General features: G+C 45.9%; 2 protein-coding genes across 2 annotated transcripts; one reads left to right on the top strand and one right to left on the bottom strand.

The window, feature by feature from the left end:
* Positions 1-7,194: 7,194 nt before the first annotated feature.
* Positions 7,195-86,301, top strand: cacna1aa (calcium channel, voltage-dependent, P/Q type, alpha 1A subunit, a; the record flags this gene model as incomplete). Its single annotated transcript, XM_084570812.1, has 50 exons — positions 7,195-7,527; positions 27,398-27,493; positions 27,650-27,789; positions 35,757-35,848; positions 37,339-37,491; positions 37,660-37,847; positions 39,762-39,865; positions 39,958-40,073; positions 40,596-40,814; positions 42,391-42,597; positions 43,133-43,245; positions 43,468-43,580; positions 43,687-43,818; positions 44,137-44,209; positions 44,561-44,678; positions 44,972-45,039; positions 45,149-45,255; positions 45,676-45,696; positions 47,587-47,637; positions 48,489-48,657; positions 48,834-49,450; positions 49,551-49,879; positions 49,988-50,123; positions 50,922-51,051; positions 51,262-51,321; positions 51,463-51,569; positions 55,015-55,026; positions 56,829-56,928; positions 57,140-57,300; positions 57,389-57,529; positions 57,612-57,813; positions 57,912-58,076; positions 58,365-58,475; positions 60,177-60,260; positions 64,735-64,851; positions 64,981-65,046; positions 65,293-65,390; positions 65,477-65,627; positions 66,048-66,175; positions 67,984-68,080; positions 72,598-72,712; positions 73,105-73,212; positions 74,421-74,524; positions 76,857-76,972; positions 77,077-77,209; positions 78,584-78,697; positions 81,241-81,279; positions 83,001-83,217; positions 83,317-83,636; positions 85,513-86,301. The coding sequence occupies 50 exons, from the start codon at positions 7,195-7,197 to the stop codon at positions 86,299-86,301; spliced, it is 7,680 nt and encodes a 2,559-aa protein (XP_084426938.1).
* Positions 86,302-92,974: 6,673 nt separating this feature from the next.
* On the bottom strand, positions 92,975-94,091 carry ier2a (immediate early response 2a). The gene has a single exon (XM_084570094.1). The coding sequence runs from the start codon at positions 94,013-94,015 to the stop codon at positions 93,434-93,436; it is 582 nt and encodes a 193-aa protein (XP_084426220.1). The 5' UTR covers positions 94,016-94,091; the 3' UTR covers positions 92,975-93,433.
* Between the last annotated feature and the right edge of the window lie 7,183 nt (positions 94,092-101,274).

Raw genomic sequence — 101,274 nt, forward strand, 5'->3', positions numbered from 1 at the left:
CCAACACACTCCCTGCCCGTTTCATTATCAGATGCCATGTTGCTGCCCCCAGCGTTGCTTTCATCCAGCCGTGATGACGACGATGATGATGGTGTTTCGGCTTCACGTTTGAATTCCCAGTTGGTGCTCTCGCTTAAAGCTGTCGTTCGGCGTTTCCTGGAGGCATCGTTGCGCCGCCTGTTGGATCGTGCAAATCAAATGAAAACGGGCAGAAAATCACTTGGCGGTGGTCCTTGTGTAAGATGCATGCGTGTCACCTGACCGCCATTGCTCTGAAGCAACAAGAAGAAGGCATAATGTACACAGCTCAGAGGTTGACACACATATCTGCACCGTGATTGCTCATTTTTTACCAGTGTGAGTTAGCTTTGCATATTGCATGAAGATTTACAGCTTCCCTGCAGATGCTCTGCATCCTCGGACTCACTATACGAGCCTCCTTAAAGGGCCTGTCAGTGTATGCTGACCTTATATTTTAACCCCAAAGGGTGTAAACACAAAACAACACTTTGTCGATCCTGCTGTTTAGCACCGAGAGACGTGCCAGCGCGGCTCGTTGACCGCTCCTGCAGCCGGTTTCCGTGAAAGTCTGCAGCAGGTCTGTGCAGGACCGGGTTCACCAGGGGCGGAGTGCTCTACATGCATCCAGCCATTGAATTATTCAGCCTTATGAATCATTGAGTCACGACACTCCTTTTTAGGCCCTCGCCTCAGAGCTCCAGCCTCACAGCGCTACTCGAACATCCGACGGAGGAAGGGAAACAACAGAGAGCCGTCCAGACACTTTGCATCTCTAGAGACGGGGCGGATGGTTTTTGCAGGCATGTCGCTCCGGAGCCCACAATTCGGGCGTTTCTTTTAGCCGCTTGAGGTCGGCGGGTAATTCTGTTGTGATTATTCATCAGAGTAATCATCTCTCTTCGGTGAAAGTCATTAAAAGTGAATTACGTTCTCCACCAGCCCCTGCTTTGTGAAAGACTGCTCTACCTGCAGCTTTCTCACAGATTTCCTGATCCAAACAGGAAGTAAAACTTTTTCATGCTTTATGGATGGATTGTGCCTCCATGAACCATCCATTTACCTGTCTATCCATCCATCCAACCATCCATTTACCTGTCTATCCATCCATCCATCCATTTACCTGTCTATCCATCCATCCATCCATTTACCTGTCTATCCATCCATCCATCCATCCATCCATTTACCTGTCTATCCATCTATCCATCCAGCCATCCAGCCATCCATCCAGCCATCCATCCAGCCATCCATTTACCTGTCTATCCATCCATCCAGCCATCCAGCCATCCATCCATCCATCCATCCATCCATCCATTTACCTGTCTATCCATCCATCCAGCCATCCATCCAGCCATCCATCCAGCCATCCATCCAGCCATCCATTTACCTGTCTATCCATCCATCCAGCCATCCAGCCATCCATCCATCCATCCATCCATCCATCCATTTACCTGTCTATCCATCCATCCAGCCATCCAGCCATCCATCCATCCATCCATCCATTTACCTGTCTATCCATCCATCCATCCATCCATTTACCTGTCTATCCATCCATCCATCCATTCACCTGTCTATCCATCCATCCATCCATTCACCTGTCTATCCATCCATCCATCCATTCACCTGTCTATCCATCCATCCATCCATCCATCCATCCATCAATCCATCAATCCATCCATCCATCCATCCACCTGTCTATCCATCCATCCATCCATCCACCTGTCTATCCATCCATCCATCCATCCACCTGTCTATCCATCCATCCATCCATCCATCCATCCACCCACCCACCTGTCTATCCATCCATCCATCCATCCATCATCACATCCATCACATCCATCCGTCAATGTACATCTCTCCACTCATTTTTTACATCCATCTGTCTCTCTTGTCAACAAAATGTGGGTCACCCAGGTCTCGGTGAGAGTCTTCACCTTTTCTAGAATGATGCAGGAGGGTGTGGCTTCAGTCGAGCAAACTTCAGTCTACACAGCCTCGGGAGGAAGACACCCTCTCATGTTATTTGTCTAAATGCACACTGAATGCGCCCCGTTTAGTGCCCACCTCCACCTCCTCTACAGGAACAGTGCATGCGCTCTTGTGGTAGCAATGTTTTATGCATGGTCGGCCTCGGAGTCGTCGCCCCGCGCGCTGGCTGTGCGCAATAACAGGTTTGGACAGAAGGCGGCTGCTCCTCAAAGGCTGCAGCTCTGAAGGGCAATAGGTAATTTCACAGCTCATCACACCCCAGTGTAAACACACACACGTTCGCGGACGCACACGAGATGGAGGGAAGTGGGAGATTTCAAAAGCGAGAATCAAATGACTCAAACTAGTGAAGCTAGAGTTTAATTGTCTAAAAGCCAACAGGCAAATACACCCAGGTCCTAATCAGAGAACATACCCACGACAAGAGAACTGATAATAACATTATTCTTGATATTTATTGACAATATACAGTGAGAGGATGTGTTAACATGCACCTCTAGAGAAGTGCAAGGATGCAAATAAACCGTGTGCACTCCTTTGCTTAATGCTCTTATTTATTTTTCTGTATTTGTCATGTTCTAAATAGTTTAAGTGGTTACAAAGCTCTTTCACAAATAAACGAATGTATTCAGTTTTATTTGTACAACACCAGTAACAGTCAAAATTGTCTGCAGACACTTTACAGAGCCCGAAGCCTGATCAGAGCCCTCGAACAGAGCCCAGCTCATGTAGGACGACCCAGATGTGTTTGTCTTCCTGTACTTTTGAGGATTCACATTCAGCCAAACAATCCAAAACTTTTGCAGCACTTGTTTGGAAAAATGTCACACTGGTGGCTGTGAATGTTAGTGATGGTAACTTAAAATAGTAACCTTGATGCTTTCCAGAGGCACAAAGAGATGACACTTCTCATCTTGTAACTGAGAACATGGGAGTCAGTCCTAAAGCTTACAGTCTCTCACAATCCTCCATTTGTTTTTTTTTACAGTTTTGGGGCCAAATGTGTGGGTTTGTGTCGCTCTCCGTGGTGCTGAAATGACTACAGTATTGTTGGGATATAGTCGCTGTGCTGTCCATGGTCCTGAAACGATATCACCACCCTTCAATTTATCTGTCTCTCTATCCATCTATCTGTTTATCTATCCCTCCACCCAACCATCCATCCATCCATCCATCCATCCATCCATCCATCCATTTACCTGTCCATCCATCCATCCATCCATCCATCCATTTACCTGGCCATCCATCCATCCATCCATCCATCCATCCATCCTTCCATTTACCTGGCCATCCATCCATCCTTCCATTTACCTGGCCATCCATCCATCCATCCATCCATTTACCTGGCCATCCATCATCCATCCATCCATCCATCTACCTGTCCATCCATCAATCCATCAATCCATCAGTCCATTTACCTGTCCATCTATCCATCCATCCATCCATTTACCTGGCCATCCATCCATCCATCCATCCATCCATCCATCCATCCATTTACCTGGCCATCCATCCATCCATCCATCCATTTACCTGGCCATCCATCCATCCATCCATCCATCCATCCATCCATTTACCTGGCCATCTATCCATCCATCCATCCATCCATCCATTTACCTGGCCACCCATCCATCCATCCATCCATCCATCCATTTACCTGGCCATCCATCCATCCATTTACCTGGCCATCCATCCATCCATTTACCTGGCCATCCATCCATCCATCCATCTACCTGTCTATCCATCCATCTACCTGTCTATCCATCCATCCACCTGTCTATCCATCCATCCATCCGTCCATCCATCCATCCATCCATCCATTTACCTGTCTATCCATCCATCCATCCATCCATTTACCTGTCTATCCATCCATCCATCCATCCATCCATTTACCTGTCTATCCATCCATCCACCCGTCAATGTACATCTCTCCACTCACTTTTTACATCCATCTGTCATTTATCTGTTTGTCCAACCCTCCATCCGTCCATTTATCTGTCTGTCTGTCAATCCATCATCTGTCCATCCATCACAGTATATCTCGTCACTCATTCTTTCATTCATCTGTCTGTCTGTCCATCCTTCTATCTGTCCATTTATCTCTGTCCATCCGTCCCTCCATTTATCTGTCTGTCTGTCCATCCATCCATCAATCCATCTCTGTCCATCCATACATTTATCTGTTTGTCCATTCTTCCATCCATCTATCCATCCATCCACCCATCAATGTATATCTCTCCCCCTGTGTTTTCATCCATCTGTCTGTCCATCAATCCACCCATCCATTTATTTGTCCACTCATCCATTCATCCATCCATCTATCCGTCTATCCGTGTCCTTGTGCTGGGGTCAGTCTCGCCCTCGCGGCCGGAAGTCTTTCTTAAGTGGACACAGAACACAAACGATCCTCTCTGACAGGTCGGATCGACGTTTAAGGTCGCGCTGTTATCGATCGGCGTCGGCGCAGCGAGCTTTCTCTCCTGGTTCAGTGTCTCGGAGAGGCGAATTCGTTCTGCTGGTCATCCTTAAATCTATATGCGCGACCACTTCCCACTCACACGGGCTTCTATTTGTGGAGTCAATCAATTAGGTCACATAAGAGAATGGTCCTGTGATGTTGTTGGACTCAAGCCTTCCTCCATTCCTCTCCTCTCCTCCTCTCCTTCTCTCCCCCTCTCCCTTCCTCTCCTCTCCTCTCCTCTAACGTAACGTGGCCGCACTCTGCTCAAGGTGTTGCTACACTGAGTGAGTCATGGCATTCAGTGAATGTGACACCGCTCTCTGTCACCTCCCTCCACTTTCCACTTAGACATTTCCGTCTGTAAATGTTTATTTTTAGAAGGTTGGCGTGGGATGAGGGTGGGGGGGAAACTGTACTGCAGTTATTATTTCTCGCCATTGTCCGTGCACAATGTCTTTGCTTCGCCCGTGCTGTCACCGCAAATATTTGTTGTGCGTTCGGGCTTTTGCGCAGAGCATATGGTCACACCTAGAACGGGCACCAGTGTTTTGGTGGAGCGATGATAAAAGCCTCGAGGTGAGGAGGAGGAGGGGAGGGGGAGGGAGATGGAGGGGGCCAGAGAAGAAGATCCTCGACTCTGTTTCAGTGAGGGAGGGAGGGAGGGAGGGAAGAGAGAGCGCTCTTTTCGTCCATTAATTTCCAAATGTCTGTTGCTAAGAATAGCCTCCCCCCCTCCTCCCCCCTCCTCCCCTCCACCTTCCCTAACAAACACACGCAGACTCGTCTTGCGCGCACACTTTGACGCGCATTTACTCCGTGTGCGCGCAGCCATTGTCAGCATGGGCTGCAGCTGTATCTTCGCAGGAGCTGCATGATGCCAACCCCCCCCCCCAAAAAAAAAAACACACACACACACACACACACACATCTGCCTATAATAAGAATAGGTCTTTATGACATACACACTAATGCAGAAGTGTGTAACGAAAACAGAAACGCAGAGGCTGATATGATATCGCTTCGTTTTCTACACCAACAGGCTATATTACGCATTATTTGGAGCTGATTTGGACTCGGGAGGCTCTAAACGTCCAGATAATCTGGGCAGGGCTGTAGCCCGGAGCACCTTTAAAGAGAAAGAGGCGATAGACGGTGCCCGCGTCCGTGGCATACGTCTGGAAGTTTGCGTGCGTCATGCGCCGCGGCTGCAGAACTGGTCCGGCTCTCGCTGTGCCTCACGCAAGCTGAACGACTCGATCTACAGACTGACTCCGGACCGGGGGAAACAGTCGCGTCTTGTCATTTCTCGTTCTTCTCCGCTTCTTCCCAGCAATCCATCTATCCATCCGTCTGTCCCTCTCCTCCTCCCCTTGGGGCTGCCGGACGAGGAGAGAGGAAGCCGTGAGGAACGCGCTACCCTACTCCAATGAGAGAGAGAGAGTGACCGAGAGAGAGAGGGAGAGGGAGAGAGAGAGACAGAGAGAGAGAGAGAGAGGGAGAGAGGGGGAGAGGACGCTCAGCCAGGACATTTGGGCTCATCGGTGCGGACGAAGGTAGACTTCTCGGGGCGGGGATGGTGAGGGACTTCCTCGGCACTGCTTCTCCTCAAACCGACACCGAACCGAGACCATGAGAGGGTGTAAGGCGCCGGAGGAACGGCCGTCGCACCCTTGCCTTTGACGACGCCGCCGCGCGCGTGTGTCCCTTTGCTCTGCTCACCGGATGGCCGCGCAGGTGAGGGCTGGAAGATGATGGATGCAGCGAGGGAGGACGCTCGATTCGTTTGAGAAAAAAAAAATCATTTTTCGCCCACGGCGCGAGGCAGACACAACAATGACACCGACGTTTCGGGGGAAGACGGTATTTTTCTCTCTGGTTTCCGCTCGAGGTTACGCATTCTGAAAAATAAGACTCTTGAATAACGAATGTCACATTTTCCCCGGTCTCGCTGCTTGTCAGGGCGCACTGGTGAGACGACTGTAAGGTGGCGGGAGGCGCGTTATCGCCACACACTGTATCAAACGTTGCGGATGTTTCCAAATAAATAAATAATGGTAGATTTTCTCTTTTCAGCCGTTTGAGTCCAAAATGCCAAGTTGAGCGTCACGGACGGCCGCAGAAAGGCTGTTAATTGTTTTTAGACTGATATTCAACAGTCTCGAGGCCTGGGTGATCATTTTAGAAATTCTCATTGCATGACATCAGGATAGGAGAGAAATGAATCGTTGGAAAGGTGCAGGCAGCTCTGGTGCGCTCTGATAAAGGCATGAACCATGGAGAACATGAAACATTCATGTGAACTGGCCACAGCCTCCCCATGATTTCATGTTGGGGCCGAATCTTGCTTTGTACGGACATTAATAGAAGACTAAGACACCCCACGGCACTACCCCACGGTGCGACCAGTCAGCCGACCGACCACACGTTTAATTTCCTCACACCCACAATCGGCCGCTGGCAGAGACGCACGGACACGGAGACGGTTCCTGGGCGTCCTCGTCCGCTGAAACCAGGAGCTGCATAACCGCTCGCCGGGTGCAGGTGTTCCAACACGAGCTCAAAGGCTGCGAGACAACCAGTTGTGCTTATGAGACGTTTTGCTCCAGATGGGATGTAATGTTGTGTGGCTGCACAGCTGAGCATTGGTCTCCTTCTCCGCTGCTGCTGCTGCTGCCGCCACTGCTGCTGCTGCTGCTGCTTCGTGAAGATTGGCTTTCGGTGTCCACAGAATGGCGCGGTTCGGAGACGAGGTGCCGTCCAGGTACGGCGGAGGCCCCGGCGGAGGGGGCCCCGGCGGCCGCGGCGGTAGCAGGCAAGGCGGACCCCACGGACACGGCCACGGTCACGGGCACGGACACGGTCCACCCGGAGGGCCCGGGACCCAGAGAATGTACAAGCAGTCTATGGCGCAGAGGGCCCGGACGATGGCCCTCTATAACCCCATCCCCGTGCGCCAGAACTGCTTCACCGTCAACCGCTCGCTGTTCATTTTCAGCGAGGACAACTTCGTGAGAAAATACGCCAAAAAGATCACCGAATGGCCATATCCTTTACCTGGCAGTGTGCAGTGAGTACACGGTGGTTGTGTAGAGGTAGGCCCAGACATCTGTCTGACTCAATGATTCACATTATTACTATTTTTATTTTTTTAACATTGTGTCCTGATAACAAATGTGTAACAAGCAGATCCATCAATGCAAGTCCATTTGAGGTGAGCTGCAAAAGGTGACAGAGCAAAGGCCGGGCCTGTAATTTATAGTTAATTAAGAGGAGGTTGCATGAAGCAGCGGCGTTTTCTTTACGAGGCCGTTGATCACCATCAATCACATTTGTTGGTAATTCCGTGTCACGGTGGCGTGGGACTCGCGTGATATACGTTTCCTGTGTGTGTGGTGAGAGTGTGGTGACTTGGGGGGGTGTGGAGGGTTGGGGGGGGGGGGGGGGGGGGGGGGGGGGGTCTAGGGGGCGCTGCTGGTTGCTGATGTCAGCGTGTGTAGTATAAGGCCTAGGAGGGAGGAGGAGGTGGGGTGAGGTGAGGAAGGGGAGAACTGAGAGATGAAAATAAGCAGTTAGGATTTGTGTGTGTGTGTCCTTGCAGTGATGCACACACAAGCTCCCATATCAGCATGATGCAGGTGTCTGTCTAGATATTGTGTGTGTGTGTGTGAGAGAGAGAGAGAGAGATGGAGAGAGAGCAGGTATAAGTGTGAGTGCAGCAGCTATTAACTTGCATTGACACTGCATTAAAATCCTCTTAATCACACAAGATGCAGGTGTCACCGGATGAATGTGCCGTCATTTCAATTTCCGTCCTTTTGAGGTCGTTTTGCTCTCATTTTGTCTTTTTGCAGCGTTTTGCCGTCTCTTAGCGATGGTTTTGTTTCTCCTCTGGGGTCCTTTAGCGAGTCTTGGTTCTCTTTTTGTCTTCTTGCAGCCGTTTCGCGTCTTTTTGTGGTCATATTGTGCGTCTTCGTGCTGGTTGATTTGCTTCTGTTTGAGGTTGTTTTGTCTCTTGTTTTGTCTTTTTGCAGTTGTTTTGTGGTCTCCTTTAGCAGTCCTTGTGTGTATTTTTGTAGTTAATTGCATGTCTTGTGCTCACGTTGTGTGCCTTTGTTCTTATTTTGTCTTCTTGCAGTTGTTTCGCGTCTTTTTGTGGTCACATTGTGCGTCTTTGGTTGATTTGCTTCAGTTCGAGGTCGTTTTGTCTCTTGTTTTATCTTTTTGCAGTTGTTTTGTGGACTTCTTTAGCAGTCATTGTGAGTCTGTTTGTAGTTAATTGCATGTCTTGTTCTTATTTTGTCTTCTTGCAGTTGTTTCACGTCTTTTTGTGGTCACATTGTGCGTCTCTGTGCTGGTTAATTTGCTTCTGTTTGAGGTTGTTTTGTCTCTTATTTTGTCTTCTTGCAGCTGTCTCTTTCCAGCTATATTGCACGTTTTTGTGCCCATGTTGCGTCTCTTAGTTCTTACTTTGTCTTCTTTGTGGTCGTTTTTTGTATGTTTGTGGTTCATGTTCACCTTCTTTTGGTCATATTTTGTGTCTTTGCTCTTGTTTTGTCTCTTTGTGGTTGTTTTGTTCTTGTTTTGTCTTTTTGCAGTGTTTTCCAGTTTCTCAGAAGTCATTTTTTTGTCCGTTTGTGATTCATGTGCACGTTGTTGTGGTCATTTTGCGAGTCTCGGTTCTTATTTTGTCTTCTTGCAGCTGTTTTGTGTCTCTTTGCCATCGTTGTTTGTTTTGTAGTCTCTTTGTGGTCGTTTTCTGTCTGTTTGTGGTTCATTCTCACCTCGTTGGTCATCTTGTGTGTCTTTGTTTTTATTTTGTCTGTTTGTGGTTGTTTTGTTCTTATTTTGTTGTCTCATAGTTGTTTGGTTGTCTCTTCGCAGTCATTGTATTTCTCCTTTTGGTCGTGTTTTGTCTGTTTGTGGTTCATTTGCACCTTTTTTGCGGTCGTATTGTGTGTCTTTCTTCTTATTTTGTCTCTTTGTGGTTGTTTTGTTCTTATTTTGTCTTTTTGCAGCGTTTTCCGGTCTCTTAGAAGTCATTTTGTGTCTCTTAGTCATCGTTTTGTGTCTATTTCTAACTGTATTGCACCTTTTTGTGTTCATGTTGCGTGCTTTAGGTCTTATTTTGTCTTCTTGTAGTTGTTTTGTGGTGTCTTAGCAGTCATTGTATGTCTCCTTTTGGTCTTTTTGTGTCTGTAAGTTCATTTGCATCTTTTTGTGGTCACGTTGCGTGGCTCAGTTCTCATTTTGCGGCGTTTTGTGGTCTCTTAGCCGTCATTTTGTGCCTCTTTGTGGTAATTTTCTGTCCCCTTTGTAGTTGGTTTCCCTCACTTTGAGGCATTATTTTGTGCCACCTTACAGTTTTTTGTTTTTTTTTGTAAATTTCTGCACGAATCAGGAAGCGATTTTGGTGCTTTCATTACCTGGATTTTTGTGTCTGAGTGTGCGTGCAGTGTGTGCGGATGCAAATGTGAGTTTCTGCGAGTGTTAATGACAGCAGGGGAAATGGGAGTAATGATTGTATTGATCCACGCTGATGCTTGAGCCATGACATAACTGCACACACTAATTGGGCCGTTCAGGCGAAACGCGGGAGCTGCTTGGAGGGGAGAGCGGCGGTGTCTTTCCACCAATCCCGAGCAGCCGAGTGTTTTACACACAGGTTTCTTTTTGTGAAATCCTCTGCAGCTGTTTAACTGAACTACGATAACGCGTAGACGCAGCGTTTTCCTGCTGTGACAAGGTGTGGTCATCCAGCAGCTCCCGGAAAGCTTCAGACATTAAACATTAAAGTATAATGCTGAGATAGGGTTTTCTTCATTTCGCATTAGTGTCTCTGGCAACATGGGGCGGACCTGAAGATGGTGGAGAAGAGTTTAATGAAGCCCAAACACCGGGGCTGTGCCTTTAAATGCGTTCGTCACATTTGGAGTTCGTAAAATGAGTCATGCCTCCAGCGTAGGGATACTGGAGCTGAACGTAAAGAAGATGACTGGAAATGAGAGGGGTAGGATCCAAAACGAGGGATATTCAAGTTTATGGTCGGTGCCTTAACCTCCAGGACAGCCCTGACCTCCAGAATTTGTGCTAAATGAAGTGAAAATGTAAAAATAATGAGGATACCAGCCGGCAAGATGGCGTCGTTTGATGTTTTCGGTCATTTTATGTCACCTTGTGCTAATTTTTGTGGTCATTTTAATCTGTTTGTGGTCGTTTTGTGTCTGTTTGTAGTTCCATCGCATCTTTTTTGTGGTAATGTTGTGTTCTTATATCTTATTTTGTCTTTTCGTAGTTGCTCTGTGGTCTTTTAGCTGCCGTTTTTGTGTCTTTTTGTCCCATTTCACCTCCCCTCCTGTCATTAACACTCACATTTTCGTGCGCAGACACACACGCGCACACACAATAATCCTGGAAATGAATGAAAACACAGAAATTGTACAGAAATGTGCAAAAATTTTGCTCGTATTTTGTCTTTTTGCAATATTTTCCGGTCTCTTAGCAGTCGTTTTCTGTCTCTTGTTCTTATTTTGTGTTGTGGCAGTTGTTTTGTGGTATCTTGGCAGTCATTTTGTGTCCCTTTGTGGTTCATTTGCATCTTTTTTTGTGCCCACGCTGCACGTCTTAGTTCTTATTTTGTCTTTCTGCAGTTTTGCGGTCTCTTTTTTCAGTCATTTTGTGTCTTTTGTGGTCGTTTTGTGTCTGTAGTTAATTGCATCTTTTTGTGGTCATCTTGCGTTCTTATGTCATATTAATTCTTATTTTGTGTTTTCCGGCAGTCGTTTGTGCTTCTTTGTGGTCATTTGCCATCTCTTTGTAGTCGTTTCGAAGTAGGTTTGCTTGTCTTTTCTGTTATTTTCTGATGCTCTCTAGTCTTTTTTATCAACTTTCCATCAAGATGTGACAACAGTCCCCTAAATCAAAAGGCGCATAGGCCCCTGGACCCTGGCTCTGGCTCTGGGCCCGTTAAGCTTGCTTAGTTAAGTTAAGTATCTGAGACAATGACAGGTCTTTGATTGAATGTATTGGTTATCTCTAAAGCTGCGATGTTGTTCTTTACAGGAACTTTGGACTTCCAAAACCTTCTCCTGTTAATAATTGGAATCTCACAGGACACCTTTTAGGTTTTAAGTCGGCCATTTATTATTGAGGGCTTAATAATATCCACCCGATTCCCTCTTAATCGCCCCCTGAATGGATTACGTGCTGCTAAATGACTTAATGTGCCGAAGCCCGAGTCATTTGAAGAGGTCCTCACTCTGCAGGTAGCGATAAAGTGACAATGGCCGAATCAATCACGAGGTCATTTAAGGTAACTCCAGACCCCACTGCACCACTGTGGACGCTGTCAGGGTGTCCAGTGTCAGCCGATATGCCTCCCTGCGACTGATTCAAAATCAAACCGGGCCAAACGAGACTGGACAGCTGCTGTACAGTGGCGCGGTAACCGGCGGCGCTTCTGAAACTTTCAGATGCACATAAAGAAACCATGTGTCATGTAGCTGTCATATCAGTCCCATTATTATGTTTAAAGTAAAACAGATAAAGAAATTAACCCATATACTGAAAAAAAAGGTCCCCAGAAATGAATTTCTTAACAAAACCCATCAACAGAGAAGCAAACCTGAGCTATTTTGCCTTTATTCCAGACGATTTTGCAGACGCATGCATTTGAGTCCTCATGTATTTTCATGCTTTTTGCTCAAATCTTTCCTCCAGCTCTCTTTGTAGATTTTACTAAGTGAAGCATTCAGATATATTAGTTGCACAGTTCATTGAAACATGGAGAATAGCAGGTGACACTTCAGAGCCGCGTTGCCGTGGCACATGTTGATTTGGTGTTATTTCCTGACCGCTGTGTCCCTGAATGAAGACAGAGACTGAGACAGGAGCTTTGATTCTCCAGATGTACGAGTCTCGGAGGATTCTAATCAGACGAATTATGACCCGCAGCTTTACTTAGTCGTGAAGCGACTCTGGACCCGCGGGAGTACCGTATAAATAACCATTATCGCACGCATCCGCATTTAGATGCAGCGGGCCGATGTTTGGTTGTTTAATTAACAGTGTCGAGTTCAGTCCTGTGACATTTCTGCGGGGAGAGAAGAAAGCGGGAGACAAATTTTGCCTCTTTCTAAGTGAGTTTGGAACGCGGAGCATCTATCTTTGGAGAATTTTCAGAGGACAGTGGACTGGTCTTTCCCCTCGGCATGAATGTTGAGCAAGGCGCCGCCCAAACAGATCTCAGGGTTTGCTTGCTAATGCATGGCTTAAACACAGTCAACAGCCTTCGTAATTAATATTTCATCTGCAAATATGATATTCACATTTGGTTTTAGTCACAAATTTTTTCAAATCAATTTCCATATTTCATAATTCTTTACGACTCAGCAACATATATCAGTGAAACCAGCGCTAGACTAGTACCGACAAGAGAAACCGGACAAAGCAAGGTGTCTGTTAAATCCGAAGACATTGTAAAGATGGCACGGCCAAAGCCAAAGCAAGTAGAGCTCCCCCTGGTGACTGGCTGCAGTGTAGGTCATAAGCTCCACCCCCTCCATGTTAGTGGGCGGGACTTGGGCCCAAACTAAAACACTACACGTCAAATCATTTTTTTTCCAAGGTTGGTTTCTAGTCATTTTATTTTCTGGATAAGTTTCGTTTTAGTTAGTTATTTGACGCTAGAAATAGGATGTGACATAACGGCGACCACCAGTTACCATGCCAACTGCTCCGTAAAGTGGTCCCGTAGGACCGTAAGAGTTGTAAAAAAAAAAAGTATAATCCAACATTTTATTGTAACTGGTGGAGGTAGAGCAGAGCGTAGTATTAATTAAACGAAAACGCAAGTGAGTCTGGAGGAAGTGTGGGCGGGGCATCGATATCTGATATACTGATCAGACTCTGGCTCCAAAGTCACAAGATGGCGCCGCCCATATCCCCGGGAAAATAACGTCAGTTTGACCAATGGAAGGAAGTGGTGACGCATCGTCCATATTTATATACAGTCTATGCTTAAACCCATTCAATCTGAGCTGAGTCAATGTTAGCTTACAGTTACAGCTAAATCATGTGATATTTTTATTTTTGTATCTATCAGGCAGCAGGCTACCATCCAAAGACGTGTCAAGTCAGAGGGAACCGAACGTGCCACTCTACAGTATTTCGAGCCGATTTATTGCACAGTGCATGTGTTACAGGATATAACAGATACTGACTGTGCTGCTGTGCTCCTGATAATGTGCTCAGAAATAACGTATTATATTACATGCTGGGGGTGGGGGGGAGTCGAAAGTAAACGTGTCACCCTATAGGACATTAGAAATTAAATACCCACTGACCTTTGACCCTAACAAATCATTTGACCTTCTCCAGTCCATGACACGCGGTGGCTTTCCTGCAAACCTTGCAAGTGCGTTCCAAATGTTCCCTTGTTTGTTTCTGTGTTGATACGTGTTACGTGTCAGCTAAGTTCAGCATCTACACCTCTCCAGGATGCTAATTTTAGCACCTGCAAATATATACAGGGCACACACACATATGCTGCCCCGCACGCGCTCCGTGCGCGCCATATGGTGTCGTCTGCGTCATCAGCGCACACTTAAGTGCTCCTTTCCCCCCTCCCCGGGCCGCTGTAAACAGAGAGGAAGTCGATATATGGTCTTTCTATAGCAACACCGAGCTCGGTATGAAATATGACACGCGTTTCGTGAAACGGCCGCGCTTTCATACTCACAGAATAACTCGGTTTCAGCTTGAGAGCATGTGAATCCCGTGCACCGCTGTGAGTTTTGTCCGAACGCAGCTTGTGCTGCGTGTTCTCGAATGTGAGTAGAAGTGGCTGATTCTCGTAGATATGATCCTACATCGACGCAGATTCAGGTCCAGAAACCACAAGAGATCAGATGACTGTTTTATTGGCGAGTTGGACCTCTTGGTTCAGCTGTTCCAGTACGTTCTGTGCCTTCAAAATCATCCTTTATGGTAAAAATGGGTCATAACTGATGTGATAGGATCCAGTACTTTGGAACAAGACGATACCAAAACTCCAAAAACTTGATAGTCGGCAAAAAAGGGTCAGAGAAGTGGGGCGTGAGCAGAGCTTTGATGATGAGGCAGACAGCTAGCGACCTGAGACGGCACCCACCTGTCAATCAAAGCAGCCCTTTAACTATGCATAACTTTAAGCCTTGATATCATTTGAATTGTTTTAAAAAAGGGTCCCCCATACAGTTGTCATGAATGGAGGAGTTAGCTATAGAGGCCCTAAACATGTTTATCTCTGCTGTAAAGTTTTTAGCATTGAGGCCGATTCAGATTCAGATTCAGATTCAGAAAACTTTATTTGTCCCCGCGGGGCAATTTAAGACACAAGCATGACTAAAGCATATACAAAAAAAAAAATGTTTTAACTATCCAAACTGTCCATGGAGAATGTAAACATGACACAACAGATTTACAAAAACAGATTTTATTTCTCTACAATTACAAACACTAACAGGTGACAAAATTAAAACCTGAGGAGCTTCCTTCCTTTATCCACACCCAGTTAGACTAACTACACCCATGCACCACCTGAAGACACTTTGATTGCAGCTGCCACTGGGAGGCGCAGATCGACGTCACGGGATCGACTCGCTTTCAGAGCCAGCCTCCAGTGGTCGTTCCAGGAACTGCGCTTTTGACACTACCCTCGTTTTATTTAATTTTTTTTTTAGCTAGGAGCTGTGACGTAGTGGTTACAGAAGCAGCTTTGGGACTGTAGAGTCACAGGTTTGCACCCCTCCAAAGGGCTCCCTGAGCGAATGGACGGGTTAAATGCAGAGAAAACATTTCCTCACGAGGGGCAGGGCTAAGAAACGCAGAGGAAGTGAAAGAGAGACATCCCTGAGAATGGATAGTCAGAGACGGATAGATAGACAGAGAGAGAGAGAGAGAGGGACCTGGGCGTTTTGGTGGATGTGGCAAGTGGGTGATGTACAGCACGCTCACTGCAGAATCTAAATTATTTATTGGCCTCTCTCCAGCTTGCGACTGTCAGCTGGCGACAAAAACAGACTTAACGTCACCTCGCTTGTGTGCGGAATATGCGCGTTCGAAAGTATACGCGCCCAATACGAGTCAGTCACAGCCGCCGCCGTTTGCAGGACTCGCGTCCGAGGGTCTTTTCACATCAGCCCGGCCTGAAACGGAACAGCTGCCGCCCTTCTTGTCAGCCCTTTACGCCGGTTTATGTCTTTAGAGTTCGATTATAACTGCACCGTTAACGGAAAATAAAAAGTTAGTTGGTCCGTGCACTTTTTTGATGAGTGGGGTTGGTGTTTGGCACTGATGCCTCACAGCAAGAAGGTTTCAGTTTTTAAAAGCAAGCTTGAAACACCAAAGACTGCACCGACCGCACAGCGTTAGGATGATTTAGCTCGGCTGATATTCGCGTGAAGGTTAAAAGCAGAGGGAAAAGCGCGCGCACGAGGCGAAAGGTCGTTTCTTCTCGCCTCCCCATCTGCGGTTACCGTCGAGATGGACGATGGAAAGACAGAAACGGAGAGAGGAGGAGGAAGAAGAAGTGAGGAAGACAGACATTAGAGAGAGGGACGGCTAATGAGAAACAATGGGGAGAGAGAGAGAGAGAGAGAGGGAGAGGGAGAGAATCAAACCTGCCCGTCTGCATCTAAATCATTTTACGTAAAGTGGTTTAGAGACACACTCAGGCTCGGCCTTCCGCGCTGCAGCCTGGGCTTGTTTTTGTCACTCCGGGAAACGCTTTGACATTTATTCCTTGGACATTTACTGCCCCAGCATAACGGCACGACTAAAGCCAACCACAAGTTTCAACCATAAACTCCATTTTTGTTCCCGATGTGTGAGAAACACACACATATACTCCGCATAAAAGGAAGTGCTGATGCCAACGCTCTCTTCTCCTCTTTCTTAATCTCTCTTTGACTGATAGGAAGCGAAGTTTTGTCATCTCCCCTCACATTTCACTACCTGTACTTCCTCTCTATCACTCAAACCCGATCCATCATTCTCCCCCTCCTCCCCTCCTCCCCTGCCTCTGCCGTTCAGTCACTCTCCTCCGGCGGATCTAATCGGCTGCCTTTCCAGGTTTTCATTTAAAGCGTTTGTCTGAAGTTTCGGGGAAGGAGGTGGAGGGGGTTATAGTGCAGAAAAACCCTGACAGCTGCGACTCAACTTCTCTTTGGTTTGCTCATAACCGTTTGCAGCGAGAGGGCCCACGTGTCCTCGAGTGCTCGCGTGTCCTTTCGGGCTCAATCTGCCTACCTCGTACCTTTGGCGGTCGGGTAATAAACGTGTGAATTGATCCGTGTCCCGAGGCCCTACGGGCAGACTCGGCACCAGGCGCGGACGCTCGCACACACAAACAGGCTCATGAGAAAGCTGTAATCATTTCTAGGTTGTTCCTCTCCTACACGTGGACCAAACACATTTTCTTTTTTCCTCATTAAGCGCCGCGCGAATGTCTCATCTGCGGCGTTCTCAACGTCGGACAAACCGAATCGATAATTTTGGAATATAGAGACGCTAAAAAGACCCATTTCTAAAATTGTAATTTATGATGAATGAAGCGATTCTCTGCGCTCATCGATCTCCGTCCTCCTCATCCTCCTCGTCATCGTCATCAATGTAGGAGTATTGTTTCACTTTTACATCGTGCACGTGTTTCACGGAAGTAAATGCGACACCCCGCGGTGTTCTTGCACATGGAGAGCACTGAGGTCGTCCGAGGTAGTGAGGAGACATTTACCTCTTTCTCTCGATCTTCTTCTGTCTCTAAGGAACTGATATTTTATGCTTTTTTTTGCACATCATTCCCCTGAATAGATCTGGCCCTGTATACGCTACATTTACATGCATCCCTTACATAAAATCCAAATTTTTATTATTTCCTATGTTGTGAAATAACGAACTCATTTGGACGCTGAACGTGTCTTTGCTGCACTATATTCATTCCTAACGAGTTGCGTCTCAGGTTAGAAGTGTGAGAAGTCAATTTAGATATCAGATATCATTTAGCTGCCTGGTGAAGCATGTATTAATATTATTACTCCAGCCTTTTATTTGCCAGTACAGTCCGACTCAGGTTAAAGAGTTTCGAGCACAAACGACAGTTTTGCTGTATTTTGAAGCGTTTCCATTTAAAACAACAGAAAAACTAAAAGTCGTTCAAATTAGGACAGCATGAATCAGATCAGGAAACACGACTGCAACCAGATATGCGAGTGCCTTTTAGGGAGAACTAGGAGAGGAATAAGACAATAACTCCTATAATTAAGGATATGTTTTAGGATTTTGGGGAAGCAGAAAATACTGGCATTTCATTATTGTCTTAATAAGTTCTTAGTGCTAACACATAGATGTACAGATTTAAATACAGAATATGTCACTAAGACCAAAATTGGTCATCTTAAATCTGACAGATGTATTGCAGGTGATGCCTCTGCAATATATACGGCAGGTTTTCTGTATTATAGATGTCACAATTTAGTTAAATCTACTAAACTGGGACAATATGAATCGATCAAAACAACTACAACCTGATTTGGGCGTCTCCAAGTCCTCCCTAAGACGACCTCGTGGGAATTCGATAACAATTAAAAGCGCATATGTTAGGATTTTTGGGAAGCAGAAAGTACTGATAGTTCATCGTCTTATTAAGTTCTTATAGTATATCTGAATGTACAGATTTAAATACTGGGCGGGGGGGAACAGGTCGCTAATGACATGCTAAACGATTGTAAAATGATCCTCCACAATCTGACAGATGCACTGTGTTCCTGCAGACGAGTGCCTCTGCAATATATACGGCAGGTTTTCTGTATTATAGGTGTCATAATTTAGTTAAATCTACTAAATTGGGACAATGTGAATCGATCAAAGCGCCTACAACTTGATTTGTGCATCTCCAAATCCTCCCTTAGACGACCCCGTGGGAATTCGATAATTTTCCAACTGAATTTTTGTGGTGGCAGCAAACTGAGATCCTAATTTTTAGGGACAGATAAGACAGAAACAAGTCCTGGGAACAACCACAATAACTTCTGTAGTGTATAATAATTATGGCGTATATGTTTTGTGATTTTTGGGGGAAGCAGAAAGTACTGATAGTCAAGTTCTTATAGCTAACGCGTAGCTGAATGTACAGATTTAAACACAGAGGGGGATGGGACCAGGTCGCTGAGACCAAATGAAAACGACATGCCACGATGTTAAATCGATCCTCTGAAGTCTGACAGATGCATTGTGTTAGCTGTTTTTTTTTTTTTAATATACTGCAGATGAGTGCCTCTGTAATATATATGGCGATTGAGCGACGGAAGCAAAATCAATGAAGAAACATGGCCCCGCGTAGCAACCAGGGCGTGACGCGGTGATGGACGTTTTGGTAGCGGGAGCCCGTGGAATATCTGCGTGTCAGATGTCACGTGTCTGGGATTTGATTCATGTAGGGCGGGATTTTCTTACAGCGTTTTGGTAAAGGCGTCATTGAAGTCCTTTAATCTGGGACGATATGAATGAATCAAAGCGTCTATAAAGGCTTCCTGAGACGGCCTCTTGCGGATGAGATCATTTTGCAGCTGATTGCAGAGGGAGAAGCATCTTTAAACCATTCTTTTTTAGGCTCAGATAGGACAGGAAAAAAAAGTCCTGGGAACAAAGACAGTGACTTCTTTAATATATAATAAGTATTACATTTGGGTATTTTAAAATCCTGCTCTGACGCATCGGATGTGTCCAGAGATCTGAAATTTGACCGTTTTACCTCACGCAGATCAATGTAAAGATTTAGAGCGGAGTCCATCTTGTCAAGGGCATTGCAGCTCTTTTCTACAGTCAATCAGAGCGGCCAAATAATATTTAAAACCACAATCAAAGAGCCTCGTAATCGGCCGCGTGTCAAGCGCGCCGGCTCGCCCGCGTTTACCGCCTGCGCGTCGAATCAAAGGTTATTCTTTCTCCTTTCCCCTCCTCGCCCCTATCCCTTCCTTTCCCCTCCGGTTTTTCTCGTTCCTCTTTCTCTTAGCCGTGCGCTCTCCGGCTCTGCTGAATAATTCAGTTGCAGGCTAGTTTGGATGTGTGTGTTTGTGTTAGGTGTGTGTCTTGGAGAATGTGTGTGTGAGAGTGCAGTGACGTGGGGCAGAGCTATTTTTGGGATTTGGATACGTGCATTGAAAGAGGAAAGAGGAAGGAGAGAGTCTGCGATGGATTGATTCTTTTATTTCTTGTTTTTTCTTTTTTTTTTTTTTCGGTCGCCACGTTTTTCTGGTCACGTGTCGTCGCCTGTTACTAGACCGACCCTGGTTTAAAACTTGCTAGCGTACCTGCGCTGAGTGCACATTTGAATCGCACCAGCGCGGCGCCTTCCGGAGCGCAGAGCTGACGTCAAGCGCGACGATACCCCGCACACACGACACCCGCCACCGTCAGCATCTTGCACAAAGTGACAACTCAGCTGTATGTGGGTGAGGAGGGTGAGACACAACATATGCCACATGGAATAACAAACGAGCGGGAGTGGGTGAAAGTGCGGCCTGCGAACGCTGACTGATGTTAAAGCCGAGAGGCCGAGCAGGGCCGCACATGAGCAGCGGAGTCAGGCGTGGTGTAAAGGGGGAAACATGTACATGAAGGTGCTACGTTCTCAGCGGAGGCCATTTTCTTGCCGTGAATGCGCCATAGACAATTAATGGGTTTTCTCATTTCGCAATGAGATGTGTGTGAAATTATTTAGCGATCGACTCCTGGAACTCTGGATATTTTTATCCCTTCGCAATTTAAAAGATTGATTTTAAGATTTTCAGGAAAATAAGTGCTAAAAGAAACTTTTGACTGCATTTCCATGAGATTTAATTCACATTCCACGATGCAGGAGTGAGTGAAATGGAGCTCTTCAGCCGCGCCACGCCGCGCCACACGTCCCCGTCGCCGCTGATTATCAGAAGGAATTACGTCGGGGGTTTCGAGCTCGGCCCCGTTTGTTCGATCAAATCAGCGCTTCCGATGGGGGGGGGAAAGTGACAAGAAAGTGAAGTAATCGCTCGAGCCGTTCCGCCGCTGCTGCATAATGTAACGGGACGCAGAGAGAGAGAGAGAGGGAGGCAGAGGCCGAGGCGGGGAGGGGAAAGGAGTGAACGATATGAATTAAACTGACAGAGAAAATGGGAGCATGGGGCGCTAAGTTATGAATTCACATTCTTCATGTTTTCTTCCTTTTTGTCTGCACAGTGGTGTGGTGGTTAGCACTGATGCCTCACTGCAAGAAGGTTCTGGGTTTGAGTCCATCGGCCTTTCTGTGTGGAGTTTGCATGTTCTCCCTGTGTCTGCGTGGGTTCTCTCCAGGTTCTCCAGCTTCCTCCCACCGTCCAAAGACATGCTGGTTAGGTTCATTGGTGATTCTAAATTGGCCGTAGGTGTGAGTGTGAATGGTTGTCTGTCTCTCCTCGGCCCTTCACAGGACAAGCAGTTACGGAAAATGAATGAATGAATGAATGTCTTCCTCTTGTTCTTCGTCTTTCCCGTGACACATGGCTTGTTTGCCGGTCACTAGTCCACGTCCCGGGCTGTGGTCGCCTACACCACCCTCCTGTATAACACCCCTGTTGTTTCAGAGTGAAGCAAAATATAAAAATACTGCGAGCATACTGACAGACCATCTCTGTTTGAAAAGACAATGCCGTCAATTCCACCACCACCGATCTGGGTGAACCAAACACTCCAAGCCCGCAATCAACAAGGTCACCATAGTGGTAGGAGCCAAAGGACATCCATACAGGCATTTCTTCTCCCCCTTGTATTGTCCTAGAGCACGTGTGCACTGTGAAACTGTATTAAGTTCAATAAAAAGGGCTGTCAAAGTTAATAAAATGTCGAATCTAGTTGTTAGTTTTAAAATGATGATCTCCTACTGCCAACTCGCCAAACCACCACGTTGCATCGTTTCCGTCCGACTGACGTTCTTCCACACAGCAGACATGTTTGGTCACGTGACTGTTGTTCCTCTTCTTCTTCTTCTGCTTTGTTTAATGGCAGCTCTGACGCTAGCCAACCGCCACTAAAATAGAAGAAGAAGAAGAAGAAGACGCATGGACGTGGTTTTGGCCTGGCTGAAGCCCCATGCTGATCCGATACCGACGTATCTAGTCTGTACGACATCATATGTGTTTGAATCTTAATTTGGTACGAGGCGAGATGCGGTGGAAAGAGGGGCAGGACCGTGGAGGTGTAGAAGGGTGGACATTTTGGAAATCGTGTTGTGTTGCATATGCAACGGCTGCATTCCACACGCCCAGGCTTACTGTATGTGACAGAATGATGTATGTTCTCTTGCTTTCATCTCCCCTCCCCTTACATATATATATATATATGTGTGTGTGTGTGTGTGTGTGTGTGAAATCTGCCCCTAACCTACTTTCGATTGAGCACACACACTCGGAGAAGAAAATACTGCAATACTCTCACACCCCTTTGTCATCCTCTTGCTTTATTCCTCATTCAGCACTCCTCCTTTGCCCTTCCCTCCCTCTCCCCCCCCCCCCCCCCGCTGTTGTTGATTCCCTCCCTCTGCTACGTCTCTCTTTTATCCCTCGCCACTCACTCTTTTCATTCACGTCTGTGCCCACAGGACAGTTTCTCTCTTTCTCCTCTCTCTTTCGTTTTAACCCTCCATATATTTTCCTCCAGTCCTCCTGCCCGGCTTATTTTTTTTTCCGTCTTCTCGCCGTCTGTGTCCTCTTGCGTTTTGCTGACGCTGCATCTCTCTTCCCCCATCTATCGCTCTCTCTCATTCAATATTGAACGGCGATGGCATGATAGAGATAGGGATGATTGATGGGAGGGCTCGGAGCGAGAGAGAGAGAGAGAGGAGATACGGGAGGAGAGAGGATGCGAGAGTGAGGGAGAGGCCGAGAGACTGAAAGAGGGGACAAGGGTATGGGAGCGCAGTTATGTGGGAGAGAAAGAGAAAGAGAGAGGGCTTATCATAAAGAGACACAGGCACAAGGGCTTCACTGATGTGGAAGAGAGCGAACGTAAAGACTGTGCAGAGCCCGACGACGGACAAGGTTAAGAAAAGGCCAGTGGAAGCGCGTGTGGTGCGTGCGTCATTTGGCTCCGGCGCAGCAACTTTTAGGGCCTCGCTTCTCTTTTTCTTGGCCAGACATCTCTGTCTACAACCTACTGCTGTCCCCAATAAACTGTACAAACACACACACACACTTAGACAGATAATAAAAAGCAAGCATATGCAGAAGCAGGGGTAGAGGGAGAAACACAAGCGAAGCAAAATAGAGACGCCGAGCACGAAGAAGCCATTAGAAAAATGAAGGGTGGGAGAGAGCAGCATGTTTTCGTCCTGATTCTTTGCTTTTTTTTTTTTTTTTTTTTTTAAAGTTTTAAATCTGCAAAGTTGTAAAAGTATACGAACATAGATGGACTCTCCATCGCCCACCCCTCTCTTGGCGGTTTTGTAGCTCAGGGCGGTGTCTCCAGCTGTCGCCATCTTGGCCGTGCCTGACTCCACGTACCTCCAGGGTAATTCAGAAATGGAGATAGTGTGAGCAGTGGCGATCCTAAGTTCTACAGGGGTCCCGGACAAGGAGTCCAAACTAACCCCTTGTCCTCTTGGGGGGATGGGAGCTGGAGCCTATCCCAGCTGTCAATGAGGCGAGAGGCGGGGTCCACCCTGGACAGGTCACCAGTCTATTTCAGGGCTAACACAGAGAGACAGACAACCATTCACACTCACACCTACGGCCAATTTAGAATCACCAATGAACCTAACCAGCACGTGTTTGGACGGTGGGAGGAAGCTGGAGTACCTGGAGAGAACCCACGCAGACACAGGGAGAACATGCAAACTCCACACAGAAAGAAACCAGTCGGCCGACGGATTGGAACCCAGGAACTTCTTGCTGTGAGGCATGATGGCGCCTTCCTGAAGGTTATCAGCAGGTCAAGACTTCATTGGCGGACACTTGTAGTGAAGTGAGGTCTAGGGTTAGCTTAAGTTTGTACAGTACATTCCAGATTTTAAACAAAATTGGACACAGAGGTGGAGTATGAGCAGTGGCAATCCTAAATTCTGAGAGGTCCCATGCTATCTCCCCAAACTATTGAAATTTGCCATAGGGTGGACACAAGGGGGCTCCTGTTGAGGGGTATTGTCGATGCACTGTAGGGCATGCCATTTGGGGGCCCCCTTTCTGATATATTTATTTATTTTATGGGATTATGCACGCTTCATGTGCCCTGAAAGTGTGCACCCGAATGAGTGCAGCTGAGGAAGATGGTTTAAAAGCTATGAGGGCAAACACCTGTCACTCAAAGAGGCCACACCCTTAATTATTAACTTTGAGCCCTGGTATAATTTAAACAGCGGGGTTATATAAAAACTAGCACTTAAACATCTTCATTTCTGCTGTAAAGGTTGACCTTTTAACGTGGACGTCTATGGGGATTGACTCGCTCCTGGAGCCAGCCCCCAAGTGGCCATTTGACGAACTGCACGTCCAGCGTTTGCTTCGTTTTATGTTAACCCCTGGAGGCTGCTACGTGGTCACACATGCTGCCAGTGTACAGAAGCAGCAAATTACGCAACACCTTGGCACATACCGTAACGCAGCGTCAAATGGGCCAAATGATCGCCGCTTTGAACGGCCGTTCCTCATGGGGAGCATTACTTCTGCGCGGCGCACACGTACAGACGCGTTCTCCCTTTACCCTCTCCTTGTTCGTGTCTTTCCTTTTCCCTTTTTCAGTCAGCTACACCCTGCCCTCTCACTACGCCCCCAACACGCACACACACACACACACATAGTGTACATACGCTATACACAGGCTCACATTTATCCACGCACATAGCTGGGGGGCAGAGAGGCTAATTGAGCTGTGCCCTGGGTGTTCTAGTAATGTGTGCCTTTTAAGAGCGGTCAAACACATGCACATGATCACAAACACTCGCACTCTAACACACACACACACACACACACACACACACCCACACACACACACACACACACACATTGTGACTTTGGCCTGTTTGAGCGTCGTTTCAGCTCGTCATTACTGCAGAAACACATGAACACGTATGATGTATGGTTCTAGGAATAGCTTCCCTTCGGTCTCTTTGCCGTTCTGCTTTCCCCTCCTCCCTCCACCGCGGGGATAGATAGCTACTCCCAAAGGAAGCGGGCAAGTAGGAAAAAGGTGAAGAGGAGGAGAATGGAGAAAGAGCGGTATTGTAATGGGTGGCTGGAGAATTGCAAACACCCTTAAGAAAAAGATCCCAGCTGACACGCTATAGATACCCTAGCTATATGATCGTAATGTTATTATATGGAACACAGACACCTCTTTTTCCTTTATTATCTTCATCCTTCTTTTTCTTTTATCATCCATCTCCTTCTCTTGATCCCTCATTCATCTCCATCTGCCTCTTAGTCATTCTCAACTTGCTCTCTTGCTAAATTTAACTGTCTGTCTTATGATCTTAACGAGACTTTTGGAGCCAGCCCCAAGTGGCCATTTGAGGAATTGCATGGGTTTTACCCATCAGTCATGAGGTGTGTAGCTAGAGGCTAAGACTTGGTTTATGATTACCAACCAGGACGTCAACAGCTGACGTTACCCTACTTACTAGTCCAATAGAAAGAAGGTGTCACTCTCGCAGGTTTTTATTTTGTGAAGCTCTTACCATAGAGGTATTACTCTGTCAACACCCTCTTCTGTCTCTTCCTATCTGCCATAATGTCCATATTGAGCTATTTTCTTGGCAATGCGAGACTCTTAGTTTATTGTATCCAAAAGTGAAATGGTGCAAGAACAGATGTCTTGGAGTGGGAACGCAAATGGAGCTATTGTCCCTTATAACAAGAGAGTTTCCCATCCAAATGGTATTAATGGTTACAGTATTTCATGGTGGCCGGCACAGTGGCGTGGTGGTTTGGCACTGACACTTCACAGCAAGAAGGTTCTGGGTTCAAACCCACCCATGTGGAGTTTGCATGTTCTCCCTGTGTCTGCATGGCTTCCTTCCATCCATTGGTGATTCTAAATTGGCTGCAGGTGTGAGTGTGTTCGGTTGTTTGTCTCTTTGTGTTCGCCCTGTGATAGACTCTCGCCCCAATGTGAAGCCGGGATAGGCTCCAGTTTCCCCGCGAGGACAAGAGGTCACCGTTTTTTCATGGTGAAGTAGTTGCATGATGTCGCTCCAAAAGCCAGTCTCATTGCAATTAACGGCGAGGGTGCAGATTGCAGCCTACCAAAGTGCAAAACACCTTCTCTAGAGCCGGCGTTCGCTTTTTCCGTTCTCAATCAGGAAACCGATCATCTAATCGAATGAATTAGATTCTGGGGGCCAATTCTTCGCAGCTTCTGGCGTAGTCTGCAGATATCCAGATAGCGGATATCTGGGCCTAGACCTTCTGTTCCATGTGCCAGTCATTGTTCACGGTCCAAGAGGCAACCTTAAACGTGAGAACATAGTTGGAGTTGAATAGTTTACGCTCAGTTAACCATTTTAAATGTTTGGTATGCCCGCTGTTACGCCTTTGCTCTGCACTCTGCACAAACCAAAGCCCGCTTGGCCGATCCACAAACTGAAACCCGAAAGCTATCGGTACAAGAAAACCTTGTCCCATGCATCCATATTCTGCACATTCATATTCCAGTATGTGTTTCTCTAGATTGGTCCACTCTGGACTACTGTGGAAACACAGTGGACTCTGAGGAAGAGGACCTGCTCCCTCTGTAGATATGAAAGACTGATTCAGGTGGCTATACACTAAGGGAAACACAATAATGAGTATTATATTCCTATTCTGCAATAGATTGCCACCCTAAATGCTACACACTAGTCCTATAAGTTGTACAATGAGATAGGCTACTCCTCTTTTATTTCCCCCTCTCTCTGGCTGTACATGAAGCCAAATGGTGATGTCACAATAGATCTCTCTCAATGTCCGGGCACACTGACTCTTCAATGTAGCCTCTGTCTGTTTGTGTGCGTTTTGTTTGTTTCCCTTGCCTGTGTGGGTGACGTGTTACCAGAAAATACACTTAGCAGAACATATTTAACTGACACTCGCAACGATGGCTCATGGCGCGGGGGCTGCACACATTTGTGGAGGGCGGCAGTGGCCGAGACTTCAGTGCATCTGAGCGGCAGGCCAGCAGACCTTTGACCCATCTGCCTGAGGCCGGACCAAGGCCAGACTAAGGCCAGCCTTAGGCAGATGGCTCCCTCCATATTAGCTGGGTTCTGCTCAAGGTTTCTTCCTGTTAAAGGGGAGTTTTTCCTGCCACTGTCACCTTCAGGCTTGCTCTAGGGGTTTCAGACGGTTTAAAGCGTTGAGAGTAGGGATGTGTTTAAGGCTTGCCCGTCATATAGCCCCATAAGTTACCAAAGAAATAGCACAACTATTGCCACATGGATATGTAACATTGGGGATTTGAGTTCCTGTATGTCGTGCATGGCTGCTGCTGACTTGGATGGGCTAAATGCAGAGAATCTGTCTACACGTGTCAAATAAAGCTGGTTTAGAATGAACCATTCCTATTTTTTAACCGCGCTCAAGCTTTGAAGTGGCTCAGGTGTTTTTATTTTAACCGTGCAAATCAAAGCATACCTCGGTCCGGCAGGATTTGTCCGTGTGGCTACAACAAACCCATGGCCTGATTTACTTTCGTAATGATTTGCGTGCACGCTAAATTAAATTAAAAACCTCACCTGGCAGCAGGAGGTAATACTGATGCAATACAAACACAGCTAATGTGTTTGCTCCATCAATCACCGAATGCAGTGTCAAGACAAACATGCTGTAATGGCAGTTCTCCTTGTTGTAAAGGTTTAATAATGTCTGTGTCAGAAACTGTTTGTTTGTTCCTTGACTGACCTTCCTCACTCCATTTGAGTGGATGATTCTCGCCACCATCATTGCCAACTGCATCGTCCTGGCTCTGGAACAACATTTGCCTGACGGGGACAAGACGCCGCTGTCTGAGCGCCTGGTATGTAACGGATTTACAACATCTGTGCCATATGCAAGAATGATTACCTCCAGGCTGACATGCATTGATTTCGCTTGCGGCTTTTGCTTATGTTCTCCACGAAACACATATTTAAGAAAAGATTTCTTCCCTCCCTTCTTTTTTCTCGCTCATCAGGATGATACGGAGCCGTACTTCATCGGGATCTTCTGTTTCGAGTCTGGAATAAAGATCCTCGCTCTTGGTTTCGCCTTCCACAAGAACTCCTACCTGAGAAACGGATGGAACGTCATGGACTTCGTGGTGGTGCTCACAGGGTGAGTGGCGAGCCGAGAGCGCTCACCTGCATGAACGCACACGACATCCGAGTCAGATGTGGATTTTTTTCCTTCTGCTTCATTTGACCGAAATTCAACGAAACAGTTTGTCCGAGTTTGTCACGTGCGTCGGTGTGTGTTTGTGCGTGCCAGTGTTCTCTCCCTGCTCCTTTGCCCTAATGAATGGCCCCATTCTGGGCGAGCCAGCAGTCAGATCACAGAGCGGAGCTGCAGGCAGCCAGCAGCCCGGGCAGTGAACAAATGTCACCGCAAATACGGAGACAGACAGACGGGGCAGGGGGCAGAGAGGATGCCGAGAGGAGGCAAGGATGTAAGAGAAATGGAAAGGGGTTGCTAGCTAAGCATAAAGACAGAGAGGCAGTAGGAAAAAAAAATGTTCAGGACAGAAAAACGGACACCGGTTTCTCCTGGAAGGAGGGGGGGGAGGGTAGACAATGACCACAGCGAACATAGATTTGTGTAGGGAGGGCATTATGGGTAGCACTGATGGCTCACAGCAAGACGGTTCTGGGTTCGATTTCATCTGGTTCCTTTCTGTGTGGAGTTTGCATGTTCTCCCTGTGTCTGCGTGGGTTCTCTCCAGGTTCTCCAGCTTCCTCCCAGCTTCCAAAGACATGCTGGTTAGGTTCATTGGTGATTCTAAATTGGCCGTAGGTGTGAGTGTGAATGGTTGTCTGTCTTGCAGAAACTAGCTCCTATCTAGTTCTATCATATATATTTCTATGAGACACATGCTGTTTGCATGCTGTCACATGCTGAGTCGAATCTGTTTTTGAAGACTAGCGTGATTTGGATGATGCACGAGTGATGGCTCGGAGGAAATTAGAAAATGAATTCCTTCAGCCAGTCGACGCATACATCCCATCTGCCAAAGTCCAGCCACGTAAAACCTTATTCTCTTGTTTCTCTCGTACCAACGATACAAGCTCCACGTCACATTGATTAATCCTGTTAAACGCCGCCTGTAAGTTTTACTAGTGTGTCCGGTGAAATTACTGCTCGAGAATACTGGCACAGATTATAAAAGCTGAGGCCGCTGCATGTTTTCGTGTGTGTGTGTGTGTGTGTGGTGATTTGGAGAGCTTCACGGGTTACATAAACCCTCTGCATATCTGCTGACAAAGCACGAGTGAAACTAACGATTTCACCCTTCTGCCTACATTTCTCTCGCTCCCTCTCTCTCTCACACACACACACATCCTGAGCAAGTCTGGCAGTATGTCCTTACGCTTTAATAAGAGCAATCATGAAGCCAAGCTCCTCTCAGCGTGGCACAACGGCGACTGTAAGAGAGAAGAGAGGTGAGAAGACAAGTGTCAGCGAGACAGCGGGAAGCGGCGAGATGCAGGGGAGGAGGAAGGAGAGGTGGAGCCGAGTGAAACTAGCCTGGTGTAGCAAGAGGCTATTCTTACCAGAATATGAGTCTGGTAAGATGCCATTTGGACTTTATATAGGGCGTGTCTCTGCACGCGATTGGATAGTCCTACAAATAGTCAGATCCATATGGTGTGTATGACAACGTCGCTGTTACTCTTCCGTCTGTCAGCACATTTAGACCCTCCAAACCTTTTGATTAGCCCGTTAGATCTTTGACAGAGCATTATCAGGTCCATCTTTCCAACTTTCCATCAGAAAAAAAAACTTGATGATGCCTTTGAAATGCATTCTGGGATACCTGGATGTACCAGGTCCACACAAGTTACCTCCAGACGAGGCAAGTGCACATTCGTACAAATTAGGACTGTTACTTGGCCTCGTGCGTACTATGAATTGGAACGGTACTTGGAGCAGCAAGATTGCATATTGATAAATGCTCCAACTTTCCCTGAGAAAAATATTGTGGGCGGGGGAAGTTTGGACCGGCTTCCCAGCTAACCAAAGCGCAGCACAAAATTGCAAAATCTTTAAAGCCACGCAAAAATAAGCAGGAAATTAAAAATATTCTGGATTCATCTGTAACCGCTTGTCCTGTGAAGGGTCGGGTGAAAGGCAGTGTACACCCTGGACAGGTCTCCAGTCTATCGCAGGGCTAACACAGAGAGACAGACAACCATTCACACTCACACCTACGGCCAATTTAGAATCACAGATGAACCTAACCAGCATGTCTTTGGACGGTGGGAGGAAGCTGGAGAACCTGGAGAGAACCCACGCAGACACAGGGAGAACACGCAAACTCCACACAGAAAGGCCCCAGATGGAATCAAACCCAGAACCTTCTTGGGATATTTTTTAAAAAAAAGGCATTGTCTGGGCCTGCCTAAAAAGCAGAAGCAAATTGTTCGGTGTGCTGCACTTAAACCTAGATCTTAGGGCAACCAGAAGCAAGTGGCCGGCGGACCTCAGTGGCTTTAATGGGACACGTGATTGCAGGAGGCTGGAGAGATGAGCCTTAGCCCGTCCATTTAGTTATTATTCGTGTGCTAAGGCTAAAATCTTAAAATCAATCCTGAAACACAAGAGGCTAGCACGGGGCACATCTGCTCCTGCTTGAGTGTTTTCTGGTAAAAAGATGGGCTGTGGCGTTCCGCTCCAACTGCACAGCCTGCGAGGCCTGGTTGAGAACGGCATACGGGGGATTACAGTAGTCGAGACGGGATGAAAAATAAAAGGGAGGATGCCAGAGGAATATCTGAGATAATGTCATGAAATAATCATAAACTGAGCAACAAAGATTTACAGACAGAGCTACAGGACACATGCAGTACTGTACATCCTTTTGATACATCACGGACGCCGACTGAATCAACGCACACACACTGTCTTTGTTGTGCTCTTCGTGAATGGCGGTTGTGTTCTTAGCCGTGCGGCACTTTGAAGATGAAAGGCTACTTGGCCTTTCTATCCACCTCTGGTGAAACCTTTGATAACACACTGACCGGTGCGGGCGCACACACATTTCCACTTCAAACATTCCTTTCCATTTCCTACTCACCCCTACTGCACTCGCGGGCGCTCTCTTCAAACGCACGCGAAGACAAACACCCAAATGGCACTTAACACGTCGGAATAGATTAGCGAGATTAGCTATTCGCTCTACGAGCTTGTTGCATGTCATTTGATTTGTGCGTGCCCGTGTGCACGCATTGACCCGTCCGTCGCTTGTAAATTGCGAGAGTAGTTTGGCACAGGGGATAAGCTAGTTGTTTTTTATGCCCACTATTGATTATTAGTCCAATTACCGTTTGTTTACAGCCGTTCCTGCGACACCCATCCCCCCCCCCCCCCTCCTCTCATTCTGTTCTGCCTCCCCGTGCCCCTGCTCAGGTTCTTTTGATTAGACACGACAGGCTCGGGCAAGTGAGAGAACAAAGCTAGGGGTGATCCTTTCACACTTTGAAATCAGCTGAAATTGAATTTTAAATTTGCCAAAATCTATGAATAAGGAACAATGACTGATTTGCACCTGATCATTTAGAGGTGCTATGAAGTCATGCTCTGAATCCGTCCAACCGTCCACTGACTGCGTGTTTTCTCTTAAGAGCCAATCCAAGAGACAAGTCACTAGTCGGTCACAGGCCTGACACATTAAAGAACAGAAAACAAGTCACACTCATATAATTTAGAGTCACCAGTTAGCCTGAAAGTACCAGGAAAAACGACAAATCTGAGCTCTCAATGTTTCCTCTGATTTGGTAGATTGGGTTTGGTCCCCTGCTGGTTTTTCCATCTCGGTCCAGTCACTACCAATTATCCAGTATTGGGTTGGTTGGACACAGTAATTGTACAGAAGTGCAACTTTTGTCAAAGTCAAAGTCTTAATCCACCAAAAACCACCTCGTATTTAAAAACTCAGATGTCAAAAATGACACTCATTCACTGGCAATGCTCCAGTTTCCTCCCTCAGTCCAAAAACGCAAGTTTTAGGCCTCATCTGATGTGACCTGGGTTCTGCTAAAGGTTTCTTCCTCTTCGCTGGAGTTTTTCCCTGACACTGTGACCTATGTCCTTACTCGTGGGGATTATCAGGCTAATGTTTAAATAAAATTCTGCAGAATGTAATTCAACCAGAAGAATTTCTCTGCTAGGGCGGAACAGTGGAGAGGTGGTTAGCACTGATGCCTCACAGCGAGAAGGTCCCGGGTTCGAATCCATGGGCCGACTGGGCCTTTCTGTGTGGAGTTTGCATGTTCTCCCTGTGTCAGCGTGGGTTCTCTCCAGGTACTCCAGCTTCCTCCCACCGTCCAAAGACATGCTCATTGGGTTAATTGGTGATTCTAAATTGGCCGTAGGTGTGAATGTGAGTGTGAATGGTTGTCTGTCTCTCTGTGGTAGCCCTGTGATAGACTGGCGACCTGTACAGGGTGTACCCCCCGCCTCTCGCCCGATGACAGCTGGGATAGGCTCCAGCAGACCCCACGACCCTTCACAGGAACAAGCGGTTACAGAAGATGAATGAATAAATGAATTTCTCTGCTAATGTTTGATTTCCAACCAGTAAGGCCCCCGTGCTGCAATGAGGTTTCGAGCTTACTATGAAAAAAAATTGCGATCGCTCCCAACATTACACCATTTTTAGGCTACTCTAGACGTTCTCCTTTCAGATAGGAAGTTATGCGGGTGATGCTTTTTCCACCAGTTAAAAAAGCGCCGTTAAAAAACAATAGACGACATTAACAGTCCTTCACCTTTTCTCGCTGAGGTAGCGTGTGAGACTAATATGGGGAAGGATCGTCGTTAAATCGCAATCAGTCATAAGATAAGAAAGCAAAGAGACGGGGGGAAGGTGAGTTGAGTTTGGAGGAGAGATGGAGCGATCTAATCAGCCGCGTTTTGCTGAAGTCAGCGGGAAAGCAAAAAATATCATGTGTATAATGTGCTGGATTCCCGAGAGAAGTGGGCAGTGGAGGGATTGTGTAACAGCAATATCGCTTAACGTGATTCTCCTTAATTATTTCCATCAGTCTACCTAAAGTGCACGTGTGTGTGTTTACCTGTGTCTGCGCTACAGACTGCGTCTCCGTCCCTGACAAGCAAGACATCGATTTCAGTTGGTTATTCCAATGACCCACTTTCCAGCGCGCACACTTCAATAAAATCACCTCCAGTCGGTGCGTTTCAGCTCCGACCGATGTCTGTTTGCTGTCCTGAGGTGTGTGTGGATGACTCTGTGTCATTCTGAAACATTTACATTAAATAGAGGAGAAAGGAGAGAAGTATATATAAAAAAAAAACAATCAATCTGGCTCCTCCCTTGGCCCTGTTACCAAGGTGATACAGAGATTCTATCAATGAGCCAAGGTCCCTGTTGCCATGGAAACACTTATGAATGAGAAAAGGGGGCCCAGTAACCGTGGAGACGGCGTGAATGAGGAACTGCCTCATCGGTCTGACACCGTTTGTGACGGCCGGCGCTTCTTAGGAACCGAATTGTTTGCCACAACAGTGTCGTTATTTTTACCGTCATCATCATCATCTTCGCCGTCGTGGCTATTAAAATCATCATCATCATCATTGTTTGTGCTGAGATAGAGTCCGTGAATTTGTTTGTAGGTGCGGGATCAGCAGTAATGCAGACACCGGCATTCATCATTTACCCACATGCGGGGAGGAAACCGGGTTTTATGTGTTTGCTCGTGTCAGCACGCGGTCAGATTTGCCGGTAAATGTGCAGCTTTGAGCAAATCTGCATCTGCTGGTCACTTGCTCGTGCGTTCATACCCAAGGTAACCCGAGTACAAGAGTTCAGATGTGCACACATGGCGAGCGTGTTGTGTGTGTGCACGCCTGTCGGGATATGGAGAGAATTTTGTTCCTTTATTATTCAATCAAATAGAATAGATTTGAAACCAAAAAAAGAGATTTGAGAGCAAAAAAAGAGTAAGTGGCAATCACAAATTTTTTTTTGAGATCGAAAGAGAACAAAAAAAATATGAGAGAACATATTTCTTCATCAAAGAGGACTGATTTGCAAGCAAAATAGTCGTATGTTTTTACTTACAATCATTAGTTTCGATTGAAGTTGAAGAAATATGTTCTCTCATATTTTTTTTGTTCTGTTTCAATCTCCAAAACATTTTTTGGATTTGCCACTTACTCTTTTTTGCTCTCAAATCTCTTTTTTTTTTTGGTTTCAAATCTATTCTATTTGATTGAATAATAAAGGAACAAAATTCTCTCCATATCGGGATAAGGTGCACGATGGTTTTAAAAGTTTTAATATTGTCATTGGATGATATGTTGTGTCACGACCTGGCTCGTAAGCCACGACAAAAGACAAAGAAACGCGGTAAAACATAAAGGTCAACTGATTTATTAAAATAAACCAAAAGAACCCATAAGAACGAATGAGATTTGAGTGTGAAGATCAGCGTGTCTGTTGATGGATGCATGGTAATGTACGTGTGTTGTTGAGAGGAGAGTGTGAGGGTGGTGACTGCCAGGTTTTATAAGCTATGGGAGACTGGCCAGGTGCTCCCAATTGCCCAAATTGAACCCGCCCACTGAGGTACCTGCAGGAACAGAGAAGACAAGACAAAGGGAACACACAAAACAGGCCCTCGTGGCAAGTGGCCGTCACAGTTGATTTTGTTAAATTTGCATTCCACTGTGGTGCAGTGTAGCCTGAGAGCAACATCTGAATTAAATATGAATTGTGTAATACACCAAAAAAAAAAAAGATAAATCCATTTGTTTAAGTGTTTGGTTAAAGAAATAAATGTATTTCTTCTTCCTGATTGAAAATATCAAAAGTTCCAAATTATCCGTTAAATGTGATATTTTGTTGAGACGTCAAATTGCATTTACAAAAACCCAGAAAAATCATAGTGGCGTTTTTCAATTTGGCCTCCCGTCAGCGGCGTCCATGTCCACGCCGCCTCCATGTCCGCGCTTGGTTGGGTTCGGGAAGGTTTGCGGTAATGGTGATGGTTTGTGTTAAAATACCCTTTCAAACATGTATCGCGGCCACAAAAGTCACAGAAATACATTTATTTTTTTTTCCTCCCACTCCCACTAATACCTCCAAATGCTTTTCTGCTCTTTCGCAAATGTCACAACATTAAGATCCTGTGAGTTGCTCAGGAGTACTTTGCATATATTTAACCACACATGCGGCTTAAGTGCGTTAATGCGTCGTGACCAAACCGGGGAGCTCTCAGTTACAAGTCAGCCTGTGATGAGGAATTTGATATCACACAATGTCATTACAAGGACCCAAGCCTAGGCTAGTGATGGAGCACCTGGGGGTGTGGGAGGGGATGGGGCCCATTCAAAACCTCAGCTGAGTGTACCTTTACCTACAGACCCTGAGTCAGTGTAGCTTTTTTTCTACAAATTTGCCGTATTCCAAGCGAAGCAGGTGGACTCCAGACCTGTGATTAAAGCTTTGCTGTGTCACCGGGCCTCTTAGTGGAAGTAGAAATGTGTCAGAGAGACGGAATCATAAAATGAGAGAGAGAGACAAGTGGGAAGTAGGATGATTCACAGTGTGCGTCAGACGAAAGGGACTGACTGGAAGTCTGGCGGCGCAAGGGAACATCTTAACCCTCTCCGGTGCACACGCAGTCTGTTTACAAGTCTTTATTCAGTCTGGGTGACGGGAGGAACATTTCAAACTGAGAATAAGACCAGTCAGCATCTCTTGATTCCAACCATCTGCCGGCCGCAGTCAGTCCTCGTCCTCCTCCCGTCTTCCCCCGTCTCTCAACCTTTCTCCTTTCGCGTTTTATCTCTCTCTCATCCCTCCCCTCGGCCCATCCCTCTCTCATCCTGATACACTTCTCCGTCCTACTCCACTTGTCAGCTCTATTGATCAGCTCAGCTCTTACAGGATTTTACATACACCCGGTTGTTTGTAACGACCTGGCAAGGCGGTTTGTGTGCGTGTGGGCGCGGAAAAAATGGAGGAACCCGGGGGAGGCTGACTGACGGCGACAAGCTTGACTAGCTTGAATATTGATCCGCTGTGCACGCTTCTGTGCGTTTGTCTTTTTTCCCCCCTTTAGGATCCTGTCCACTGTGGGTTCAGAGTTCGACTTGCGGACCCTCAGGGCTGTGCGAGTGCTGAGGCCTCTCAAACTGGTGTCCGGTATTCCCAGTAAGTCAACACTCAAGTGAACATATGACACTAAAAAAAATCAAGAGTTTCTTTTTGAAATTATACACACTCCAATTGTTTTCATTGCTTTTACACATAATTATGTTGCCCCAATATGTCCAAAGAGACCCAGAAAACATGTTCATCCCCTTCCTCCACTGATCAGAAAGAGAGTCCTTGTCTAAAGTCGAATTCCTGCGTCTTGGTTCTCCTGCCTCCTGGTTTCTCAATAACAAGCATGTGAAGTTCGTTCGGACTTGACAAGTTCTACTCTGAAGTGCAAATTCTGGAGGACGGAAGGACACAGGACGGCCATTCTGTAATTGGAACGGCAGCGAACTTTAATGGCGCCTGGGAAATGCATTCTGGGACATAGCTACCCCAAGTCCACACGAGTCCCGATGCGTCCTCGGTAAAACGGGCGAGGCAAGAACGCATCCGGCACTTTGACCGAACTTGGTCAGATGCGTATTTCGTATTGGAGCAGTACTTGGGCAGTGACAGACAACCCTCTTCCTGGAAGGGGCGTGGCCAGAAGCAGCTCATTTGCATTTAAAGCTATGGAGACTAAAACCAGGGGCGTAATGAACGATCCGTGAAGTATTTTGAGTTGAACCTTGAAAGACACATTCTTATTGCATGTTATATCAACTTAAAAGGTTATATTAACAAACCAAATTAAACTTTTATTGCTACATCCCTGCTTAACACCACGTCTTATTTGCCGTTCCGTTACAATCGAGAAAGTAGCAGGGGAGTGCAGAAAAAGTTTCCGAATCCAAATATCGCCGAGAAGCAACTTGCGTAGAGGCTTTGTGCAGCTTTAGCTTTGCTCCGCATAATGCACCAACAAAAGGCTGGTTCCCCATGCGCTCGCTCTGCTCATTTTTTAAAATGTTAAAGTGGCAGTAGACTTCCAGCAACCACTGCCACCGCAGTGTTATTAATAACCCCGCTCTCCACTACAGGTCTGAACAGGCAAACCGGGGCTTACTCATCATAAAAGTGACTTTCTGTGAATAACCCTAAATGCATAAGTCGTGCGCGGCAATGCGTGATATACTGAACGGTTAAAAAAAAAAGGGTTCCAGGAAATAAAACTCGTTTGTTTGCTCGATAGATTTTAGGAGGAAAGTTTAATTACACCTCTACTAAATACGATGCATTTTGTGGTAATAGTGTGTAACCACACCTTGAATCCCATACGATCATGGGTAGCAGGTGCCTCTTCCATTGGGCTCAGCAAAATGTTTAATAGTGTAACCTAAGAGTATTGGTTAAAGCGAGCGATACAATCTTTATAGGGGATTTCATTACAAATCCTGCACAGAATCTCACTGTGTCATCGAGGAGGTCTGATTGCTTCATACTATGTATGGTTTTTCACTGCTCAGATGGAGGACAAAATTGATTTCCTTGTAGGTTGTTTGGCTTATTGGGTGCAGAAGAAAGAAGTTGAATCCTAATACTTTGCACACTGTGTCCTGCAGGCTTACAGGTGGTGCTCAAATCCATCATGAAGGCCATGATCCCTCTGCTTCAAATCGGCCTGCTGCTTTTCTTCGCCATCCTCATGTTCGCCATCATCGGCCTGGAGTTCTACATGGGCAAATTCCACACGACCTGCTTCGACAATCACACAGGTAAAAAAGGGAGCGCGCGTGCGTGCATGTGGCCAAGAGTGCAGTCGGGATTCATTTGTTTGAACCGGAGAAAACTGCGACTGTTTCGTCTTCTTGAGCTGTTTATCTCTGTCATTTATGGTAATTACAAGCGCTTTTTGTTTCTTCCAACCTCCGTCCCACATTCAGGTGAGATCCGAGAGGAGTTTCCATGTGGGACGGAGCTTCCGTCGCGGCTGTGTCCCGAGGGCACCACTTGCAGACAGTACTGGCTGGGTCCAAACTACGGCATCACCCAGTTCGACAACATCCTGTTCGCTATTCTCACCGTCTTCCAGTGTATCACCATGGAGGGCTGGACCGAACTGCTCTACTATGTACGTACTGCTGAACACAGGTCTCAGCGGCCGCTTCGGTCAGCCAAGGAGAACAGAGCGTGTCTATAGATGATGATTTTACTTTTTTTAGGATGAATAAAACAACGGCACAATCTCTGAAAAACCAAATCGAATGTAGCCGAGCTTAGGTACTCATGTTTGTCCAACATGTCCGTCGGCAATCGCTGTAATCTTTTTAGTGTCAAGTCTTTGAATAGACTGCAAAACGAACCAGCCAAGATTTCTCTCTCTCTCCCTCTCTCTCTCCCTCTCTCTCTCTCTCTCTCTCTCCCTCTCTCTCTCTCTCTCTCTCTCTCTCTTATGAAATAGTAAAATTCAGCTCCATTAAAGCTCCAATGATTTCCAGCCGTGCACACCGTGCGTCTGCCCATAAAATGGGTACCGGATTCCGAGCGGTGTCATCACTCATGTCCAGGACTGAACATTTCCCTGCCGTCAGTGGCAACGGTTGCTATAGCAACCGGAGGCAGATGAGGGTCTCTGAGTGTTACTGTAGTCCTCTATTTTTCCCCGTCTCCTCTGCCTCTCCGCCTGTATCATTCCTCCAGCTGCTCTTTCTTTCTTTCTTTCTTTCTTTCTTTCTTTCTGGTTCCTTACCCCCCTTTTCCTTTCTTTCTCACCTTTCCCTCCACCTCTTTCATTCCTCCCTTTCTCTTCCTCTCCTCTGTCTCTCTCAGACTCTCAGACCTCGTGTCCCTGCTTCCCGGCGCTGCTCTATATTTAAAAGGGCCTGTTCAGCCCAAGTTATTCTTGCAGCTGCTGGGGAGGGGAGCAATAAAAGTTTAATGGTAGAAAGAAAGAAAAAAAAAAAGAGGGGTTGGGGGGGGTCTGCGGTACATCGGGTACACGGCGGCGTGGCCACCTTACATGACGGAAGAAGGGAATATAAAGATTGATAGGCGGGGGGGTATACGAGAAAGTTGTGAAGGGTAAAATTAGGAATCAATTTAGAGCCTGATCAGTGTCAGTGAGGAGTAAAGAAGGAAGGTTAGAAGATTTAAAAAAAAGGTAGGAATGAAAGAGAAACTAGACAAACACGGAATTAAATTAAAGAAAGATGGATGAGCAGGGCAAACGAAGGATGCAAAAGAAGAAACAAAACAACGAGGAGGAGCGAGTGAGGAAAATGGAAGGCCAGTCCGGAGACAGAGAGGGAGCAGGCATCTGTTATACATTATTCACTCTGACAGAGCAGCTAAATAGAGTGGCAGATATGCATTTACTTATTGAGATGACTTAAAGCAAAACCGTGTCGGCCCTGCTGTTGTTTATATTTCCAGCGGCGGAGGCGGACGGACAGAGCCACCGCTATCTTTTTTTCTTTTTTCTTTTTGATGGCAGCACAGATAAGGTTCAGGCACATCCATCAACAGGATATTTAGAATCGTATTTTGTGTCACATGTGCTCACGCAAACAAGCGACCTGGTGTTTGGTGCAATAAACGTAACCCACCAATAAGAACGATAGAAAATACAGAAAGAATACATAAAAAGTCTGGATTTGAAGAAAGAACTATAGATTGTGCTTTGTGCATTAACAAACAAAGGTAAATGCACTGACAAATGTCTGGATGGACTGCAACCTCCTGCCAGAGGGATTTGGCTCAAGGGTTCATGTCTTAGAGCAAGTAAATGCACTTTAATTAGACGATCAGGCCTAAAAATAACAGCCCGTTACATCGTTTTAACTTTCTGCACAGACAAGCTGACATAGCTGCTGTTTATTATTTGCACATTCCTCTTTTGACGGAGAATCTGATGTCTCAGCCCATCAGATATTGGCTAATAACTTTATTTTTTTAGCTTAGATTCCCTTGCATCCAGCACACGCGTATAGCACAAAGCATTGATTACCACGTGTGTGTGTGTGTGTGTGTGTCTGTGTGTTTCTAGAGCAACGACGCCTCAGGGAGCGCATGGAACTGGATGTACTTCATCCCCCTCATCATCATCGGCTCCTTCTTCATGCTCAACCTGGTGCTGGGCGTGTTGTCAGGGTAATCCGTTTGAAAACCTTCAATCTTCTTCTCGTCGCTACGACCGCGACGCCAAAAAATAAATATTTATCTGAACATTTGTGTCCGTGCAGGGAGTTTGCCAAAGAGAGAGAGCGCGTGGAGAACAGGAGCGAGTTCCTGAAGCTCAGGCGACAGCAGCAGATAGAGAGGGAGCTCAACGGTTACCTGGAGTGGATCTGCAAAGCTGGTATGGACGACTTGTTTTTTCACCGACAATGACGCCCCCTTAGCTTTTGCAGGCCTTGCCATAATAAATTGGGACACTTTGGGTCATCCAAATGGTCAAATGGAGGATCCATCTGGTATTATTTTTTAATTAAACCATTGTAGAATATGTGCACAGTCTCGATTTACTGAACATGAAGGATTAAAGACGCGCCTGGTTGATGCTAGCTCAGAAAAGACCCACCATTTTCTTTCTCTGGCCCTTTTGGCTCATCTGCAGAGGGCAGGAAAGATGCAGAGAAGATGAATCGGACGGTTAGACGCTAGACGCAGGAAGGAGACAATAAAGGAACGGACCTTTGATCTTCTTAAAAAGACAATCTACATAAAAACAAGGAAGCTAAAAAAAATAAAAGATTAACATGATGCACAGGTGCAGGCCGACGCCTTTGTCTCCGGTTTTAATTAAGATGAAAAATGACTATTGATAATAAATATTGTGGGCATGAATTGAATGAGTATTAACATTCTGATTTGCTTGCAGAGGAGGTCATCTTGGCGGACGACGAAAATGAAAATGACTACGACGGTACGAATTTCTACTGCGAATCTTGCACATCAACTCACGCGAGTCAGCGCGAGTGCAGCTGTGTAACAGATTTTCATTCTCTATATGAAGGATCTCGAAGGAGACCCACAAAGAACCATAAGAGCAAAGCTGAGCTCCTAAACCCGGAGGAAGGGGAGGGAGACCTGGCAGTGGGTAAGATACATTCTGTCTCACAAAGGCAAAGCACAGGTACAGTACACACAGATCTTATCTTGCATATCAGCATCACCTGACCCTCCTCTCCTTCCCTCTCTTGCCCTTTCCTCCCCTCCCCTCTCCTCCGTTCGTTCTTCCCCCGCCGCCCTGCTCTCCTCGTGTTACGTTCCTCCCGTCCTCGAGCCCCTCGTCTTTCCACGTCTTTACCCTGCCCTTGTTGTTGCGCTCCCAGCTCCTCTCCCCCAGCCCTGCTGTCTCTCTCGTCCGACGCTCTCGTTCTCGGCAGTTCGTCTCTATGACTCTCGCAGGAGAGAGAGGATTGTCTAGTGGCGTTCTGTCTGCTGATATATGATGGCAAGGCGCAATCTGCCGAGAAGAGCGTGGATCACGTGCCTCTCAGACATAATTACGCGTTTATATTTGCAAGTTCTTGTTGCTGCAACTAGAGTGCTCCAACAAGCAAGAAGTCAAGCTAAATGATTGCTAACTTATAAGAACATTGGGGACGTTATCAAACTGAATAATGGCAAATGTATCTATGGGTCACTACGTGTACCTGTTACTGTAAAAGCTCAAGTAGCTGTGTTGTGTACTCCACCTGCTTGACCTCTGATCGACTTGCACTCCCGCTGACTGCTTATATAGTTGAATTAACGCTCCATGAGATCACCAATGGACTTCCTGAAGAGCGATTTTGAAGCTCAGTGCGGCATCTCAGTCCGCCGCCATCTTGGCAGCACCCGACTCCACGTAACTCCTGCCTGTTTCTAAAAGTGGAGCCCGTGGTGGTTGCCTCTGCCTTTTCTTTTTTGCACCAGGCTGTAAACATATTTATTTCTGAAGTACAGTTGGACATTTTACGACTATTATGACTGACTCTTTCAGTTTTGAGCATAGACTGTAGAAAAAAATGGACGATGCGTCTCCACTTCCTTCCATTGGCCACACTGATGCTAAAATCCTGAGGATACAAGCGACACCACCTTGCAAGTTTGCAGCCGGGCCAAATAAACCAAAACTTCTCATAAAAAAAAAAAAAAAAAAAAAAAAAAAAAAAAAAGCAAAAATATGCTTTGGCTTCACTTTTGAGGAGCTCTCATGGCGTCCACATTTTTGGGATTGACTCGCTGTTGGATCCAGACTCTAGTGGCCATTAGATGAACTGCAGTTTTTTGGCACTAAACCTTTCCAGAGTTTGTCGCTTGGGCTTTCCTTGCGAACACTGATGGTGCACGAGAAATGAACACTACACATCAACAAGATGCAATTCAGCGTATTACCTATGGGGGCGATATCCCCAAATATGGTCAGCTGCGATGAAAACTCCTGTCATAAACTGTGTTGGCGGTTCTTAAGCGTCATTATGCACATCCTCAAAAGGAATCCAGAATATAGGAATAAGTAAGATAATTTGGCTTTAAGTTGTCCCCTGATAAATATGTTTGATGTATGCTAGCAATTATGTGAACAGTGCTGCCGTTCTCAAAATTCCTGCGTGTGCACAATCGAGCCCATAAACCTCCGTTCGCTTTACAGTTAAGCTAACAATCTACAATGTGCCTCACCCGCCCAGGTTCGCCGTTCGCCCGCGCCAGCCTCAAGAGCTCCAAGCTGGAAGGATCGACGTTCAAGCGGCGGGAGCGGCGATTGCGCTTCCTCATCCGGCACATCGTCAAGTCCCAGGCCTTCTACTGGACCGTTCTGTGTTTGGTGGGCCTCAACACGCTGTGTGTGGCCGTCGTGCACTACGACCAGCCGGAGCCGCTCTCAGATTTTCTATGTGAGTAGGAGGAGGGAGCACATGCATGCGTGGCGCAGGCACGCACAGGTGACGGAGCGGGTTAGCGGATACTTCGCTAAGTCCATGAAAGAGCCGACCCAAGCAGTTAGTGTCTCATTCTCACAGTATTTCCGTTTTAAATGTGTATGCTTCATGCACGCCCACAGACACTGCAGAAATAGCATTTCTGGAGATGCATTCATATGCACTTAGGTTTCTTGATTTTTGTAAACCATTATAGATAGCATTTCACTTGTGGTTTGCAAAATAACTGTAGAAATCCACATATTGCAAAGATAGACATGAAAACGTCATATATTTGATTTGAAAAAACACCTTTATTTGCACTGTATATATGTATTTGAGCATATATAAGGTATTTGTGCATTTAACCCATCCAATTGAGCTCACTTGGAGCAATGCACCCGAGGAGCATGTTGTGGTTTAGGTGAGATCGAACCAGTGACCTCACGGACGGACAGATGGACAGATAATCTGCGAAGGACTGATTTTCTCTTCCCGCGTCCGTGTGCAGATTTTGCCGAGCTGATCTTCCTGGGAATATTCCTGACGGAGATGTTTATAAAGCTGTACGGCCTGGGCAGGCAGGCCTACCTCAACTCCTCCTTCAACTGCTTCGACTGCATCGTAAGTCCCCACTCGAACACGTCCCACACAGAGAGAAAAAAAAAAAAAAAAGAAAGAAAAACAAAACAAGCAGAAGCTGACGAGCAGGTGCAAACGCTCACTTTACACCTTGATGCGTGCATGAAAATACAACCGTTCACACGCGCAGACGTGTCACACTGCATGCTCACGCGTGCACACGCCGAATAACCACCTGCTTCCTTCTGTTTTTGCTCCTATCAGGTGATCTGTGGGAGCATATTCGAAGTGCTGTGGTCCATCATCCAGCCGGGCACGTCGTTCGGCATCAGCGTGCTCCGAGCTCTCAGATTGCTGAGGATCTTCAAAGTCACCAAGTGAGCCCTTCTTTAGAAATTCTGTCCTTCTAATATCTAAATGGAGGTTAGAGATGAAGATTACCCTCGCTAACTCACAACTAAACGCCGTGTCTCTCTTCATCAGGTACTGGGCGTCTCTGCGCAACCTCGTCGTTTCTCTGCTCAACTCCATGAAGTCCATCATCAGCTTGCTCTTCCTGCTCTTCCTCTTCATAGTTGTCTTTGCCCTCCTGGGCATGCAGCTCTTCGGAGGACAGTCAGTGACTCTCCTTCTCTCTCTCCCTCTCTCGTTGTCTCTCTCCTCCCTTTTTAATAGCCCTTGTTTAATTTTCTTCCAAGATATTGCTTTGTGTTAATTGCCAGGCCGCCTAAGCCGTTTTTTCCCCCCCTTTTTTCTCTTTGAGTCGCGTTTCAGACAAACATTTGTTGTGCTGCTAAAATGCCTCTGGTTCTCGCTGCTCATTTTCCTTCTTCTTCATGCTCACTGCTTCTCTACCTCTGTTTGTCTCTACCCCCTCACTCTCTCTCTCTCCCCCTCTCTCTCTCTCCGATTGTTTCTTTTTCCCCCTGCCAGGTTTAATTTCGAAAATGGCACCCCTTCGACCAACTTCGATACCTTCCCCGCAGCAATAATGACAGTGTTCCAGGTGAGATGATGTACTGTAAAAAAAAAAAAGGGTTGGGAGGAGGGGGAGAGGCAGAATGGTAGGAGAAGATAAAGGCTGGAGCCGGACTAAATGATTAAACGACTAACAGGGATTTACACACGAGCAAATCCTATAAAATGTCCAACGCTCTGTTTGAATTCTTAAAGGTCATTAGCCAGGAGCGTAACTGCACTAAAACTTCTACATTTTCAAGGTGTCCATCTGAGAAAGAGCGAAATGTGCTCAGGAATTTAGAAGAAACCATGTTGTGCATCCGTGCACATGTGAAAAATGTGTAAACATCAGCACAGCCTGATCTGATTGGTGTGTTTGTGTGTGTGTTTGCATCAGATCCTGACCGGAGAGGACTGGAACATGGTGATGTACGACGGCATCAAGTCTCAGGGCGGGGTCAACAAGGGCATGGCCTTCTCCGTCTTCTTCATCGTCCTCACGCTTTTCGGCAACTGTATCCCAACCCATCGCAGTCAAACGCTCAGAGAGAAGGCGTTCATGTTTTACAAGTTTACTTTACGAAGCCATGCAAGGGCCAGACCCACATTCACTCATGTTAGATGGAGAGATCTGTGTCAGCCGCAGCATGATGAATGATATGCTAGCTATGACCTTCTTGTGCAATCCGATATATTAATCAGCCAAGGGTGACATAATAACACAGGTGCCATTTTTAATCTATGCATGCTGTGTACTTGGCTGCCGACCATCTCCAAGATGCTGGGTTGCTTTTAACTCTGTGCTCAGACACTCTGCTCAACGTGTTCTTGGCCATCGCCGTGGACAATCTAGCCAACGCACAGGAGCTGACCAAGGTAAGCCGCAGTCCAGCTTTCCTAAAGACCGCCGGGAGTTTTCCTCCTTCGCTCAGTAAACTTCTCTTTCTCTCGCTTTGGATTTCCTCCCCCCGACCTCCGTCTGCAGGACGAGCAGGAAGAAGAGGAGGCCGCCAGTCAGAAGATCGCCCTGCAGAAAGCCAAGGAGGTGGCTGAAGTCAGCCCGCTGTCTGCCGCCAACCTCTCCATTGCAGCGTGAGTTTTAACTGTTGCGTTTTTGTTTGTTCTTTTCTTCTCACGACTCACACACATTTAGAGAAACACTTTCTGCACCGAGGAGTTCAGCAGCTTGGAGAAGGCAAACTGAGGAGTTCAGACTGGGAAAACAAATTGGCCACCACACCATATAAGGGAAGAACATTTCTTGCGTGTTTTTGTTGTGAAACCAGGCCTATACTTATGTGGCCACGTCAAATTCTGTGATAATTTGTCATCTCCTACTTCTACTTTTGCTTTCTCCTTCTATTTTTTATTTCTCTGACACAGTCTTTTGTGTATACCAAAACACACACAAACACACACACACGCACTCATACACAAGCCAGTGTTGGATTGATCTAGGCCAACTCTCCTCTGGTCAGGAGAGTGTTTGATCTCTTTTCTCTGTACACACAGGGGTCTTCCCTTTCACTGCCGGTAAAGTTCACACTCTCTCATTCACACACACACACACACGCCGCCCGCGCAACAGGGGTAGCCCATTTCCGCTTATAAATGCCACACATAACGGGCACGCGCCATCTCGACCTCACCCCCTTTGATTCGTCGCCCTCGGCTCGCGCAGTGACATGCACAGCGCGAGTTCAAACGACACACGTGCCCGTGGCGTGCTCATCACTCCATGAATCGCACTGTTTCTCGTCGGTGTCGTGTGCCGTGTGTGCTGTGTTTCACCGTGCTGTGAGCATTCCTGTTTGGGTAAAACCTTATTTTACCTGGAATTCCTGTTGAGGTTAAATATCTGTCTTTTTCAATACAGTGCATGTCTATTTGTGTGAGTGTGTGTGGGAGTGAGAAAGGAAAGATAAATGTTGACAACAGACAGATGGCCACTTGCACATAGCAAAAATAAGACACACACATCAATATGTTGCCTAAATATATTTGTTCTTTAAAACTTTAGAGACTCGGAAAGAGACTCAATGTTTTTATGTCTTTACGTGACGTATCTGGCGCTATATGTCACCTTTACATCAGTATCTGGGTCATCTTGGCCAAAAAAAGTAGCTTTGTCATTTTTGCTAAACAATATAAAGCATTCGATGACTCATCCTGCACTAGGGGGCGTGTACTAAGCCCCTCCCCCCTGAGTCTCTCCTTCATTGCTTTTACATGTATGGTAGGTTCCTTAGGTGCAAGCGAAGCTGATCAATTTTTTACAATATGCAAATATGTGGAATCAAATAGCATTCCGCTGGCGGTTTCGCGGAGACTTTAAGCTCTAAGCAGTGTAGGGCTGCAGTGTAATCCAAATCCCTAATTTATGTAGGGAAAGACATTCAAATTCCAGTGGAGAAAGTCCTTATTTTTCCAAGCCGGGATTTTAAACTTGGGGACATCAGCGGTGCATGAAGAATCCCTTAAGAAGATATGTTATGGTAGACTCAGGAAGGAGGCAGCCACGGAGGCTGCATAAAGGAAAACAGTTGTAAGGCTACACGAGTCCAAATGGTACTCTCCAAATGAAAACAGCCCCCCCTTAAGCAGCCATGCAATCGGATAGAGTGCAGGAGTTACAGGAAAAAACAAAAAAAAAATAGTACATTTTGTTTTTTTAATCACTTGAGTCTAAGTGCTTTCAGTTGTTGGTGCATTACAACTTGAAGTATCTTTTGAAATCAAACTAAAGTAGCTTCTCTCTTTCACATTGTTGTGCCCAAAACTGTAAGGATGCTATGCAAAAGGCATAGCATAGCATAGCATAGCATAGCATAGCATAGCATAGCATTATTTATCGATTATTTTTTTGACATTTTGCATAACTCTCGTGCAGGGTTTATCCTCGGCACTGACCAAAAGTATTACAAAAGATTTACATATTAGGTAATTTATGTCTGAAATTTTTGCAGTGTAATCCCCAGAGATTAAAGGTAAAGCAGTCTGACGGCAATGTGAGAACAGGGCTAAACGTATAAGACACATCACGAAAGATGCGTAAAGTGATCAGGACGCAGAGTAAATAGAAGGAAATTACAGTTTTTACGTTCATAGATGGAAGAAACTGCAGAGGTGAGTGTGTGTGAATGTCTGTTCGGTTGTGTGTGCGTGTCTATGTGTGTGAAGGGTTGCATTCCAAAATGCTGAATCGTTTTCGGCGAAACCCATCTCTGAGATTTGTTTTTGCGTTTCCGGAGAATTGCTAATCTGTTTTTAGTAATTCGGTATTTTTACAGTGCATTTTATTTAAATGCCATTCCTTTTCCAGAGGAAGCCGACTGTTTAGGGTAAATGAGTAGCCCATTTTGGAATGAAATCCTCCTTCTGTTCTTTCGTGCCATCTCACTCACCAGCTGTTTCCCTCCTCAGCAACAAAGTACACAGTGAGTGTCACAACGCTACCGACCCCTTTCTGGACTGGTATTTATTTATTTGTTTCTTCATTTCTGAATCCCTTCTGTTTCTTGACTTTACAACCATTTCCTGCTTTCTTTCGTGTTTCAGAACCCCTTACCCCTTTTCTTTTATTGTCCCTTTGTTCTTAACTTTTATTTTTTATGTTTCATTTTCTTTTATTTATTTATTTTTTTTTACCTGCCTTTCTTTAGCTGGTATTTGTGTTGGCTTATTTTTAAGAGTACATTTCATTTTTTCCTCTTATTTTTTTCTTTTGCCTGCACCTCGCAGTACGGCTGTCTCGCTTTACTGTGGTTGACTGTTGGCCCTGAGAGAAAAAAAGGGGGGGGGGTTAAAGTTGATTGCTGGTAAAACTATTGGAGGGTAAGGAAGGAGGTGGTCTCTCACAGTTGTTAGATAACGAGGTACTTCTTAGTTAACCATTTCAATTTATCCAATTCAGCTCAGTCGGGGGTTTTGGGAGCCTTTTTCTTTTTGCCCTGCATACATCTTGTAATCTTGGGTTGGTTAATTAGAGATTACAACAATTCTGACCTCACCTCAGTGCTATCCTCCACATTGTGTCCCCAGATGGTTTACCAAAGCACGGCTATGCAGCCTTGTGCCTTGGCAAGCTGTGTAGACACCTAGAACCTTGTTCTATAGGTCCAGCCAAATGAGCCTTTACATGTCTGTAGCCCCCAGTGTGTCTTTCTGTCCTGGCTATTTTCCGTACTTTATATTTTTGGTGTTGGTTTCTTCACTTCATCATTCTCATGCCTCAGTGTGTGTGTATTTGCACGGCATCGAGTCTTAAAGCGGGGTCTTAATGCCGCCAATCCTCTTCTTGTTCTCCACCGTGCTTCGTTTTGCAGTAAGGAGCAGCAGAAGAACAACAACAAGGGGATCAATAAGTCGGTGTGGGAGCAGCGCACCAAGGAGCTGAGGAGGCAGACCCTGGTGTCCAGCCGCGAGGCCCTGCATAACGAGCTGGACCCCGACGAACACTGGAAGGCAAGGACAGGGAGGGAGGAGCAAAACAATGTAAAGGACAAGGCAAACAAGGCGTTAGACTTGTGCTATCAGTGTACACAAGTTACAGCCGTCATGATGTTGATGATGACTTAGCGTGTTATTTTAATTCATATCAATTGGTAAATTTGCTAAATATCAGATATCAGATTCTCTCGTATTCTCAATCTTGACTTTTTCTCTCACAGGTAAACTTCTCACGTCACGTCCGTCCAGACATGAAGACCCACCTGGATCGACCCTTAGTGGTCGACCCCCACGAAAACCGAAACAACAACACCAACAAGACCACTGCCAGCAATTCAGACCTCTGCGTGAGCCAGCACCACCCTGCCGACGAGCTCCACAGGCAAACGCGCCTCCACGAGAACCACGGCCAAGGCGGAGGGGGCGGTGGCGGAGGTTCGGCCCCACCCAGGCCTCCCTTGGAGCGGGGGGAGTCCACCGAGAGCAGGCAGAGCCGCAAAGGCGTCCACCACCACGGCTCCCGCGTCCGACTGGATGCCACGGTGATTCCCGGGCCGGGCTCGGAGGAGAGGCCGTCGAGGCGCCATCACCACACCCGGAGCGGCAGCCGAGGGGGCGGACAGTCGGAGCACAGGAAGCCCAGATCGCATCGAAAGAACGTGGAGGACGGCGAGGAAGGAGGTGGAGGTGGCGGAAAATCAGGGAGACATAAGAGTAAAGGTGGAGATGGAGGAGAGCATGAGGCAGCTGGCGATGGCAGTGAGAGGAGGCCGAGAAGAAGCCGGCATGGAAATCACGCAGAGGGCGAGGGGAAGAGGATGTGCCAACGCAGAAGGAAGTATGTCCATTGCACATGTCCACAAATAAGATTCACTTCACAGTTATTGCTCTGTCCCTCTGTTTCTGTTCTGATGTTGATCTCGTGTTCCTCGTTCTAGGGATTGCAGTGTCCCTAACCTCTCGACCACGCGGCCCATCCAAAAGATTCTTTCGAGGCAGAATAGCCAGTACAGCGAGGACATGGACAATCTCATGAATACCAAACTGGTGTCCAGCTCTACTCCACCCCCTAACCCGATCGGCAACCGCACCGTCTTCGGATCGGCCCTCCATCTAGCTAACAGCGCCACTCACGGGAGTCTGGTCACACTAGACAGTTACGGGAACATCGGACATCACCGCACCAACAGCGTGATCAGGCTGCCCCACCCTGACTACACGGCTGTGGACATGCCAATTTTCCCGTCCACCAATGCCATCTTGCAAGGTAACGGCCGAGCGGAGCGCGTCTCTTTTTAAACTATCGGCTTAAACAACAAAGCTTTCGTTTTCACGCGATCACCCTCCTTCTGTTTCCTCTCTCCTTGCGTTCCAGTTAATAAAAATGCCAACACGGAGCCTCTGCCTGCAAAGGAGGACAAGGATGATGATGACGACGAGAAGGCAGGCGAAGGAGGACCAAGGCCAATGCCTCCATATACCTCCATGTTCATCTTGTCCACCACCAACCCGTGAGTGCTACGTGTACACACTGACCTAAACAACATGAACATATACATATACATACATTGGCGCACACAATAAAAACAGATTGGTGCATTCAGGATTGAATTTGTTTAGTGATTGTCTTTAAATTCAGAACTAAACCCTGGACATAAAAGAGATGACGTGACTTAATAGTCAACCACAGGGCTAACACATGCAGATGGACTCAGAGCATGCAAGGAAATGCATCAAGCCGAGCGTCCGGCCACTGATAGCAGGACCCCCGTCGGCAGCTTTTCGGCTGATTCGGCATGTTGAATCTGTACAGCGATCATTCTGGCTGGCTCTTCAGCTTAGCCAACCAGAGCACAAGAAGAGAAACTGAAGTGTGCGGTCTTTGTGGTGTGTTTAAGTGCAACGTTTTTACCCAGACACAGGCAACGCGAGGCGACGTTGCCAGTAGATCGTTGATGTTGGTTTGGTTTGTCGGGGCCTTTGCATTCTGGCCTGCAGATGTTAAATAAGCGAGTAGCTCAACTGTTGTAATGTGGCTAAATTAATTATTTAACAAAACAATCTTACATCAAACCCTATCGCTACAGAGATGAGATGCATCGATGCTGAAGTATGGAAGCATATGGAAAAAATGCAAGTTTGATGTAAGATTGGGAGAGAGAAGAATTCTAGCTTTAGCACATTAACGTGCAAAAGGTAGGGCTTATTTTGAGAAGTGTGTTTAGCCTCTAATACAGCCCTGATTACACTTACAAATGAGATCTAATGCTACGCATAGCACCAAGAGAAAAACAAATGTCTGTCCCTAGGTTTCGCCGTGCGTGTCACTACATCTGCACCCTGGGTTATTTTGAGATGTGCATCCTGCTGGTCATTGCCATGAGCAGCATTGCCCTGGCTGCTGAGGACCCCGTCTGGCCTGAATCCCCTCGAAACAATGTAAGAAAGATGACATGCATCCACGCACCAGTGCATTTTTGTGCCTGAAACACGATGTGTGAGTGCAGAATATCTCTGAATGTTGTTTTTATTTAATATGCTGGTTGTTTTACTCAGATTCAAACAAACATGTCATTTTCGTCACCGTCTGATTTTGGACAAACTGTCATGCACGCGGGGTCACATCACTCTGTCTTTGTCTCTGGTCAGGTCCTACGCTATTTCGACTATGTCTTCACGGGAGTTTTCACATTTGAGATGCTGGTCAAGGTAAGGCGAGAATTTTCCTCCAGAACTGTCGAGATCTCCGGCCCCAAATGCGGATTAACCACTGCAGCACCTCGTGTTTTGCACACCAAGGCCAAATTGTCTGCCTCGAAAATCACTCCGTGTTTTCTACCCCTCTTCTAGATGGTGGACCTGGGGTTGGTCTTGCACCAAGGCTCTTATTTCCGGGACTTGTGGAACATCCTTGACTTTATAGTGGTTAGTGGTGCTCTGGTGGCCTTCGCCTTCACGTAAGTCTCCCTCCTGCCTCCCCCTTTTCCTCTCCTCTCCTGTCTCCTTGCTTCTTCTCCTCCTCTTCTGGCTGTCTACTGCCTCACTGGTGCCTTGGAGTACAGCCTTCCCTGTTCATCTCGACTCACCCATTGCTCCTTTTCCGGCCTCTCCTTTCTCTCTCTCCCCTCCTCTCTCTCTTCTTTTATTCTCTCTCTGACTCCTCAACTGCCCTCGCATTATACTATTTCTTACTGGTGCTCACAGTAAAAAAACAAACAAAAAAAAAACGGCCAGTCCTCTACATTTGGCCATCCACCTTTGACCCTGCAGCCCTTCCATTTCTAATCCCTCCGCCAACCGCTTACACCCCTACATGTTATAAAATAGTATCCCGGCTTCCTTTCCCTACCCACCTCCTTTTCCCTGTGTGAGAGGTGAGGACCACCCTTTGCACCTGTAACCCTTTAGTGCCTAGGGCGTTCTAAAGCAAATGGTCCCATGCAAAGCCTGGCCACGACAAAGCAGGTACTATAACTCTACTTGATGTGCATGACTCTGGACATAAAAATGTTATATTTGCACACGTTTGATTTTAGGTTACGAGTCCTATAATGGGTACAAAGCATGGATTTTGCTTTTGCATGGTTAGGGAGACTGTCAGGGGTAAAAGGGTTATGGTTAGGGTTAACAGTGACTTTTGCGTATATTTTGATAGGCTGTACATATTTTCAGGATATAGCAATGCAAAATTGCTTAATGTCAGTTTGTGAAATAGTCAAAAATGTCTTCATTTGTGTACATGGACATGAATTTAAACCAAGTTTTTTTTTTTTATTTTGTGTCACAGTTATGTCTTGCATTCAGTCGCTACAAAGTAAGGGTTCATGATCATGGTTTGGGTTAAAATACACTCTTTCAAAAAGGTGTTGCTGGCATGAAAGGTACAATCCAACATTTTCAAAGTTGTGCTCTTGGGCTGAAAAGTGACATAAATTACATTTTATGACTGTTTCACAAACTTGGCTGGGGCTGGACTGAAGTACACCCTCAGACTTTTAGTATTTGTTACTTGACGTGTTGCATATTTAAGAAGCATGCACATACGGAAAGTACGAATTACTGCTGGCACAATGAGCATTTTTTATAGTGTTTAAATAACTAGAAATGGGATTCACATTATAATGTTGACCCTGCAAATTTCACTGTGCAATTACGTTAACTTTGGCAGTTTACCTGCAAGCAAATCTGCCATAGTGTTTAATGGAGCTTAGCAAAACTTCAGCTCTAATCAGTATCCTTTGGCATTTACTCTGAATAAGCGTATTAATCAGTGAGTTAAGAGATATGCTTTCAGTCTGTGATATTTTAAGTCTTATGTTGTTATTGTTTGTCATTTTGTTGTTTTCCAGTTCTCTGAAGTCATCAAACTTTCCTTTAGGCCCCAAGATTCAGCCATTTGCATCAAATAGTTGGAGTCTAGACACGAGCTTTTATTGTTTCACACGACGCTTTATTACATGGCAATGCTTTGATCATGCAGGATCTGGTTTCGGTGGATGATCGTAGTTGTGTTTGGCGCAGTGAGGCCCGCGTGCTTCCTCAGTGTGCCGCTGTTGCTGTATGGCACCAAGCCTCCTCTCGAGTCGGGTTATTGAAGCCTAGGATGGCGGTTGCTCCATTCATTTCAATTCCCAGGACGACGCCGCTACATTATGCAAACTCGTTATACGGTTGGATGTCAATCGTTTTTGGACAGACTGTCACCGCTATTAACTACGAGGATTTATTTTCACTCTGTTGTCTTGGATTTCATTTGAGTAAATAGAAATGCAGTCACTGATTTCCTAAATGTGTATTAATCAAATTTAATTTGAAGTGAAATGAAATGAAACTCTGACGCAGATGGTTTGCACCCATAAGGTCTTTAATCCACGGACAGTAATATAGAAATGGCTAAGTGACGTAAGTAAGTGAATGCGTTCTGCGTAATGGATTGCATAAAATATGAAAGGTGTCAGTGTTTTAGAAGTGAAGAAGCTACTTGGATGAAAAATTTTCAAGAAACCCAAGAAGTCCAGTTGCCCTTGCTCTGGCTCGTTCTTTAGGATATGCCATGGCCTGGGTGACTGAAAACCTTCACAGGCAGATTCCTTCATAATTTGCTGCAACACCCAAAATCTGAGTTCGTCCTCATCCCTCCGGCCACAGAATATCCCACAAATTTAGGACCCTGGGTTAAGGACCTTTTAGTCGTTTAAAAAAGCTCAACTCACATCTGGTTTTGGGTGTTGTCCGTGCACACAAACACCTGCTCCATCTTTATACTTCTCTAGATCTTTGCTGATTTGAAGCCAGTGGATAAAGAAATCACAGAACACGGCGGGTACTCCAGGGTTCTAGTGGTGGTGCACCATCAACAAGACTGGCTTTTACCCCAGTCGTTCTTTCTGAATCATCTTTATATGTGTGTGTGTTTCACTTAAACTCTTCCTTGTTCTATCAGTTGTTCTATCAAGTGTGTTTCTGTATGTCTATATATCTGTGTACATCCGTCCTTATCTCTGTGTCCCCTAACCTTCTTGCGTTACATGTGGATCAGATTTTAAAATTCGTATGAAAGGTGTATACAGTCATACAGCCCTGGAATGTTTAACTATTTAACCGATAAAGTCTGATTTACACAGTCGGGGGTTAGCGACACTAATGGCTGATCGGGAGATCTGAACCAGTCGTACTCATACACGTCCAGATAGTGCCTTAATTCAATTCGGTGGAAATCACACGGCACTCCAGAAAGGATCAGCAGTCTCGTTGGAGATGTTTATCGCTCCTTTAATCCAATTAGTCTGGTCTGAGGGCTGCTGTGCCTTGGACCGCTTCTGCCGCCGTCCTGCATATTTCTGCAGTCGGACTCAGATGCATGCCAAGACAGGCCTCCGCGGCAAAGATGTCGACTAATCAAGTTTGGGTAGCAGCTCTGAGAGAGGTTTCTCACCAGGCAATGTTTATTCTCTCGATTAAGATGAGTTTTAATGCAGGCATGTTGGTCTTTCTAGCTGTCCTCGCCAACAAATATTTAAGAATTTACTCATTACTCGTGAGATTTTACCTTAGCATGAGCTAATTTATAGATTTTAAAGGTGAAATCACAACATCTGGCCTCCAGACCCATCACCAGTGTGATGTGGCGTAGTTTGTGGATGCGTATTACACAGGTGCATGTGTTAGTTTAATTTGGTGACAGTAGTCTGCAGGTGGGAGGGTTGATCTAACATAAAAGCAGGCCTTGTGTTCTCTTTTTCTCTCTCCGTCTCTCATGTGGATGTTTTCCTTCGAAATCCCTCCTTTCTCTGTGTCCCATCCTGTTTCCTACTCCCACCCTTTTTTTTGTCTTCTTGTCTCTCCTATGCCCTTGTCTCGCTGTCTCTCACCCCTTATTCATCTCTCCGTTCGGACCAACAGCGGCGGCGGCGGGTAAAGTTCTCTCTCTTTTTCCTCCTCATTTCCTCCCCCCCTGCACTCTCGGTGTCTTCTGAATCACACGTCCTCTCCTTTTCATCCATGCCTCATCGCAGCTGGAATTTGTACTTTGTCTGTCTTTTCCCTCTTCTTTCCATTGTTCACCATGGAACAGCTCAAACACAAACGATCCTCATTTTAACCTGCATCAGTTCATCAGCTGAGTCATGCGGATGCGAAGGTGACGTTTTGAGGCTAACTGCAGGTTAACCACAAAAAGAAAAAAAAATATATGATCAGACTGGTGAAAATGTGACTAAACGCACAAGGACACATTTAAAATAAAGTGCTTCACACACATAACCATACACGTGTACAACCACCATCAGTCTACCATCTGGTCTAGCAGCTGTAAGACGCAGGCAGCTGTACACACAGCCCCTAAGGACCACTTTCAGCGACCTTTGAACTTCATCCTGATCCTTAATGTGTGGGGACAAAATTCAGGGCATTAGAACAATCGGATAGTTTTTGATGACAGTGAGAAGTTAGTGAGCCAGTTTATTGTTTCTTTATACTCTAGTTATGCATCTACTTGTGCTAAGTGGATATAGAGTTTATTAACTTTGTGAGTTTTAAACAAAAAAAGTAACCTTTTCCGTCACACGTGCACCCTGAAAGCTAAAATGTTGAAGTTCTAAGACTAAAGACGTTCGGCTCTAGCCCGGAAGCCAGGCGAACGTACCCAAATTTTTTCTGGAAGTTTGCAGATTGATTCCACTAAAGATCTGGCGGGCCAAATAAATAGTTTGGTGATGGATTAACAGTGACTGAGTCATAAATGTCATCTGAAACGGCTCTGATTGGTTGTAGGACTATCCGATTGCGTGCAATTTCTTTCTCTGAATCTGCTGAAGCGCCCCGTAATGAAATTCAGATGCACTCATGCTCCGATAAAGCTAGTTTGTCTCGGCATTTCATAGAGAAATGCTCACTCAAATATCTTTGCCCAAAAGCCCTACGAGACAAGATTCCATGCTGTTCGAACAATGCCGTAAATCCAGCTAGTTGTAGTTCAGAGCTTGTAGGAATGAACTGGTTGAGTCATCAAGAGAGAGTTTGACTGTTTTTAGTGCTTTTAAAGACGGCGTCACTACCAAACTGTGACTCAACGTTTGAAGTTCAAAGAGTTTGGTGTGATTAGCTTCCGTCGAGCAGGAAACATTGATCTCTCGCCGAGACCACGACTAAACTCTCTCTGTAAATGCCTCTGTGCAGAATACAGTTCTCTCATCACTCCAAACTGCTGCTTTAAAAGAAGTAATACTGCAGCATGGAAAGCAAGGTTTCAATGCAGCATGAATACGTTTCACCACTAGCTGGGCATGTGCAAGCCGAGGCTTTAGCCGCCTTCGTAAAGCATTGAAATACATTGCAAAGTATTTAACAAGTGACACTAGATAGCATTCAGACAGGAATGATATCGGTTGTTCCCATAGCATGTACAGTAGCTGGAAAGTAGCACCTAACTCTAGCATGTAGCTCTGATGCTAACCTCACGAGTAGACGGCGAGGCTAAAGCGTAACATGATAGCAGTGCTGCATGTGTTGCTGTGTACCGTACTTAACCCAGACGCAGTTACTCTTTTTGAGTTAACTCGGACGCAAATGCAAGAAATGGCCGCCCACTGCCATTTTGGGAATCGAGAGGATCGCGGCTGCGTTTTGCGCCCTTGAACCTGCTGACTCTTTTTGTTTGTTGTGCGCTTGTGTGTGTGTGCGTGGCTGTTCCGGTGTGTGTGTGTGCACAAATGTAGAGGGAGCAGTAAGGGAAAAGACATCAGCACCATCAAGTCTCTGAGGGTACTGAGAGTGTTACGACCTCTGAAGACCATTAAACGTCTTCCCAAACTCAAGGTATGTTTACTCACTAAAAGTTTTAAAGTGGAATTGACTTTTATTTTGCAAAAACCAAGCGAAGCCAAGCTATTGTTGTGTTTTTTTTTACATCAATTCTCGTCGAAAGTAACCTTGACCAGAAACTCCACCAATTCAAGACCAAATTGCACAAACAAATTTAACCGACCTCCATCCTTCTGTCGTTTCCCTTCTCATTCTTCGTCCTCAGGCTGTGTTCGACTGCGTGGTGAACTCTCTGAAGAATGTGCTCAACATCCTGATCGTCTACTTGCTCTTCATGTTCATCTTCGCCGTGGTGGCCGTGCAGCTGTTCAAGGGACGTTTCTTCTACTGCACTGATGAATCCAAAGAGTTCGAGCGCGATTGCAGGTCAGGAATCCTGAAGATGTTATATAAGATTGCTTTACATGTTGCTCTTTACTCACTATGCCAATTATGCGATATTTGTATATTTCAGAGGCGAATACCTGGTGTATGAACGTGATAACGAAGTGAAGGCGCAGAAGCGGGAGTGGAAGAAGTACGATTTCCACTACGACAACGTGGCTTGGGCCCTACTCACCCTCTTCACTGTTTCAACTGGAGAGGGGTGGCCGCAGTGAGTATACGAGAACATGCAGCGCCAACTTGCGACACATGTGCCTTTCGACGACCTCTGACCGTTGCCTCTCCCGCCGCAGGGTGCTGAAACATTCAGTGGATGCGACTTATGAGAACCAGGGCCCGAGCCCGGGATACCGGATGGAGATGTCCATCTTTTACGTGGTGTACTTCGTGGTCTTCCCCTTCTTCTTCGTCAACATTTTCGTGGCTCTCATCATCATCACCTTCCAGGAACAAGGGGACAAGATGATGGAAGAGTATAGTTTAGAAAAGAACGAGGTGAGAGGCGACGGGGTTCAGGAATAAAAGCGCCGGGGTGGTTAACGGGAAGGCAGGGTGTGAATGAAACCCCGATGTTTCTTCTGTTTTTCCGGCAGAGAGCTTGTATAGACTTTGCCATTAACGCCAGGCCTCTGACGCGCCACATGCCTCAGAACAAGCTGAGCTTTCAGTATCGAATGTGGGAGTTTGTGGTGTCGCCGCCGTTTGAGTATACGATCATGGCGATGATCGCGCTCAACACTGTTGTGCTGATGATGAAGGTAAAGTACAGAGACGCACACAATGCCATAAACAACAAACAGATATTAGACCAGAACAGAATAGTCTTTATTGTCATTTGCAGAACACAAGTGTATAACGAGATTTTGTTGCGTGTTGTATGTATTGCTGTTCACTCTCGCCCTCCTTTCTGCCCCTGGCGGTGTGTGCGTCTGTCCCCGTGTGTGTGTTTACACGGATGCGCATTTATCTGTGTTTGCGGCAATCCATTCTCTTGCACTCGTGGGTTTGCTGGTGCGAATGTGTGTGCTGCCTGCGTGTGCTTATAGTATGACGGAGCGTCTGATACCTATGAAGCCGTGTTAGGCAACCTGAACATTGTGTTTACGTCCCTCTTCTCCATGGAGTGTGTACTCAAGATCATCGCCTTCGGAGTGCTGGTGAGTGCATACGTGTGTGTGCGTGTGGGCCCGTGTGGTTTTGTAGTCAGTGATTAGTATTATCAGATGTGTGTTAGATTATTAGGTATAAATCAAATCAAGAGCCAAAGAACGGGGTTCACTCAAACGAATGTGACAAGAAAACCCTCCAGAAATATTTTATTCAAGACAAAAGAAAACCGTTTTTGCAACAACAAATGATGACAATGACACCTACAGGTCTTTGTAGATTTACTTCACTCTGCACAACAGAAAGTGGAGCAAGACACTGAAAAATGTTATAATTATAAAATTAGTCAATGTGCTAAATGGGAGGTGGAAACACAGACTCTATTTAACGCGCAACTGACACGACTGATCGACTGTTTCAACGCCTGGAGAAGAAGTCTCTTCCATACAATATGTATGGCACCAGTTATTGCAGTTGCTTTGTGCATTAAAGTCAATGCATTTCTTTGCTTTTGTCTCTTGAGACAATGATACATGGCTAAAAGTTGCAATAGCTACAAAAAAGTAGCCAAGGCAACCGGTTTTGCTTTTCTTTTACGTCGCATTTTTTAGCATTTGTTTGCAGATCTGCACTCAGTTTATCATAATCAACCGTAGCGTGGACTGTACAGCCAAATTTGATGCTATGTTTTCTTTGTTTTCAGTTTAAGCACACATTTATAGTGTCCACCTCAATGGACGCGTCGGTTAGCAAACCTAAGGATAGAGTTTTTTGGGTAAAATCAAGTATGAAAGTGAAATATCCAGCAGAAGAAAAGGAAACAAAATGGATAGAAGAGATATTTTAAGGAGGAATCCTCTGAGGAGATAAAGGTAATGAAGTAATTAGAGGTTGGATTGACAGTGAGTGACATTTGGGCGGCAAAAAGTGAAGCTTACCGAGAGGGTGGGGGGGCGGCAATTAAGCGGGATAGGATTATCACTCGAACAAACTAGTCCGACCGGCACGCACGTCATAAACGCAAATAACAGCGACCCTCTGAGATGTCCGCCTCCCTTGCACTCCCCACGTCCCTCCACCTTTCTAATGCACAGTTTGACTACAGGCAATATGCTCTACTTTTAAAATTAAGTATAAAATATAGATATTTGGAGGTAACGAGATGAACTTTTTGGGAGTAATTCGCTGTGACTGAGTTGGTTTGGTTTGTGCTGTACAGTAGCGGCAGCATGTGATGTTTGACGGCCGCTGTAGTCTTCTGATGCGGTACAATTTGTCCCTAGCCTGTCTGGTGGCATCCATCCAACATGCCATCACTGCCATTTGTCTCATCTAATTTCTTCCCTTTGCCTGGCGGACGCTGACATGTCTCTTTTTTTTTTTTCCTCCTACATTCTTCTTTTCTCTCTTTCCGTCTGACGCACATTCTCTCTGCCTTTCTCATTCTTTACCTCTGATTCTGAATCTGCTTTCGCCTCTTTCTCATTTTAATCTTGCCCCGTCCCTTTCTGCCATATTTCAACGTGGCCTATCGATGCCACATCTCCCCGCATCGCCCCGTTTCTCTGCCTCGTGTTCATTTCCTTCCCCGCTCTTTGTCTGCTCCCCTGCCACATCCATGTCCTCCTTCATTTTACTGTGTCACATTCGCCACATGTCACCTCACATTGCTCCTTTTCCACTTCATCCTCTCTTGTAATTTTTCCTCCCCCTTTGTCTCTTCTGTTTCTTTCTTTGTCTCTCGATCACAGAATTATTTCAAAGATGCCTGGAACATTTTTGACTGTGTGACAGTTCTGGGCAGCATTACTGACATCCTGGTCACCGAGCTTGGGGTAAGTAGCCGGATTTGAGGCATCTGTGTGTACAGTGATCTGCACGGAGAGGTCGAAGCTGAAAACACATTTCAACTAGCAGTGTTTGTCGAGTGTGCATCTGTCGAACGAGTATGAGTGAAATGTTTGTCTGGTGAGCTTCAGCGTGTGTCTGTGGACCATCACGTCTGCCACGCTGACTGAAAAACACACATTAGAGGGAAAGCATGAGGCCACCGTTGGGTCTAGCATTGCTCAGTCATGCATGAACATCTCTTGAAAGTCTTATATAAATGTTCCACTTGGTGGGATAAAGAGGGACCAGGCTCCAGCCTGCCAGCGCTGAGCCACAGACTGTAAGGCAAAAAAAAAAAAAGCTAATGCTCTGTAGTGAACCAGTTCACAGCTTCTCCAAGCAGTTTAATAGTCATATAATCAGGTTGCAGCTCAGGTGGTCAGCAGAGCCTATGCAGCTGCGTCAGACTGAAGTCTTGAAGGTCCATTGAAAATACTCAGGGGTAGAGGGCAGGTGTGGAATAGTGGATCCCCCCCATGTCCATGGCTGAGGTGGTCACAAATGTACTCACTACTCTGTGTGTGTACAAATACCTGGGTTAAATGCAGAGAAGAAATTATTCCTTGTATGTTTGCCTACAGTATATACACGGCCAATAAATCTGTCCCGATTGTTATTATGAGAATATAAAAGAAAAGCCATTCTTCAAGCTCCATGGCTTGAGGCGAATTAATTTTTGCATCCAGAGTTACATTATTGGCACGAAGTGCACCAAGTGAAACCCATCACGAGTTAAAGAGGCTATATAAGTTGCCGTGTTATTTGCAAATTTAACATTTAGTTCAATTTGATAGTTTTAGTCTTCTAGAGTAGATTTCTTTCTTTTCACCTTTTGTCTGAAACGTTTAATTTTAGCTCCAAAATAGCCCAGTTATAGAGAAAACTAACTGCTAGACAAGAACTATGTAAACATGGTGATATAAGACTCAAAGAGACCGTGATCCAAAAAAATCAAGCTGAAACAAGGGCAACTGGGCTTCTTGAAGATGTTTCATCCAAGTATCTTCCTCAGTTCTAAATGACTGGTGGGAAGTTGGGTTTACAATACGAGTACCTGTGGGCGTCGCCAATCAGAAACTTGCATGACTTGGGCCTGGTTCTGTAGTTGGAGGAAACTGTTTTGATCCCGTTTTCTTTCCCTAGTACTCTAAAATGACCCATTGTCATCCAGAAACCCTTCTCCTGGATGTCCAGCTGTACGGCGTCCTTTTTTGCTCCACGTCAGCTCTTTTGTTTTGTGTGATTCGTTACGCCGTATTTGTAAAGAAACAAATCTGAAACTGCCGTTCCTTAGCTTTGTGGCGAAATCTACGCCTTTTCTGCTAATTTGAAAAACCCCCTCCAGAAATGTCCTCAGGTACAGTATGTGTGTTGCTAGTTTGTTGAGTATCCGCTCAGCATCGTGAAGTGAAGTGAACCCGTCTCCAGTTGCCCTTGTCTTGTTTTCAGCTTGTTTTTTTAGACGTACTATGACCTGGAGGACTGAGAACCTTCACAGAGAAAAGACTTTCGTTCAAGCAAGGCTTTCCAGGCAGTTTAAGAGCAGTGTTTTCTCCAACTGCACAAGAAGCTACAGTATCTACAGTAACTGTTATACCATGTAGTTTGATGAAAAACAGATCCAGCAGATAATCCCAAAACTAAGAAAGTAGAGAATAAGAAACCACGCTAGGAATCCACTGGAAAGGGAACGTAGCGGGCAGCATCCGAGAGAACCCTACATGGGTAAAGATAGGGCTATATATACACAAGGGCTGGTGGAGTAACAAGAAACAGGTGAACAGGTGAGAGTACAACTAACTAAAAGGTCACGTTTTCAAAATAAAACAGGAAATGCAAACTGAACGACCAAAAAAACATTAAATAATGATGCAGCGAACAGATAAACCCTAACCCTAACGCACTAAAGGGAAGGGAAATCCAAAAATTAGTTTGTAAGCTCTGAGAGCTACTTCCAAATGTTCTTTCCCGAGTTTCTCTGAGGTTGTTTTAGAGCAAAAATGAAACGCGCGGATAGGTAACAAATGACGACATGAAATAGTTGCTACACCCTGGTCTGTTTGTGTGAGTGCACACGTTGTGTTGTGTTGTGTTGTCTATGACTGGACATTGAAACATTCGTTTTGCAATGAGATGATTGTATAAGTTGTGTTCAGACGGGACGTAATGCCGTTTGCAGCTGCGAACAAAGATTAGATATGATTTCCTGTTGGTGCAAACTGAGACAAAGAACTGAATGTACAAAGATGAGAGGAAAACGTGTCTAACTTCACCCTCATTAACTTGCTAGAGATTAAATTTAACAATTGGTGTACTGACTTCGTCCGTCTGAACACTCCTCAAAAGTCGCCTCTCGTTTGCCTGATCTCATGAACACTTACGTGTCGACCTGGTGAGAACGGTGAACTGTATTCAAGAGATGCACTGACCTCCTGGATAGCTTTGATTCAAAGCAATTCAAAAGGTCGTGCTCAAGAATGACAAAGTCAAATCTGCGCCAGACCAAGACTCAAGAGCAGTATTCCATTTACTTAACCCTGCGACCTACATGTTCTGTGTGAGTAAGCGGTGATTGAATACCTCTAAAGGCTTAAAGTGATTTTATTCACCGGTGAAATTCTAGTTCTTCTTTGTGTAATAGCAGTCTCAAGCCGTCTTGACTCTTGGTGTCGGCGCCACGTTGACCGAAACCTGCTGCTGTGCTAACGTATCTCTGTAATGACCGTTGATTTCTTTCTTGTTTTTTATCTTTTTACATGCTTTCTTTAAATCGTCCACAAACTTTACGGCGACCCACCGTAATCTACTTCGCCACATCCCCTTCTCCCCCCAACAACTACTACTACTACTACTACTACTACTTCTCCTCCTCCTTCTACTTCTTGCTGTGATTCCTTCCAATCAAAATGCACTATGACTCCTCTGTGTCCACCCATGACAACTGGCTTGGTCAATCTGTGTGGTTGTTCTTCGAACCAACCAAAAATCCAAAAATTTTGCTGCTATAAACCATATGTCTGCAACATCCACATGTAGATGGTTTGTAATTTTTTTGGAGATCTTGTTTTAACTGCATCCACTTCTTTGCTGCATCCCGCCAGCCGGTGTCTCGCGGCTGTGAAATGTGCATGCCTTGCCTTGACTCCCATCGTCCCCGAAGCCCTCAACTCTGACTGAGCTCGAGATTTGTCACATACTTACCTTCAGCCTCTCTGCCGGTCACTGTGCGCGGGCGTATACTTACGGTTAAAGGCATCTCCATGAACTAGATTAGCCGATCATTGTACGCACACATGCAATATATATATACATGACAGTGACTGGGAGAGTGTTTCCAGTAGCAGCCGAAGCTTTGCCCGTGGCGCAGAGAGCAAGTGATGCATGCTGCCCGTTGCATGTCTATGGCAGGAGACCTTTATATTTACAACACAAACACACACACATACACACACAGAGCTATGTAACACATGCAAAAACATGGAACCTGCATGTGCTGCCGCCACTTCCTTTTGAGCAAAGCCTCAAACTGAAGTGTTTGGTTCTTTGCTGTGCGAAACAGCTGAAGAACTCTGTATTAGAATACATACTGTAAGATTGCATACATTTATAACATATATTTTTTTTCAAATCAAAATTAACCAATCACTTTCAGTTGACACAAAGATGTTTATTCAGGAGGGTTAGACTGCAGATAAAGGAACCTTAGGACCCTAATATCCAGTGACCTTTCTTTGTCCTTGAACCACCCTCTGTTCCGATTTGACTGTGACATCACTACAGTATGTCACGTGACTCTGGCAGTCGGTCCTATTGGACGGTGCACGTGCTGCCATTGGACTTGCTGCTTTGCCTTGCACCAGTTCACATCTGCATGCTGTGGGCTCGCTTCATTTGAAAAAAAAAAATAATAAATTAAAAAATGCATATTTTGCCTTGAGAGAATTAGTGCATTTGGTTGTCTTTCCAAGAAAATGCCCTGACTCCCCCTGCACTCTTAACTACTCACCACCCCTACCACAGTTACTAATGATACTGTATACCCCAGTTGGATGAAACGAGCTAGATTTGGATGATTTCCTTTCCCTTGTGTTGTATTGTTTGGTTTATGTTGGACCTTAGTGGAAATGAAAAGCTTGTCGGAGTCTTGCTGGTTTGAGTTTGCTTTTGACTTGTTTGTTTGGCTCCTGATTCTTTCATTTGTATTGAGTTTGATTCTCTGTTCATTTGAGTTTGACTGTTTCCTTCTCTTTTTTTTATATTCTTCTTCTTATTTTTTTTATTTCTTTGCACACTTGTTAGTACAACTAACTGATCTTTCCTTTTATTCCAACCCCAAATCCTCCTTCTCCCCCCCTCTCTCAACCTCCTCTCTTGTTTCCTTTCCCCCCTTTCTTCACTTATGCTGTGGCTCCACTGTAGAATAACTTCATCAACCTGAGCTTCCTGAGGCTGTTCAGGGCGGCTCGTCTCATCAAGCTGCTGAGGCAGGGAGAAACCATCCGCATCTTGCTGTGGACCTTCGTTCAATCCTTCAAGGTTTACTTCCGATCATGTCGCATCTTATTCGCTTGCACACGTAGACCTGACATACTGTACGCGCAGCCTTTTCCGTCCCTCGCCGCGCCCTCTCTCAAGCCGACTTACGATTAATGTGCTTCTCCTCAGGCGCTGCCTTATGTCTGCCTCCTCATTGCCATGCTGTTTTTCATCTACGCCATCATCGGGATGCAGGTGGGTGAGAGCCTCCGCCTAAAAGCTGCTACAGTGCTTTTGGGATCCATTAACCATATTTTATAGTGTAATTATGACGAGGAGGACACGGCAGACAAGGAGAATGAGGGTGACGATAATGATGATCGGGAGGATTTGGCGCATGATGGGAGGAGGATTAGGGCACAACAGCATGTGTGTTGTAAAGTTTCACTGAGGATTTTGCAAATAAAGACTAAAAGACAAAATGTGTTGTGTGTTTTGCAGCTGTTTGGGAACATTGCAATCGAAGAAGACGGAGAGAGTGCCATCAACCAACACAACAACTTCAGGACCTTCATACAGGCTCTGATGCTTCTCTTTAGGTGCTTATATCAGTGCAGGCCTTAGATTTTGGAAACTTCGGTCAGGTTCTTGACAAATCGAACAAGCGTCTTGTGCATTTTTGCAGGAGCGCAACGGGAGAGGCGTGGCACGAGATCATGCTGGCGTGTCTGGGGGGTAAGGAATGCGACCCCCTGTCAGGGAACACAGAGCCAGAGTGTGGCAGCCAGGTTGCCTACCTCTACTTTGTCTCCTTCATCTTCTTCTGTTCATTCTTGGTGAGCACAATCCCAACGTCGTCATTCACGCACTGTCCTTATCTTATTGAACCAGAGTCAGGGTATTAAGAGTACAAAATGCAGATTATATTTTGCATGCATGTGGAAGCACGCCAAGAGATGGAGTTCAGGTAAAACAGCACAAGCTGCATCTGCATCTGAAGGTGTTTCTGCAAAAAGAAAGCCTTTCCAAGCAACATTTGTTTTTTCCTGCAAGGTAGTTCAAATCCTAGGGTTAGAAAAAAACTGGATAGAAACTCTAGTTTTGTCTTAAATCTAAACAAAGCTCCAACCAGGAACACTATTCATAAGTTGCCCTGCATCTTTGAAAAGAAATTGACAAGTTTATTAAACTAAAGATTTCATGGACTCCCTTTTTGATTGACGAGATGCTTAACTTTCCTACTTGCCTGTTTGTAGATGCTGAATCTGTTTGTAGCCGTCATCATGGACAACTTTGAGTACCTGACTAGAGATTCATCCATACTGGGACCTCACCATCTGGATGAGTATGTCAGGATATGGGCAGAGTATGATCCGGCGGCCTGGTGAGTGGCGTGCACGCACAGACAATGCACAATCCTTGTACTCGCGCACGTTAGGCAGCCCACGTTGATGTTTGTACGTTTTTGTGATTTACTAATACGTATGTACTCACGCAGAGAAAGTCGCAGGCAACGAAGATGTAACTTCTCAACAGTTTTGCGGCGTAGAAATGAACGTGTGTTACATCTCGCAAAAAAATAGTCCGTGTAAGGCCGATTAAGCGAATCAGCAGCAGGTGAATTTAACAGTTTAGGGACGTGCACACGCGCTGGTGCATTGGCAGCGATGCATTTAGCAACAAAGAAGGCTGCAGCACCAAGGAGTGTGGAGGACCTCTGGTGGGAAAATCTAAGAAGAAGCAGCTATGAAAAGTTTCTGAAGCTCCATATAAAAACTCGTAAAGAATGCCGTTGATAGAAATTTACACAGTTCCAAGACTAGAATCCATTATTTTTGTAGCTTACTCCAAATATTTTACAAATACCAACTTGTCCCAGAGTAGTAATGCAACGTACAGGTCTGTGCAGTCTTTCTGCACCGTCCAGCAAGGAAAAGCAACATCTTTCTTAGCCAGCTAGAGAAAAAACGGAAACAAAGACACTAAATCTGCGATGGATGGATTAACGATGCATTTCTTTTAGCCGTCCTGAGTTAGCTTAGCTCTTGTCCAATTGGCTGAGCCACAAACAGCCCCGGTGTCAAACTGAATTGCACCCCATTGGATTAGGATGGTGTAATTACAGCTACTACCATAAAGGGAAGCCAAATGTTCCGCGGCATATCTTTAAATAACGAAGCGAAAAAGGCAACGGATTTGTAAAACCACGTGATGTTCCGATGAAACATCTTCAAGAGGGCTGATCCGATCGGATCCGAGCATATAACCTCATGTGGCATCTGGTTATCGCTCTCACGCCGTGACAACCCCCTCCCTCCTCCTCCTCCTCCTCCCCCTCCTCGCCCCACTGCCCGTTTCTGTAAACCTTCCCGAGTGACCCTTCGACTCTTCCCGGCCCGTGTTCCTCCTCTGGAATCGGTATACTGCCAAAAACTTAACGAGGCAACGTCTACGCTCCAAGCGGAAACCTCCCCGTACAGCCTCGACTGTCCGCCGTAGACTAAGCTAAGTTTCACGGTATCTGCATTCCAGTGCCTGTGTGTCGATCTCGTGCTGTCCTGTAGACTGCACATAGACAGGGAAAACAAGAATTTAAACTAAAGAGAAAGAGATTAAAGCAGCGTTATAGCTTTCCACCACAATGCAGAAATGTCCAAGTACTCTTTTTCCTGTAACTAACTATTCCTTCAACCACTTCTTCAAACGGACACGGCTGCGCTGGGAGCGAGCGACAGCGAAGGAAGACGCTTGCCTGACGTCGAACACATATTTAAGAGGGAGGGGATCCGCTCACCACAAGCAGCTATTAAGCATTTAGCCGTTTACCAAGCTCGTGCTTTTTCTAGCCTATTTGCAGTCGCTTAAATTACACCGTGCATCCACACTCAGTCAGGGAGGGGGGGTGGTTTGAGAAGCAGAGGGGGAACGGGGCGTCAAACGACAGAAGAAAGCGAAGCGGCTGGCAGCGCTAAGGACTCCCGTTTAACAGAACGTACCATGCAGCGAAGCGTTCATTATTTGTCCGTGTGTGAGTTCGCACATTCAGGAGTTTTTACATATTGTAAAGTATTTTCAGACACGGTGTTCTTGTCAATCTTGTGCTCTTCCTCCCAATGTTCTCTCTTCTTTCTGGATGTGTGTGTGCGTGTTGTTGTGTGTGTGTTTGTTAACTCCCCTGTATTCTTCTTGCAGCGGGCGCATACATTATAAGGACATGTACAGTTTATTGCGAGTAATCGACCCGCCTCTCGGCTTAGGCAAGAAATGCCCCCATAGGGTGGCCTGCAAGGTTTGACTCCCATTCAAACGAAACTCTCTCTCTCTCTCAAGCACACTTGCTAGCCACAGCATCCAGGAATGGAGTGAATGCCGCTTTTTTTTTTCTTTTTTCTTTCCTTTTTTCATTTCAACTTTAGAACTTCTTTTCCACCATTATCAACTTGCATTCTGAACTGCTGAGAGAATGTGCGGGACAATGCAGACACCCCAGAGAAGCATGCGAAAAGTGAAATGCGGGGTGGGGGACAAAAAAAAATAGAGACGTTTTATCACATTTTCTTTTCTTTTTTTTTTCTTATGAGTATCCTTCTGCTTGCTGTGGAGCCATGGCTATAACGTAGAAAGCTACGGTCGCCCACTGTAGTGTTGCATTGTTCTTGGTTTTTTGGGGGTTGGGGGAAAAGACAGAAACTGCATTGACAGCCCTTCCTCTTCCTCCCCTTCTCTCATCCGAGCAGGGCTGCCTGCGCCAAGCTCGCCCAAATGTCTCACGCACCTTTGCTCGCACAGAATTATTCCTTCTAATGCAAGGAAGAGAATATTTACTTCTTAAATTCCAATCCCAAGCGTCCTCTTGTTGTCTCCCTTCCCTCTGTCATTTACTCCCTTCTATTTCTTTTGGACAAACTGCGAAGGCCTGGACGCACCAAGCCGACACGTAGAAAACCCCTCGCGACAGAGGTCAGCGGTGCCGTCGCCTCGTCTTCGTCTGTATCTGGCCCCAGAAAGGTCCCTTGAATGCTCCGCAGAGACTCCAGAGACTGTAGAAATCGACATCTTGCAAGTTTGGAGTCTGAGTCTGCACGGCTCTGTCCGTTAGCATTTGATTAGCACTGCGCTCTGCTCTACCTCCCCCAGTTACAAAGAAATGTTGGATTACACACAGTACTTATTTACATTCTCTCACATTCGTACGGGACAGCTTCACAGAGCGGTTGTCGTGGCAATGGGCGAAGGTTTTAGTTTGGCCCATCCACTAACATGGAGTGGGGTTGTGGCTCAGTGGCTTATGACCTGCACCGCAGCCAGCCACCAGGGGGAGCTCCACATGCTTTGGCTTCTCTCTTGACGAGCTGTCATGGCGTCCACTTTTTTTTTTTTTACAGCCTTTGCAGAACTTTTTAACTTCTACTCTCGTGCACTGGTTCGCTAAGCCGAACAGCCAATCAGAAGGATCCCTCTCGCCGACAGGCCCCGTTGCCAAATCAGCCAGGCGCTTACTGACTGCATGACGCCGACAAACAGCTGACTGTCGACTTGGTGTGTCACGGCCCTTGGAGAGCAGCTCGAAATGAAAACCGCATTGGTGTCTCCAGATCGGTCCAATGACCTTGTCTTTCTGTCGTTTTATTACGTTGGTGATTTCTCTCTCTTTTCACCTCTACACTCTAATCGATTGTCTCCTCCGTCTGTTTTTTTGTTTTTCATTTTTTGCTCCCTCCTCTTCCTCCCTCGCTGAAAAATCTGTATCTCTCTCTCCCTCTCTTCTTTTTGTGCTCTTGTTAACGGGGTGGCGGCACTTGCCGATGATGCAGTGGCAGGATCAGTTGCAGGGAAATGTATGACATGCTGAGGCACATGTGTCCTCCACTGGGCCTCGGGAAGAGGTGTCCAGCACGGGTGGCCTACAAGGTCAGAAAGGCTTCACCCCGGGTCCTCTGAGGGGTGTCGTGGGGGTTTCTTTTTGTGGGGGCGGTGGGGGGGCCAGGGATTTAAGCGCTCCACGTGGTGTAATCTTTAGTGTCGGTGTTTCCTTGGTTCTGTTTCTGTTCCTTTTTCGTGGAAAAAAAAAAAAAAAAAGAAAACGGGGGTCGGGCTGGTCGGTGTTGTGGCGTTGTGTGGTGGTGTGGGATTGGTGGTGGGGGTAGCAGGGCCAGTAGGGTTGTAGGGTTAAGTGGCGGGGGAGGGTGGGGGGGAGCGTATCCACAGGAGGGGACGAAGAAGAGGGACCTTCTCAGCTCGTTTGCACCGCGCACGACGGACACCCTTACACGAACACGCCAAAAACCACGCACATCACAAACAATAGTGAGGTTATTTTGCAAATAAAAGATATTTAATGAATTAGACAAACTTTTTTACACGTGCAGACACAGCTGAGCACGCACAGACAGAAGCAAGCGTGTGCAGCAGGGCTTGGAAGGTCCGCTGGACTTACGTCCTCCGATTCGTTCCCTCCTGTGGATGCGGCCGGCACACGCAAGTCACACCAAGACACGCACACACAAACGAGTCACGTCATGTCAACCCACACACACACAGATACTTTCTGTTATTCCTCATGGTAGAGAGAGCAGAAGGGCTCGTGCCGGTGAAGTGTTTTCCCTACGAGAGCCTCGGCTTGCCGCACAGAAGCAGCTTCCTTTCCCCCCCCGTCACCCTCCATGTAGCAGCTCCAAGCCCCCCTCCGAGCCCGCCTTTTTTTTTCTATCTGCAAGTCCAATCTACTCTTCGTCCTTTGGTTCTGTCGTCAATGCAGTTCTATTCTGTTTCCAGCCCCCCTCCCCGCCCCTCCCGCCCCCCCCCCCCCCCCCCCCCCCATCTCTGCATATTGCTCCCGTCCCCACACATTCACACTCCACCTGCCTTCTGCATGGCTTATAACCACCACCACCACCACCACTAACCAGCAGCACTCCTGCACATGCCCCCTGTCTGTCAAATACAACACGGTGAATTGTACACAAACAGAAATATATAGAACACATTTCTTTAAGGCTTGGAAAAAAAATATTATTGGCGGATAATTGTGAGCCTCGACGGGTGCAGACGGCCAAACAGCCCGTAGGCACAGGAGATCCATTCCTAACCATCGCTTTACCCAGCTCTCCCTCCCTCTCCAGCGAGCCTGGGGCAAATATTACTAAAATAATATTTACACTTGCATAGAATATTAATTTCCACGGCTCCTCTTTAGGAGAAGTTAAATGTACTATTTGACCCAGGCTTTCTTCTTTCTCTCTCTCAGTTAATCATACCTTTAGCTTTAACCCCAGCACCGGCCAACATCCGTCCTTCCATCGTCTGATCTCCTCTTTCTTCCCTTATCCTTTTTATCCTCAAACTAAAAGCCTCCTTCCTGAAATCCAAAAAAGCGCTCCACCTGCTCAACGTGCTTGTCCACGCATGGTTTAACATCTTAATCGATCCCTTGATAATTATTACTGGAACCCTTTCTCCGTCTCTCTCTCTCTCTCTCTATCCCCTCCCACTTTTCCTCAAAGCAATTTCCAGTGAGAGAAACCTTACCTTTGACCTCCCAACCAGTCCACAGAACAATGAACATCTAGCGTTAAACTCTCGATCTTCTCTGTCCTGAGGAGAAGCAGAGTCTTCAGGCAGGACTGCTTTTTCTTTTTCTTTTTTTTTTACAGGCACAGCCAACTGATGGTGTGCCCTTTTTATTATTTTATGCATTCTTTTGTCTTCAGTTTTTCTATTCTAGCCACTTTTTCTGTGCTCTAGCCCATATTCTCTGCCATCTCCTTCTCTCTAAGCTCAATTCTGACCTTTTGGCAGAAGAAATAGTTCTTTTCTCGTCACATTTCCTACATAAATACCTAGATTATGTGTTCATTTGAAAAAAAAAAAAAAAGAAGCTTTTTTTTCTTTCGTTTCTTTTTTTCCACAGAATGCTGCTCTCTCTCACCTATTAACCCTCCAAATCTGTACCCATTTTCCACACATTAGACATCAGAAAGTTAGCCGTTGAGGTTCTCGCTCCATCCTCGCCTACAAATCCTCTTACTGCCTCCACGTTAGAAGGACTCACAAACTCATTTTAATGTCGCCAACAGAGGATGCTTTCTGTGTACAGCTGCACAGCTGCTTGTCCAGTGAGGCATAGTGTGTATGCATTGCATGCCGCATGGGGGTGGGACGTGCAAGAAGGATTTGGGGAATTAAAATGGAGGCACTGAGTCGGCATGCGGGTTGAGGCATGATGCGGTGCATGCATGGGTTGTCGCCGGGTCTTTTGTCTCCAGAACCCGCACGAACGTCACTCTGTGAGCTGGTGTGTTTGCTACGTGTTGTCAGTTTCTGTTAAAAACCAAGACGGCCGACGAAGATCAAACCAATAAATGAAAGAGTCGTTTTCTTTTACTGGTTTGCCATCTGGTCTCTGTGGTTTTCTCTGTGAACCTCCAAACCTCTAGGGGGAGCTCTGGATGATAGTAGCTGCTGCTCAGCCTGTCCTCCTGTTTCTGTCATTGAAGGCTCAAGAATTGGTGCCAGTTTAGAATCACTGGCACCTTTGCAGTCACAGATTATTTTGTATCACAAAACTGACTTTTTATCACAGCAGCATTGAAAATCAAGTCCTATTCTGACACTGTAGCTTAGTTTGAACTGTTACAAACAGACAGGCAGAGTCGGCGCTTGCAGCAGACGCTATGCACACCCCCTTCAACCCCAGACTCCCCTCCCCTTCCTCAGCACCGCTCCCCCTCGTCACCTGGAGGTTCCCCTGCACCCCGCTGTCTTCCCCCCGGTTCTCACTGCTCACCCTGATTGGCTTCCTCACAGAGACTGCTCCGCATGGATCTGCCCGTGGCCGACGACAACACCGTCCACTTCAACTCCACCCTCATGGCCTTGATCCGCACGGCCCTGGACATCAAGATCGCCAAGGGTACGGAAGGTTTGGAAACCCTTTTATCTCTTTTGTCCCAATTATCACATTCTGTCTTTTCTGTTGTTTCTCCTAAAGTGCAGCAGCAAAAGCCTGCAGCTCTTCCTGATGCTCCTACTTCCGTATTATGCTTTTCCAATGGTAGTAGATCATTTGTTTAGCTATGAGTTGTCTTACAACCTTGCTAATGAATTCCTTTTTCTGTTTGTTTTCATGTTTGTATGTCGTCTCTCACACCTTTTTTTCTATCAACCTGAATGGGTATGACTGTGCTTTTGTGCATATGAGCAAACGTTTTTGTGCACATGTTAATTTTGTGTCTGCATACCTGGCCGTGAATGTCCACGCATCTGCGCGCGTATCTGCACGCGTGCGTGCGCGCCGCTTATGAACACATCTAGGCGGCATCGACAAGCACCAGATGGACGCGGAGCTGAGGAAGGAGATGATGGCGATCTGGCCCAACCTCTCCCAGAAGACCCTGGACTTGCTGGTGACGCCGCACAAGTGTAAGTTGCAGAGTGTGGGCGCGGGCACAGGCGGCGTGGCCCGGTCTCGGCCCACCTCGTGCCGCCCAGAGCTCCGACTTCTTTTGTTGTTGTTTTTTTTTCCCTTCACGCCACCTGAGGTCCGCTTCTCTCAGCCAGTCCTTCTCGCCGCTGCGCCCTCTGAATCAGCCGGCACATCATCTCAAACACAGTCACATGCCTCAGGTGCACAAAGACACGAAGAGACGCACACTCCTGTTCACATACCAGAACAGATGCAACACTCCCCGTGCCAGAGATCTTAGGGTGCCCTACTATAGATCAACTCTCTATAGACGTCTTTTCACTCCAGGGCAGTCAGCTCTGTAGACTGCATGTAGATTTTTCACGCTTTTAGTATTAATTACACTCAAAACAAATGCACAGATATATTATATATTTATTGCAGTGCATGAGATTTGCCTTTGAAATAGCTAGGGGCTTAATCGTGTACACAAAACGATGCTTTATTTAGCGTACACTTGCAGTTTTATCGGTATAGAGTCTCGTTATCACGCCAAACACATGCACACTCACATGCCTCAGGTCCGGATTACAGGAAGAAACACACAAACGCTGTTCTTTCTCTCACCTGTAAGACCTGAACAGCTCCACCACCTCTCCCCCCCAACTCCCCGTGCCAGAGATCAGAGGGTGCCCCACTATAGATCAACTCTCTATAGACGTCTTTTCACTCCAGGGCAGTCAGCTCTGTAGACTGCATGTAGATTTCTATGTTTCTCATGTTAATTACACTCACAAAAAAAAAAAAATGGGCAAACGTATTAAACATTAGTGGATGAACGCTAGTTTTTTTGCAGTGCATGGGATTTGCATTTGAAATAGCTAGGAAACTGACTGAGTTTCATGCGTCCCAACAATATCTTAGATTTTATGTCAGTAACTTTATTCAGAGTGACTGCGTTTTCTTGATTTTATCCAGTATCAAACCAAGCATGATCTGTTTCAGGATTAGATTCTTCCATTACAAGATTTTTTCAAATACGCCCGAAGTAAGATCTTTTTATCGGTCTGTCAGTGAAAAGACTATTTGCTCTGTGTTCATACTCGTGTGACACGTGTGTAAAAGTGTTCCTCCGTGTGCATGCCTCACCTCTGTCTGCCATTCCTCGCGCTCAGGGTCCATTCCAAAGGGTCTAATCTTCCAGGGTAACTTGTCATTCTCTCAGCAGCGACAGACCTCACGGTGGGGAAAATCTACGCCGCCATGATGATCATGGAGTACTACCGGCAGAGCAAGATCAAGCGGTCTCAGGCCCTCCGAGACGAGCAGGTACCCGCCGTGACACTCCACCTGCACCCGACCCGTTTAGAGTTTTAAAGGCAGACTGACTGACTGACTGACTGACTGGCGCGCTGAAATCAAGGCCACAGGTCTGTAGCTGCATCCATCCGGTCCTGGGCTGTGACAGCTTGTGTTCAGAGCCTGGGAGGAGTCTGAACGCTCCTTCCTTAAAGGGATAGTTCACCCTAGAATGATATTTCGCTCATTATCTACTCACCCTCATGTTGACTAAGGGCTGGAAGAAGTTTCAGAGTCCTCCGTCCCTTCTCTGAGTTACAGGGGGTCTTGGTGTAGCAGTGCATTTCAATGCAACGGTTGTAAAGGGACACCAGAGCTCTTCGTAAAAAAACACACACAAAAAAACATCCAAATACCTCCATGATGCTCGTATGTAATGTCCGTCTTGTGCTGAAGCCCCAAATTGCGTAATTGTCCCGAAAAAAATTAAATAAGTCCACATTCCAAGCATGTTTGTAGCATTAGCTCCGAGTGTTGTTGTCCCGGCTCTTCCGCTGCCAGCGCGCATGCGCAAGGTTCGCACTGAGACTCGCTTCCTTGTTTACCCCGGCGAAGGACTAGAAGCAGCCCGTAATAGCCTGCCTTGCACCGGGACAACACTTTTTCGTGCAATTTTAATTTTAATTTTTTTTAATTTCTTCTTCTTCTTCTTCTCTCGTTGCACGGCGGTTCTGGTCCTTCGCCGGCTGGCTCAATTCGCCGGGGTAAACAAGGAAGCGAGTCTCAGTGCGAACCTTGCGCATGCGCGCTGGCAGCGGAAGAGCCGGGACAACAACACTCGGAGCTAATGCTACAAACATGCTTGGAATGTGGACTTATTTAATTTTTTTCGGGACAATTACGCAATTTGGGGCTTCAGCACAAGACGGACATTACATACGAGCATCATGGAGGTATTTGGATGTTTTTTTGTGTGTGTTTTTTTACGAAGAGCTCTGGTGTCCCTTTACAACCGTTGCATTGAAATGCACTGCTACACCAAGACCCCCTGTAACTCAGAGAAGGGACGGAGGACTCTGAAACTTCTTCCAGCCCTTAGTCAACATGAGGGTGAGTAGATAATGAGCGAAATATCATTCTAGGGTGAACTATCCCTTTAAAAGCAAAAAGCAGTGCTGCCATCTTCTGGCCAAAGACTGTCACAGTCAGAAGTGAATTCCCTTTTTTTGCAAATGCAGCGTTTAGTTGCAGGTGAGGTGTGTTGTCACAGCCCCAAACGCCCCCGTACTTGAACACAACGCGAACGTTTATGATGGCTTTTCTTGCAAATGGCTTCCCTTGGATCGACTGCTTGTAAATACTCCCCTGTCACCCATGCTTGTAATCCTGGACATTGCATTTGAGCACCGTTCCTACCCTCTGAATGAGCGCACTGCCACTTGTTATAGGAGAGAAGGCTTTCAGTAACAATCATGACCTCCCTCCACGTTCATTTTACAGTATTTCATCAGTTTTATAGTGTTTGCAAGATGATATATTATCAGATTTTAGATTTTACAGGTTCATCCGGACGGTCCATAAATATATTCATGTGCTAAAGAAGAAACGTCCCTAAAAACCTGCACATTTATCCTCACTCATTTATTTTTTATTTTACCCCACTTCCACTTTTACTCCTTTTTCTCCCACCCCTTTGCACATTCTGCACACTTTCCCCCCATCTTCCTGCCTTTAAGCGTAGTCTCATTAGGATTTTATTAAGGAACTGAAACTTTAAATAACATGAATAAAGTTGCACGTGTAACAAGTCAATGGCCACTCTGAAATCCTGACAGGTGGTTATTACAGGCAGTGCCGCTGCGCCTTCTTCACGGAATGACGACGAATGCGGCGAATGTTCATATCTGACTTGTCCCATCATGCATTTCACCTGCTGTATGTTCCCCCTCCACAGGATTGTTGAAATGCTTATCTTCCACGATGTCCTCCATCATCTTTTGAACGGGGGCCCTCCTTTTACTGATCCCCCTTTTTTCCCCCTCCCCGCCGATCTGGATATAAATTATGTTTGTTAGTTTTGTTTTTATTACGTTTGGAAATGTATTTGATGATCATGGCCCAGAACGGTCACTGATCATTCTCTAAGATCCAGCTCCGGATCGAGTGGGTTAAACTTTAATGCACTCCTCCACCGTCTCTTTCTCCTGCTGGACATCAAGAATTCCCCCCTCCCCCGTTATCTCCGTTGTTTGCCTGGCCGCGTTTCCGCATCTGCTTTATTCCTGCTTTGCCCCTTTTCCCTGCATCTTCCCTGTCAGTCTGCCTGATAGCTGGCGACGGCCATGTTGTATATCTCACACAGAATCGAACGCCATTACTGTTTCAGCGCGTGGAGCCGCCTACCCCCGTCCAGGATGGGGGTCCGGGACTCAACAACGCCTTGCCTCCGCCCGTGACGGCCGACGCGGTCAACAGCCTGTGAGTTACGCGTTGTCGGGCGTGTGTCTTCTTTGCAGGAGGGGGTTTTATCGATCAGGGATGCGAGATGTATCCGTGTATGTTTGTGTGTGTGTGTGTCATAGGCCGGTGGAGGGGGGGATCCCGGAAAGCCATTCGTGGGTGACGGTCCGTGCTCAGGAGATGTCCCAGAAAGCCGGCAGCTGGACCCCCGAGGGACACCCTGAGGACGGATTGGGAAGCATGTCCAACTCACAGGTAGAAAGTTCACACACACCTCCAGGAGCGCACACACACACACACACGGATAAAACGCATCCTCGTCGTGCATACCAGTAAATATCCAAACCTTCAGTCCATTCAACATTTGTTTTTACTTTCATGTCATTGACAAACTCCCAAAGAACAGTTGAGGACAGTTAAACGGTGAAAAAAAAAGAAAAGAAAACTCTAATCTTTACACCGTTAAAGATTGCAGTTTCATTTCCATGTTCTGCTTATTCATGACCTCTGTGTGTTGCATAAACTAGGCGAAGGCTAAATTTCTAGACGCCGTCAGTTTCTGTTCCCCTTTATCAGAACCGAGGCCGAAGCAGAGAATACGGCAGCCTGCTGTTGACGAGGCCTTTGACTTGCTCCTTGTTTCCTGATTTTACACCACTGTGGTCGGCGTCGTTTCCCGACCCGTCTGCTGAATGAACTGAAGCCTCTAATCTAACGCCCTGATTATTACACTTAACAGTTCCTTGATTATCTTAAATCTCCGTACATCTGGCTCTGCCCTCGGAGCGGTTCGCCTTTCTGTCCTCATGCCGTTATTTGCCCTGTAGACCCACTTGGCTCAGCCAGCCCCTTAAAAAAACAAAGTTTAAACTCATTAGTTGAACTTAGCGGGAGGGAAAAGTGTCACGCCTCTGTTAGAATCGAAGGTCTAGTGGAGCAAGACGAAGCCAAGCCAAAAGCCCCAGCTGTCAGATTCGACTCCAAATCTCCAGGTATACTTCAGATAAAACAGAATCTTTTATATTGCATATTTGCGAGGTAAAATTTGCACGGCAAAATAATTTTTTCTTCTTTTAATAACTGCAGCGTGTGCAAGCTAACCTGTCATTTTCATATTGCATCATTAACCGCCTATAACGCCCCTGCACCCGGCTAACATTGTAATCTGACCAGCTGTGTTTTTTTGTTATTTTTTAAACGTGCGGGCTGCACATACGGATTTACCTCCAAATCCACTCCTGCTGTGACTTCCAAGCTCCTCCATCGGACATTAAACGAAACAAAAACCCACCGGCATTTGCTTGCAGCTCATTTGTGCGTACCAACGAAAAACAATGCTTCCTTTAGAGTGCGCTTGCAGTTTTTTCGTCTAGATTTCCCTCCAGCTCCCGTTCATTACACAGTCTAAAACCAAAAGAAAAACATTTGAAGAAAGAAGTCACTCACCACACACACACACACACTCACCAAATGATCCACAGGTCGCCTCCCTGAGACGCTCCGCTCTCTCTGCTTTCTTTGGCTAACAAACTTTTCCGCCTGTCCCCCTCCCCTCCTACCCCCCCTACTCCCTGTTAGTTTTCATGGCAGCCAGTCACACCATCTCCTGCTCTCCTGCTCTGTTTGCAGACGGTAGAGATGAGAGAGATGGGGCAGGATGGTTACTCGGATACTGAGCACTTTCCACCAATGGAAGGCCACGGCAGGGCCGCTTCCATGCCTCGCCTCCCAGGCGACAACCAAGTGAGCAGCATTCTCACCTTTCCGCTGTGTTTTCTGTCACGTCTGTCCCTCGTCATCTTTTGTTGGGAAGGTCATATTTGCAAAGGTCCGACTCGTTGCTTAGAGATTTTGTTGCTGCGGTTACTCAGATCTAGATTGGAACAAGTTTCTGCAGCCCAGTTAGGGCTACATTTAACACTGGGTGACAAAGAACAACCAAGTGATGTCCCATCGTGTCAATATTTCTGGGTGAAACATGAGAATGTTTTGCTGAAATGTTGAATTCAGAAGGACCACACCAAGGCAAAGTCAGACCTTCCCGTTCCTTTTATTTCCCTCCCGTTGTCTTCGTCCCTTTCCTCTCATCAGGACACCTGCATGACGGTTTTTTAATTACTGTGGTCTCGTCCTTCACCCCTCATCCATTTTTCTATTGTTTCATATTGCGGTGAGCGCTCTGGTTGTCATCCGCACACAGCACATTCACGGTGACACACGCACACGCGCCACATTATTTCCTCTTCTTTTGTCAGGATCCTGATTTATGACTCTTTTATGGTCTGTGTGGTTACTAAACTGTCTCTTTCTTCCTGTCAAGGGTTTTCCCTTTTGCTCAGCTCATTTTGAATTTTCGGGCCTCGTTTTGATTTATTTCATTTCTTTTTTTCTTTGGACTGGAACCAGAATGAGTGGTAAAGATAAAGTGTGTGTGGACAGGTGTGTGTATATGTGTGTGTTCTGCAGTGTCCCCGGGCTCTCGATGTTCTGTGCCCTGAAAGTCAAACTGTTCCTGTCACTCTGCTATGGAGCGCCATTTGGACAAATAATGTTTTTGAGATCTTGCGTTTAGATGACGTTCAGATGCACGTTATTTATTTTTATTTACACCACTAGATATTACATTTTAGCAGGTAACAGGTGCTGGACCAACAGACTGCACCATTGTTGTCTAATGAGGGGATTAAAAGGGAGATCTGAGGCAACGATCTTTGCCTCCGAATAGCTCATGGTGGAGCTCACCTTTATCATGATGATCACTATTTATCCATATCAAAGGTAATCTTTTCAAAAAATTGGCAGCTCATAATGGCGTGTCCAACCACTATCAAATGACTAATTGACAGTTTAGGTTTCTAGCTAAGGGCGACAGCGCAGTCCCTACATAGACCATAACGCCGTAGCCGACGTGCACCTCCCCAGAAATGAAACTACCCGCCGTGGTGCCTAGCGCGTTTCCGCTTTAGTATTTCCAACTGCTTCTCCATTTCCGCAATTTTCAAATTGATTGTTTTGGATCAGTAAAGATGAAACACATGGAGGAAAGGTTACCTCAGGAGGTTCGGAGATGCAAACATTTGTAAGACTCGAAATTTCGCCTAAAGTTTCAGTCACCATTGTTGAAAGTGAAGCAGGAAGTAGAAACAAGAGTTACCCGGACTAGCAAAAAAGGCTCAGCGCCAATTAGCGTTTGGGTGGCGTTTTATCTGGAGTGAGCCACACTGTTGAGAGCACAAGTATAAATGGCTTCCACCGGCGTAGGCTACGTACGTAGGTTACGGCATCTATGTGCCGCAGTACCTTAAAAGAGCCTTACGAAGTATGAGGAGCCACGTATAATGATGTATGCCTGGTCGTTAGCATGATATTCCAATTCCAGAATCATTAAAACAGCATTTGCATTTCATTATGAGGCGTGTTTAAGCCGGTACAAAGAAAATAAATACCTCTGCATCAACTGGGCAGCCCTACAAGCAATCAGAGCCTTTTTGTTCACGGTTAAGAACTGATTACAGTCCGGCAAAGATCTGCTAGGCAAAATCAAAGCGTTTGGGGTTTATGCAATGATGGACGCATGAGTAGCGACGTAACCACGCACGTGGAGTTAAATTTGTTTATAACAAAAAGTCTGATTGGTTGTAGGGCTATCCACCTGTGGCAGAGGTATCTTTTTCCTTTTTTCTCCCTCGGCATCAGAGTTGCATTCAAAAGTCGCCCAAACGCAAGATCTCAAAGGCTTTATTCGTGCTAACGGCGTTCCACGGTCTGATGCTATCTGAAGTGGCGACTGTATGTGTGTGCGTAGGTGCGCATTTCCATCTGTGTGTGTTTGTGTTTTGCTAACTGTTGCCGTTGTGACCGTGGTGCCGTTGACTGAGCACTTTTCATGGTGATCTTGTCTATATAACACTGTTGTGGCGCCAACCACCCTCCCCCAGTGTCTGTGGTAAGTGTTTCTCTTCCACCTTCACTGCTGCTTTGGTGTCTAATCAGACCTTCTTTCTCTGTCCCTCCTTCCCTCTCTCTCTCTCTCTCTCTCTTTCTCTCTCTCTCTCTGTGGCATCTCTTTTTGGGTTGAACGTCCAACTAACACTCTTTGATTTTTCCTTCCGTACCCCCCTTCTCTAATTCATCGTGCACATCACCGTCCCCGTCCTCTTTACTCCTCTCCCTCTTCCTCGCCCCCCTCTCCCCCCTTTCCCGGTTTTGTGTGTTTGCTTCATGTGTGCCCATACCTTTGGTGTTACCTGTGGCTCTGTGTGTGTGTCTTCTCTGTGCTCATACAGCAGCGGAGGAAAGGGAAGCAACGTGGCAGTACCCTCAGTGTATGTACCCTGTCTTCTCTGTCTTCTCTCTCCCTCCCTTCCTCCTCCCTTTTCAGTCTCTCAAACAGCCTTTTCTCCTCATTTGTCGTGTCACTATGTTATGTTGCGTCTTCATCAACTTTAGGGCAAGGGTTTCTTCTTTTCTTTTTTTGGCATGAAATCATATGCCAGCCCCGTTTCCAAACTGATCCCGGTATCTTTAACTTTGGAACTGGGCTGAACGGCTTGTCCCACCGTCATCGTAGCACTAGTCTCAGGGGCCTTCTCTTGTCTCTCTTTGCTCAGCTGCTGCTGCTGCTGCTGCTTTGTCTTTTTGTCCTCATGCCTGTGTTAACGACAACGGTCCTCCATCTGTGTCCATCTCCTCTTGCCTTACCTGCATGGAGTAAATTAGCCAACCTGTTCTGGAGTGTGCGTGAAGGGCGTGTTCGATCGTGCAAGAGAAGATCTGTATGTGCGTATGTGAAGGGGTATGCTCTTGGGATTCTCAGTGCTACTTCTATGAGGCCAGATAATCTGCTCTGTCATGCTCCAACGCATCCTCTGCCATTTGTCTAATTTACAATCTGGCTCTGCCGCAGAAACGATTTAGCACTGAAGTAACCTGATGAGGTTTTCACGATGCCCAGGTCACCGGCTTGTGGCACCATAGGCTCTTGTCCTGCTGTCCGCGCCTTTAGAGCACGAAGGCCTCAACGCCGCAGAAGAATATTCTGATACCGTCAGAGGACTCAGGACAACCCCTATGTACTGTACATGCATGTCTGTTGGAAAGCACGTTGAGACTGAGCAGAAATAGAAGAGTTTTGCGCAGCGTTATGGGCGGTGAAGAGTGTTGCAAGTTGTACTGACCCCTTTTCCCCCTCTGATTTTACTTTTACAAAGCAAGTTACCGAAGCATGGAAGGCATGGCCGTTTGCCATCATCTCCTTTCTTGTATTTCCTTTTCTTCTTTTTATTTATTTTTTTACTTATATAGCGTTTATTCCTCTATATATCAGGGGTCGGCAATTAAAAGTAGTTTGAGTCCTTCACCAGTTTCTCTTCAGTCGTTCGCTGGAGGAACAGAGCGGATTTACAGGAGTTTCATCTGGAAACAAAAGCGGAGTGGCCTTGCAGTAATCATGCTCAGGCCTAAAATAACCAGACTCGACAGAGCTGGAGGGATGTGACGCTATCGCCCATTAAGCCAGTCTACAATGAAAGTCGGGGTCTAAAAATAAGAGACACGTCTCTCTGAGAACTGTAACTCACAAGCTCGGAGAGAACAGGAGTTTTAAAGTATGAATATGAGCTAAATCTTACTGCGTTATCGTTAATTAACGCAATTGAATTGAAGTAGATTAAGTTAAAATATGGTTTTGCTTGTTTTTCTTTTAACATCAGAGGGCTTTTTTGTCGACCCCTGCCCTGTAAATCGAATATAGTGTCTATAATTTGGAAGTAGCATGATTGCAACATCACTACTAACGTGGTAGCATATTATTTGAGTTGTGGGATGAAGGAAGATGGGTAGAAGGGGGGGATGCATTGAAACGGACCCCACATGCACATATATACACACACATTATCTCTTAACCCATCGCTCACAGCAAACATCAACTTAACAGTTAAAGAAAACATCTCTCCCTGCATTCCTCTCTCTCTCTTTCTCTCTCTCTCTGCCCCCCCCTCTCTCCCTCCATCGTTCGGTGGTTTCTTTCTCTTTCCCCCCATCGCAGACCATCAACGACAGCAGTCCCATGAAGCGCTCTGCCTCGTCGCTGGGCCACAGCAGGTCTGGGCGTGGCCACCGGGACAAAGGAGGGGCCGACGATTACAACATGGAGCGCACGATACCCGAAGAGGGCAGGACCTCCAGGCACGGGCACCGACGAAAAGACAGGGGCCACCGGGCGTCCGAGAGGTCCCTCTGTCGCTACAACGAGGTCGACACAGGTGGGGAAATTTTTTTTTAAAAAAAAACGTTTGATAGATGCTGTGATTGCATTTACAGAACCACTTCAAATGTCATTTTGTTTCAAATACACGCCTCAGGCCTGGGCACAGACCTGAGCACGACCACCCAGTCGGGCGACCTCACGTCTAAAGACAAGGACCGCGACAGAGATCGCGGCCGGTCCAAAGACCGCAAGCACCACCACCATCACCACCACCACCATGGCTCTATAGACAAGGAGCACTATGTAGCAGAGCGAGGTGGCGAGTACGGACACAGGCACTCCCGCGACCGAGAGCACGACCGAGAGCACGACCGGGAGCACGACCGGGAGCACGACCGGGAGAGGGACAGAGAGAGGGACCGGCGCTGGTCGCGATCACCCAGCGAGGGTCGCGAGTGCTTGACGCACAGACAGGTGGGCTTCTGGGTAATTGTGGTTGGGAGCAACACACCTTCCGCTGCCTTCTAATACAAGAAACATTAAAAACAGTGTTATACTGTAATCAAAGGCCTCTAACTTGATAGTAGTTAAGTGGTGTGATATTAAGCAGTGGTGTAATTCAGCATTAAACACACTGCATGTGATTAAGTGTCTCTCAGTAATGTAAAATATAATATAAGTAAAGCAGTAAAGCTGCAGTAACGCTGTGGAAAGCAAGCAGAATCTGAAGTGCTGTCTTAGTAAATACGTTTACCCTGCAGAGGGCAGTATTACGCCATGTAGTGTTAAAACTGTGAAAAATCCCAAAAGAAGCAGAAAATAAAGAGCAGAAAATGCTTCAAAGCCCTGGCAGCTGACTTTCTCAACAAGAACTAAGTGGATGTGAACCTAGTACAGAGCATAGATGTTGATTAGATCCATAGTGTATCCAAAAAAGCTGAAAACAAGGGCAACTAGTCTTGTAGAGTTTCCTGAAGATGTTTCGCCCAAGTGTCCAAGCGGCTTTAGGTTAAGTAAAAAATATTCACATACTTTTTTCTAACGAAATTGACACAAACAACGTTAGCTAGCCTAATACGATTTGCTCAACCCCCTTAGACCTCCGTGTTGAAACCCCCAACTTTGCAGCAGAAATCATGAATCCATTCGTGACGATTACATGGGGAAGAATTTTCCGAAAACTCACTTGTTTCAATTCATCAAAGCTTCCAGTTGTGCTTTATTAATAACAGATAATTACCTCTCTGACCGTTTTTTTTTTAATTAGCCATGAATTAGTTGGTATCAGGCACTGCCAAGATGGCAACAGCCGAAGACGCCACGCTGAGCTTCAAAGCTGTTTTTTTCAGAAATCCTAATGGCAATGAAATTCAATCAGCACTGTTATCCATAGTCACGACAATTATTCCAAACTTTTCTCGTCTTTGCAATATCCCGAGAAAAAGCACAACCCCTACCCTCTACTGCTGCTCTCAAATTAGAGGCCAAGATGTGTTTCTGTTCAAAATGGCGAAGATAGCATGTCTCCCTTACATTTGTATATGCATTTATGGTCTACAATAACACAAGCATATGCATTATTGTGGGTATAATAATGCAAATACAAGTTCTCTTATATCACTGACAACTCAACAAATATGCATAATAATGTATATTTGAGCCCCTGTCTTAAATGTTTTTAGATCGCCAATGTTTTGTCATGTTCCCTGCACTATGACGTACTTACATTCAACATTTTAGATCTAAATGAACATTTTTAATACATTTGTGTCGTATACGTTCAGTTTTTCCTACAAATACCAACCTACAAATACCACACAGGAAGGCTGAACATCTTCAAAGAGATCTTCCTGTCGTAAAAAATACTTTAAAACTTGACATGTTGCATACACATGTCACTTAAAATATTTTTTAATGTGCCATTAGTTGCCATATGTACCTTGGACTACATTTGTTGGTCTTGAAATCAACCTTTTTACCCTTCTTTTCTCCTGTCGTCTTTTGTTTTCTTTCCTCTGCTTGACATGTCGCTTCTCAATGTATGGCGCTGTTTGGAATCTCATCTTTTTTATCCACATCCTCCGCTCTGCTCCCCTTTTGATGCATTTCATCTCTGGCTTTCTCTCCTCCACTCACATTACAACTGGTGCTTTTACTTAATGTTGCTGGGGCTCTTGTTCTTGTCTTGTCTCGCCCTTTCTCTCTTTTTGTCTCTGGTTCTTGCATTCTTTCTTTCCCTCTCCATTTGTCCTCTCTCTCTCTACCATCCTCTCTCTACTTTACTCGACGTGTTTTGTCTTTGAATTTGTGGTTCGTTCTTTTTATTTGCTTTATTTCACTTTTTGTGTAGGGCAGTAGTTCGGTCAGTGGAAGTCCCGTCCCCTCAACCTCGGGGACCAGTACGCCACGCCGAGGTCGCCGGCAGTTGCCTCAGACCCCGGCAACCCCGCGGCCCCACGTTACTTACTCCCCTGTAGTCCGTAAGGCCATGCCCACACCTTCTGGGGGCCCACAGGGCAGACCCCCAGCCCCAGCGCCTCGCCGCTTTTCTCCAGAACCTCCCCAAGGCCAGGGTCCTCCCCCTGCTGGCCTTCCGTTGGCCCACCGCCAGGGTCATCATCCCCCGCCTCGCTGGGGAGACACAGGTGGAGGTGGTGGCTCCATGGAAGGGGACGGCTGCTTCTACAACCAGGACTACCAGGACTTTGAGCCCCACCACGAACCACCGGCTTACGAGCCAGGCCCCATGCAGGGTGGAAACCCTCACCCACACGCCATGGCCAACCACCCACTGCCACCTCCCACACAACCGCAGCCACACAACCCCCATCCCCATCCTCCGCCACAGCCACACCCTGCAAACAACCCCCATCCGCAGCCCAGTCGCACCTCACCCAGGACTGTGCACCACGCGCCTCCTCCTACCACCGCCCTGACCGGGCCAGTGCAGGGCCAGGTGCAGGCCGCTGCCCAGCGGCGCCTTCCCAACGGCTACCGATCCTCATCGCCTTCCACACACATCCATGGACCCCCGCATACGGGACCTCACAAGGTCCCCCCTCCAGCTGGGCATCCAAGGGGTCCTCGCAAGGGCCTGCATGAACCCTACAGTGAGACGGAGGACGACGATTGGTGCTAGCCTCTGGGGTAGGGGAGGGGGCGTAAGGAGGACAAATAATTGTTAATCGGACCGAAAGAAGACGGGAAGCTCTGAGCCGGAGCACTGACTGCCAAAGGAAACCACGACTTGTCTTTCTCGTCTGTTCAATTTTTTCCTCTCCTCCACTGCTTCGTAGGGATGGTGGGCTAGATGAAGGGATGGGTGTCCGAGTGAAGGGATGAGGCAAAAATGCTGCAGCAGAATCTGGAGAAACGAGTAGTCTAAGAGGAGGTAACAAACCACCTCCACATTGTGCTGCTGGCATTGTTGCTGATCATCTCTTGATTCCGACCGAGGCCAATCTCAAAAATTCTAGTTTTTTGTAAGGATGCAGGCAGCAGGAGCGATGGACACTAGTCTCTTGTGTCTTAAATTATGCCTCTGGCAATGAGTTATAGCCACTTACAAGATGTCAAAGAGTTGCGACTCGACAAAAGACACTTTAAAGTCAGAGACAAAAGAGCGACCACTTTTTCTTTCGTTTTTTATTTATTTTTTGCCTCATACAGCTAACTTCTGTTTAAGTTAGCCGCAAAACGAATCAAATCCAACCCTCCCAGCCACAAGTTGAATATTGATGAGTTTTATCATCTGTGTTTTTAAATAAGAATAAAACTGACGAAGAGCCGTCCGCCTGTATGAGGCGAGAAGGCCAAGTGGGTGGGAGAGTTGGGGAGAGAGTTGCAAGGGGGGGGCGTTGACTAGTCCCGCCCGTAAAAATCTAGAGGACAGGATGGTTGTGTTGGGGGATGCTTTGCTTACCCCCACCCCGTCGCCGGAGTACACACCCCTTCCCTGAAACAATTCAATCGACCTCAAGCTACGGCCCGACGAAAGAAGAGAAGCTTAAATGTGGAAACGGGTTTCAGAAACAAACAGAAAAAAAAAACAAATGAACTGTTTTCTGCAGTATTTCTTCTTCTATTCCTGCAGCTTCTTCTTCTTCTTCTTCTTCTTCTTCTTCTTCTCCTCCTCCTCCTTCTTCTTCTTCTTCCTTCTTCTCTTCTTCAAAACATTGAGGCTTGAATCTTCTGTTGCACCCCACACGGCTTCGTTTTCTAGACTTGCGGAGTTGTACACCCTACGGAATCCTGCATGAATGATACAAAAAGAATACTAATAATAGCAACAATGAGAATCTTGTCTGTCTGTCTGCGCGGGGGGGACACTTTGTTCAGTCCTCACCGCCGTGGTCTGTTCGGGGTTTCTCTCTTTTAGTTGCTTTCTGTTTCTCTTTCTCTCTCTCTCCTCTGAATGACATTCCTCTCTCTGTATACCTTTATTTAAACTATAGGGAGATCGGATGGTTACATCTGTACACCTGGAGGGAACAAAACTATAACTTTTTCCTTGCTTGTCTACTGTCTGTTTTGTGCCAAATGCCTGCCACCGATACAGCTGGAATTGCACTTTTATTTTTTTCTAACTGAGGTCATAAGGCTAAAATGATGTAATGGGAAGCAGGGTATTTAAAAAAATAATAATAATAAATAAATGGCGAATAAGTCTGACAAATCATCTCAAAGTCTTCCAGGGTTTGGGGTTAAAACAGAGGCATCGGAGAGAAAGAGACCAGTGGAAAGGAGAGAAACTCTTCATCTTTGTTTCTTTGTTACTGACTAAACCGATGACATAACTACTTGTACTGATCATGATGATCGTGAGAATGGGACCGATTCAGTGTTTTGTTAAATATGTTTTTATTTTGAGCTCAGATGGATCATTTTTCCAACCCTGGGGCGGAGGACCAACCTGAATCAGAGACCAATGCAGTCAGTAAATCAGTGTTCTCATCACCCACGGAGGTGAACTGACCCGAGAACCCAATTGTAGGTTTTAACAACGCGGACGTACGAGTCCACTCTCCTGCAGATGCAAAAGCAGACTCCCACCACCACTTGTGACCTTCGGGTGGCGCCAAATAACAAACGGCGCCCCCCTGGTTTTTAATACATTCCCTTTCCTCTACTTTCCTGCCGGTGCACCACTAGTACAATCATCCCCATTCTCTCACTCGTAGCCTAACTCACCTGTGTGTCCCGCGTTTAAACGACTGCACTGCATTGCGGCGCAGCTCAGGTGGGGTTGGAGAAAAGACGTCTGGGCCTCGTCGTGGTCCACCTTTGTTCCGCGTCACTCCTGTGTAACTTTTTATTTCTGTCACGAACGCACACCACTGTCAGCCCCAGCATTATTGCTATTATTTATTTTTTTAATTAATCTAATCGACCTGCATTTTACCTGGAGGCCTATCACATGTTGACCAGAGAATGCTTTGAAAAAAAAAAAAATAGACATTTTAAAAAAGAAAAAATATACAACTGCCTATTAGTGTCTTTCCAGCCTCAGTGGAATGTCACAGACAAGTATTTTTCACATCACTACACTCTAAATCAGAAAGCACACTAGGTATGTAGCTCCTGGTTGTGGCGTGTGGGAGTGGGTTTCTGTTGTGCGAGTGTGTGCGCACGGGTGAGTGTGTTCCTGACGACTTCCGGCGTTTTGCTTTCTATTCTTTGTCTCTGAAATCTTGATATGTTTCAATCACGTCACTGTACCGACCTTCGACCGTGTTTGTGCGTGCATATATGTGTGTGTGCGTGCGTGCGTGTGTGCGTGTGACGTCAGTAACCCCCACCTCCCTCCTCCCCCGAACGACAAATGCAAAGGCCCAAAACGTTCACCACCTTCCATCTTTGTGTATATGCTGCAGTAAAATCCACTAACACGCTGATTAACCACACAAAGTCTTCAAAAAGCAATGTAAAGTCGCTACTGGGAGAAAAAAGAAATATTTAAAAAAAAAAAGTTTTTTTTTTTTAAGTACAAAAGATTAAAAAAAAAAAAAGAAAAAAATATCTAGTTCCAGAAATGCATGTGCTATGTGCATGCCACACCGTGGGTTAAAAGTCATCTTCAGGACATAAAAAGAAAAAGCAGATTAATTAATTCAGAGGAATAATAATTAAAAAAAAAAAGATATATAGATAGATAGATGTTTTTAAAAAGCAATGTTTCCTTTTTTCCTTCTATTTTTGAGAACAAAAAAGGTTAAAAAAATACAAAAAAAAAAATCTAAAGAGTAAAAACACAAAAAAGGCTTTGAGAGTTCAAAGTCTTGGTTGTTTTCTTCTGTTACATGGAGTTGAGGCACAACACGACCATGTTCAGGACACCACAAAAAAAAAAAAAAAGAAGAAAGAACTGTTTTTAATTAAAAAAAAAAAAGATAATAATATATATACAAAGAAAAGAAAGTACAGTTCAGAAGATGACGATTGTCTTACTTTGTGTGGGAGTCAGGAGGTGCAGGAGCTAGCCAAATCTGATGATGTACTCATTCTAACTGGCTGTTGGACCTTTGAACTCTCACTCACTCCCTCCCTATTTTCTCTCTCTCTCTCTCTCTCTCTCTCTCTCTCTAACTCTGTCTCTCTCTCACACTCTTACCTGTCGCACTCTCAACCAGTTTCACCGCTATTTCTACCAGTGCATTTTGTAATTCCAAACTGAATTCTTCCTAAAGAATAAAATCCAGAGAGAATGCACACTGCCTGGCCTCGTTTCTTCTTCTCCTTCTTTTTTTTTTTATCTCTCTGTGTGTGTCTTCAGTCAGCGGAAAAACAAAAAAACGCCACAGATTACATTAAAGCTGCACTTGTACGTTTTTGGCCACTAGGGGGCAGTTGAACAGACTTTAAACACTGGTTTGGCCTTCTATCAGCTCCTTGGGGAAAACTAATGGCTACATCTGTCTTTCTGTTGTTTTGTTGCTTTAAACACTCCCTTTTTTTTATAAGAAATTTGAAAATGTGTGAAGATATGATGTTCAAATATTAAAGGAAAGGGGCGGGACAGTGGCGAGGTGGTTAGCACTGATGCCTCACCACAAGAAGGTCGATCCATGGGCCGACAGGGCCTTTCTGTGTGGAGTTTTCATTTTCTCCCTGTGTCTCCCAATGACAGCTGGGATAGGCTTGTTCTCTTTGGCACCGTATTTTTGAACGTCACTCCCCAGAGTGTCGCCAAACGGTGTCGCCCCGGTTCATGTGGTCTTGAATACTAAATTGGTTTGCAACGGTGAAATTTCATGTGAAAACCCAAAGTCTAAAACAATAGCTCTGCAACAGCAAAACACGCTCCCCGTATTGCCTGCGGCGTCCGTGATGTTTTCACACTCTGAATGAAAAGCACATGATCGCACCAAGTGACTTCTCTGGAAACGGCACCGTCTGAAGAGTATGTCAGTAACAATACAATAGATATCAGGGTTTCTGCAGGTTTGAGCAAGTGAAGTTTAAGACTTTTTAAGACCTTTTTAAGACCACTATGGGTTAAATTTAAGACCTACTCAAAGTATGAAAAATAAGGAAACAACTTTCCTTTTTCATTCATCATTCACAAATCTTAAAACAGCCTCAACTGTCTGAAAGCTTACACCCTCTAGATGTGATTTAACATGCACTGAGACATGTCCCAACTTCCTCCATCCTGTGTGCCATGCATAGTTTTGTTATGTATTTCATAACAGCTGTGATTTTAGGCCATCAGAGTTTTCTAACAGTTATGCTAATAGCTATATTTCATAATGAACTACATGGAACACATGGAACTAACTGTGAATGCCACCAACACATTGAACAAATGCGAATGAAGCGGTAAATGGACGTAAGGATTTCAGACTTGACTAAATGTAATTTAAGACCTACAATGCAAAATAAGCTAGTATTTAAGACTTTTTAAGGCCTTAAAGTGGGATTATCAAATTTTAGACTTTTTAAGACTTTTTAAGACTGTGCAGAAATGCTGGATATGCTAATTGGCCGAAGTAATCTTGATTTGAATATCTGGCAGAGGAAAACACTCTATACAGCTTCAAACGCAGGTGAGTTTAGGACGGTGTCTGTGGAGTAAACTCTGCGTAACCTCTCTGGCAGGAAGATATCTGATAGTTGACGAAACACGTGACATTAACTCTGATTTTCACATTAAGTAGTGCTTACTCAGCAGGGCGTGCTGTGTGTAAAAGGGGATTTCTCATTCATTCATTCAGAAAAAAACACTAAAACCACCTGTGAAAGAAAAAGCGCCGCAAGTGACGTCTGTTCATCAGCAATGAGAGCCTTTAAAATATTCTGTCCTTGTCGCTGTTAACTGAATATGTAAACTACAGACCGGATATAAGCTTTCAGGGCTCAAGTTCTAATCTGAGCGTTGTGAAATATGTACATATGCATCATTTCCCGTAATCATTTCAACCATATGTACACTAGCAGGTAGCAGTGCAGTACAAAGTGAAATAAGGCAACGTTGGTATCGGAAGATATTAAATGTGGATCAACTGCTTCCGCCGAAATCAAGACGTCTGAGTAGATGTTGTGAACAAGGGAGAATTTCCTGTGCTTGTCCGGCCATTGAGACACATTGGGAACATAAAGAGGATCTGTAACCTTCATTACGTTGATCGGAAACACGTCTGAACAGATTGGAGGCCTTTTAGAACAGAACTGACCTTGTAATCCTAGAGGTACACTTGCTTTTGCACTTCACTGATATGTAATATTGGCTCATTTCCCCAAATGAACAATTTTTGGCTACTTTCACCATTTATGTGAAAATCCACTATTTTGAGCCATTTTTTTTTAATGCAGAAATTCCGAGGGATGCAAATAATTCTAAGCGGCCCTGTTTATCGGAATCCACATGTATGCGTCAGCGTGAACGGTCACGCCGTGTGTCAGAGAGCGCGGGCGGCGCTCGGATCGGAACGGCCGTGTTCTGACATGAGAAGGTGAATGAGTGTGCGTATGTTATGTGCATGACGTGTCTGTTTTCACAGGCATGTCCAGACGGTTCCGGCCGCTCCTCCCTTCCACCCTCCCCCCCTCCCTCCCTCCCTCCCCCCCTCCCCTGCAGGCATGTGGAGGCAGACAAGGCGCTCTGGTTTCGGCTGAACAGTTGGGGCCTCACGGGGGCACACACAGACACCCCCACCCCCCTCGCATTCCTTCTTCTGTTTTCTTGGGTTAACCCCCTTCCCCCAACGCAAACACAGCCACTGGTGAATCCCTGTTGCACAACGCATGTTGCCTGACTTCCAGGACACATAACCTACTTTTAAAATAAGCTTATTTTGAAATACACCAATTGTGCCTTGAGTCCAATATAAAAGACAAATACCAGAGTTGTGTGAGAGATACTGACAGAGACGATGACTCAGTCGTATTCATGTTTACATGGGTGAACCATATATTGAATCGTGTGCAAAGAAATGACTTGAATTCCAGCTAACTGTGAACCAGAGACCGCAGCAATATACTTTTGTGCACAGCAACAGGACGCCAATTGTTCCCAGTGTTTGGCCAGTCAATGGCTTTACGGCCTCACCCCCGCCCCCTCCTCGTCCTTTGGACACAATCTCCTGAATTGTCCACGCTTTTGTTCTGCAAATCAGCGTGGGGGGATGTGACACCGTGGGGGGAAGGAAGCAAACTTCTTCACACCCAGGCCGGTTTCCTGTCAAACACAAACCCCGCACTTTCACACCAGAAATTCTTGCCTCGACTTCGTTTTAGGATTCTAGCCTCGTTTATATCCTCTATTGTAGAAAAGATAGTTTGTGTGTTGAATAAAAGACAAACACCAGTTTGGATTTAAGTACAAAAAAACGTTTAATAAATACTGAGGTAGTTGCAGTCATTGAATGTTTTACACTGGAACACATATCCCATTTTTCACTCAGCATGTAGGCAGCATCAACATTGTGTTACATTTGCAGTGTAGAGCAACAACATTGAATAGACTTGAATGTGTGAATGTTCATAAAGGCCGCCCCAAGGCTCCTTCTCTGCCTTTAGTTCCGCCTCTGGCCAGCTGAAGCCGCAACTAGGCCAAAAGTCACTGGGACTTTTACGCACCAACCGCGCCGCTTCCGTGATTCCTGGGACATGCCCAGACCTGTTCAGAGTCACATGTGGGACTTTTTGGGAGGGTGGGGGGGACACTTTCCCCAGCGTTCATCCAAACCCCTGTCCTTGGAATAAGCGTACCGGGGGCTCGTTCAGGCTCCCGGGGCCGTGTGGAAAACTTTCGCCCTCAACGAGCGCCGGCTTCAACACGCTGCAATGACTCTCTGGAGGGGGATGGGGGCAGGGGACTGTCCCAAGTCACTGCTGCACATCGCATAGTCCATCAAAACGGAGTTGACAATAATCTGTTGAGGGCCGTTTCCCTGTTCGAGTTTTGCTTTCTTACAGGGCAGAAAGTCCGGCTCGGCGGCCGCCTTGCCGCGCCTTTTCCTCGTGTGCTGTGCCGGGCCAGTCGGGCACACGTTCTCCTTGTCTTGTGAGCTGGTGATCGCCACGCGACGCGGCTCCGTGGACGAACCCACGGACCCGTCTCTAGTAGTGGACGTCCGAGCTTGAGGGGCGGGACCAGAAGCGGGGCTCTGGGGCTCGACCCGAGCGCCGGCGGGGTCCGCGGTCACCTCAGCCGCCGAGTGTCCTTGCGCGCATTCCGACGCGACGATTTCTTCCGTGGCCTGAGCCGCGTGGTACATGTCTCGGGCGGATTTCATCACCAGAGTCAAGAGGAGGCTCCGGTGGAGACGGAGACCCCCTCTCTGGGTGCGGGAGCTGTACAGTTTCCCCAAAGCGACCACCATGATCCTCTTGGCCTCGGCGCTGACCTCCATGTCACAGCTTGTTTTGAAACTAGTCCAGGACAAATAATCACTTGGTGAATTCCAGTCTCTCCCCCTGTGACTTCACGCACAGACACGCGCAGAGCGAATGCGGGACAGCTACTTATCACCTCGCTGACGTCACGCACACAGCGTCATATGTTAGAGCCCCGCCCCCCCCGTGGCCCCACACTCCAGCAGGCGCACGACAGCGGGTTAGGCAACTGTGGCACAAATATTCAGGTCAAAAAATAAAAATACTGCACTACGAAGAAAAGCCCTGCAGGGGAAAATCTAATTAAGTTAAGATGAAGATGTGAGAGCTGCAAATGTGTTTAGTATTAAAGTAATTAAAGGTTAATAGCAGCTGGAGCTAGTTCAAGATGCTTTATACAGTTTTATATACAGCAGTTAAACTATCATCATCCCACAAAACCTTGCTTATACAAAAGTCATATCTCGAGTTAATCTTTGCACTTATGGAACCAAACTCCATTTCATGCACGGAGCACCAGTCCTCCAATCTCTGATTTCTTCTCTCTTGCTATCCATGCATTCATCCCTCTCTCCATCTCGTGGCTTTTCCAGACTCTGGGTTCTGTGAAGCATCTCAGGGCAATTTGTGTTGTCACTGACACCATGTAAACTGGACTGAATTCAAGATTCAAGGTGTTTATTGCCATATGCACGACAAATATAACAGTTTAGACCATACTTACTTTGCAAGTCTCCCTTACAGTAAATAAATAGAAGGAATATAAAACGGCTAATATAAAAAGAAGAATGTATATTTATAAAAAGGTGCAAGAGAAATCTGTTAAATTAAACTCAGAAAAAAATAAATAAAACCTGAGTTTAAAAAGTGATCTGTGCCTTGAGCTGCAGATTATGAACTGCTCAGGAGGAAATGAATTGGACTGAATCATTGCGTAATCACCCATGCTATATGCAAAGACAACAAAGTTGAATCTAATCTAATCTAATAAATTAGAGAATCTAATTTACTTTTTTTTACCCCCTCTTTACTCGAGAGATATTGAATCATTTCTGCATTTATTGAAATGAAACCACATGCGAGGCTGAGATCTGAAATGTGACACAGACGACACACTGCCGTTTGTAAGAAGCCAAAGAGGTCGTATGCAGCTGGTTTCATCTCTGTGTAGTGTAAACGTGTTAAGCTGTCCACTATCCGCTAACCTTCACGATGACACGACGTAGTGCAGGACTCTTGTGTTAGAAAGCATTTGTTTTCACTAGTGAGTGTACGTAGTGTAAGTATGAAGTAGAATAAACTGCCTCAAATATGTGTCAAGTGCAGGACTACTGTAATTTAGAGCCAAACACTATAACACTTTACAAACTATTATTCATCTTTGCTTGCTATGAAGTCATTTCTCTCAGAAAGTAGCAGGAGCTACATAAACAGGTCACTTCATGCAGGCAGCTCTGGACTTCGGACTCTTCTATCTCCCAGTAGTTTTCCAAAGCTAACGCCCACGTCTGTGCACAGGCTTTGGTCCCATCGCATTGTGACTCAGGTTTTAATGGCACATAATGTTTGGTTGCTACTTCAGTGGCTTTAATAGTGATTGGACATTTAAAGCCCAGTGAGATTGAGGGTTGCTGTACATTATTAAGCCATTTACCATGCATAAGTAATGGGCCTCAGATATGACTGAACGGGAAAACCGTTTGTAGCAGTTCAGGTGAGGAAACCTGCCAACATCTTAGGACTAAAGCAGTTCTGGGCTGAGGAAAGGGCTAAAATTTCTCCAAGCGGCTGTAGACAACAGATCTGCAGTTACCAGAAAAATTTAGTTTTGGCTATTGCTGCACAAGGGCCAAAAACAATGTGACTAACAGTGTGAAAACCGTTAGAAGCAGGTTGGTAGAGCACTAATAAATGGAACTCTATGTCAATTAAACAGGAGTTAAACCGGATTTAAACTTTCAGATTTGAATACTTTGTTGTGCTATTGCATGTAAGCCTGCCGTGTTGCGATAATAAAGAAGTAAACTTTTTTCCTGTGAGCCTTTCTGCTCGGCGAGGGGAGGCAAGTTTAGCCGGCAAGCTGAAAACCTGACTTTCTCACAGACTGTGAAAATACATCTGAAAATTCACAGCGTTTAAATGTGAGTCCCAAACGCACGCATTTCAAACCCGACTACAGTATCTGATGAGCAAAAGCCTGAGCACAAAGATAAGTGGAAGCTATTTTTAGCCTGCCTTGCACCTGGGATGAATTCCACGCCTCTGCTTATTTGGAACAGACAAGAAAGGCGGCCTATTAGCTGTCTCCGAGCTTCTCTTCCATTCTCACCCATCCCCCCAGCGAGCTGCTTCCTTTTGCAGGAAAAAAGAAAACGAGAGGAGGGGGGGAGGTGGAGGAGGTTAACAGACAGATGCCCATATAAAGCACATCCTGCGCTTGTGGCCTGTGTAGAGGAAAACCCATGACGCGAGTGGGAGCCCTGGTTTCCTGCAGCCATTTAAAGTAACAGTGGTGAGGTTTGCGTCAGGGCTCTCTGCTTCCCTGAGACCATATTTGGGCATAAGAATCCATTCCTTCAGGTGGCAAGGTGACCAGAAAAGGCTCAATGTTGTATTAAAACATGTATGACACGGTACATTAAATAGTTAAACAGAACATCAAAATGAGAACAGAATCAGTTAACTTCAGTTTAAATGCCCACGCATGCTCACTCATACAAGGAATTTGTCTCAGTATTTGGTGCAAGAAACATAAACTGAGTCTGGACTCAAACTGAAAAAAGGAACTTTACAGATGTGTGCATGGTTCGTGCATTGACAAAGTGCCTTAATGTAACGCATAGACCCAGGTTGTGTGTGCGTGTGACTTGCGTTAATGCAGCGTGTCCCAGCAGATTTTATCTTTTGAAGAAAGACAGGAAGAGAGGCTTTTCCCCCCCGAGCTATTCCGTTCTTGCAGAGGAATTTGTGGTATGCAGACGGCTGTTTCTCTTGTCACTGCAGTTTAATAAAACATCGGCTACAGGATATAATAGGTCTAACACGCAGTCACCATCAGCAGGAATGAATTCAAACAGGTACGATGTGAGTGAAAAGAAAAGGAAATCCTTATGCTGACAAGTATGCAAATAATTCCAAACTTATTTTCCTCGTTTTATGTTGGCAGCTTCTGTGAGAGATTCCACTTTTGATTTTGTCATGTAGTGTTTGCTTAGTTGTTACATTTTCCTCCTGCAGCTTCCTGTTCCTTTTTCGAAATTTTGCACAATCTGCAAGTTAAGTTTCTCGTCAACGGTCTTGGAGGGAAATTGTTTTGTTTCACTTTTGAGCTCTGCAACAAAATGCCAGGCCAGTATGTGGTGAAACGGCGCCCTCTGGTGGTAGTTTTGTGGAATTGAACCAAAATGGTGGGGAAGGGAGCCGCAACATCTTCTGCACACGAAGGACTGACAAGCACGCAGATATTCACGCTGTCCTTCCACTTCCACAGACTCCATGCAGTATCTAAAGTGTGAATTTAACATTTCAAACACTATTTTTAAAAAGTTTGGAAAAAAGCTGCACTTGACTCTGCAACTTCTGCAATTTCTGGAGAATGCACAGAAGAAGGGTTATTTTTTTAATTGGGCTGTTTCCCTTGTGACTGCACTTTGATAAAACATCGGCTTCAGAGAGTAACAGGTTTAACACAGTCACTACTGGCAGGAATAATTTAAAACAGGTACGACGTGAGTGAGAAGACAATTCAATTCTTATGTTGGTACCTGTATGCAAATAATTCCGAACTTATTTTCCTCATTTTAAGTCAACAGCTTCTGTGAAAGATACCAAGATAATATTATTTTTTACACTTTCTTCTTGTAACTTCCTGCTGCTCTTTTGAACTTTTGCACAATCTGCAAGTTTCTCATCGACAGACGTAGAGGGAAACTGAGCTCTGCAGCAAAGTGCCAGGCCAGTGTGTGATGAAACTGCACCCTCTTGTGGTAAATTTGTGCAATTGAACCAAACCACTATCCGTTAACCTTCACGGTGACACGACGTAGTGCAGGACTCTTGTGTTAGAAGACATTTGTTTTCACTGGTGAGTGTACGCAGCGTAGCCTAAGTACTGACGTAGAATAAACTACTTCAAATATGTGTCAAGTGCAGTTTGAGCCAAACACTATAACAATTTATCAAACTATTATTCATCTTTGCTTGTTATGAAATCATTTCTCTCAGAAAGTAACAGGCCAGGCCAGTGTGTGATGAAACGGCGCCCTCTTGTGGTAATTCTGTGCAACTGAACCAAAATGGCGGCGAAGGGAGCCCATTGAAGAGCCACAACGTCTTCTGCGCATGAAGAATTCACGCTGTCCTTCCGCTTCCACAGGCTGTATCCGGTATCTAAAGTGGGGAGTTAACATTTTGAGGCAATATGGCGGCCTTCTGTCAGCAGAGCTTCACTCTCAAAAAAATATTTTTGAAGTTTGGAAAAAAGTATCTCCATGTCCTGGTTTACATCAAGCGATTTGTAAAAGCTGCACTTGACTCTGCAACTTCTGCAGTTTCTGGAGAATGCACAGGAGAAGGTTTATTTTTAATTAGTTGGGATTTTATTACAGTGGAGACATTAGGAGACAAAGTAGAAAGTGCTGGCATGCAGTAAGGAGGTGAGACGGCTGACAGTCCATGTGAAATTCATCTGGTCACCCTGAAGTTCAAAATGTTTTAGTATTTGCTCCTCTTTTTGATAAATGCATGCACTTAACTTGGCATGTGTATGCAACACTTGATATTAATTTAAACAAATATATATATACTCTTCTGATTGCTCATGGGGAAATTATTTTTCTGCAATTAACACGTCCGTTGGTACAAACCACCCACAGACTATTAACGTCGCCACCCACAGCTCCTGTCTCCTGCACACCATCTCCTCTTAGGACTGCGTTCCCATCTGCCCCACCAATGCAGTTACAAAATTCGCAAACAATGTGCGTTGATAAGGAGATTGGATGCCCATGACCCTCCTCCACATTGAAGGTAACTGTGTGGAGAGGGTCCCCACCAGTGGCGGTTCTCGAGAAATATTTATGGGGTGGCGAGAGGGGGGCAGGAATTTTTGTGGGGTGGCAAAATATGGCAGACGTATATATACTGAATTTAAATGGAAAAGAACTAATGACACACGGATTCGTGTATCATTAGTTCTTTCCATTTTCAAATGGCAATCAAAAATATGAAAAAGTGACTGGTTATTTTGTTATTTGTTTTTTAATCTAACACAAAACGAAAAAAATGGCTGGTTTTTTCATATTTCAATTTTAGGCTCAGATCAAAAGTACAAAATGGAAAAACGGGAAAGAGGACTGAATCTGATTTTAATATTTAATTGGTCGGGTTTACGTGACCCGGAACTTTTGTAATGAGCGTAAACAAACATACATTATAACGTATAGCTTGCTAGCCATGAGGGCTGAATTTCTATGGATAGATAATTTATTAAAAAAATGTGTTTTAATAAATAAAATATATTTAAATAGGGTGGCAACTGGGGTGGCAAGATGTATTTTTACAGGGGCAGCTGCCCCTGTATGCCCCCCCGTAGAACCGCCACTGGTCCCCACTGTCAAATTCCATCCAGTTACATCTAAGAGGTTTTATCTAGGAGGACACTCCAGCAGTGATGAGGAAGGCCCAGCAGTGACTCAACCTCCTGAGAATACTCAGAAAGAATAAACCATAGGAGAGGTTGCGTTATACCGTTCCAACCTCCAGAGTGTGCTGGTGTACTCCTTTACTGGGTCATAAGGCCACCTGAAAAGACTACTGGCTGCCCTCTACTGTCCCTGTATGGCATTGCCAAGTCTTATGGCCTCTCCAGGATCAGAAAAATCCTCAGTGACCCACGTTACAGTTTCTATCAATGATCAGTCTGGATATTCAGCTTCCATATGAGCCACTAACTTTCCCCAGCTTCTAATCAATATGTGCTCATACTGATTACTTAACACAATCTGCTCTGTATGACTTCAGTGTTTCTTTTTTATTTTTTTATTTGTTGTGTAGGCGACTGAACAATGACAGTAAAGGCGTGAATCTTATCTTGTCAACCACTAGTGCAGCACCCAGGGAGGAGTTCCGGTTTCCAGGTGTTTGCTCAAGTCACCTCAGCCGTGGACCTAGAGGGTCCACCTCCATCCCCTACAGGTTCCTGCAAATCCCGCCCTGACTTGACAGTATTCCATAGAGCATCTTCGTGTCAGGAATGCCTGTGCTTCTCAGATGTGGAAGAAAGTCAGCACTCCTTAACCTTCTTCTTCTTCTTTGAGGTGTGTTTGTTTTGTGTCATTATGCCGCTGCAGCATGAATCCTTCTCCACAAAGACGGGTGGAGCAAGTCTCTGAGGAACGGAGGTGCCGCTTCTCCTCGGTCAGGGTGGAGTCCGTCCACTGCAGGTGTTCAACTCCAGACTTGAGTCTTCCAGCAGCATGGTCCAATGTGGCTTTGATCCACTCTGGTCATATCCTCTCTCCTGTTGTCCTCCTTACATTCACCCTTCCGCCACTGCCACTAATCTCTCATCTCAATTATCCACCCTGTAATGCTGCTATATCTTACCTCAGACCAAGAATTTGTCCTTGTTCCTCTCCTGAACCTCCTCGACAGCAATTAAGTTTCTCCTTTCTCCTATCAAAGCATGACTTATTGATCTTCTGGTGAAGTGGTGACTAAATATTGCCGGTGTCCAAATATCGTAACCTTTTTTCAGTCCTTGAATTTTGTGATTATTTCCGGGTTTGCATGACTTACAGTCTCCTGTAGCCTAAGAAATGTTGTTGGCGTGATAAGCCGACAAAAAAAAAAAAATCACACTAATTGGGCTCACGTTTCAAGCCACTGACAAAATTCCCGTTAGCTCCGTTTTGTACTGCATTAACTTTTGAGAAAAAAATATATGATGATTCGTTTGCCTACTGCAGCGTAGACGTAACCACTCATTAAATGCGTGCCAAGTAGACACAAAACAAGTTGAAAGCTCCTCGGAGGAAAGTTGTGAGGCAACTGTGGAGCTATAAACATCAATTTTCTAATCAGAGGAGAGACGTCTGATTCGGAGCTCACAAAAGCTGATATCTTGGATACAGTTCATTATGCGGTGCAGGAAAATTGGTTTACAATACTCGTGGTGAACCTCTTCAGGTGGAGGAAATTCATGCTCTTTATTTAAGTGTCACCACCTAAAAGGTCTTTGTGCTTTCTCATCCATGGGATTTTCCGCACAGTGCCA

Source organism: Chelon labrosus (genome assembly GCF_963514085.1).
Source record: "Chelon labrosus genome assembly, chromosome: 21".
NCBI classification, from domain to species: domain Eukaryota; kingdom Metazoa; phylum Chordata; class Actinopteri; order Mugiliformes; family Mugilidae; genus Chelon; species Chelon labrosus.

What these genes read in the sequence shown, in the direction of transcription:
- ier2a (XM_084570094.1), bottom strand. Translation starts at nt 94,015, where the DNA reads ATGGAGGTCAGCGCCGAGGCCAAGAGGATCATGGTGGTCGCTTTGGGG.